Source organism: Dendropsophus ebraccatus, chromosome 3 (genome assembly GCF_027789765.1).
Source record: "Dendropsophus ebraccatus isolate aDenEbr1 chromosome 3, aDenEbr1.pat, whole genome shotgun sequence".
NCBI classification, from domain to species: Eukaryota; Metazoa; Chordata; class Amphibia; order Anura; family Hylidae; genus Dendropsophus; species Dendropsophus ebraccatus.
Genome location: NC_091456.1, coordinates 200,599,369 through 200,738,569, shown reverse-complemented (window position 1 = coordinate 200,738,569; position 139,201 = coordinate 200,599,369). Strand labels below are relative to the sequence as shown.

Below are 139,201 nucleotides of genomic sequence, written 5' to 3'. Positions count from 1 at the left end.
TAGGGGGTCCTGTATATACATGTACTGTATAGATGGAGTAGGGGGTCCTGTATACATGTACTGTATAGATGGAGTAGGGGGTCCTGTATATACATGTACTGTATAGATGGAGTAGGGGGTCCTGTATACATGTACTGTATAGATGGAGTAGGGGGTCCTGTATATACATGTACTGTATAGATGGAGTAGGGGGCCCTGTATACATGTACTGTATAGATGGAGTAGGGGGTCCTGTATACATGTACAGTATAGATGGAGTAGGGGTCCTGTATATACATGTACTGTATAGATGGAGTAGGGGGTCCTGTATACATGTACTGTATAGATGGAGTAGGGGGTCCTGTATACATGTACTGTATAGATGGAGTAGGGGGTCCTGTATATACATGTACTGTATAGATGGAGTAGGGGGTCCTGTATATACATGTACTGTATAGATGGAGTAGGGGGTCCTGTATATACATGTAATGTATAGATGGAGTAGGGGGCCCTGTATACATGTACTGTATAGATGGAGTAGGGGGTCCTGTATACATATACTGTATAGATGGAGTAGGGGGTCCTGTATACATGTACTGTATAGATGGAGTAGGGGGTCCTGTATACCTGTACTGTATAGATGGAGTAGGGGGTCCTGTATATACATGTACTGTATAGATGGAGTAGGGGGTCCTGTATATACATGTACTGTATAGATGGAGTAGGGGGTCCTGTATACATGTACTGTATAGATGGAGTAGGGGGTCCTGTATACCTGTACTGTATAGATGGAGTAGGGGGTCCTGTATATACATGTACTGTATAGATGGAGTAGGGGGTCCTGTATATACATGTACTGTATAGATGGAGTAGGGGGTCCTGTATATACATGTACTGTATAGATGGAGTAGGGGGTCCTGTATATACATGTACTGTATAGATGGAGTAGGGGGTCCTGTATATACATGTACTGTATAGATGGAGTAGGGGGTCCTGTATATACATGTACTGTATAGATGGAGTAGGGGGTCCTGTATATACATGTACTGTATAGATGGAGTAGGGGGTCCTGTATATACATGTACTGTATAGATGGAGTAGGGGGTCCTGTATATACATGTACTGTATAGATGGAGTAGGGGGGCCCTGTATATACATGTACTGTATAGATGGAGTAGGGGGTCCTGTATACATGTACTGTATAGATGGAGTAGGGGGTCCTGTATACATGTACTGTATAGATGGAGTAGGGGGTCCTGTATACCTGTACTGTATAGATGGAGTAGGGGGTCTACCAGTTATTACTGTGGATGTTGTGAGGCAGCTTCCCTAGCAACCATTGCTCCCTGTGAAAATGAAAGCAGTAATCCTATTGGTTGCTAAGGCTCCAACTGCCGTGTCTGCTGCAGCTAATTATATCACCTGTGTTTGCAGTGAGGAGATTTTCCCATTCATCTCTATGGGGCGCCTCTCTTTCCCCTCCCCCTCCCCTCCTGTACATCTGGCGGGGACGGGACCTTCGCTATAACCTTCCCGGGCACCCAATGTATCTGTGGGCCAAATTTGGGGTCAAACGGTTCAGGCGCTTGGAAGTCTATAGAGGACAGACAGACAGACTTTCATTTTTATGATATATATATATATATGTATGTATGCGGGCGACCATGACACGCCGGGAGCGCCCCCCACCCCCCCACACACACAAACACCAGGTTATATATATATATATGTATGTATGCGTGCGACCATGTCCCGGCGCCCCCCCCACACACACACACCAGGCTATATATATATATGTATGCGGGCGACCATGACACGCCGGGAGCGCCCCCCCCCCCCCCCCCACACCAGGTTATATATATATGTGTATGTGGGGCGCTGGTCAGAAGCCGATGACACCACAGGCAGACTCACTCACTCACTCACTCACTCACTCACTCACCTCGGGTCCGTAGAGGGGCAGCGGCTGTAAGGGGTTAACTGCAACCAGGATGTCACCAATGTAAGTCTGAGGAGAGAGAGGGGCGGGGCATTTAGAGGTAGACACGCCCAGCAGAGGGCAACTCCTGCCAATGATAACATGGATCCCACCCATCACCCGTACACCCCTGATCACCACCACAGGGAGGGGCAAGGAGGGTATATAGGAGGGTGGGGGCACTCAGGGGTATATACTGGGAAATATAGGGGTATATAGCAGGGATGAGTGATTTATACCAGGGTATATAAGTGGGAGCAGGGGTATATACACTGGCGGAATCTATAGAACATTCCAGATAATTACATTGAAGGATTTGTACAGAATTAGGGCGGGTTCACACTACGGAATTCTCGCGGACAATGTCCGCGGAATTCCGTCAGCTGTCCGCCCGCACTTTTCCGCCGGCCCCATAGACACCATTCTATGGGCCGGCATATTCCGCTATACGCTGAAAGAGGTGACATGACACATGATCGCGGAATATGCCGACCCATAGAATGGTGTCTATGGAGCCGGCGGAAAAGCGAGTGCCTGTGCGGGCGGACAGCTGACGGAATTCCGCGGACATTGTCCGCGAGAATTCCGTAGTGTGAACCCGCCCTTAGTCACCATTTTATTACAGGAAATAAAGGTTTGGCCGCCATCTTGTGTTTCCTCCATCTTCTAATAATTGCCCCAGCAGTTCCTGCCTCTCACCAAGCTGCTGCCTATTGTCCTGCAGCCCATCCCAGCCTTGTGCAGGTCTACAGTGTCGTGTTTCTTGTGTCCTCTCTGGTCTTGGCCATGGTGGAGAGGTTGGAGTGTGTGGACAGGTGATTATTATACAGATAACCAGATACAGGTAATGCAGGTAATGAGGGCAGAGGAGGAGGAGCTTCTTATAGAAACACTAACCACTCTGTGTCCTGCAGCCCATCCCAGCCTTGTGCAGGTCTACAGCATCTTGTTTCTGGTGTCCACTCTGGTCTTGGCCATGGTGGAGAGGTTGGAGTGTGAGGACAGGTGATTATTATACAGGTAATGAGATGAAACAGATGCAGGTAATCCAGGTAATGAGGGCAGAGGAGGAGGATATATATACAGACAGCTCGGTGACAGGCAGAAGTCCTGGTGGTCGGTCAGTGACTAAATCCTTATTCCACCTAATAAAATGGTGACTAATTCTGTATAACTTCTACAATGTGATTATCCGGAACGTTCCGCAGATTCCGTGTCTCACAGGTGACGTTGGGGAGTATATAGGAGGTATATAGGGGTGTTGGGGAGTATATAGGGAGTATATAGGGGTGTTGGGGAGTATATAGAGGGTATATAGGGGTGTTGGGGAGTATATAGAGGGTATATAGGGGTGTTGGGGAGTATATAGGATGTATATAGGGGTGTTGGGGAGTATGTAGGAGGTATATAGGGGTGTTGGGGAGTATATAGAGGATGTATATAGGGGTGTTGGGGAGTATATAGAGGGTATATAGAGGGTATATAGGGGTGTTGGGGAGTATGTAGGAGGTATATAGGGGTGTTGGGGAGTATATAGGGGTGTTGGGGAGTATATAGAATGTATATAGGGGTGTTGGGGAGTATATAGGATGTATATAGGGGTGTTGGGGAGTATATAGGGGTGTCGGGGAGTATATAGAGGATATATAGGGGTGTTGGGGAGTATATAGAGGGTATATAGGGGTGTCGGGGAGTATATAGGAGTGTCGGGGAGTATATAGGATGTATATAGGGGTGTCGGGGAGTATATAGGGGTGTCGGGGAGTATATAGGGGTGTCGGGGAGTATATAGGATGTATATAGGGGTGTCGGGGAGTATATAGGGGGTCGGGGTCACTCACATAGACCCGGAGCTCCCGGTAGCGGCCGTGCAGGGTCTCCAGCAGCTTCTCCTCCGTCAGCTCCGGTAAGGCGGCCGCGTCTCCCCCGGGCAGGGGGCTCAGGATCTCCGGCAGCGCCTCCATGTCTCCCCGGCAGCGCCGCTCACCTGCACTATGCCCCGCCCACATTCCACACCGCGCGCGGAGCCCCGCCCACCCTCAGCACTGCCGGTCAGGCCACGCCCCACTGTCAGAAGTGTGCGGACAGCCGCGGGTCAGCATGTCACGTGACACGTGTCTGTCTCTTCTCTTATACCGCGTCCTGTCATGTGATGTGCGGTGTACACGTGTCCTGTGTATCCTGTATGTATCTCTGCAACCCCCTCCCCCCCATACCAGCTGTGCCCTCACACCTTCTGTGCCCCCCCATACCTCATACCTGATGTGCTCCCCCCATACCTCATACCTTCTGTACCCCCCCATACCTCACACCTGCTGTGCTCCCCCCATACCTCATACCTTCTGTACCCCCCCATACCTCACACCTGCTGTGCTCCCCCATACCTCATACCTGCTGTGCTCCCCCCATACCTCATACCTGCTGTGCCCCCCCATACCTCATACCTGCTGTTTCCCCCCATACCTCATACCTGCTGTACCCCCCCATACCTCATACCTTCTGTACCCCCCCATACCTCACACCTGCTGTGCTGCCCCATACCTCATACCTGCTGTGCTCCCCCATACCTCATACCTGCTGTGCCCCCCCATACCTCATACCTGCTGTTTCCCCCATACCTCATACCTGCTGTGCTCCCCCCATACCTCATACCTGCTGTGCCCCCCCATACCTCATACCTGCTGTTTCCCCCATACCTCATACCTGCTGTGCTCCCCCCATACCTCACACCTGCTGTGCTCCCCCCATACCTCATACCTGCTGTGCTCCCCCCATACCTCACACCTGCTGTGCCCCCCCATACCTCATACCTGCTGTGCTCCCCCCATACCTCACACCTGCTGTGCTCCCCCCATACCTCACACCTGCTGTGCTCCCCCCATACCTCATACCTGCTGTGCCCCCCCCATACCTCATACCTGCTGTGCTCCCCCCATACCTGCTGTGCTCCCCCCATACCTCATACCCGCTGTGCCCCCCCATACCTCACACCTGCTGTGCCCCCCCATACCTCATACCTGCTGTGCTCCCCCATACCTCATACCTGCTGTGCCCCCCCCATACCTCACACCTGCTGTGCTCCCCCCATACCTCATACCTGCTGTGCTCCCCCATACCTCATACCTGGTGTGCACCCCCATACCTCACACCTTCTGTGCCCCCCCATACCTCACACCTGCTGTGCTCCCCCCATACCTCATACCTGCTGTGCCCCCCCCCATACCTCACACCTTCTGTGCCCCCCCCATACCTCAAACCTGCTGTGCTCCCCCCATACCTCATACCTGCTGTGCTCCCCCCATACCTCATACCTGCTGTGCTCCCCCCATACCTCATACCTGCTGTGCCCCCCCATACCTCATACCTGCTGTGCTCCCTCATACCTCACACCTGCTGTGCTCCCCCATACCTCATACCTGCTGTGCTCCCCCCATACCTCATACCTGCTGTGCCCCCCCATACCTCACACCTTCTGTGCCCCCCCATACCTCACACCTGCTGTGCTTCCCCCATACCTCATACCTGCTGTGCCCCCCCATACCAGCTGTGCCCTCACACCTTCTGTGCCCCCCCATACCTCATACCTGATGTGCTCCCCCCATACCTCATACCTTCTGTACCCCCCCATACCTCACACCTGCTGTGCTCCCCCCCATACCTCATACCTTCTGTACCCCCCCATACCTCACACCTGCTGTGCTCCCCCATACCTCATACCTGCTGTGCTCCCCCCATACCTCATACCTGCTGTGCCCCCCCATACCTCATACCTGCTGTTTCCCCCCATACCTCATACCTGCTGTACCCCCCCATACCTCATACCTTCTGTACCCCCCCATACCTCACACCTGCTGTGCTGCCCCATACCTCATACCTGCTGTGCTCCCCCATACCTCATACCTGCTGTGCTCCCCCATACCTCATACCTGCTGTGCCCCCCCATACCTCATACCTGCTGTTTCCCCCATACCTCATACCTGCTGTGCTCCCCCCATACCTCATACCTGCTGTGCCCCCCCATACCTCATACCTGCTGTTTCCCCCATACCTCATACCTGCTGTGCTCCCCCCATACCTCACACCTGCTGTGCTCCCCCCCATACCTCATACCTGCTGTGCTCCCCCCATACCTCACACCTGCTGTGCCCCCCCATACCTCATACCTGCTGTGCTCCCCCCATACCTCACACCTGCTGTGCTCCCCCCATACCTCACACCTGCTGTGCTCCCCCCATACCTCATACCTGCTGTGCCCCCCCCATACCTCATACCTGCTGTGCTCCCCCCATACCTGCTGTGCTCCCCCCATACCTCATACCCGCTGTGCCCCCCCATACCTCACACCTGCTGTGCCCCCCCATACCTCATACCTGCTGTGCTCCCCCATACCTCATACCTGCTGTGCCCCCCCCATACCTCACACCTGCTGTGCCCCCCCATACCTCATACCTGCTGTGCTCCCCCATACCTCATACCTGGTGTGCACCCCCATACCTCACACCTTCTGTGCCCCCCCATACCTCACACCTGCTGTGCTCCCCCCATACCTCATACCTGCTGTGCCCCCCCCATACCTCACACCTTCTGTGCCCCCCCATACCTCAAACCTGCTGTGCTCCCCCCATACCTCATACCTGCTGTGCTCCCCCCATACCTCATACCTGCTGTGCTCCCCCCATACCTCATACCTGCTGTGCCCCCCCATACCTCATACCTGCTGTGCTCCCTCATACCTCACACCTGCTGTGCTCCCCCATACCTCATACCTGCTGTGCTCCCCCATACCTCATACCTGCTGTGCCCCCCCATACCTCACACCTTCTGTGCCCCCCCATACCTCACACCTGCTGTGCTTCCCCCATACCTCATACCTGCTGTGCCCCCCATACCTCACACCTGCTGTGCCCCCCCCCATACTTCACACCTTCTGTGCCCCCCCATACCTCACACCTGCTGTGCTCCCCCCATACCTCATACCTGCTGTGCCCCCCCATACCTCACACCTTCTGTGCCCCCCCCATACCTCACACCTGCTGTGCTCCCCCCATACCTCATACCTGCTGTGCTCCCCCCATACCTCATACCTGATGTGCTTCCCCCATACCTCATACCTGCTGTGCTCCCCCCATACCTCACACCTGCTGTGCCCCCCCATACCTCACACCTGCTGTGCTCCCCCCATACCTCATACCTGCTATGCCCCCCATACCTCATACCTGCTGTGCTCCCCCATACCTCATACCTGCTGTGCTCCCCCCCATACCTCATACCTGCTGTGCTCCCCCCATACCTCATACCTGCTGTGCTCCCCCCATACCTCACACCTTCTGTGCTCCCCCCATACCTCACACCTTCTGTGCTCCCCCCATACCTCACACCTGCAGTGCTCCCCCCATACCTCACGCCTGCTGTGCTCCCCCCTTACCTCATACCTGCAGTGCCCCCCATACCTCATACCTGCTGTGCCCCCCCATACCTCATACCTGCTGTGCTCCCCCCCATACCTCACACCTTCTGTGCTCCCCCCATACCTCACACCTTCTGTGCCCCCCCATACCTCACACCTGCTGTGCCCCCCATACCTCATACCTGCTGTGCTCTCCCCATACCTCATACCTGCTGTGTTCCCCTCATACCTCATACCTGCTGTGCTCCCCCATACCTCATACCTGCTGTGCTCCCCCATACCTCATACTTGCTGTGCTTCCCCTCATACCTGCTGTGCTCCCCCATACCTCATACCTGCTGTGCTCCCCATACCTCATACCTGCTGTGCCCCCCCATACCTCATACCTGCTGTGCTCCCCCCATACCTCAAACCTTCTGTGCTCCCCCCATACCTCACGCCTGCTGTGCTCCCCCCATACCTCATACCTGCTGTGCCCCCCCCATATCTCATACCTGCTGTGCTCCCCCCCATACCTCACACCTGCTGTGCTCCCCCCATACCTTACACCTGCTGTGCCCCCCATACCTCGTACCTGCTGTGCCCCCCCCCATATCTCATACCTGCTGTGCTCCCCCCCATACCTCACACCTGCTGTGCTCCCCCCATACCTCATACCTGCAGTGCCCCCCATACCTCACACCTTCTGTGCTCCCCCCATAACTCACACCTGCTGTGCTCCCCCCATAACTCACACCTGCTGTGCCCCCCATACCTCATACCTGCTGTGCCCCCCATACCTCATACCTGCTGTGCTTCCCTCATACCTGCTGTGCTCCCCCCCATACCTCACACCTGCTGTGCCCCCTCATGCCTGCTGTGCCCCCCCATACCTCATACCTGCTGTGCCCCCCATACCTCACACCTGCTGTGCTCCCCCCATACCTCATACCTGCAGTGCCCCCCATACCTCATACCTGCAGTGCCCCCCATACCTCATATCTGCTGTACTCCCCCCCCCATACCTCATACCTGCTGTGCCCCCCCATACCTCATACCTGCTGTGCCCCCCCATACCTCATACCTGCTGTCCTCCCCTTCCATACCTCACACCTGCTGTGCTCCCCCCCATGCCTCACACCTGCTGTGCCCCCTACACCTCATACCTGCAGTGCCCCGATACCTCACACCTGCTGTGCTCCCCCATACCTCATACCTGCAGTGCCCCGATACCTCACACCTTCTGTGCTCCCCCCATACCTCACACCTGCTATGCCCCCCATATCTCATACCTGCTGTGCCCCCCATACCTCATACCTGCTGTGCTCCCCTCATACTTGCTGTGCTCCCCCCATACCTCACACATGCAGTGCCCCCCATACCTCATACCTGCTGTGCCACCCCATAACTCACACCTGCTGTACCCCCCATATCTCATACCTGCTGTACCCCCCCATACCTCATACCTGCTGTGCCCCCCATACCTCATACCTGCTGTGCTCCCCTCATACCTGCTGTGCTCCCCCCCATACCTCACACCTGCAGTGCCCCCCATACCTCATACCTGCTGTGCCCCCCCATATCTCATACCTGCTGTACCCCCCCATACCTCATACCTACTGTGCTCCCCCCATACCTCACACCTGCTGTGCTCCCCCCATACCTCATACCTGCAGTGCCTCCCCATACCTCATACCTGCTGTGCTCCCCCCATACCTCATACCTGCTGTGCTCCCCCCATACCTCATACCTGCTGTGCTCCCCCCATACCTCACACCTGCTGTGCTCCCCCCATACCTCATACCTGCTGTGCTCCCCCCATACCTCATACCTGCTGTGCTTCCCCCATACCTCATACCTACTGTGCCCCCCCATACCTCATACCTGCTCTGCTCCCCCCATACCTCACACCTGCTGTGCTCCCCCCATACCTCACACCTGCTGTGCTCCCCCCATACCTCATACCTACTGTGCTCCCCCCATGCCTCATACCTGCTGTGCTCCCCCCATACCTCATACCTGCTGTGCTTCCCCCATACCTCACACCTGCTGTGCCCCCCCATACCTCATACCTGCTGTGCTCCCCCCATACCTCATACCTACTGTGCTCCCCCCATACCTCATACCTGCTGTGCCCCCCCATACCTCATACCTGCTGTGCTCCCCCCCATACCCCATACCTACTGTGCTCCCCCCATACCTCACACCTGCTGTGCCCCCCATACCTCATACCTGATGTGCTCCCCCCATATCTCACACCTGCTGTGCTCCCCCCATACCTCATACCTGCTGTGCTTCCCATACCTCATACCTGCTGTGCTCCCCCCATACTTCATACCTGCTGTGCCCCCCCATACCTCATACCTATTGTGCCCCCCATACCTCATACCTGCAGTGCCCCCCCCATACCTCATACCTGCTGTGCTCCCCCCATACCTCATGCCTGCTGTGCTCCCCCATACCTCATACCTGCTGTGCTCCCCCCATACCTCATACCTACTGTGGCCCCCATACCTCATACCTGCTGTGCTCCCCCATACCTCATACCTGCTGTGCTCCCCCCCATACCTCATACCTGCTGTGATCTCCCCATACCTGCTGTGCTCCCCCCATACCTCATACCTGCTGTGCTCCCCCCCCATACCTCATACCTGCTGTGCCCCCCGATACCTCATACCTGCTGTGCCCCCCCCATATCTGCTGTGCCCCCCCAATACCTCATACCTGCTGTGCTCCCCCCATTCCTCATACCTGCTATGCCCCCCATACCTCATACCTGCTGTGCTCCCCCATACCTCATACCTGCTGTGCTCCCCCCCATACCTCATACCTGCTGTGCTCCCCCCATACCTCATACCTGCTGTGCTCCCCCCATACCTCACACCTTCTGTGCTCCCCCCATACCTCACACCTTCTGTGCTCCCCCCATACCTCATACCTGCTGTGCTCCCCCCTATACCTCATACCTGCTGTGCTCCCCCCATATCTGCTGTGCCCCCCCATACCTCTTAACTGCTGTTCTCCCCCCATTCCTCATACCTGCTGTGCTCCCCCCATACCTCATACCTGCTGTGCTCTCCCCATATCTGCTGTGCCCCCCCATACCTCATACCTGCTGTGCTCCCCCCATTCCTCATACCTGCTGTGCTCCCCCCATACCTCATACCTGCTGTACTCCCCCCCTACCTCATACCTGCTGTTCTCCCCCATGCCTCATACCTGCTGTGTTCCCCCATACCTCATACCTGCTGTGCTCCCCCCCATACCTCATACTTCTGTGCTCTCCCCTTACCTGCTGTGCTCCCCCCCATACCTCATACCTGCTGTGCTCTCCCCATACCTGCTGTGCTCCCCCTATACCTCATACCTGCTGTGCTCCCCCCCATACCTCATACCTGCTGTGCTCCCCCCCATACCTCATACTTCTGTGCTCTCCCCTTACCTGCTGTGCTCCCCCCCATACCTCATACCTGCTGTGCTCTCCCCATACCTGCTGTGCTCCCCCCCATACCTCATACCTGCTGTGCTCCCCCTCATACCTCATACCTGCTGTGCCCCCCCATACCTCATACCTGCTGTGCTCCCCCCATACCTCATACCTGCTGTGCTCCCCCCATACCTCATGCCTGCTGTGCTCCCCCATACCTCATACCTGCTGTGTTCCCCCCATACCTCATACCCGCTGTGCCCCCCCATACCACACACCTGCTGTGCCCCCCATACTTCATACCTGCTGTGCTCCCCCCATACCTCATGCCTGCTGTGCTCCCCCATACCTCATACCTGATGTGCTCCCCCCATATCTCACACCTGCTGTGCTCCCCCCATACCTCATACCTGCTGTGCTTCCCATACCTCATACCTGCTGTGCTCCCCCCATACTTCATACCTGCTGTGCTCCCCCCATACCTCATACCTATTGTGCCCCCCCATACCTCATACCTGCAGTGCCCCCCCCATACCTCATACCTGCTGTGCTCCCCCCATACCTCATGCCTGCTGTGCTCCCCCATACCTCATACCTGCTGTGCTCCCCCCATACCTCATACCTACTGTGGCCCCCATACCTCATACCTGCTGTGCTCCCCCATACCTCATACCTGCTGTGCTCCCCCCCATACCTCATACCTGCTGTGATCTCCCCATACCTGCTGTGCTCCCCCCATACCTCATACCTGCTGTGCTCCCCCCCATACCTCATACCTGCTGTGCCCCCCCATACCTCATACCTGCTGTGCCCCCCATATCTGCTGTGCCCCCCCAATACCTCATACCTGCTGTGCTCCCCCCATTCCTCATACCTGCTGTGCTCCCCCCATACCTCATACCTGCTGTAGTCCCCCCATACCTCATACCTGCTGTTCTCCCCCAAGCCTCATACCTGCTGTGCCCCCCCATACTTCATACCTGCTGTCCCCCCCATACCTCATACCTGCTGTGCTCTTCCATACCTGATACCTGCTGTGCTCCCCCCCATACCTCATACCTGCTGTGCTCCCCCCTATACCTCATACCTGCTGTGCTCCCCCCATATCTGCTGTGCCCCCCCATACCTCTTAACTGCTGTTCTCCCCCCATTCCTCATACCTGCTGTGCTCCCCCCATACCTCATACCTGCTGTGCTCTCCCCATATCTGCTGTGCCCCCCCATACCTCATACCTGCTGTGCCCCCCATACCTCACACCTGCTGTGCTCCCCCCATACCTCATACCTGCTGTGCCCCCCATACCTCATACCTGCAGTGCCCCCCCATACCTCATATCTGCTGTACTCCCCCCCCCATACCTCATACCTGCTGTGCCCCCCCCATACCTCATACCTGCTGTGCCCCCCCATACCTCATACCTGCTGTCCTCCCCTTCCATACCTCACACCTGCTGTGCTCCCCCCCATGCCTCACACCTGCTGTGCCCCCTATACCTCATACCTGCTGTGCCCCCCCATATCTCACACCTTCTGTGCTCCCCCCATATCTCATACCTGCTGTGCCCCCCATACCTCATACCTGCTGTGCTCCCCTCATACTTGCTGTGCTCCCCCCATACCTCACACATGCAGTGCCCCCCATACCTCATACCTGCTGTGCCCCCCCATACCTCACACCTGCTGTACCCCCATATCTCATACCTGCTGTACCCCCAGCTACCTCATACCTGCTGTGCCCCCCATACCTCATACCTGCTGTGCTCCCCTCATACCTGCTGTGCTCCCCCCATACCTCACACCTGCAGTGCCCCCCATACCTCATACCTGCTGTGCCCCCCCATATCTCATACCTGCTGTACCCCCCCATACCTCATACCTACTGTGCTCCCCCCATACCTCACACCTGCTGTGCTCCCCCCATACCTCATACCTGCTGTGCTCCCCCCATACCTCATACCTGCTGTGCTCCCCCCATACCTCATACCTGCTGTGCTCCCCCCATACCTCACACCTGCTGTGCTCCCCCCATACCTCATACCTGCTGTGCTCCCCCCATACCTCATACCTGCTGTGCTTCCCCCATACCTCATACCTACTGTGCCCCCCCATACCTCATACCTGCTCTGCTCCCCCCATACCTCATACCTGCTGTGCTCCCCCCATACCTCATACCTACTGTGCTCCCCCCATACCTCATACCTGCTGTGCCCCCCCATACCTCATACCTGCTGTGCTCCCCCCCATACCCCATACCTACTGTGCTCCCCCCATACCTCACACCTGCTGTGCCCCCCATACCTCATACCTGCTGTGCTCCCCCCATATCTCACACCTGCTGTGCTCCCCCCATACCTCATACCTGCTGTGCTTCCCATACCTCATACCTGCTGTGCTCCCCCCATACTTCATACCTGCTGTGCCCCCCCATACCTCATACCTATTGTGCCCCCCCATACCTCATACCTGCAGTGCCCCCCCCATACCTCATACCTGCTGTGCTCCCCCCATACCTCATACCTGCTGTGCTCCCCCATACCTCATACCTGCTGTGCTCCCCCCATACCTCATACCTACTGTGGCCCCCATACCTCATACCTGCTGTGCTCCCCCATACCTCATACCTGCTGTGCTCCCCCCCATCCCTCATACCTGCTGTGATCTCCCCATACCTGCTGTGCTCCCCCCATACCTCATACCTGCTGTGCTCCCCCCCATACCTCATACCTGCTGTGCCCCCCCATACCTCATACCTGCTGTGCCCCCCCATATCTGCTGTGCCCCCCCAATACCTCATACCTGCTGTGCTCCCCCCATTCCTCATACCTGCTGTGCTCCCCCCATACCTCATACCTGCTGTAGTCCCCCCATACCTCATACCTGCTGTTCTCCCCCAAGCCCCATACCTGCTGTGCCCCCCCATACTTCATACCTGCTGTCCCCCCCATACCTCATACCTGCTGTGCTCTTCCATACCTCATACCTGCTGTGCTCCCCCCCCATACCTCATACCTGCTGTGCTCCCCCCTATACCTCATACCTGCTGTGCTCCCCCCATATCTGCTGTGCCCCCCCATACCTCTTAACTGCTGTTCTCCCCCCATTCCTCATACCTGCTGTGCTCCCCCCATACCTCATACCTGCTGTGCTCTCCCCATATCTGCTGTGCCCCCCCATACCTCATACCTGCTGTGCTCCCCCCATTCCTCATACCTGCTGTGCTCCCCCCATACCTCATACCTGCTGTACTCCCCCCCTACCTCATACCTGCTGTTCTCCCCCATGCCTCATACCTGCTGTGCCCCCCCATACCTCATACCTGCTGTGCTCCCCCATACCTCATACCTGCTGTGCTCCCCCCCATACCTCATACTTCTGTGCTCTCCCCTTACCTGCTGTGCTCCCCCCCATACCTCATACCTGCTGTGCTCTCCCCATACCTGCTGTGCTCCCCCTATACCTCATACCTGCTGTGCTCCCCCCCATACCTCATACCTGCTGTGCTCCCCCTCATAACTCATACCTGCTGTGCCCCCCCATACCTCATACCTGCTGTGCTCCCCCCATACCTCATACCTGCTGTGCTCCCCCCATACCTCATACCTGCTGTGCTCCCCCCATACCTCATGCCTGCTGTGCTCCCCCATACCTCATACCTGCTGTGTTCCCCCCATACCTCATACCCGCTGTGCCCCCCCATACCACACACCTGCTGTGCCCCCCATACTTCATACCTGCTGTGCTCCCCCCATACCTCATGCCTGCTGTGCTCCCCCATACCTCATACCTGCTGTGTTCCCCCCATACCTCATACCTACTGTGCTCCCCCCATACCTCACACCTGCTGTGCTCCCCCCATACCTCATACCTGCAGTGCCTCCCCATACCTCATACCTGCTGTGCTCCCCCCATACCTCATACCTGCTGTGCTCCCCCCATACCTCATACCTGCTGTGCTCCCCCCATACCTCACACCTGCTGTGCTCCCCCCATACCTCATACCTGCTGTGCTCCCCCCATACCTCATACCTGCTGTGCTTTCCCCATACCTCATACCTACTGTGCCCCCCCCATACCTCATACCTGCTCTGCTCCCCCCATACCTCACACCTGCTGTGCTCCCCCCATGCCTCATACCTGCTGTGCTCCCCCCATACCTCATACCTGCTGTGCTTCCCCCCATACCTCACACCTGCTGTGCCCCCCCATACCTCATACCTGCTGTGCTCCCCCCATACCTCATACCTACTGTGCTCCCCCCCATACCTCACACCTGCTGTGCCCCCCATACCTCATACCTGATGTGCTCCCCCCATATCTCACACCTGCTGTGCTCCCCCCATACCTCATACCTGCTGTGCTCTTCCATACCTCATACCTATTGTGCCCCCCCATACCTCATACCTGCAGTTCCCCCCCCATACCTCATACCTGCTGTGCTCCCCCCATACCTCATGCCTGCTGTGCTCCCCCATACCTCATACCTGCTGTGCTCCCCCCATACCTCATACCTACTGTGGCCCCCATACCTCATACCTGCTGTGCTCCCCCATACCTCATACCTGCTGTGCTCCCCCCATTCCTCATACCTGCTGTGATCTCCCCATACCTGCTGTGCTCCCCCCATACCTCATACCTGCTGTGCTCCCCCCCATACCTCATACCTGCTGTGCCCCCCCATATCTGCTGTGCCCCCCCAATACCTCATACCTGCTGTGCTCCCCCCATTCCTCATACCTGCTGTGCTCCCCCCATACCTCATACCTGCTGTAGTCCCCCCATACCTCATACCTGCTGTTCTCCCCCAAGCCTCATACCTGCTGTGCCCCCCCATACTTCATACCTGCTGTCCCCCCCATACCTCATACCTGCTGTGCTCTTCCATACCTCATACCTGCTGTGCCCCCCCATATCTGCTGTGCCCCCCCAATACCTCATACCTGCTGTGCTCCCCCCATTCCTCATACCTGCTGTGCTCCCCCCATACCTCATACCTGCTGTAGTCCCCCCATACCTCATACCTGCTGTTCTCCCCCAAGCCTCATACCTGCTGTGCCCCCCCATACTTCATACCTGCTGTCCCCCCCATACCTCATACCTGCTGTGCTCTTCCATACCTCATACCTGCTGTGCTCCCCCCCATACCTCATACCTGCTGTGCTCCCCCCTATACCTCCTACCTGCTGTGCTCCCCCCTATACCTCATACCTGCTGTGCTCCCCCATATCTGCTGTGCCCCCCCATACCTCTTAACTGCTGTTCTCCCCCCATTCCTCATACCTGCTGTGCTCCCCCCATACCTCATACCTGCTGTGCTCTCCCCATATCTGCTGTGCCCCCCCATACCTCATACCTGCTGTGCCCCCCATACCTCACACCTGCTGTGCTCCCCCCATACCTCATACCTGCAGTGCCCCCCATACCTCATACCTGCAGTGCCCCCCCATACCTCATATCTGCTGTACTCCCCCCCCATACCTCATACCTGCTGTGCCCCCCCATACCTCATACCTGCTGTCCTCCCCTTCCATACCTCACACCTGCTGTGCTCCCCCCCATGCCTCACACCTGCTGTGCCCCTTATACCTCATACCTGCTGTGCCCCCCCATATCTCACACCTGCTGTGCTCCCCCATACCTCATACCTGCAGTGCCCCGATACCTCACACCTTCTGTGCTCCCCCCATACCTCACACCTGCTATGCCCCCCATATCTCATACCTGCTGTGCCCCCCATACCTCATACCTGCTGTGCTCCCCTCATACTTGCTGTGCTCCCCCCATACCTCACACATGCAGTGCCCCCCATACCTCATACCTGCTGTGCCCCCCCATACCTCACACCTGCTGTACCCCCCATATCTCATACCTGCTGTACCCCCAGCTACCTCATACCTGCTGTGCCCCCCATACCTCATACCTGCTGTGCTCCCCTCATACCTGCTGTGCTCCCCCCATACCTCACACCTGCAGTGCCCCCCATACCTCATACCTGCTTTGCCCCTCCATATCTCATACCTGCTGTACCCCCCCATACCTCATACCTACTGTGCTCCCCCCATACCTCACACCTGCTGTGCTCCCCCCATACCTCATACCTGCAGTGCCTCCCCATACCTCATACCTGCTGTGCTCCCCCCATACCTCATACCTGCTGTGCTCCCCCCATACCTCATACCTGCTGTGCTCCCCCCATACCTCACACCTGCTGTGCTCCCCCCATACCTCACACCTGCTGTGCTCCCCCCATACCTCATACCTGCTGTGCTCCCCCCATACCTCATACCTGCTGTGCTCCCCCCATACCTCACACCTGCTGTGCTCCCCCCATACCTCATACCTGCTCTGCTCCCCCCATACCTCACACCTGCTGTGCTCCCCCCATGCCTCATACCTGCTGTGCTCCCCCCATACCTCATACCTGCTGTGCTTCCCCCCATACCTCACACCTGCTGTGTCCCCCCATACCTCATACCTGCTGTGCTCCCCCCATACCTCATACCTACTGTGCTCCCCCCATACCTCATACCTGCTGTGCCCCCCCATACCTCATACCTGCTGTGCTCCCCCTCATACCCCATACCTACTGTGCTCCCCCCATACTTCACACCTGCTGTGCCCCCCATACCTCATACCTGATGTGCTCCCCCCATATCTCACACCTGCTGTGCTCCCCCCATACCTCATACCTGCTGTGCTTCCCATACCTCATACCTGCTGTGCTCCCCCCATACTTCATACCTGCTGTGCTCCCCCCATACCTCATGCCTGCTGTGCTCCCCCATACCTCATACCTGCTGTGCTCCCCCCATACCTCATACCTACTGTGGCCCCCATACCTCATACCTGCTGTGCTCCCCCATACCTCATACCTGCTGTGCTCCCCCCCATACCTCATACCTGCTGTGATCTCCCCATACCTGCTGTGCTCCCCCTATACCTCATACCTGCTGTGCTCCCCCCCATACCTCATACCTGCTGTGCCCCCCCATACCTTATACCTGCTGTGCCCCCCCATATCTGCTGTGCCCCCCCAATACCTCATACCTGCTGTGCTCCCCCATTCCTCATACCTGCTGTGCTCCCCCCATACCTCATACCTGCTGTAGTCCCCCCATACCTCATACCTGCTGTTCTCCCCCAAGCCTCATACCTGCTGTGCCCCCCCATACCTCACACCTGCTATGCCCCCCATATCTCATACCTGCTGTGCCCCCCATACCTCACACATGCAGTGCCCCCCATACCTCATACCTGCTGTGCCCCCCCATACCTCACACCTGCTGTACCCCCCATATCTCATACCTGCTGTACCCCCCCATACCTCATACCTGCTGTGCCCCCCATACCTCATACCTGCTGTGCTTCCCTCATACCCGCTGTGCTCCCCCCATACCTCACACCTGCAGTGCCCCCCATACCTCATACCTGCTGTGCCCCCCATATCTCATACCTGCTGTACCCCCCCATACCTCATACCTACTGTGCTCCCCCCATACCTCACACCTGCTGTGCTCCCCCCATACCTCATACCTGCAGTGCCTCCCCATACCTCATACCTGCTGTGCTCCCCCCATACCTCATACCTGCTGTGCTCCCCCCATACCTCATACCTGCTGTGCTTCCCCCATACCTCACACCTGCTGTGCTCCCCCCATACCTCATACCTGCTGTGCTCCCCCCATACCTCATACCTGCTGTGCTTCCCCCATACCTCATACCTACTGTGCCCCCCCATACCTCATACCTGCTCTGCTCCCCCCATACCTCACACCTGCTGTGCTCCCCCCATGCCTCATACCTGCTGTGCTCCCCCCATACCTCATACCTGCTGTGCTTCCCCCCATACCTCACACCTGCTGTGCCCCCCCATACCTCATACCTGCTGTGCTCCCCCCATACCTCATACCTGCTGTGCTCCCCCCCCATACCTCATACCTGCTGTGCTCCCCCCATACCTCATACCTGCTGTGTTTCCCCCCCATACCTCACACCTGCTGTGCTCCCTCCCCCTATACCTTATACCTGCTGTGCTCCCCCCATACCTCATACCTGCTGTGCTCCCCCCATACCTCATACCTGCTGTGTTTCCCCCCCTATACCTCATACCTTCTGTGCTCCCCCCCATACCTCATACCTGCTGTGCCCCCCCCATACCTCACACCTGCTTTGCTCCCCCCCATACCTCATACCTGCTGTGCTCCCCCCCCATACCTCATACCTGCTGTGCTTCCCCCCATACCTCATACCTGCTGTGCTCCCCCCATACCTCATACCTGCTGTGCTCCCCACATACCTCATACCTTCTGTGCTCCCCCCATACCTCATACCTGCTGTGCTCCCCCATACCTCATACCTGCTGTGCTCCCCCCATGCCTCATACCTGCTGTGCTCCCCCCATGCCTCATACCTGCTGTGCTCCCCCCATACCTCATACCAGCTGTGTCCCCCATACCTCATACCTGCTGTGCTCCCCCCATACCTCATAACTGCTGTGCTCCCCTCATACCTGCTGTGCTCCCCCCATACCTCATACCTACTGTGCCCCCCCCATACCTCATACCTGCTGTGCTCCCCCCATACCTCATACCTGCTGTGCCCCCCCCATACCTCATACCTGCTGTGCTCCCCCCATACCTCACACCTTCTGTGCTCCCCCCATACCTCACACCTGCAGTGCTCCCCCCATACCTCACGCCTGCTGTGCTCCCCCCATACTTCATACCTGCAGTGCCCCCCCATACCTCATATCTGCTGTGCTCCCCCCCATACCTCATACCTGCTGTGCCCCCCCATACCTCATACCTGCTGTGCTCCCCCCATACCTCACACCTTCTGTGCTCCCCCCATACCTCACAGCTGCTGTGCCCCCCCATACCTCATACCTGCTGTGCTCCCCCCCATACCTCATACCTGCTGTGCCCCCCCATACCTTATACCTGCTGTGCCCCCCCATACCTCATACCTGCTGTGCTCCCCCCATATCTGCTTTGCTCCCCCATACCTCATACCTGCTGTGCTCCCCCCATTCATCATACCTGCTGTGCTCCCCCCATACCTCATACCTGCTGTGCTCCCCCCATACCTCATACCTGCTGTAGTCCCCCCATAACTCATACCTGCTGTGATCCCCCCCCATACCTCATACCTGCTGTGCCCCCCCCATACTTCATACCTGCTGTGCCCCCCCATACCTCATACCTGCTGTGCTCCCCCATACCTCATACCTGCTGTGCTCCCCCCCATACCTCACACCTGCTGTGCTCCCCCCCATACCTCATACTTCTGTGCTCTCCCCATACCTGCTGTGCCCCCCATACCTCATACCTGCTGTGCTCCCCCCTATACCTCATACCTGCTGTGCTCCCCCCATATCTGCTGTGCCCCCCCCATACCTCATACCTGCTGTGCTCCCCCCCCATACCTCACACCTGCTGTGCTCCCCCCCATACCTCATACTTCTGTGCTCTCCCCATACCTGCTGTGCCCCCCATACCTCATACCTGCTGTGCTCCCCCCCATACCTCATACCTGCTGTGCTCCCCCCATATCTGCTGTGCCCCCCCCATACCTCATACCTGCTGTGCTCCCCCCCCATACCTCACACCTGCTGTGCTCCCCCCCATACCTGATGTGCTCCCCCCATACCTCATAACTGCTGTGCTCCCCCCATACGTCATACCTGCTGTGCTCCCTTCCATACCTTATTTCTGTTGTGCTTCCCCCATACCTCATACCTGCTGTGCTCCCCCCATACCTCATACCTGCTGTACCCCCCCATACCTCATACCTGCTGTGCCCCCCCATACCTCATACCTGCTGTGCTCCCCTCATACCTCATACCTGCTGTGCTCCCCCCCATACCTCATACCCGCTGTGCTCCCCCCATACCTGCTGTGCCCCCCCATACCTCATACCTGCCGTGCCCCCCCATAACTCATACCTGCTGTGCTCCCCCCATACCTCATACCTGCTGTGCTTCCCCCCATACCTCATACCTGCTGTGCTCCCCCCATACCTCATACCTGCTTTGCTCCCCCCATACCTCATACCTGCTGTGCTTTCCATACCTCACACCTGCTGTGCCCCCCATACCTCATATCTTCTGTGTTCCCTCCATACCTCACACCTGCTGTGCTCCCCCATACCTCATACCTGCTGTGCTCCCCCCATACCTCATATCTGCTGTGCTCCCCCCATACCTCATACCTGCTGTGCTCCCCCCATACCTCACACTTGCTGTGCTCCCCTCATGCCTCATACCTGCTGTGCTCCCCTCATGCCTCATACCTGCTGTGCTCCCCCCATACCTCACACCTTCTGTGCCCCCCATACCTCATACCTGCTGTGCCCCCCCATACCTCACGCCTGCTGTGCCCCCCATACCTCATACCTGATGTGCTCCCCCTCATACCTGCTGTGCCCCCCCATACCTCATACCTGCCGTGCCCCCCCCCATACCTCATATCTGCTGTGCCCCCCATACCTCATACCTTCTGTGTTTTCCCCATACCTCACACCTGCTGTGCCTCATACCTCATACCTTCTGTGCTCCCCCCCATACCTCATACCCGCTGTGCCCCCCCATACCTCACACCTGCTGTGCTTCCCCTATCTCACACTTGCTGTGCCCCCCCCATACCTCATACCTGCTGTGCTCCCCCCATACCTCATACCTGCCGTGCTCCCCCCCATACCTCATACCTGCTGTGCTTCCCCATACCTCATACCTGCTGTGCCCCCCCCATACCTCACACCTGCTGTGCTCCCCCCATACCACACACCTGCTGTGCTCCCCCCATACCTCACAACTGCTGTGCTCCCCCCATACCTCATACCTGCTGTGCTCCCCCCATACCTCATACCTGCTGTGCTCCCCCATACCTCATACCTGCTGTGCTCCCTCTATACCTCACACCTGCTGTGCTCCCCCCATGCCTCAAACCTGCTGTGCTCCCCCCATACCTCATACCTGCTGTGCTCCCCCCATACCTCATACCTGCTGTGCTCCCCCCATACCTCATACCTGCTGTGTTTCCCCCCATACCTCATACCTGCTGTGCTCCCCCCATACCTCATACCTGCTGTGCTCCCCCATACCTCATACCTGCTGTGTTCCCCCCATACCTCATACCCGCTGTGCCCCCCCATACCTCATACCTGCTGTGCCCCCCATACCTCATATCTGCTGTGCTCCCCCCATACCTCATATCTGCTGTGCTCCCCCCATACCTCATACCTGCTGTGCTCCCCCTATACCTCACACCTGCTGTGCCCCCCATACCTCATATCTTCTGTGTTCCCTCCATACCTCACACCTGCTGTGCTCCCCCCATACCTCATATCTTCTGTGTTCCCTCCATACCTCACACCTGCTGTGCCCCCCATACCTCATATCTTCTGTGTTCCCTCCATACCTCACACCTGCTGTGCTCCCCCCATACCTCATACCTGCTGTGCTCCCCCCATACCTCATATCTGCTGTGCTCCCCCCATACCTCATACCTGCTGTGCTCCCCCCATACCTCATACCTGCTGTGCTCCCCTCATACCTCATACCTGCTGTGCTCCCCCCATACCTCATACCTACTGTGCTCCCCCCATACCTCATACCTGCAGTGCCTCCCCATACCTCACACCTGCTGTGCTCCCCTCATGCCTCATACCTGCTGTGCTCCCCTCATGCCTCATACCTGCTGTGCTCCCCCTATACCTCACACCTGCTGTGCTCCCCTCATGCCTCATACCTGCTGTGCTCCCCCCATACCTCACACCTTCTGTGCCCCCCCATACCTCATACCTGCTGTGCCCCCCCATACCTCACGCCTGCTGTGCCCCCCATACCTCATACCTGATGTGCTCCCCCTCATACCTGCTGTGCCCCCCCATACCTCATACCTGCCGTGCCCCCCATACCTCATACCTGCTGTGCCCCCCCATACCTCACACCTGCTGTGCTCCCCCCATACCTCATACCTGCTGTGCTCCCCCTATACCTCACACCTGCTGTGCTCCCCCCATACCTCATACCTGCTGTGCTCCCCCATACCTGCTGTGCCCCCCCATACCTCATACCTGCTGTGCCCCCCCATACCTCATACCTGCTGTGCTCCCCCCATACCTCATACCTGCTGTGCTCCCCCCCATACCTCATACCCGCTGTGCTCCCCCCATACCTGCTGTGCCCCCCCATACCTCATACCTGCCGTGCCCCCCCATAACTCATACCTTCTGTGCCCCCCCATACCTCATACCTGCTGTGCTCCCCCCATACCTCATACCTCCTGTGCTTTCCATACCTCACACCTGCTGTGCCCCCCATACCTCATATCTTCTGTGTTCCCTCCATACCTCACACCTGCTGTGCTCCCCGCATACCTCATACCTGCTGTGCTCCCCCCATACCTCATATCTGCTGTGGTCCCCCCATACCTCATACCTGCTGTGCTCCCCCTATACCTCACACCTGCTGTGCTCCCCCTCATGCCTCATACCTGCTGTGCTCCCCCCATACCTCATATCTGCTGTGGTCCCCCCATACCTCATACCTGCTGTGCTCCCCCTATACCTCACACCTGCTGTGCTCCCCCCATACCTCATACCTGCTGTGCTCCCCTCATGCCTCATACCTGATGTGCTCCCCCATACCTCAGGCCTGCTGTGCCCCCCATACCTCATACCTGATGTGCTCCCCCTCATACCTGCTGTGCTCCCCCCATACCTCATATCTGCTGTGCTCCCCCCATACCTCATACCTGCTGTGCTCCCCCTATACCTCACACCTGCTGTGCTCCCCTCATGCCTCATACCTGCTGTGCTCCCCTCATGCCTCATACCTGCTGTGCTCCCCCCATACCTCACACCTTCTGTGCCCCCCCATACCTCATACCTGCTGTGCCCCCCCATACCTCACGCCTGCTGTGCCCCCCCATACCTCATACCTGCCGTGCCCCCCCCATACCTCATACCTGCTGTGCCCCCCCATACCTCATACCTTCTGTGTTTCCCCATACCTCACACCTGCTGTGCCCCCATACCTCATACCTTCTGTGCTCCCCCCATACCTCACACCCGCTGTGCTCCCCCCCATACCTCATACCCGCTGTGCCCCCCCATACCTCACACCTGCTGTGCTTCCCCTATCTCACACCTTCTGTGCTCCCCCCATACCTCACACCTGCTGTGCTCCCCCCATACCTCATACCTGCTGTGCCCCCCCATACCTCATACCTGTGTGCTCCCCCCCATACCTCATACCTGCTGTGCTCCCCCATACCTCATACCTGCTGTGCTTCCCCCATACCTCATACCTGCTGTGCTCCCCCCATACCTCATACCTGCTGTGCTCCCCCATACCTCATACCTGCTGTGCTCCCCCTATACCTCACACCTGCTGTGCTCCCCCCATGCCTCATACCTGCTGTGCTTCCCCCATACCTCACACCTGCTGTGCCCCCCCATACCTCATACCTGCTGTGCTTCCCCCATACCTCATACCTGCTGTGCTTCCCCCCATACCTCATACCTGCTGTGCTCCCCCCATACCTCACACCTGCTGTGCTCCCCCCATACCTCATACCTGCTGTGCTCCCCCTATACCTCATATCTGCTGTGCTCCCCCCCATACCTCATACCTGCTGTGCTCCCCCATACCTCATACCTGCTGTGCCCCCCCATACCTTATACCTGCTGTGCTCCCCCCAATACCTCATACCTGCTGTGCTCCCCCCATACCTCATAACTGCTGTGCTCCCTCCATACCTCACACCTGCTGTGCTCCCCCCATACCTCAGACCTGCTGTGCTCCCCCCATACCTCATATCTGCTGTGCTCCCCCTATACCTCATACCTGCTGTGCTCCCCCTATACCTCATACCTGCTGTGCTCCCCTCATGCCTCATACCTGCTGTGCTCCCCTCATGCCTCATACCTGCTGTGCTCCCCCCCATACCTCATACCTGCTGTGCCCCCCATACCTCATACCTGCTGTTCTCCCCCCCATACCTCACACCTTCTGTGCCCCCCATACCTCATACCTGCTGTGCCCCCCCCATACCTCATATCTTCTGTGTTCCCTCCATACCTCACACCTGCTGTGCTCCCCCCATACCTCATACCTGCTGTGCTCCCCCCATACCTCATATCTGCTGTGCTCCCCCCATACCTCATATCTGCTGTTCTCCCCCCATAACTAATACCTGCTGTGCTCCCCTCATGCCTCATACCTGCTGTGCTCCCCTCATGCCTCATACCTGCTGTGCTCCCCCCATACCTCACACCTTCTGTGCCCCCCCCATACCTCATACCTGCTGTGCCCCCCATACCTCACGCCTGCTGTGCCCCCCATACCTCATACCTGATGTGCTCCCCCTCATACCTGCTGTGCCCCCCCATACCTCATACCTGCCGTGCCCCCCCATACCTCATACCTGCTGTGCCCCCCCATACCTCATACCTTCTGTGTTCCCCCCATACCTCACACCTGCTGTGCCCCCATACCTCATACCTTCTGTGCTCCCCCCATACCTCACACCTGCTGTGCTCCCCCCCCATACCTCATACCCGCTGTGCCCCCCCATACCTCACACCTGCTGTGCTTCCCCTATCTCACACTTGCTGTGCCCCCCCATACCTCATACCTGCTGTGCTCCCCCCCCCCATACCTCATACCTGCCGTGCTCCCCCCCATACCTCATACCCGCTGTGCCCCCCCATACCTCACACCTGCTGTGCTCCCCCATACATCATACCTGCTGTGCTCCCCCTATACCTCATACCTGCTGAGCTCCCCCCATACCTCATACCTGCTGTGCTCCCCCATACCTCATACCTGCTGTGCTCCCCCCCCTATACCTCACACCTGCTGTGCTCCCCCCATGCCTCATACCTGCTGTGCTCCCCCCATACCTCATAACTGCTGTGCTCCCCCCCATACCTCATACCTGCTGTGCTCCCCCCATATCTCATAACTACTGTGCCCCCCCCATACCTCACACCTTCTGTGCTCCCCCATACCTCACACCTGCAGTGGTCCCCCCCATACCTCACGCCTGCTGTGCTCCCCCCATACCTCATACCTGCAGTGCCCCCCATACCTCATACCTGCTGTGCCCCCCCCATACCTCATACCTGCTGTGCTCCCCCATACCTCATACCTGCTGTGCTCCCCCATACATCATACCTGCTGTGCTCCCCCCATACCTCATACCTGCTGTGCTCCCCCCATACCTCATACCTGCTGTGCTCCCCCATACCTCATACCTGCTGTGCTCCCCCCATACCTCATACCTGCTGTGCTCCCCCATACCTCATACCTGCTGTGCTCCCCCTATACCTCACACCTGCTGTGCTCCACCCATACCTCACACCTTCTGTGCCTTCCCATACCTCATACCTGCTGTGCCCCCCCATACCTCATACCTGCTGTGCCCCCCCATACCTCACGCATGCTGTGCCCCCCCATACCTCATACCTGATGTGCTCCCCCTCATACCTGCTGTGCCCCCCCATACCTGCCGTGCCCCCCATACCTCATACCTGCTGTGCCCCCCCATACCTCACACCTGCTGTGCTCCCCCCATACATCATACCTGCTGTGCCCCCCCATACCTCACACCTGCTGTGCTCCCCCCTATACCTCACACCTGCTGTGCTCCCCCCATACCTCATATCTGCTGTGCTCCCCCCATACCTCACACCTGCTGTGCTCCCCCCCATACCTCACACCTGCTGTGCTCCCCCCCATACCTCATACCTGCTGTGCTCCCCCCATTCCTCATACCAGCTGTGCTCCCCCCCCATACCTCACACCTGCTGTGCTCCCCCCATACCTCATAACTGCTGTGCTCCCCCCATACCTCATACCTGCTGTGCCCCCCCATACGTCATACCTGCTGTGCTCCCCCCATACCTCATTTCTGTTGTGCTCCCCCCATACCTCATACCTGCTGTGCTCCCCCATACCTGCTGTGCCCCCCATACCTCATACCTGCTGTGCCCCCCCATACCTCATACCTGCTGTGCTCCCCCCATACCTCATACCTGCTGTGCTCCCCCCATACCTCATACCCGCTGTGCTCCCCCCATACCTGCTGTGCCCCCCCATACCTCATACCTGCCGTGCCCCCCCATAACTCATACCTGCTGTGCTCCCCCCATACCTCATACCTCCTGTGCTTTCCATACCTAACACCTGCTGTGCCCCCCATACCTCATATCTTCTGTGTTCCCTCCATACCTCACACCTGCTGTGCTCCCCGCATACCTCATACCTGCTGTGCTCCCCCCATATCTCATATCTGCTGTGCTCCCCCCATACCTCATACCTGCTGTGCTCCCCCTATACCTCACACCTGCTGTGCTCCCCTCATGCCTCATACCTGCTGTGCTCCCCTCATGCCTCATACCTGCTGTGCTCCCCCCATACCTCACACCTTCTGTGCCCCCCCATACCTCATACCTGCTGTGCCCCCCCATACCTCACGCCTGCTGTGCCCCCCATACCTCATACCTGATGTGCTCCCCCTCATACCTGCTGTGCTCCCCCCATACCTCATATCTGCTGTGCTCCCCCCATACCTCATACCTGCTGTGCTCCCCCTATACCTCACACCTGCTGTGCTCCCCTCATGCCTCATACCTGCTGTGCTCCCCTCATGCCTCATACCTGCTGTGCTCCCCCATACCTCACACCTTCTGTGCCCCCCCATACCTCATACCTGCTGTGCCCCCCCCCATACCTCACGCCTGCTGTGCCCCCCATACCTCATACCTGATGTGCTCCCCCTCATACCTGCTGTGCCCCCCCCATACCTCATACCTGCCGTGCCCCCCCATACCTCATACCTTCTGTGTTTCCCCCATACCTCACACCTGCTGTGCCCCCATACCTCATACCTTCTGTGCTCCCCCCATACCTCACACCTGCTGTGCTCCCCCCCATACCTCATACCCGCTGTGCCCCCCCATACCTCACACCTGCTGTGCTCCCCCCATACCTCACACCTGCTGTGCTCCCCCCATACATCATACCTGCTGTGTTCCCCCCATACCTTATACCTGTGTGCTCCCCCCATACCTCATACCTGTGTGCTCCCCCCCATACCTCATACCTGTGTGCTCCCCCCCATACCTCATACCTGCTGTGCTCCCCCCCATACCTCATACCTGCTGTGCTCCCCCATACCTCATACCTGCTGTGCTCCCCCTATACCTCACACCTGCTGTGCTCCCCCCATGCCTCATACCTGCTGTGCTTCCCCCATACCTCATACCTGCTGTGCTCCCCCCATACCTCATTCCTGCTGTGCTCCCCCCATACCTCATATCTGCTGTGCTCCCCCCATACCTCATACCTGCTGTGCTCCCCCATACCTCATACCTGCTGTGCCCCCCCATACCTCATACCTGCTGTGCTCCCCCCCATACCTCATACCTGCTGTGCTCCCCCCATACCTCATAACTGCTGTGCTCCCTCCATACCTCACACCTGCTGTGCCCCCCCCCATACCTCATATCTGCTGTGCTCCCCCCATACCTCATACCTGCTGTGCTCCCCCTATACCTCATACCTGCTGTGCTCCCCCATACCTCATACCTGCTGTGCTCCCCCCATACCTCATACCTGCTGTGCTCCCCCCATGCCTCACACCTGCTGTGCTCCCCCATACCTCACACCTGCTGTGCTCCCCTCATGCCTCATACCTGCTGTGCTCCCCTCATGCCTCATACCTGCTGTGCTCCCCCCATACCTCATATCTGCTGTGCTCCCCCCATACCTCATACCTGCTGTGCTCCCCCTATACCTCATACCTGCTGTGCTCCCCCATACCTCATACCTGCTGTGCTCCCCCCATACCTCATACCTGCTGTGCTCCCCCCATGCCTCACACCTGCTGTGCTCCCCCATACCTCACACCTGCTGTGCTCCCCTCATGCCTCATACCTGCTGTGCTCCCCCCATTCCTCACACCTTCTGTGCCCCCCATACCTCATACCTGCTGTGCCCCCCCATACCTCATATCTTCTGTGTTCCCTCCATACCTCACACCTGCTGTGCTCCCCCCATACCTCATACCTGCTGTGCTCCCCCCATACCTCATATCTGCTGTGCTCCCCCCATACCTCATACCTGCTGTGCTCCCCTCATGCCTCATACCTGCTGTGCTCCCCTCATGCCTCATACCTGCTGTGCTCCCCCCATACCTCACACCTTCTGTGCCCCCCCATACCTCATACCTGCTGTGCCCCCCATACCTCACGCCTGCTGTGCCCCCCCCCATACCTCATACCTGCTGTGCCCCCCATACCTCATACCTGATGTGCTCCCCCTCATACCTGCCGTGCCCCCCCATACTTTATACCTGCTGTGCCCCCCCCATACCTCATACCTTCTGTGTTCCCCCCATACCTCACACCTGCTGTGCCCCCATACCTCATATCTTCTGTGCTCCCCCCATACCTCACACCTGCTGTGCTCCCCCCCATACCTCATACCCGCTGTGCCCCCCCATACCTCACACCTGCTGTGCTCCCCCCCATACCTCATACCTGCCGTGCTCCCCCCATACCTCATACCTGTGTGCTCCCCCCCATACCTCACACCTGCTGTGCTCCCCCATACCTCATACCTACTGTGCCCCCCCATACCTCATACCTACTGTGCTCCCCCATACCTCATACCTGCTGTGCTCCCCCCATACCTCATACCTGCTTTGCTCCCCCATACCTCATACCTGCTGTGCTCCCCCCCATACCCCTTATCTTCTGTGCTCCCCATACCTCACACCTGCTGTGCTCCCCATACCTCACACCTGCTGTGCTCCCCCATACCTCACACTTGCTGTGCTCCCCCCATACCTCATACCTGCTGTGCTCCCCCCCCATACCTCATACCTGCTGTGCTCCCCCATACCTCATACCTGCTGTGCTTCCCCCCATACCTCATACCTACTGTGCCCCCCCCATACCTCATACCTACTGTGCCCCCCCATACCTCATACCTACTGTGCTCCCCCATACCTCATACCTATTGTGCTCCCCCCATACCTCATACCTGCTGTGCCCCCCCATACCTCATACCTGCTGTGCAACCCCTCCTCCCATACCTCATACCTGATGTGCTCCCCCCATACCTCACACCTGCTGTGCTCCCCCCATACCTCATACCTGCTGTGCCCCCCATACCTGCAGTGCCCCCCCATACCTCATACCTGCAGTGCCCCCCCATACCTCATACCTGCTGTGCCCCCCCATACCTCATACCTGCTGTGCCCCCCCATACCTCATACCTGCTGTGCTCCTTATACCTCATACCTGCTGTGCCCCCCCCCCATACCTCACACCTGCTGTGCTCCCCCATACCTGCTGTGCTCCCCCCCCATACCTCATACCTGCTGTGCTCCCCCCATACCTCATACCTGCTGTGCTCCCCCCCATACCTCATACCTGCTGTGCTCCCCCCCATACCTCATACCTGCTGTGCTCCCCCATACCTCATACCTGCTGTGCCCCCCCATACCTCACACCTGCTGTGCTCCCCCCATACCTCACACCTGCTGTGCTCCCCCCATACCTCACACCTGCTGTGCTCCCCCCATACCTCATGCCTGCTGTGCTCCCCCCATACCTCATATCTGCTGTGCTCCCCCCATACCTCATACCTGCTGTGTTGCCCCCATACCTCATACACACTGTGCCCCCCCATACCACACACCTGCTGTGCTCCCCATACCTCATACCTGCTGTGCTCCCCCATACCTCATACCTGATGTGCTCCCCCCATACCTCATACCTGCTGTGCTCCCCCATACCTCATACCTGCTGTGCTCCCCCATACCTCATACCTGTTGTGCTCCCCCATACCTCATACCTGCTGTGCTTCTCCCCATACCTTATACCTGCTGTGTCCCCCATACCTCATACCTGCTGTGCTCCCCCATACCTCATACCTGCTGTGCTCCCCCATACCTCATACCTGCTGTGCTCCCCCCATACCTCATACCTGCTGTGTTTCCCCCCCATACCTCACACCTGCTGTGCTCCCCCCCCATACCTCATACCTGCTGTGCTCCCCCCATACCTCATACCTGCTGTGCTCCCCCCATACATCACACCTGCTGTGCTCCCCCCATACCTCATACCTGCTGTGCTCTCCCATACCTCACACCTGCTGTGCTCCCCTTATACCTCATACCTGCTGTGCTCCCCCCCATACCTGCTGTGCTTCCCCATATCTCATATCTGCTGTGCCCCCCCCCCATACCTCATACCTGCTGTGCTCCCCCATACCTCACACCTGCTGTGCTCCCCCCATACATCATACCTGCTGTGTTCCCCCCATACCTCATACCTGCTGTGCTCCCCCCATACCTCACACCTGCTGTGCTCCCCCCATACCTCACACCTGCTGTGCTCCCCCCATACCTCACACCTGCTGTGCTCCCCCCATACCTCACACCTGCTGTGCTCCCCATACCTCACACCTGCTGTGCTCCCCATACCTCATACCTGCTGTGCCCCCCCATACCTCATACCTGCTGTGCTCCCCCCCCATACCTCATAACTGCTGTGCCCCCCCATACCTCATACCTGCTGTGCTTCCCCCATACCTCATACCTGCTGTGCTCCCCCCATACCTCATACCTGCTGTGCTCCCCCATACCTCATACCTGCTGTGCTCCCCCATACCTCATACCTGCTGTGCTCCCCCCATACTTCATACCTGCTGTGCTCCCCTCATACCTTCTGTGCCCCCCTATACCTCACACCTGCTGTGCTCCCCATACCTCACACCTGCTGTGCTCCCCATACCTCATACCTGCTGTGCCCCCCCATACCTCATACCTGCTGTGCTCCCCCCATACCTCATAACTGCTGTGCTCCCCCCATACCTCATACCTGCTGTGCTCCCCCATACCTCATACCTGCTGTGCTCCCCCCATACCTCATACCTACTGTGGCCCCCATACCTCATACCTGCTGTGCTCCCCCCATACCTCATACCTGCTGTGCTCCCCCCATACCTCATACCTGCTGTGCTCCCCCCATACATCACACCTGCTGTGCCCCCCCCATACCTCATACCTGCTGTGCTTCCCCCATACCTCATACCTGCTGTGCTTCCCCCATACCTCATACCTGCTGTGCTCCCCCCCCCATACCTTATACCTGTGTGCTCCCCCCATACCTCATACCTGCTGTGCTCCCCCATACCTCATACCTGCTGTGCTCCCCCATACCTCATACCCGCTGTGCTCCCCCATACCTGCTGTGCCCCCCTATACCTCACACCTGCTGTGCTCCCCCCATATTTCATACCAGCTGTGCCCCCCCATACCTCATACCTGCTGTGCTCCCCCCCATACCTCATACCTGATGTGCTCCCCCCATACCTCACACCTGCTGTGCCCCCCATACCTCATACCTGATGTGCTCCCCCCATACCTCATACCAGCTGTGCCCCCCCATACCTCATACCTGCTGTGCTCCCCCCATACCCCATACCTACTGTGCTCCCCCCATACCTCACACCTGCTGTGCCCCCCATACCTCATACCTGATGTGCTCCCCCCATACCTCATACCAGCTGTGCCCCCCCATACCTCATACCTGCTGTGCTCCCCCCCATACCCCATACCTACTGTGCTCCCCCCATACCTCACACCTGCTGTGTTCCCCATACCTCACACCTGCTGTGCTCCCCCCATACCTCATACCTGCTGTGCTCCCCCCATACCTCATACCTGCTGTGCCCCCCCTTACCTCATACCTACTGTGCTTCCCCTACCTCACACTTGCTGTGCCCCCCCATACCTCATACCTGCTGTGCCCCCCCATACCTCACACTTGCTGTGCCCCCCCATACCTCATACCTACTGTGCTTCCCCTACCTCACACTTGCTGTGCCCCCCCATACCTCACACTTGCTGTGCCCCCCCATACCTCATACCTGCTTTGCCCCCCCTTACCTCACACCTGCTGTGCTCCCCCCATACCTCACACTTGCTGTGCCCCCCCATACCTCACACCTGCTGTGCTCCCCCCATACCTCACACTTGCTGTGCCCCCCCATACCTTATACCTGCCGTAAAACACATCACAGATTTCAGGGAGAGCAGCCAAAGATGTCTGGTTGCTGGTTAAAGCGCCCAATACAGTGACATCCTAGGTGCATTGCCCCCTGGGAAATACAATATGCAAAAAGGCGTGCGGAGACGGGTGACTACAGGTGTATAACTACTGACGGGAGACTACAGGTGTATAACTACAGACGGGCGACTGCAGATGTATTACTACAGACGGGCGACTACAGGTGTATAACTACAGACGGGAGACTACAGGTGTATAACTACAGACGGGAGACTACAGGTGTATAACTACAGACTGGCGACTACAGGTGTATAACTACAGACGGGAGACTACAGGTGTATAACTACAGACGGGAGACTACAGGTGTATATCTACAGACGGGCGACTACAGGTGTATAACTACAGACGGGTGACTATAGATGTATAACTACAGACGGGCGACTACAGGTGTATAACTACAGACGGGCGACTATAGGTGTATAACTATAGACGGGCGACTACAGGTGTATAACTACAGACGGGAGACTACAGGTGTATAACTACAGACGGGCGACTACAGATGTATTACTACAGACGGGCGACTACAGGTGTATAACTACAGACGAGCGACTACAGGTGTATAACTACAGACTGGCGACTACAGGTGTATAACTACAGACGGGAGACTACAGGTGTATAACTACAGACGGGAGACTACAGGTGTATAACTACAGACGGGCGACTACAGGTGTATAACTACAGACGGGCGACTACAGGTGTAAAACTACAGACTGGCGACTACAGGTGTATAACTACAGACTGGCGACTACAGGTGTATAACTACAGACGGGCGACTACAGGTGTATAACTACAGACGGGCGACTACAGGTGTATAACTACAGACGGGAGACTACAGGTGTATAACTACAGACGGGCGACTACAGGTGTATAACTACAGACGGGAGACTACAGGTGTATAACTACAGACGGGCGACTACAGGTGTATAACTACAGACGGGCGACTACAGGTGTATAACTACAGACGGGAGACTACAGGTGTATAACTACAGGTCACATGACAGGGAGATGACTGCAGGGCGGACGCTTTGGTTGTCACGGCTCAGGTAGCCTTCATGTCTCCTCCCTCCCGTCCTGTCAGGATCTCGTGCCGATGCTGCTTTCTTCTGTAGACAGGAAGGCACCTCGGTGTCTATTTACAGGACAGAGAATTTCTGTGGTTTTGTGTCTTTCTGTAAATGTCACCAGGTCCTGTTGTGTATATACCGCATTATTCCTGGTTTTGTGACCTAATGTTGTGCTGGAGGGTGTGAGGTGTAAAACATATCAGCAAAGGCTTAAAGGGATCCCGTCACTTTGAAACTGCCCTGTAAGCCATCACCATCTTGTTATAGAGCAGGAGGAGCTGAGCGGAGTGATATATAACATTATGGGAAAAGATTCACTATAACTTGTCATTTATTGAGTGAAATCTCTGATGTTTCCATGATAAAGAGTCCAGTCCATTGGGTGACTCCGCCCACTAGACTCCTTCAGACAGAATGATCAGGGATTCCAATCAGCTAGATACAAGTTATACTGAATCTTTTCCTGCAGTTATATATGAGTGTACTGCGCTCTTCCTGCTGTATACCATGGTGGGGACAGATTAGAGAGCATCTTCTGGGTGACAGGTTCCCTTAAAGTGACACTCTCACCTGCCTTTTTGCAGTATGACTTTTCTACACAGGTGTAAAGGGTCAGTTTTATCTCATACGTCATGGTGCTTGTTCAAGTTAAAAGAGATATTTTATCATCCACGGATTGTGCCAACTGGGCGGGGCTTCTGGACAACGGTGCAGTAGACCCCGCACCTCTGTGACATCAGAGCCATCTAGGCCCCGCCCCCCAATGCCAATTGGAATGGTCTGGACTAAAGGTCTAGGCCCCACCCCTCTAGGTCGGCCCATAACAATGGGGCGAAGCTAAGTGGCGCTGCGGCCGTGATGCCCCACCCAGTTAGCACAATCCGCAGGAGACTAAAAAAAATCACTTTTTACTGGAACAAGGACCATGTTGTATGAGATAAAATATGGTATGAAAACTGCAAACTTTGCCCTTTACACCTTTGTAGAGACGTCATACTGCAAGAAGGGGGAAGAAGGGAAAGGGAGGACATGATGGAAACCTTTATATATGTTACAGGAGGAAGAAGAGAAAGGGAGGACATGATGGAAACCTTTATATATGTTACAGGAGGAAGAAGAGAAAGGGAGGACATGATGGGAACCTTTATATATGTTACAGGAGGAAGAAGGGAAAGGGAGGACATGATGGAAACCTTTATATATGTTACAGGAGGAAGAAGGGTAAGGGGGAACATGATGGAAACCTTTATATACGTTACAGGAGGAAGAAGGGAAAGGAGGAAACATGATGGAAACCTTTATATATGTTACAGGAGGGAAGAAGGGAAAGGGAGAACATGATGGAAATCATTATATATGTTACAGGAGGAAGAAGGGAAAGGAGGACATGATGGGAACCTTTATATATGTTACAGGAGGGAAGAAGGGAAAGGGAGAACATGATGGAAACCTTTATATATGTTACAGGAGGGAAGAAGGGAAAGGGAGGACATGATGGAAACCTTTATATATGTTACAGGAGGAAGAAGGGAAAGGGAGGACATGATGGAAACCTTTATATATGTTACAGGAGGAAGAAGGGAAAGGGGAGACATGATGGAAACCTTTATATATGTTACAGGAGGAAGAAGGGAAAGGGAGGACATGATGGAAACCTTTATATATGTTACAGGAGGGAAGAAGGGAAAGGGAGGACATGATGGAAACATTTATATATGTTACAGGGGGGAAGAAGGGAAAGGGAGGACATGATGGAAACCTTTATATATGTTACAGGAGGAAGAAGAGAAAGGGAGGACATGATGGAAACCTTTATATATGTTACAGGAGGAAGAAGAGAAAGGGAGGACATGATGGGAACCTTTATATATGTTACAGGAGGAAGAAGGGAAAGGGAGGACATGATGGAAACCTTTATATATGTTACAGGAGGAAGAAGGGTAAGGGGGAACATGATGGAAACCTTTATATACGTTACAGGAGGAAGAAGGGAAAGGAGGAAACATGATGGAAACCTTTATATATGTTACAGGAGGGAAGAAGGGAAAGGGAGAACATGATGGAAATCATTATATATGTTACAGGAGGAAGAAGGGAAAGGAGGACATGATGGGAACCTTTATATATGTTACAGGAGGGAAGAAGGGAAAGGGAGAACATGATGGAAACCTTTATATATGTTACAGGAGGGAAGAAGGGAAAGGGAGGACATGATGGAAACCTTTATATATGTTACAGGAGGAAGAAGGGAAAGGGAGGACATGATGGAAACCTTTATATATGTTACAGGAGGAAGAAGGGAAAGGGGAGACATGATGGAAACCTTTATATATGTTACAGGAGGAAGAAGGGAAAGGGAGGACATGATGGAAACCTTTATATATGTTACAGGAGGGAAGAAGGGAAAGGGAGGACATGATGGAAACATTTATATATGTTACAGGGGGGAAGAAGGGAAAGGGAGGACATGATGGAAACCTTTATATATGTTACAGGAGGAAGAAGGGAAAGGAGGGACATGATGGAAACCTTTATATATGTTACAGGAGGAAGAAGGGAAAGGGAGGACATGATGGAAACCTTTATATATGTTACAGGAGGAAGAAGGGAAAGGAGGACATGATGGAAACCTTTATATATGTTACAGGAGGGAAGAAGGGAAAGGGAGGACATGATGGAAACCTTTATATATGTTACAGGAGGAAGAAGGGAAAGGGAGGAGATGATGGAAACCTTTATATATGTTACAGGAGGAAGAAGCGTTTAACGGTGGCTGGGTATTCCGGCTGACGTCTTCTTACTCACTGTCGTGGCTTTCGGCTTTAGCTGCATGGAACATGTGTCCTCTCTTTCCTTGCTGCAGTATACATCTAGCCACTAGAGGGGGCATGTGCACACTGCTCTGTGTCTCAATTACCTTGCACCTGTGTCTTAGCCATTTAGGGAAGCTTCCTGCACATGTGCTCTGCCTGAGCGTCAAGGTCCTTTGGTCTTGCTAAGGTGTTCGTGCATTTGCTCTGCAAAATCATTCCTGTGTTCCTGTAATACCTGCCCTGGTTCCTGTCCTGTTCCTGTAATACCTGCCCTGGTTCCTGTCCTGTTCCTGTGTTCCTGTAATACCTGCCCTGGTTCCTGTGTTCCTGTAATACCTGCCCTGGTTCCTGTGTTCCTGTAATACCTGCCCTGGTTCCTGTGTTCCTGTAATACCTGCCCTGGTTCCTGTGTTCCTGTAATACCTGCCCTGGTTCCTGTGTTCCTGTAATACCTGCCCTGGTTCCTGTGTTGCCACTGTGGTGTCCTCGATCCCTGGTGTTCCTGTTATTTGGTCCTGCACCCCCAGTTGCTTCCAGCATTCCTGCGTCCTGTGTGTGAACCTGACCCAATCTGTGTTTGCTCCTGCTACCGTTCCTGCATCTGGTTATCTGCCTTGTGTGAACTGCACCGTGTGAACTGCACCTGTGTCTTCGTCACCTGCATCCATTACTTTCATCCGGTGTGTCCTGTGTGCATTATTGTCTGTACTGTCAGTTGGCAGCACGGGTTGTGCCACCCTTGCCATCTGATCTGCCCGGACCAGCTGTCACGTGCTTTGTCCATCTCAGGAGGTGGCGACCTGGCGTATCCTCTGGGAAGGTCTAGCTCCACCTTCAGGAGTATCTTGTGAAGAACAGAGGATAGGCTTAGACAACGCTCCTAGGGATAGACGGGCACGTGATACAGTGGGCTCATGTCCGCTGATCCTGACAAAGGGAAAGATGGAATGATGGAAACCTTTATATATGTTACAGGAGGAAGAAGGGAAAGGGAGACATGATGGAAACCTTTATATATGTTACAGGAGGAAGAAGGGAAAGGGAGGACATGATGGAAACCTTTATATATGTTACAGGAGGAAGAAGAGAAAGGGGGACAGGATGGAAACCTTTATATATGTTACAGGAGGAAGAAGGGAAAGGGAGGATAGATGGAAACCTTTATATATGTTACAGGAGGAAGAAGGGAAAGGGAGGACATGATTGAAACCTTTATATATGTTACAGGAGGAAGAAGGGAAAGGGAGGACATGATGGAAACCTTTATATATGTTACAGGAGGAAGAAGGGAAAGGAGGACATGATGGAAACCTTTATATATGTTACAGGAGGAAGAAGGGAAAGGGGGACAGGATGGAAACCTTTATATATGTTACAGGAGGAAGAAGGGAAAGGGAGGACATGATGGAAACTTTTATATATGTTACAGGAGGAAGAAGGGAAAGGGGGACAGGATGGAAACCTTTATATATGTTACAGGAGGAAGAAGGGAAAGGGAGGATAGATGGAAACCTTTATATATGTTACAGGAGGAAGAAGGGAAAGGGAGGACATGATGGAAACCTTTATATATGTTACAGGAGGAAGAAGGGAAAGGGAGGACATGATGGAAACCTTTATATATGTTACAGGAGGAAGAAGGGAAAGGAGGACATGATGGAAACCTTTATATATGTTACAGGAGGAAGAAGGGAAAGGGGGACAGGATGGAAACCTTTATATATGTTACAGGAGGAAGAAGGGAAAGGGAGGATAGATGGAAACCTTTATATATGTTACAGGAGGAAGAAGGGAAAGGGGGACAGGATGGAAACCTTTATATATGTTACAGGAGGAACAAGGGAAAGGGGAGGACATGATGGAAACCTTTATATATGTTACAGGAGGAAGAAGGGAAAGGAGGACATGATGGAAACCTTTATATATGTTACAGGAGGAAGAAGGGAAATATGGAATGATGGAAACCTTTATATATGTTACAGGAGGAAGAAGGGAAAGGGAGGACATGATGGAAACCTTTATATATGTTACAGGAGGAAGAAGGGAAAGAGGTGCATGATGGAAACCTTTATATATGTTACCGGAGGAAGATCAGTCAGTGGCAGGTGGTTATCCATTGTGTGATCAGTCCGTGGTGGGTGGTTATCTGTCGTGGGATTAGTTAGTGGCGGTTAGTTATCCATTGTGTGATCACTCAGTTTGAGGTGGATATCCATCCTGTGATTAGCCAGTGTCGGGTGGTTATCCATCATGTGATCAGTTAGTGGCGGGTGGTTATCCATCGTGTGATCAGTTAGTGGCGGGTGGTTATCCATCGGGTGATCAGTCAGGGGCGGGTGGTTATCCATTGTGTGATCAGTCAGTGGCGTGTGGTTATCCATCGTGTGATCAGTCAGTGGCGGGTGGTTATCCATCGTGTGATCAGTCAGTGGCGGATGGTTATCCATTGTGTGATCAGTCAGTGGCAGGTGGTTATCCATTGTGTGATCAGTCCGTGGTGGGTGGTAATCCATCTTGTGATCAGTCAGTGGCCGGTGGTTATCTGTCGTGGGATTAGTTAGTGGCGGTTAGTTATCCATTGTGTGATCAGTCAGTAGTGGATGGATATCCATCCTTTGATTAGCCAGTGTCGGGTGGTTATCTATCTTGTGATCAGTTAGTGGCGGGTCGTTATCCATCGGGTGATCAGTCAGTGGCGGGTGGTTATCCATTGTGTGATCAGTCAGCGGCGGATGTTTATCCATCATGTGATCAGTCAGTGGCGGATGGTTATCCATTGTGTGATCAGTCAGTAGCAGATGGTTATCCATCGTGTGATCAGTCAGTGGCGGGTGGTTATCCATTGTGTGATCAGTCAGTGGCGGGTGGTTATCCATTGTGTGATCAGTCAGTGGCGGGTGGTTATCCATCATGTGATCTGTCAGTGGCGGGTGGTTATCCATCTTGTGATCAGTCAGTGGCGGATGGTTATCCATCCTGTGATCAGTCAGTGGCGGATGGTTATCCATCGTGTGATCAGTCAGTGGCGGGTGGTTATCCATCATGTGATCTGTCAGTGGCGGGTGGTTATCCATCTTGTGATCAGTCAGTGGCGGGTGGTTATCCATTGTGTGATCAGTCAGTAGTGGATGGATATCCATATTTTGATTAGCCAGTGTCGGGTGGTTATCTATCTTGTGATCAGTTAGTGGCGGGTCGTTATCCATCGGGTGATCAGTCAGTGGCGGGTGGGTATCCATTGTGTGATCAGTCAGAGGCGGATGGTTATCCATCCTGTGGTCAGTCAGTGGCGGGTGGTTGTCCTTCGGGTGATCAGTCAGTGGCGTGTGGTTATCCATCGGGTGATAATCAGTGGTGGGTGGTTATCGATCGGGTTATCAGTCAGTGGCTGGTGGTTATCCATTGTGTGATCGAGGATCGGACACACACGTTTGGCTCACCATGGACACCACTAGGCCAGCAGGCTGCCATGTTCTTCATCCATTGTGTCGTAAGTCCTGGTATCCACCTTGTCTTCACTAGCAGGTCAGGATGAGTTTTGCCGAGTGGTGCCTGTACGGACTTAGTGGTGTTTTTCACTTCGTTGGGCACTTTTGGCCGGTGAGAACTCGTTCTATTTGATCATCTGTTTTCTCCCCATGACGTGCACTATCAGCCAGTACAAGAATAGCCTGTCAGGTCTTGAAGTATCAGTATTCCAGCATGGACTTTCTGGGGCATGTTCTCATCCTTCTTGTTCTAGGCTCGGTGGGATTCTGTGATGTCCTACAGAGCTTCACTGATGTCCCAGGCTGCCAGAACTTCTTCTACAAGGGACAGGAACCATTGGGCCTGACCTCTAATCGTACCGCCAACATCTGTCAGCGCCTGCAAGGGGATTACCACTATGCCACCCTGTACCACCGCCTGGCACGTGTGCCCATCTACTCAGCATACATCTTGGAGGTTTCCACAACGTCTCGTCCTGATCTCTCCTCCAGCAAATGGTACTTGGAACCAATGGTAAGAATCTCCTGGGGACGTATATGTGGTTGTCTCCTGGGGACGTAGCCAAGCTCCTGGTATGGTACAATGCACGGCTCTGTATATTAACCGCGCCACCACGCCCTACTGCTTGTGTGAGGTTTGTCAACTCAGTCCTATTCACTTCTAGAGAGCTGAGACCCCCTGGGCGGACGTTGTGATGTTTCTGGAAGAACATAGCGAAAAATCCCCAAACTGTCATGGCTGAAGTGGAGGTGGACGTCCCTCTAATATTTATGGTGGTCTCCTGTAATGTACGTGGTGGTCTCCTGTAATATACATGGTGGTCTCCTGTAATGTACGTGGTGGTCTCCTGTAATATATATGGTGGTCTCCTGTAATATATATGGTGGTCTCCTGTAATATTTATGGTGGTCTCCTGTAATGTACGTGGTGGTCTCCTGTAATGTACGTGGTGGTCTCCTGTAATGTACGTGGTGGTCTCCAGTAATATACATGGTGGTCTCCAGTAATATACATGGTGGTCTCCTGTAATGTACGTGGTGGTCTCCTGTAATATATATGGTGGTCTCCTGTAATATATATGGTGGTCTCCTGTAATATACGTGGTGGTCTCCAGTAATATATGTGGTGGTCTCCTGTAATGTACGTGGTGGTCTCCTGTAATATATTTGGTGGTCTCCTGTAATATATTTGGTGGTCTCCTGTAATATACGTGGTGGTCTCCTGTAATATACGTGGTGGTCTCCTGTAATATATTTGGTGGTCTCCTGTAATATATGTGGTGGTCTCCTGTAATATATTTGGTGGTCTCCTGTAATATACGTGGTGGTCTCCAGTAATGTACATGGTGGCCTCCTGTAATGTACGTGGTTTTCTCCTGTAATGTACGTGGTGGTCTCCTGTAATATATTTGGTGGTCTCCTGTAATGTACGTGGTGGTCTCCTGTAATATACATGGTGGTCTCCAGTAATATATGTGGTGGTCTCCTGTAATGTACGTGGTGGTCTCCTGTAATATATTTGGTGGTCTCCTGTAATATATTTGGTGGTCTCCTGTAATATACGTGGTGGTCTCCTGTAATATACGTGGTGGTCTCCTGTAATATATTTGGTGGTCTCCTGTAATATATGTGGTGGTCTCCTGTAATATATTTGGTGGTCTCCTGTAATATACGTGGTGGTCTCCAGTAATGTACATGGTGGCCTCCTGTAATGTACGTGGTTTTCTCCTGTAATGTACGTGGTGGTCTCCTGTAATATATTTGGTGGTCTCCAGTAATGTACGTGGTGGTCTCCTGTAATGTACGTGGTGGTCTCCTGTAATGTACGTGGTGGTCTCCTGTAATATACGTGGTGGTCTCCTGTAATGTACGTGGTGGTCTCCTGTAATGTACGTGGTGGTCTCCTGTAATATATATGGTGGTCTCCTGTGATATATTTGGTGGCCTCCTGTAATATATATGGTGGTCTCCTGTAATATACGTGGTGGTCTCCTGTAATATATATGGTGGTCTCCTGTAATATACGTGGTGGTCTCCTGTAATATATATGGTGGTCTCCTGTAATATACGTGGTGGTCTCCTGTAATGTACGTGGTGGTCTCCTGTAATGTACGTGGTGGTCTCCTGTAATATATATGGTGGTCTCCTGTGATATATTTGGTGGCCTCCTGTAATATATATGGTGGTCTCCTGTAATATACGTGGTGGTCTCCTGTAATATATATGGTGGTCTCCTGTAATATACGTGGTGGTCTCCTGTAATATATATGGTGGTCTCCTGTAATATACGTGGTGTTCTCCTGTAATATATGTGGTGGTCTCCTGTAATATACATGGTGGTCTCCTGTAATATATGTGGTGGTCTCCTGTAATATACGTGGTGGTCTCCTGTAATATATATGGTGGTCTCCTGTAATATACGTGGTGGTCTCCTGTAATATATATGGTGGGCTCCTGTAATATATGTGGTGGTCTCCTGTAATATATGTGGTGGTCTCCTGTAATATATTTGGTGGTCTCCTGTAATATATTTGGTGGTCTCCTGTAATATATATGGTGGTCTCCTGTAATATACGTGGTGGTCTCCTGTAATATATTTGGTGTCTTCTGTAATAAACGTGGTGGTCTCCTGTAATGTACGTGGTGGTCTCCTGTAATATATTTGGTGGTCTCCTGTAATATATGTGGTGGTCTCCTGTAATATACGTGGTGGTCTCCCCTCCTGTAATATATTTGGTGGTCTCCTGTAATATATGTGGTGGTCTCCTGTTATATATGTGGTGGTCTCCTGTAGTATATTTGGTGGTCTCCTGTAATATACGTGGTGGTCTCCTGTAATATATATGGTGGTCTCCTGTAATATACGTGGTGGTCTCCTGTAATATATGTGGTGGTCTCCTGTAGTATATTTGGTGGTCTCCTGTAATATACGTGGTGGTCTCCTGTAATATATATGGTGGTCTCCTGTAATATACGTGGTGGTCTCCTGTAATATACATGGTGGTCTCCTGTAATATATGTGGTGGTCTCCTGTAATATACGTGGTGGTCTCCTGTAATATACATGGTGGTCTCCTGTAATATACGTAGTGGTCTCCTGTAATATACGTGGTGGTCTCCTGTAATATACATGGTGGTCTCCTGTAATATACATGGTGGTCTCCTGAAATATACATGGTGGTCTCCTGTAATATACGTGGTGGTCTCCTGTAATATACATGGTGGTCTCCTGTAATATATATGGTGGTCTCCTGTAATATATGTGGTGGTCTCCAGTAATATACGTGGTGGTCTCCTGTAATATATGTGGTGCTCTCCTGTAATATACGTGGTGGTCTCCTGTAATATATTTGGTGGTCTCCTGTAATATATATGGTGGTCTCCTGTAATATACGTGGTGGTCTCCTGTAATATATTTGGTGGTCTCCTGTAATATACGTGGTGTTCTCCTGTAATATATGTGGTGGTCTCCTGTAATATATTTGGTGGTCTCCTGTAATATATTTGGTGGTCTCCTGTAATGTACGTGGTGGTCTCCTGTAATATACGTGGTGGTCTCCTGTAATATATTTGGTGGTCTCCTGTAATATATTTGGTGGTCTCCTGTAATATACATGGTGGTCTCCTGTAATATACGTGGTGGTCTCCTGTAATATACGTTGTGGTCTCCTGTAATATATTTGGTGGTCTCCTGTAATATATTTGGTGGTCTCCTGTAATATACATGGTGGTCTCCTGTAATATACGTGGTGGTCTCCTGTAATATACATGGTGGTCTCCTGTAATATACATGGTGGTCTCCTGTAATATACGTGGTGGTCTCCTGTAATGTACGTGGTGGTCTCCTGTAATATATTTGGTGGTCTCCTGTAATATATATGGTGGTCTCCTGTAATATACGTGGTGGCCTCCTGTAATATATTTGGTGGTCTCCTGTAATATACGTGGTGGTCTCCTGTAATATATTTGGTGGTCTCCTGTAATATACGTGGTGTTCTCCTGTAATATATATGGTGGTCTCCTGTAATATATTTGGTGGTCTCCTGTAATATACGTGGTGGTCTCCTGTAATATACATGGTGGTCTCCTGTAATATACGTGGTGGTCTCCTGTAATATACGTGGTGGTCTCCTGTAATATACGTGGTGGTCTCCTGTAATATATATGGTGGTCTCCTGTAATGTACGTGGTGGTCTCCTGTAATATACAGGGTGGTCTCCTGTAATATACAGGGTGGTCTCCTGTAATATACGTGGTGGTCTCCTGTAATATATTTGGTGGTCTCCTGTAATATACGTGGTGGTCTCCTGTAATATACGTGGTGGTCTCCTGTAATATATGTGGTGGTCTCCTGTAATATACGTGGTGGTCTCCTGTAATATACATGGTGGTCTCCTGTAATATATGTGGTGGTCTCCTGTAATATACGTGGTGGTCTCCTGTAATATACATGGTGGTCTCCTGTAATATACGTGGTGGTCTCCTGTAATATATTTGGTGGTCTCCTGTAATATATATGGTGGTCTCCTGTAATATACGTGGTGGTCTCCTGTAATATATTTGGTGGTCTCCTGTAATATACGTGGTGTTCTCCTGTAATATATGTGGTGGTCTCCTGTAATATACGTGGTGGTCTCCTGTAATATATTTGGTGGTCTCCTGTAATATATTTGGTGGTCTCCTGTAATATATTTGGTGGTCTCCTGTAATATACATGGTGGTCTCCTGTAATATACGTGGTGGTCTCCTGTAATATACGTTGTGGTCTCCTGTAATATATTTGGTGGTCTCCTGTAATATATTTGGTGGTCCCCTGTAATATACGTGGTGGTCTCCTGTAATATATATGGTGGTCTCCTGTAATATACGTGGTGGTCTCCTGTAATATACATGGTGGTCTCCTGTAATATACGTGGTGGTCTCCTGTAATATACGTGGTGGTCTCCTGTAATATATATGGTGGGCTCCTGTAATATACGTGGTGGTCTCCTGTAATATACGTGGTGGTCTCCTGTAATATACGTGGTGGTCTCCTGTAATATACATGGTGGTCTCCTGTAATATATGTGGTGGTCCCCTGTAATATACGTGGTGGTCTCCTGTAATATATATGGTGGTCTCCTGTAATATACGTGGTGGTCTCCTGTAATATATTTGGTGGTCTCCTGTAATATACGTGGCGGTCTCCTGTAATATATATGGTGGTCTCCTGTAATATACGTGGTGGTCTCCTGTAATATACGTGGTGGTCTCCTGTAATATATGTGGTGGTCTCCTGTAATATATATGGTGGTCTCCTGTAATATACGTGGTGGTCTCCTGTAATATACATGGTGGTCTCCTGTAATATATATGGTGGGCTCCTGTAATATATTTGGTGGTCTCCTGTAATATACATGGTGGTCTCCTGTAATATATATGGTGGTCTCCTGTAATATACGTGGTGGTCTCCTAACTATTCCCAGGTAACAGATGTAGGACATTTTGGATTTCTACTACCCAATCCTCTATATGACGTGCTCCTGTATCGCTCCCCAGTCTCTATATGACGTGCTCCTGTACCGTTCTCCAGTCTCTATATGACGCGCTCCTGTACCGTTCTCCAGTCTCTATATGACGCGCTCCTGTACCGTTCTCCAGTCTCTATATGACGTGCTCCTGTTCCAGTCTCCAGTCTCTATATGACGTGCTCCTGTTCCAGTCTCCAGTCTCTATATGACGCGCTCCTGTACCGTTCTCCAGTCTCTATATGACGTGCTCCTGTTCCAGTCTCCAGTCTCTATATGACGTGCTCCTGTATCGCTCCCCAGTCTCTATATGACGTGCTCCTGTATCGCTCCCCAGTCTCTATATGACCTGCTCCTGTTCCAGTCTCTATATGACGTGCTCCTGTATCGCTCCCCAGTCTCTATATGACGTGCTCCTGTTCCAGTCTCCAGTCTCTATATGACGTGCTCCTGTACCGTTCTCCGGTCTCTATATGACGTGCTCCTGTACCGTTCTCCAGTCTCTATATGACGTGCTCCTGTTCCAGTCTCTATATGACGTGCTCCTGTATCGCTCCCCAGTCTCTATATGACGTGCTCCTGTTCCAGTCTCCAGTCTCTATATGACGTGCTCCTGTATCGCTCCCCAGTCTCTATATGACGTGCTCCTGTTCCAGTCTCCAGTCTCTATATGACGTGCTCCTGTTCCAGTCTCTATATGACGTGCTCCTGTACCATTCTCCAGTCTCAATATGACGTGCTCCTGTACCATTCTCCAGTCTCTATATGACGTGCTCCTGTACCGTTCTCCAGTCTCTATATGACGTGCTCCTGTTCCAGTCTCTATATGACGTGCTTCTGTACCGTTCTCCAGTCTCTATATGACGTGCTCCTGTACCGTTCTCCAGTCTCTATATGACGTGCTCCTGTATTGCTCCCCGGGCTCTATATGACGTGCTCCTGTATCGTTCTCCATTCTCTATAGGACATGCTCCTGTATCGCTCCCCAGTCTCTATATGACGAGCTCCTGTATCGCTCCCCAGGCTCTATATGACGTGCTCCTGTACCATTCTCCAGTCTCTATATGACGTGCTCCTGTTCCAGTCTCCAGTCTCTATAGGACATGCTCCTGTACCATTCTCCAGTCTCTATATGACGTGCTCCTGTTCCAGTCTCTATATGACATGCTCCTGTATCGCTCCCCAGTCTCTATATGACGTGCTCCTGTATCGCTCCCCAGGCTCTATATGACGTGCTCCTGTATTGCTCCCCGGGCTCTATATGACATGCTCCTGTATCGCTCCCCAGTCTCTATATGACGTGCTCCTGTATCGCTCCCCAGGCTCTATATGACGTGCTCCTGTATTGCTCCCCGGGCTCTATATGACGTGCTCCTGTACCGTTCTCCAGTCTCTATAGGACGTGCTCCTGTACCGTTCTCCAGTCTCTATATGACGTGCTCCTGTATCGCTCCCTGAGCTCTATATGACGTGCTCCTGTACCATTCTCCAGTCTCTATATGACGTGCTTCTGTACCATTCTCCAGTCTCTATATGACGTGCTTCTGTACCATTCTCCAGTCTCTATATGACGTGCTCCTGTACCATTCTCCAGTCTCTATATGACGTGCTCCTGTATCATTCTCCAGTCTCTATATGACGTGCTCCTGTATCGCTCCCCAGTCTCTATATGACGTGCTCCTGTACCATTCTCCAGTCTCTATATGACGTGCTCCTGTATCGCTCCCCGGTCTCTATATGACGTGCTCCTGTACCATTCTCCAGTCTCTATATGACGTGCTCCTGTACCGTTCTCCAGTCTCTATATGACGTGCTCCTGTACCAGTCTCCAGTCTCTATATGACGTGCTCCTGTACCGTTCTCCAGTCTCTATATGACGTGCTCCTGTACCGTTCTCCAGTCTCTATAGGACGTGCTCCTGTACCGTTCTCCAGTCTCTATATGACGTGCTCCTGTATCGCTCCCTGAGCTCTATATGACGTGCTCCTGTACCATTCTCCAGTCTCTATATGACGTGCTTCTGTACCATTCTCCAGTCTCTATATGACGTGCTCCTGTACCATTCTCCAGTCTCTATATGACGTGCTCCTGTACCATTCTCCAGTCTCTATATGACGTGCTCCTGTATCATTCTCCAGTCTCTATATGACGTGCTCCTGTATCGCTCCCCAGTCTCTATATGACGTGCTCCTGTACCATTCTCCAGTCTCTATATGACGTGCTCCTGTATCGCTCCCCGGTCTCTATATGACGTGCTCCTGTACCATTCTCCAGTCTCTATATGACGTGCTCCTGTACCGTTCTCCAGTCTCTATATGACGTGCTCCTGTACCAGTCTCCAGTCTCTATATGACGTGCTCCTGTACCATTCTCCAGTCTCTATATGACGTGCTCCTGTACCATTCTCCAGTCTCTATATGACGTGCTCCTGTTCCAGTCTCTATATGACGTGCTCCTGTATCGCTCCCCGGTCTCTATATGTTTGTCTATCCATGATCTTACTTCTCCATTTTCATTGTTGTGTCTCTAGTTGGGTGGCGTCCCCGAGAAGGAAATGCTACAACCGTCTGACACCATAATGCAGCTGAACCTAGAGGTCGTGGAGGAAAGTCAAGCTGTCAATGACGATTATAGGAACTCTGGTTATAGCCGCGGACATGTGAATCCCAGCATGCACCACAGCAGTGCCTCCCAGCTCTCCACGTTCACCTATACCAACATGGCTCCCCAGGACTCAACCTTTAACAGTGGCACCTGGAATCAGTACGAGATGTTCTTGCGAGACCAGATTCTCCCCTCCTGCCAACAAACCCATGTGCTTAGTGGGGTCATCCTCTCCGGATCCCATCCTGGGGAGGGCACATGGCTACGGAACCGTGTCAATGTCCCTAGCTTCTTCTGGAGCGCCTTCTGTTGTGTGAGGTCCAATGGGACTACGAGGGCGGAAGGAAGATTAGGCCGGAATACAAGTCCCTATGATGTGGTGACCAAGGATATCCAAGAGCTGGAAGCCATGCTGAGCAAAGAGTATGGCAGGCAGGTGTCCTTGTTCTCTGGGAGCTGCCAGTGAAATGAACCATGGGGACGACAACAGAACAGCTCCTTGTGTCTCTTCTAGGATGCATCATGGCTGAGGAGATCCTTCACCAACTATACCAGGCCACACAACTATACCAGGCCACACAACTATACCAGGCCACACAACCGGGCCACACAACTATACCAGGCCACACAACTATACTAGGCCACACAACTATACCAGGCCACACAACACAGACCACAAACCTAGACAGGACATTGTGCCTGCAACTCCCTATCCTGTATGACAAAATAACAAAGGGTTCGGGAAGCTGAGATCTAGGCTGATGTATGCAGGACTCAACTTGTGCTTACACCCTCCAGCCTCTCGTACACATCCATCCTCTCACACACGTCCACCCTCCAGCATTTGTACACATCCATCCTCTCACACACGACCAACCTCCAGCCTCTTGAACACATCCATCCTCTCACACGTCTAACCTCCAGCCTCTCACACACGTCCACCCTCCATCCTCTTACACGTCTAACCTCCAGCCTCTCACACACGTCCACCCTCCATCCTCTCACACGTCTAACCTCCAGCCTCTCACACACATCCACCCCCCATCCACTCTCACACACATCCACCCTCCATCCACTCTCACACACATCCACCCTCCATCCTCTCACACACATCCACCCTCCATCCACTCTCACACACATCCACCCTCCATCCTCTCACACACATCCACCCTCCATCCTCTCACACACGTCCACCCTCCATCCTCTCACACACGTCCACCCTCCATCCACTCTCACACATGTCCACCCTCCATCCTCTCACACACGTCCACCCTCCATCCTCTCACACGTCTAACCTCCAGCCTCTCACACACATCCACCCTCCATCCTCTCACACACGTCCACCCTCCATCCTCTCACACACGTCCACCCTCCATCCACTCTCACACATGTCCACCCTCCATCCACTCTCACACATGTCCACCCTCCATCCTCTCACACATGTCCACCCTCCATCCTCTCACACACGACCACCCTCCATCCTCTCGCACACGTCCACCCTCCATCCTCTCACACACGTCCACCCTCCATTGCCACATGCCCCAGTAACAGCTCCTGACTGAGAAAAGCCTGAAGACTCTGCAGCGGCCGCCTCTGGTGGCATCTCCTCCTCTTCCCACCTCACACTGTGACATCTCCTCCTCTTCCCACCTCACACTGTGACATCTCCTCCTCTTCCCACCTCACACTGTGACATCACTTCAGTCTTGACCGTCCCCTGTATCATAATAAAGCCGATTATTGCAGCCATTATACAGCGTCTTGTGATGTGTCTGGGGGCACTCTTGTGAAATCAGGTATTACAGGTACAGCAGCTGCAATGTGCCGCCACATAGAAGATGGCAGGAGATAAGGGCACAATAAAAAGTTACTGGGCAGAGAGCGCAGCTCCGGAGGTAATCATACAGCCGTGCCAGATAATTGTGGAAAATGCTCCTGTCACTTTAAGAAACTCTTGAGATGATGGGCAGCCTAACAGTGATGGGGGGGGGGGGGGGGGGGCTGGGTGAGGTGACAGGGAGCCTAACAGTAATAGGGGGGGGGGGGGGGGGTGATGAGGTGACAGGCAGCCTAACAGTGATGGGGGGGGGGGGGTGATGAGGTGACAGGCAGCCTAACAGTGATGGGGGGGGGGTGATGAGGTGACAGGCAGCCTAACAGTGATGGGGGGGGGGGGGGGGGTGAGGTGACAGGCAGCCTAACAGTAATGGGGGGTGGTGAGGTGACAGGGAGCCTAACAGTGATGGGGGGGGGGGGGGGGTGAGGTGACAGGCAGTGATATATATATGTGTGTAGGAGCGAGGGTGGGCGGGAGATGTGTTTCCTCCCAGTTGGGGCGGTGGCTGCACTTTCCTCTTTCTCCACCAGATGACGCTGCGGTCGCTTCCCCGTCACGTGACCACAGAAGCCGGAAGTAGATTTGAATAAACCGCGCACAGAATCTCCGGTCCGGTGAGTGATGATGATGGGGGTTATACCGGGAGGGATAGTGATGATGGGGGTTATACCGGGAGGGATAGTGATGATGATGGGGGTTATACTGGGAGGGATAGTGATGATGGGGGTTATACTGGGAGGGATAGTGATGATGGGGGTTATACCGGGAGGGATAGTGATGATGGGGGTTATACCGGGAGGGATAGTGATGATGATGGGGGTTATACCGGGAGGGATAGTGATGATGATGGGGGTTATACCGGGAGGGATAGTGATGATGATGGGGGTTATACCGGGAGGGATAGTGATGATGGGGGTTATACCGGGACGGATAGTGATGATGATGGGGGTTATACCGGGAGGGATAGTGATGATGGGGGTTATACCGGGAGGGATAGTGATGATGGGGGTTATACCGGGAGGGATAGTGATGATGGGGGTTATACCGGGAGGGATAGTGATGATGGGGGTTATACCGGGAGGGATAGTGATGATGATGGGGGTTATACCGGGAGGGATAGTGATGATGATGGGGGTTATACCGGGAGGGATAGTGATGATGGGGGTTATACTGGGAGGGATAGTGATGATGATGGGGGTTATACTGGGAGGGATAGTGATGATGATGGGGGTTATACCGGGAGGGATAGTGATGATGGGGGTTATACCGGGACGGATAGTGATGATGGGGGTTATACCGGGACGGATAGTGATGATGATGGGGGTTATACCGGGAGGGATAGTGATGATGATGGGGGTTATACCGGGAGGGATAGTGATGATGATGGGGGTTATACCGGGAGGGATAGTGATGATGATGGGGGTTATACCGGGAGGGATAGTGATGATGGGGGTTATACCGGGAGGGATAGTGATGATGATGGGGGTTATACCGGGAGGGATAGTGATGATGGGGGTTATACCGGGAGGGATAGTGATGATGATGGGGGTTATACTGGGAGGGATAGTGATGATGGAGGTTATACCGGGAGGGATAGTGATGATGGGGGTTATACCGGGAGGGATAGTGATGATGGGGCTTATACCGGGAGGGATAGTGATGATGGGGGTTATACCGGGAGGGATAGTGATGATGATGGGGGTTATACCGGGAGGGATAGTGATGATGATGGGGGTTATACTGAGACGTTACATCTCCCTGATTGGCCGCTGGGTTATTATACGGAGGCCTCCTTCGTTCTGCCGTCCGTTCTCCGGTTATTGGCTCCATTTATATAAGTCATAAGGGGATAACATAGAGAATGTGCGGATGATGATGGGAGTTATATAGAAGCCCCTCCCCCCTGCAGTCCTCTGAAGGCTCCACCCCCTCTGTTGCAGGCAGCTGATCATGTGGTCACTGAGCGCTGAGTCTCCGCTTCGGGATCAGAGATGTCGCTGGGAAAGGAAGAGAAGCCGGACGGCGCGGGAGCTGCTGGAGAGCGAGCGGGAGTATGTGGAGGAGCTGGAGCTCATCACCAAGGTGACAGCAGTGTCATGTGACCAACATCCCCGCCCCTCTTATATCACTAGAGCACTGATATCCCCCCTCCCTCTTATAATGCTCCGGCACTGATATCCCCCCTCCCTCTTATAACGCTCCGGCACTGATATCCCCCCTCCCTCTTATATAGCTCCGGCACTGATATCCCCCCTCCCTCTTATAATGCTCTGGCACTGATATCCCCCCTCCCTCTTATAACGCTCCAGCACTGATATCCCCCCCTCTTATAACGCTCCGGCACTGATATCCCCCCTCTTATAACGCTCCGTCACTGATATCCCCCTCCCTCTTATAACGCTCCAGCACTGATATCCCCCCTCTTATAATGCTCCGGCACTGATATCCCCCCTCTTATAACGCTTCAGCACTGATATCCCCCCCTCTTATAACGCTCCAGCACTGATATCCCCCCTCCCTCTTATAACGCTCCAGCACTGATATCCCCCCCCTCTTATAACGCTCCGGCACTGATATCCCCCCCTCTTATAACGCTCCGGAACTGATATCCCCCCTCCCTCTTATAGCGCTCCAGCACTGATATCCCCCCCTCTTATAACGCTCCAGCACTGATATCCCCCTCTCTCTTATAACGCTCCACCACTGATATCCCCCCCTCTTATAACGCTCCAGCACTGATATCCCCCTCTCTCTTATAACGCTCCACCACTGATATCCCCCTCCCTCTTATAACGCTCCAGCACTGATATCCCCCTCTTATAACGCTCCACCACTGATATCCCCCCTCTTATAACGCTCCACCACTGATATCCCCCCTCTCTCTTATAACGCTCCACCACTGATATCCCCCCTCCCTCTTATAACGCTCCAGCACTGATATCCCCCTCTTATAACGCTCCAGCACTGATATCCCCCCTCTTATAACGCTCCAGCACTGATATCCCCCTCCCTCTTATAACGCTCCAGCACTGATATCCCCCCTCTTATAACGCTCCAGCACTGATATCCCCCTCTCTCTTATAACGCTCCACCACTGATATCCCCCCTCCCTCTTATAACGCTCCACCACTGATATCCCCCTCTTATAACGCTCCAGCACTGATATCCCCCTCCCTCTTATAACGCTCCAGCACTGATATCCCCCTCCCTCTTATAACGCTCCACCACTGATATCCCCCCCTCTTATAACGCTCCAGCACTGGTATCCCCCCTCTTATAACGCTCCAGCACTGATATCCCCCTCCCTCTTATAACGCTCCAGCGCTGATATCCCCCCTCTTATAACGCTCCAGCACTGATATCCCCCTCCCTCTTATAACGCTCCAGCACTGATATCCCCCTCCCTCTTATAACGCTCCACCACTGATATCCCCCTCCCTCTTATAATGCTCCGGCACTGATATCCCCCCCTCTTATAACGCTCCAGCACTGATATCCCCCTCCCTCTTATAACGCTCCACCACTGATATCCCCCTCTTATAACGCTCCAGCACTGATATCCCCCTCTTATAACGCTCCAGCACTGATATCCCCCCTCCCTCTTATAACGCTCCACCACTGATATCCCCCTCCCTCTTATAATGCTCCGGCACTGATATCCCCCCCTCTTATAACGCTCCAGCACTGATATCCCCCCTCCCTCTTATAACGCTCCACCACTGATATCCCCCTCCCTCTTATAATGCTCCGGCACTGATATCCCCCCCTCTTATAACGCTCCAGCGCTGATATCCCCCTCCCTCTTATAACGCTCCAGCACTGATATCCCCCTCCCTCTTATAACGCTCCAGCACTGATATCCCCCCTCCCTCTTATAACTCTCCAGCACTGATATCCCCCTCCCTCTTATAACGCTCCAGCACTGGTATCCCCCCTCTTATAACGCTCCAGCACTGATATCCCCCTCCCTCTTATAACGCTCCAGCACTGATATCCCCCCTCTTATAACGCTCCAGCACTGATATCCCCCTCCCTCTTATAACGCTCCAGCGCTGATATCCCCCTCCCTCTTATAACGCTCCAGCACTGATATCCCCCTCCCTCTTATAACGCTCCAGCACTGATATCCCCCCTCCCTCTTATAACTCTCCAGCACTGATATCCCCCCTCCCTCTTATAACGCTCCAGCACTGATATCCCCCTCCCTCTTATAACGCTCCCCCACTGATATCCCCCCTCCCTCTTATAATGCTTCAGCACTGATATCCCCCTCCCTCTTATAACGCTCCAGCACTGATATCCCCCCTCCCTCTTATAACGCTCCAGCACTGATATCCCCCCTCCCTCTTATAACGCTCCCCCACTGATATCCCCCTCCCTCTTATAACGCTCCAGCACTGATATCCCCCCTCCCTCTTATAACGCTCCAGCACTGATATCCCCCTCCCTCTTATAACGCTCCAGCACTGATATCCCCCTCCCTCTTATAACGCTTCAGCATTGATATCCCCCTCCCTCTTATAACGCTCCAGCACTGATATCCCCCCTCCCTCTTATAACTCTCCAGCACTGATATCCCCCCTCCCTCTTATAACGCTCCAGCACTGATATCCCCCTCCCTCTTATAACGCTCCCCCACTGATATCCCCCTCCCTCTTATAACGCTCCAGCACTGATATCCCCCCTCCCTCTTATAACGCTCCAGCACTGATATCCCCCTCTTATAACGCTCCAGCACTGATATCCCCCTCCCTCTTATAACGCTCCAGCACTGATATCCCCCCTCCCTCTTATAATGCTCCAGTACTGATATCCCCCTCCCTCTTATAATGCTCCAGCACTGATATCCCCCCTCCCTCTTATAACGCTCCAGCACTGATATCCCCCCTCCCTCTTATAACGCTCCAGCACTGATATCCCCCCTCCCTCTTATAATGCTCCGGCACTGATATCCCCCTCCCTCTTATAATGCTCCAGCACTGATATCCCCCTCTTATAACGCTCCAGCACTGATATAACACAGGACTGTTGTTCTCCCCCAGCTGTATGACGAGGTCTTCCGGGCGCGCTGCGGGAGTCTTCAGCTGGCGCAGGAGGGAATCTGCGGGACCATCCCCAGTATAGTGAAGGTGAACAGGTGAGTGGCAGGATGCGGTGATGATGTCATCTCCGGGCTGTGATGTCACATGACGAGCAGGATGTGTCTTCCAGGTCTCTGCTGATGTCACTGGAGCGGGATAGAGCGCCCTCCGGCTTCCAGAGCTTCTCCCAGTACCTGCACCTGTACAGGAAGCACGCCGACTGCATGGAGGCCACACGACACGCCGTACAGGTGACAAACGGGGAGCGGGGGTATGGGACTGAAGAACAGTGAGTGCAGCTCTGCAGGATGAGACATGATGTAACAACAGAATAGTGAGTGCAGCTCTGGAGCATAAGGCATGATGGAACAGCAGAATAGTGAGTGCAGCTCTGGAGGATGGGACATGGTGTAACAGCAGAATAGTGAGTGCAGCTCTGGCTTATTGGGTAAAGGCCTCTGTCACTGCTCTGCCCTGGTTGGTGTCATCACTGGTCCCTGTGTATGGCTCCACCCCTGTCAATGACATCACTGATCCCTGCGTGTGGCTCCGCCCCTGTTGGTGACATCACTGATCCCTGCGTGTTGCTCTGCCCCTGTTGGTGACATCACTGATCCCTGTGTGTGCCTCCGCCCCTGTTGGTGACATCACTGATCCATGTGTGTGCCTCCGCCCCTGTTGGTGACATCACTGATCCCTGTGTGTGCCTCCGCCCCTGTTGGTGACATCACTGATCCCTGTGTGTGCCTCCGCCCCTGTTGGTGACATCACTGATCCCTGTGTGTGCCTCCGCCCCTGTTGGTGACATCACTGATCCCTGTGTGTGCCTCCGCCCCTGTTGGTGACATCACTGATCCTTGTGTGTGGCTCCGCCCCTGTCGGTGACATCACTGATCCCTGTGTGTGGCTCCGCCCCTGTCGGTGACATCACTGATCCCTGTGTGTGGCTCCGCCCCTGTCGGTGACATCACTGATCCCGCTGGTGATGACTTTTTGTCGGCAGGTTCAGATGAAGAAGAAGAAATCTTTTGCTCGTTTCATGAAGCTGCAGGAATCTCGTCCTGAGCTCCGGGGCCGAAACCTCGAGCAACTGCTGGAGCTGCCCCTGCACCGAGTACTGAGGTCAGGCTGTCACCTGTGGGGGGGAGGGGGGGTACTCCTGTCATCTATGTGTGTGTGGGGGGAGTACTCCTGTCATTTGTGGGGGGGATGAGTACTCCTGTCATTTGTGTGTGTGTGGGGGGGGGATGAGTACTCCTGTCATTTGTGTGTGTGGGGGGGGATGAGTACTCCTGTCAGCTTTGTGTGTGTGTGGGGGTGGGGGTGGGGGGTAGTACTGTCATGTGTGTGTGGGGAGGAGATGAGTACTCCTGTCATCTGTGTGTGGGGGGAGTACTCCTGTCATTTGTGGGGGGGGGGGGGGGGGAGTACTCCTGTCATTTGTGGGGGGGGGGGGGAGTACTCCTGTCATTTGTGGGGGGGGGGAGTACTCCTGTCATTTGTGGGGGGGGGGGAGTACTCCTGTCATTTGTGTGTGGGGGGGGGAGTACTCCTGTCATTTGTGGGGGGGGGGGGGAGTACTCCTGTCATTTGTGTGTGTGTGGGGGGGAGTACTCCTGTCATTTGTGTGTGGGGGGGGGATGAGTACTCCTGTCATTTGTGTGTGGGGGGGGGATGAGTACTCCTGTCATGTGTGTGTGGGGGGGGATGAGTACTCCTGTCATGTGTGTGTGGGGGGGGATGAGTACTCCTGTCATGTGTGTGTGGGGGGGATGAGTACTCCTGTCATGTGTGTGTGGGGGGGATGAGTACTCCTGTCATGTGTGTGTGGGGGGGGATGAGTACTCCTGTCATGTGTGTGTGGGGGGGGATGAGTACTCCTGTCATGTGTGTGTGGGGGGGATGAGTACTCCTGTCATGTGTGTGTGGGGGGGGATGAGTACTCCTGTCATGTGTGGGGGGGGGGGATGAGTACTCCTGTCATGTGTGTGTGTGTGGGGGGGATGAGTACTCCTGTCATGTGTGTGTGTGTGTGTGTGTGGGGGGGGGGGGGATGAGTACTCCTGTCATGTGTGTGTGGGGGGGATGAGTACTCCTGTCATCTGTGTGTGTGTGTGTGGGGGGGGGGGATGAGTACTCCTGCCATCTGTGTGTGTGTGGGGGGTGAGTACTGTCATCCATCTGTGTGTGTGTGTGTGTGGGGGGGGGATGAGTACTCCTGTCATCTGTGTGTGTGTGTGTGTGGGGGATGAGTACTCCTGTCATGTGTGTGTGTGTGGGGGATGAGTACTCCTGTCATGTGTGTGTGTGGGGGGGGGGATGAGTACTCCTGTCATGTGTGTGTGTGGGGGGGATGAGTACTCCTGTCATGTGTGTGTGGGGGGGGGATGAGTACTCCTGCCATCTGTGTGTGTGTGGGGGGTGAGTACTGTCATCCATCTGTGTGTGTGTGTGTGTGGGGGGGATGAGTACTCCTGTCATTCATCTGTGTGTGTGTGGGGGGGGGATGAGTACTCCTGTAATCTGTGTGTGGGGGGCTGAGTACTCCTGTCATTCATCTGTGTGTGTGTGTGTGTGTGTGTGTGTGTGTGTGGGGGGGGGGGGGGTGAGTACTCCTGCCATCTGTGTGTGGGGGGTTGAGTACTCCTGTCATTCATCTGTGTGTGTGTGTGTGTGTGGGGGGGGGTTGAGTACTCCTGTCATGTGTGGGGGGGGGGATGAGTACTCCTGCCATCTGTGTGTGTGTGGGGGGGGGGGGTGAGTACTGTCATCCATCTGTGTGTGTGTGTGTGTGGGGGGATGAGTACTCCTGTCATCTGTGTGTGGGGGGTTGAGTACTCCTGTCATTCATCTGTGTGTGTGTGTGTGTGTGTGGGGGGGGGGGGGGGGGGGGATGAGTACTCCTGCCATCTGTGTGTGTGTGTGTGGGGGGGGATGAGTACTCCTGTCATCTGTGTGTGGGGGGTTGAGTACTCCTGTCATTCATCTGTGTGTGTGTGTGTGGGGGGGGTTGAGTACTCCTGTCATGTGTGGGGGGGATGAGTACTCCTGCCATCTGTGTGTGTGTGTGTGTGTGGGGGGGGGTGAGTACTGTCATCCATCTGTGTGTGTGTGTGTGTGGGGGGGGATGAGTACTCCTGTCATCTGTGTGTGGGGGGTTGAGTACTCCTGTCATTCATCTGTGTGTGTGTGTGTGTGTGTGGGGGGGGGGGATGAGTACTCCTGCCATCTGTGTGTGTGTGTGTGGGGGGGGGGATGAGTACTCCTGTCATTCATCTGTGTGTGTGTGTGTGTGGGGGGGGGATGAGTACTCCTGTCATCTGTGTGTGGGGGGTTGAGTACTCCTGTCATTCATCTGTGTGTGTGGGGGGGGGATGAGTACTCCTGCCATCTGTGTGTGTGTGTGGGGGGGGGGATGAGTACTCCTGTCATCTGTGTGTGGGGGGTTGAGTACTTCTGTCATTCATCTGTGTGTGTGTGTGTGTGTGTGGGGGGGGGGGGGGTTGAGTACTCCTGTCATGTGTGGGGGGGGATGAGTACTCCTGCCATCTGTGTGTGTGTGTGTGTGGGGGGGTGAGTACTCCTGTCATGTGTGTGTGGGGGGGATAAGTACTCCTGTCATGTGTGGGGGGGGATGAGTACTCCTGCTGTGTGTGTGGGGGGGATGAGTACTCCTGCCGTGTGTGTGTGGGGGGGGATGAGTACTGTCATCTGTATGTGTTTGTGTGTGGGGGATGAGTACTCCTGTCATTCATCTGTGTGTGTGTGTGTGTGGGGGGGGGGGGGGGGCGGCTGTCAGCACTCCTGTCATCTCATCATGTCTTCTCCTGTCAGATATCGACATTACCTTCTGGACCTGGTGGAGAACACGTTTCCTGACAGTCCTGACTCTGCCCAACTGAATGGTAAAATGGAGAGACAGAGACATGACTGTGTCCTGGGGGTGTAGTGGTAACTGGGGTGCTGCGGTTATGTGGCAGGTGACATTGTGACTCCTCCCCCTGATTGTCCAGTTGTGCGGCTGGTGACACCATGGTGTGTCTCTCCTTCCTGGTTGTGCGGCGGGTGACATTACCGTGTGACCCCTCCCCTTGACTGTCCAGTTGTGCGGCAGGTGACATCACACAGTGACTCCTTGCCCTGGTTGTCTAGCGGGTGACATTGTGACATTACACTGTGACCCCTCCCCTTGACTGTCCAGTTCTGTGGCAGGTGACATTACATTGTGACTCCTCCCCCTGATTGTCCAGTTGTGCGGCTGGTGACACCATGGTGTGTCTCTCCTTCCTGGTTGTGCGGCGGGTGACATTACCGTGTGACCCCTCCCCTTGACTGTCCAGTTGTGCGGCAGGTGACATCACACAGTGACTCCTTGCCCTGGTTGTCTAGCGGGTGACATTGTGACATTACACTGTGACCCCTCCCCTTGACTGTCCAGTTCTGTGGCAGGTGACATTACATTGTGACTCCTCCCCCTGATTGTCCAGTTGTGCGGCTGGTGACACCATGGTGTGTCTCTCCTTCCTGGTTGTGCAGCAGGTGACATTACATTGTGACTTTCCCCCCTGGTCGTTGGGTTGTTAGGCTGATGACATCACGCTGTGACTCCTCCCCTTGACTGTCCAGTTGTGTGGCATGTGACATTATGGTGTGAACCCCCCCCCCCCCCCCCACGGTCATTTGGTTGTTAGGCTGATGACATAACGCTGTGACCCTTCCCCTTGACTGACTGGTTGTGTGGCATGTGACATTATGGTGTGACCCCCCCCCACGGTCATTTGGTTGTTAGGCTGATGACATCACGCTGTGACCCCTCCCCTTGATTGTCCAGTTGGTTATATCACCCTGTGACTCCTCCCCCCCAGGGGCGCTGCAGGCTGTGTCTGCTGTGTGCGATCACATAGAGAACATACAGCAGCTACAGGAGAATCAGGAGCAGCTGCAGAGAGTCCAGAAACTACTGAAGGGCCGAAGAGTCCGGATTCTAGAACCAGGTGAGTGATGTCACTATGAGCTGTGCCGGGCAACAAACTCCGCTCTGCTGCATGGAGCGCTCAAAAAACACAAAGACAGAAGCGGGCGCCTTCTAGTGCCGTAACTAAGGTCAGCTTAAAATAAGCCGAAAAGGTGAACAGAGTGTATACTCACCTGTACAGGTTGTGCTGATGTGGGCACAACACTATCAGTAGCTCAATATAACACCGCAGCCGGCTACAGGTGCCTGACGGATAAACCGGGAGGTGAAGACAGTAGTTGTAAAGCAAATTCCCAGCAGCAACCAACTGGGACAGGAAAGAACCTTCCAGATGAGACTGGCGCAGGTGTAGGGAAATCCAGTATATCATACACCACCAAGGAGAATCTCCAATAAGATGGCGCCTTCCTCAGGCAGGTCAAGGCATGGAGCACTCAGCATCTTGTGTAATGGCGGCTGTCTCTTGCAGGGAGGCGCTATATCAGAGAGGGGTGGCTGTCTCTCGTCCCACAGAGCGGTGAAGATGTTAAACATCGGATGCTGTTCCTCTTCTCAGACGTCCTCCTGGTCACCGTCCCGTGTCACCCGCTGCACCCCTTCAATGCTGACAAGTTTTCTTGTCGCTCCATCTACCCCCTGAGGGAGTGCAAAGTGGAGAAAGTGCTGGGACACACACAGAGCCAGGGGGGTCTCATCAGTGTACGTACCAAGGTTATACAATGTTACCCCACCCCGGGGCATCATGAAACAAGAGGTCTGTGAGATGGGGCAGATAGATGATTGGTCACCGCTCCCGCAGTCTGTATCTCCTACATGATAGGTCACCGCTCCCGCAGTCTGTATCTCCTACATGATAGGTCACCGATCCCGCAGTCTGTATCTCCTAGATGATAGGTCACCGATCCTGCAGTCTGTATCTCCTAGATGATAGGTCACCGATCCCGCAGTCTGTATCTCCTAGATAGGTCACCGCTCCCGCAGTCTGTATCTCCTAGATGATAGGTCACCGCTCCCGCAGTCTGTATCTCCTACATGATAGGTCACCGCTCCTGCAGTCTGTATCTCCTAGATGATAGGTCACCGCCTCCGCAGTCTGTATCTCCTAGATGATAGGTCACCGCTCCCGCAGTCTGTATCTCCTAGATGATAGGTCACCGCTCCCGCAGTCTGTATCTCCTAGATAGGTCACCGCTCCCGCAGTCTGGATCTCGTAGATGATAGGTCACCGCTCCCGCAGTCTGGATCTCGTAGATGATAGGTCACCGCTCCCGCAGTCTGGATCTCGTAGATGATAGGTCACCGCTCCCGCAGTCTGGATCTCGTAGATGATAGGTCACTGCTCCCGCAGTCTGGATCTTGTAGATGATAGGTCACCGCTCCCGCAGTCTGGATCTCGTAGATGATAGGTCACCGCTCCCGCAGTCTGGATCTCGTAGATGATAGGTCACCGCTCCCGCAGTCTGGATCTCGTAGATGATAGGTCACCGCTCCCGCAGTCTGGATCTCGTAGATGATAGGTCACCGCTCCCGCAGTCTGGATCTCCTAGATGATAGGTCACCGCTCCCGCAGTCTGTATCTCCTAGATGATAGGTCACCGCTCTTGCAGTCTGTATTTCGTATATGATAAGTCACCGCTCCGGCAGTCTGTATCTCCTAGATGATAGGTCACTGCTCCTGCACGTTTTTGCTTTCAGTTTTTCGATTGTTCTATCCACAGTTGTCGTTCAGAAGAGAAAAACTTCTGTTCATGTCGTCCAATCAGCAAGATCTGAACGGGTGGTACGAGGGGCTGGTGATGGCCGTCAGGTCAGTGCTGCACCCACCATCAGTCTCTTCCTCTGTTTTTCTCATCAGTTGGTTCTCGTTCTCTCCTGCTCGGTCCTTGTTATCCATCGGTTCTTGTTCTCTCCTCCTCGGTCCTTGTTATCCATCGGTTCTTACTCTCTCTTCCTCTGTTTTTGTTATCATCAGTTGGTTCTTGTTCTCTCCTTCTCGGTCCTTCTTATCCGTCAGTTCTTGTTCTCTCTTGCTCTGTCTTTGTTATCAGTTGGTTCTTGTTCTCTTCTCCTCTGTCTGTTATCTGTCATTTGGTTATCGTTTTTCATCCTCTCCTTTTTATCAGTCAGTTCTTGTTCTCCCTTATAATCTAACAGTTCTCGGTATGGCTGTAATAATGTTGTCAAATAATTGTTTTTGCAGGAAGCTACATGCAGAGAGCAGCAGACATAGCAGGACTGTGGCCGCACAGGGACCCCAGCGAGTAATGACAGAGTTACAGAACGTTCCTGCTGCAAGAGCAACAAAGAGACAGCGGGTATGAGATGGTGGGGAGGATGATGGGAGTAGAGAGGAGCAGGATGTGGGGTGATACTCCGGGGTCAGTCTCGTATCTATTACTGTGGTGAAGAGCCATGGGAGCGTAGTCGACAGCTTAACCCTCCCACTACTCACCCAAAATAAAAATTCAAAGATGAAACAGACTCTTTGAACCAAAAGGCTGCAGTGTTTTTCAGGCAATGCAGCTTTAAGGCATTAAATTATTTATTTCATAAACGTTTTCACTTTTTAATATAAGTTTAATGTCAGACAATAGCAAAATGGTCGTCTCGGGAACCGGACGACATCCCGCCAAATAAACCCCATGACAGTGACATCAGTACGAGGAGGGCAGGTGGGATTTGATGTTCTCAGCTTGACCACGGTGACTGAATCTTCTTCCCGCTGCCTTATACTATCACTTCACCTCAGTAGCCCAGCAACACCAATCACACGGCTTTTTTGGCAGTGGCACAGTAACCTAACTATGAGGGGAAATATCAAGAAGGGTTAAAACACTTAACCCACTATGTGAGGGACGACCGGGAGACAATTAAAAACTCACAATCTTATTAACTCTTAAACCTTATCTACATCCTAACATATAGTAAGGAGAGGGGCCACCGACACCCCCCCCATGCACGCCTTCCTCAAGGGTCCCAGGGGTCTATGAGGCCCTGTATATAAATCTCCGCCATTATCTTGTTCTCCAGGTGGAGACCCCGGTGGATGCTTTGAACCCCTCACACCCAGAGGATGATCCATTGTGTAAGCGCGTGAAGACGTCAGAACGGTACACAGCTCCCTCACTGCTTCTGTATCTCCTAACCCCTAAGGGGATTCATGATTAGTCAACGTCATAAAAAAACAAACACTTTTGAGGCGTCATAGAGACCATGCAGAGAGTTGTGATGGGTTGGGTCTGGGTGCTGAGATTCCCAACGATCAAGTGGCTCAGCCGATCCTCCCCACAGCATGTGGCCTCGATAGCCAGCAGCTCCGTCCTCTGCAGCCAGACAAAGCCTGGAGACGTTTGGAAGGAATGGAGTGGTGGCCATGTATGTGCTGCCCATGTATGTGCTGGGGGTCTGAGGTATCAGATCTGAAAGTTATACCTCAATGAGCTGAAGATACCTGATAAGTGGTATTGTCCCACCCCCTCTTACTCTTGCTTAACTTCAATGGTGGACAGTGTCACCTAGGCGGGGGTCACAGCAGTTGGGGCCATCTCCCCACCCAGGTGATAGGGCCAAGAACCATGAAGCCCTGACTAGATGATACTGTCCACCAGTGAACTGAAGTGATTTCAGAGCAGAAAGAAGATAGAAAAGTTTTATACAGGTATATATCACATTTGCAGCATCTAAACTCTGCACACAGGGGGGGGGGATCACTTTAATGGGGAAGGTGTTTAGGTGGCAAAAGCACGGGTTCCTCAGGTCTCATCAGTATCCGGTAACATAAAATGTGATTCTCTGCTTCCTCTCTGTCAGGTCTGAAGAAGGAAACTCACAGCCTGCAATATCTGAAGAAGGATCCGGGTGGAAGTGTCTGATCCTGTGAGCGCTCTTCAGCACATGGTCCCCGTGAGTGCTCCTCCGCGTGTGATCCCTGTGAGCACTCCTCAGTATTATGTTCCTCTATTCTGACCTCATCGCTGTGGACAGCTTGTGACTCCATGTTTTGTTATGGTGGAGGGGATTGTATGATCCTACAAGAACCCCACGCGTGCGCACACACACACACACACACACACACACACACACACACACACACACACACACACACACACCTTCCTTTAAAAAAAATTTGAGGAACCACAGGTTTTCGCCAGGAGTCTGGATTTTTAGGACATATAATTCTCCATCTGCTGTTACATCTTTTTATCTTAATAAATATCATACTGTAGGATCTTCATCTCTTATTTGAGTTTTTAAGGTCCATATACATTTTAAATTTACGTTGGCCAACACTACCACTTGGGGAGGAATTTGGCCGCCGTTATAAGGTGTATGGGGCCTTCTAGAACAACCAACGACTGGTACTTCGGTTCAATACCACGATTCCCTTCAAAAAGCTGCATAGCAGTACAGCTTACCATCCAAAATACTTTAAAAAACATAGCAGGCAGCATTTACCCCTTCCTGAGCCACTCCATACGCAGTGAGGTCAGCTAATATATGTAGCAGACCGCCTCTGCTAACGACTACCACCTTGAAAGGTGTCTAAAGTAAATAAACTTAAACAGCATAAAAAAAAAACATAAAATTTGCTGGTTTTTGGTCATATCATATTCCACAAAAAACGGCATATAGGCTATGTTCCCAATTGGGGGATCATAGTGGGGAAAGGAGGCCATCTTTTAATATAGAGGCCACTTTTGATCATGAGGTGGGAACATAGTCTTATAAAAAGTGGTATAAATCAAAACTACAAATCACAACGCAGAAAAATGACCCTTACACGGCAGTCAGAGCAATCTTTTTTTTAAATCATGTAAATATAGATTACAATAGGTGAGTTTTATTACATGATAAATGGCATAATATTTGTAGTTTTGTGTGGGGGTGGTTTACACTTTATTAAAGGGGTACTCTGGCTAAGCTTACTTTGTATGGAGCTCTGCGTCCGGAAGCGCGACGTTACAGCACGGCTGTGTTTCAGTGGCGCCATTCTGTGCTGTGACGTCAGCTGCAGAGAGCGTCTCTTGGTTCATGCTGTGCCACCCTCCTCTTCAGACACAGCGCTGGGCTGTAATCTTGCTATAAGCGAGAGTACAGCCATGCATTGGCTTATCGCAAGCGTATGGCCCAGCGCTGTGTCTGAAGAGGAGGGCGGCACTGCCTGAAGCAAGAGATTCTCTCTGCAGCTGATGTCACATCACAGAATGGCAGCACTGGAACACAGCCGTGCCGTCACACTTCCAGCCGCAGAGCTCCATAAGTAAGCTTGGACAAAGTTCCCCTTTAAGTACTGATTTTGTATAGAGTATCAAAATAAAGTTATCGGCATCGAACTCAAAATTCTGGTATCGTGACATCACCAGTTCATACAGCACTGAAAGATTTAATTAAGATACAAAATGGATTCCACATTTATAGACTTATAATAGCCACGCATTTTACTAACACTTCAGTTGTCTCCTCCTCGGTCCTTGTTATCATCAGTCTGTTCTAATTCTCTCTTCCTCAGTCCTTGTTATCAGCCTGTTCTGTTCTCCTGGGTCCTTGTTATTAGTCGCTTCTCGTTCTCTCTTCCTCTGTCCTTGTTATCAGTCAGTTCTTATTCTCTCCTCTTCAGTCCTTGTTATCGGTCAGTTGTCATTGTCTCCTCCTCAGTCCTTGTTGTAATCTGTCTGTTCAAATTCACTTTTCTTCAGTCCTTGTTATAAGCCAGTTCCTGTTTTCTTCGGTCCTTGTTATCATCAGGCCCTTCTCGTTCTCTCCTCCTCAGTCCTGGTTATCATCAGTCAGTTCTTGTTCTCTTCTGTTCGTTCATGTTGCGGACACAGTCTATGCCCTGGCCTGTTGGGAGGTCCTTGCTGCAGTCCTGGGGTCAGGATATCTATTATAATGATCTGATTTGGCTATTGATCCAGTTCCTAGAATTTCAGGGTGGGAAGGGGGTTACTGATCAGTTTTGGTCCTGGTCACATGTTGTATGTTGGCCAATAACTGGTACTTATTCTGAAGCTCAGGAATCAACACAGAGAAAAGCTTCTACGGCAAAGATTTCCCGGGTCATAAAGGAAAATTCTGGATTGTATCTCTCCTGAGAAATGTAAATAACTGTTCCTGCGTCCACGTGTCACACAATCTAAAGAATGCCGCCAAACCTGCCCGCCCCACCTCTGGGCATCTGCTGCGTCACCACTTGTACACGTGGAGATCACATAGGTAAGGCTGCTGTATATACAAGTATATAATAGTCTGCATGCTGCCGTATACAGCACATATCATATCGTTGCTTTGTGTAATAATATAATTGACCAACTTCTCTAGAACATGGATGGGGGATCTGGGGGAGGTGTTCTCCTGATGTACCCCTAACTCCTGGTTGTACTAGGGAAGAAGGCAACTGTGCTGCATGCTACTAACTGCACACTATACACACCCACACTATATACACTATGCATTATATGCTGTATACACTATATACTCTGCTGAAAAAAAATAAAGGGAGCACTTAAACAACACAATAACTCCAAGTCAATGGCACCTTTATGAAACCACTATGTCCAGTTATGAAGCAACACTGATGGGAAATCAATTTCTCCTGCTTTTGTGCAAATGGAACAATTAACACGTGGAAATGATCGCAAATAGCAGGACACCCCCTATAAAGGGGAAATAATGCAGGTGGTGACCACACACCATTTCTCTGTTCTCATCACTTTTGGTTGTTGTTTTGGTCACTTTTGCATTTCGTCATTGCTCTCACCCATAGAGATAGCATGAGGCGGTGTCTACAACCCACACAAGCGGCTCAGGTAGTGCAGCTCATCCAGGATGGCACATCAATGCGACCTGTGACAAGGTGGTTTGCTGTGTCTGTCAGCGTAGTGTCCAGAGGTGCTACCAGGAGACAGGCCAGTATACCAGGAGACGTGGAGGAGGCCAACAACCCAGTAGCAGGACCGCTACCTCTGCCTTTGTGCTAGGAGAAACAGGAGCAGCATGGTATTAGGGCCCAACGTCCACAGATGGGGGTTCTGCACACAGCCGAAAACCTTGCAGGACGCTTGGCATTAACCAGAGTACACAAGGATTGGCAGATTCACTACTGGCACCCCTTGTGCTCCTCACAGATGTGAGCAGGTTTACGCTGAGCACGTGACAGAGTCTGGAGAAGTCGTGGAGATCGATCTGCTGCCTGCAACATCCTTCAGCATGAGCGGTCTGGCAGTGGGTCAGTAATGGTGATGGGGGCATTTCTTGTGAGACCATATTCTGGTGCAGTTGGGGTTCCTCCTAATGCAGGACAATGCTAGACCTCATGTGGCTGGAGTGTGGCAGCAGTTCCTGCAAGATGGAGGCAGTGAAGCTATGGACTGGCCGCCCGTTCCCCAGACCTAAATCCCATTGAGCACATCTGGGACATCATGTCTCCTCCATCCAATGTCACGTTGCAGCACAGACTGTCCAGGACTTGGCGGCTACTTTAGTCCAGGTCTGGGAGGAAATACAGGCACATGGAGGATATATTATATGCTGTATACACACTATATACTCTGGGCCCTATATACACTATATATTATATGCTATATACTCTGGGCTGTATATTTACTGTATATTATATGCTATATACACTATATACTCTGGGCTGTATATACAGTGCTGGCCAAAAGTATTGGCACCCCTGCAATTCTGTGAGATAATACTCAATTTCTTCCAGAAAATGATTGTAATCACAAATGCTTTGGTAATAATATCTTTGAAAATAAAAATATATGTGAAAAAACACAAAAGAGAATGAAAAAAAAAAGTAAAATCATTGATCATTTTACACAAAACTCCAAAAATGGGCCCGGACAAAAGTATTGGCCCCCTCAGCCTAATACTTGGTAGCACAACCTTTAGACAAAATAACTGAGAACAACGGCCTCCGGTAACCATCAATGAGTTTCTTACAATGCTCGGCTGGGATTTTAGACCATTCTTCTTTGGCAAATTGCTCACCTTCTCCAAACAGCCATTGTGAGATCTCTCCACAGGTGTCTATAGGATTCAGGTCTGGACTCATTGCTGCCACTTTACAAGTCTCCAGTGCTTTCTCTCAAACCAGTTTCTAGGGCTTTTTGAAGTGTGTTTTGTGTCATTGTCCTGCTGGAAGAGCCGTGACCTCTGAGGGAGACCCAGCTTTCTCACACTGGGACCTACATTATGCTGCAATGGTGTTGGTGGTCTTCAGACTTCATAATGCCATGCACACGGTCAGTCCAGTGCCAGAGGCAGCAAAGCAACCCCAAAACATAAGGGAACCTCTGCCATGTTTGACTGTAGGGACAGTCGTCTTTTCTTTGAAGGCTTCTTTTTTCCCCCTGTAAACTCTATGTTGATGCCTTTTCCCAAAAAGCTCTACTTTTGTCTCATCTGACCAGAGAACATTCTTCCAAAAAGTTTTTGGCTTTCTCAGGTAAGTTTTGGCAAACTCCAGCTTGGCTTTTTTCTGTCTCTGGGTCAGAAGTGGGGTCTTCCTGGGTATCCTACCATAGAGTCCCTTTCCATTCAGACGGCAACGGATAGTACGGGGTGACACTGTTGTAGCCTTGGACTGCAGGGCAGCTAGAACTTGTTTAGATGTTAGTCAAGGTTCTTTAGCCGCCATCTGCACAATTTCGTTGAAATCTCTCATCAATTTTTCTTTTCGGTCCACACCTAGGGAGGTTAGCCACAGTGCCCACATCTCGGGAGGTTAGCCGCAGGGCCCACATCTCGGGAGGTTAGCCGCAGGGCCCACATCTCGGGAGGTTAGCCGCAGTGCCCACATCTCGGGAGGTTAGCCGCAGGGCCCACATCTCGGGAGGTTAGCCGCAGGGCCCACATCTCGGGAGGTTAGCCGCAGGGCCCACATCTCGGGAGGTTAGCCGCAGGGCCCACATCTCGGGAGGTTAGCCGCAGGGCCTACATCTCGGGAGGTTAGCCGCAGGGCCCACATCTCGGGAGGTTAGCCGCAGGGCCCACATCTCGGGAGGTTAGCCGCAGGGCCCACATCTCGGGAGGTTAGCCGCAGGGCCCACATCTCGGGAGGTTAGCCGCAGGGCCCACATCTCGGGAGGTTAGCCGCAGTGCCCACATCTCGGGAGGTTAGCCACAGTGCCATGGGCTTAACACTTGTTCATGACACTGCGCATAGTAGACACAGGAACATTCCGCTCTTTGGAGATGGACTTGTGGCCATGAAATTGCTCCTGCTTCCTCACACGTCCTCAGACAGTTCTTTGGTCTTTTTTCTTTTCTCCATGCGGTCACACAAGGACAAAGGTGGAGGCAACTTTAATCCATTTCAAGTGTGATTTAGTTATTGCCACCACCTGTTATGTGCTACAGGTAAGTAAGGGTGCGTTTACACAGAAAGATTTATCTGACAGATGGCCAAAGCCAGGAATGGATTTGAAAAGAGGATAGATCCCAGTCTTTCCTTTATGACCTTATCCCTGTGTATAGTCTGTTCCTGGTTTTGGCTTCAAAGATCTGTCAGATAAATCTGTCTGTGTAAACGCAGCATAACAGTCGCTGGTAAATATACTAATTACAGAAGTATCACAGGATTTTCCTAAAGGTCCATTTACTCAAAAAGATTATCTGTCAAAGATTTGAAGCCAAAGCCAAAAACAGACTATAAACAGAGATCAGGTCATAAACATAAGCCTGAGATTTCTCCTCTTTTCAAATCCATTCCTGGCTTTGGCTTCAAATATTTGGCAGATAATCTTTGTTTAAATGGACCCAAAGCTCGTCCACTCCCTCTCCTCTCCGCTCTAAGAAGTAACATGTAACTCCCCTGAGTGGAGCTGCGGCAGCGGACGAGCGCGCGCCCTCTCATTCACTTACAGCAGCACACTCAGCACGGCGGAGAGGTCCGCCACGGAATTACGCCGTGTTTACTGAGTGTGAACTGGCCCTTAGGGTGCCAATACTTTTGTCCAACCCCTTTTTATGGTTGGTGTGGAATTATATCCAATTTGGCTTGTTGACAATTCTTTTTGTGGTTTTCCTTTGAGGACAAATTAAATAAAGAGATTATAACCAAAGCATCTGTGATTACAATCATCTTTTACTGGAAGACACTGAGTATTATCTGACAGAATTGCAGGGGTGCCAATACTTTTGGTCAGCACTGTATACTATACATTATAAGCTATATACACTATATATTATATGCTGTATACACTACATATTATATGATGCATACACTGTATACACTACATATTATATGCTGTATACACACTATATACTCTGGGCCGTATATACTATATGCTGTATACACTATACTCTGGGCTGTATATACTATATGCTGTATACACTATATACTCTGGGCTGTAAATACTATATATTATATGCTATATACACTATATACTCTGGGCTGTATACATACTATATGCTGTATACACTATATACACTAGGTTATATACACTAACAGGCCACTTTATTAGATACACCTGTCCAACTGCACGTTACCACTTAATTTCTAATCAGCCAATCACATGGCGGCAACTCAGTGCATTTAGGCATGTAGACATGGTCAAGACAATCTCCTGCAGTTCAAACCGAGCATCAGTATGGGGAAGAAAGGTGATCTGAGGCCTTTGAACGTGGCATGGTTGTTGGTGCCAGAAGGGCTGGTCTGAGTATTTCAGAAACTGCTGATCTACTGGGATTTTCACGCACAACCATCTCTAGGGTTTACAGAGAATGGTCCGAAAAAGGAAAACCATCAAGTGAGCGGCAGTTCTGTGGGCGGAAATGCTTTGTTGATGCCAGAGGTCAGAGGAGAATGGGCAGACTGGTTCCAGCTGATAGAAAGGCAACAGTGACTCAAATAGCCAACCGTTACAGCCAAGGTAGGCCGAAGAGCATCTCTGAACGCACAGTACGGCCAACTTTGAGGCAGATGGGCTACAGCAGCAGAAGACCACACCGGGTGCCACTCCGCTCAGCTAAGAACAGGAAACTGAGGCTACAATTTGCACAAGCTCATCGGAATTGGACAGTAGAAGATTGGAAAAACGTTGCCTGGTCTGATGAGTCTCGATTTCTGCTGCGACATTCGGATGGTAGGGTCACAATTTGGCGTCAACAACATGAAAGCATGGATCCATCCTGCCTTGTATCAACGGTTCAGGCTGGTGGTGGTGGTGGTGTCATGGTGTGGGGAATATTTTCTTGGCACTCTTTGGGCCCCTTGGTACCAATTGAGCATGGTTGCAACGCCACAGCCTACCTGAGTATTGTTGCTGACCATGTCCATCCCTTTATGACCACAATGGACCCAACATCTGATGGCTACTTTCAGCAGGATAATGCGCCATGTCATAAAGCTAGAATCATCTCAGACTGGTTTCTTGAACATGACAATGAGGTCACTGTACTCCAATGGCCTCCACAGTCACCAGATCTCAATCCAATAGAGCATCTTTGGGATGTGGTGGAACGGGAGATTGGCATCATGGATGTGCAGCCGACAAATCTGCGGCAACTGTGTGATGTCATCATGTCAATATGGACCAAAATCTCTGAGGAAGCTTCCAGCACCTTGTTGTATCTATGCCACCAAGAATTGAGGCAGTTCTGAAGGCAAAAGGGGGTCCGACCCGTTACTAGCATGGTGTACCTAATAAAGTGGCTGGTGAGTGTACTATATGCTGCATACACTATATACTCTGGGCCGTATATACTATATGCTGTATACACTATATACTCTGGGCTGTATATACTATATGCTGTATACACTATATACTCTGGGCTGTATATACTATATGCTGTATACACTATATACTCTGGGCATACTATATGCTGTATACACTATATACTCTGGGCTGTAAATACTATATATTATATGCTATATACACTATATACTCTGGGCTGTATACATACTATATGCTGTATACACTAGGTTATATACTATATGCTGCATACCCTATATACTCTGGGCTGTATATATACTATATGCTGTATACACTATATACTCTGGGCTGTATATATACTATATGCTGTATACACTATATACTCTGGGCTGTATATATACTATATGCTGTATACACTATATACTCTGGGCTGTATACACTATATACTCTGGGGCTGTATATATACTATATGCTGTATACACTATATACTCTGGGCTGTATATATACTATATGCTATATACACTATATACTCTGGGCTGTATATATTATATGCCGTATACACTATATACTCTGGGCTGTATATATAGTATATGCTGTATACACTATATACTCTGGGCTGTATAAATAGTATATGCTGTATACACTATATACTCTGGGCTGTATATATACTATATGCTGTATACACTATACTCTGGGCTGTATATATACTATATGCTGTATACACTATATACTCTGGGGCTGTATATATACTATATGCTGTATACACTATATACTCTGGGGCTGTATATATACTATATGCTATATACACTATATACTCTGGGGCTGTATATATACTATATGCTATATACACTATATACTCTGGGGCTGTATATATACTATATGGTATATACTCTGGGGCTGTATATATACTATATGCTATATACACTATATACTCTGGGGCTGTATATATACACTATATACACTATCTACTCTGGGCTGTATATATTATATGCTGTATACACTATATACTCTGGGCTGTATATATACTATATGCTGTATACACTATATACTCTGGGCTGTATATATACTATATGCTGTATACACTATATACTCTGGGCTGTATATATACTTTCCACATCGTCCTCAGGCAGCACAGAAGGGGTTATTCAGCTCCTCATATCCCCAACATAGGAACGCCCACCTAAAAAAAACTCAATCAAGAGTTATCCAATACAGGTACAGAGCAGGTGATAAAGAGGCATCACGCCCCCACCATCTTGTGTTTTTTTCTATCCTCCTATACAACAGGAGGCAGGCAAGTATATACCTTTAGATTGGCTGTTTATGCCAACAGCACAAGCAGCTCTGCTGCTGTAGTGTGCCAGGCCTTGGTGCTGGGGTATATGTGGCAGCTGCTGTAGTGTGCCAGGCCTTGGTGCTGGGGCGTTAAGCGGCCACTACATGCATCGGTCAGCGAGTTTCCTGACCTAAAGATGCAGGAGGTAGATTTCAGTCCCAGGTGCGGTACCTGACGGACAGAGGGATCCCCATGGCGGCTTCCCCATCTCCACCAACCATGAGACGCTGTGCAGCGGTGTGTCCGCGTGCGTTCCAGCGTCCATGTGTTCCACAGGCGGCCATCTTCTTCCGGTCCGGACGAAGCAGCGCTGATTGGCTGAGCCTGCCGTGACGTTCCTGGACTTCCGGTTTCGCGGCCGCTGGCTGAGGACGTCTGATTGGCAGGAGACCAGGTGACTCAGAGGGTCAGAGGTCAGTGTGCGCGGCGCACAGCCTGTGCGTCGCAGGGCGGGCTAGCGTCCTGAGGGGGCGGCGTCCTTTACACCCGGCAGCCATTTAAGCGCGGAGAGCGTGCAGCATGGCACCCTATGTGCTGGGCAGCCGGACGCTCTCCTGTATAAGGTTTGTGGAACAGTGGGTGGCCTGAATGTGTGACTGGGCTAAACCCAGGATGTTTACTGACTGTCTTGTTTTTTAACAGATGTCAAGTCAGTCATCTGCAGGGAAGAGGCGAAGCAAAGCCAAGCATAGAGTCTGCAAGGAGTGTGAGCAACCTCTGCCAGACGACTCTGAGGGAGATGTGTGCAATGTCTGCATTATCCAACATGCTCCTAGAAGGAAGCGAAGCAGATCAAGTACCAGTGTGCCCTGCCACCAGGAACGGCCAAAGACTGAGGCAGATCAAATACCAGTGTGCCCTGCCACCAGGAATGGCCAAACACTGAGGCAGATCAAATACCAGTGTGCTCTGCCACCAGGAATGGCCAAACACTGAGGCAGATCAAATACCAGCGTACCCTGCCACCAGGAGCAGCCAAACACTGAGGCAGATCAAATACCAGTGTACCCTGCCACCAGGAGCAGCCAAACACTGAGGCAGATCAAATACCAGTGTGCCCTGCCACCAGGAGCAGCCAAACACTGAGGCAGCTGATAATGAACCCTCCCCTCAGGCTGAGGCTTCTACCTTCCTTACTGAGGCCAGATCATTTTTTTCCTGGATGAAAAATCACATGCAATCCACCTCTGCTGCACCTCAGAAAAGAAAGAAGTCTTCTAAAAGGAGAGAATCATCCTCCTCCTCTTCTTCCTCATCTGCTTCTTCAGCTGATTCTGAAGACACAGCCTCCTCTGACTCTGAGGACATAGTAGCGGAAGACTACTACCTCTTTAAGAAGGAGCATGCAGACAAGCTGATAAAAGCTGTCAAAGAAATCATTGAGGTGAGGAAGGATAAGACTTCATCACAGGACAAGGAAAGCTTATACTACTTTCCCCGCAAGAAGTCCAGGGTGCTGTCAGGTCACCAAGTTCTCAAACAGATCATGGAGAAAGAGTGGAAAAGGCCTGACAAGAGAGTGGAGTTGGGATCCAGATTCAAGTCTGTCTACCGTCTGGACCCTGCAGAGTCTGAACTCTGGTCTAAGCCAAGCCAAGTGGACACAGCTGTAGTAAAGTTGTCAAAAGCCACTTTGTTTCCAGCTGAGGACTCGTCCATATTGAGAGATGCAATGGACAGAAAATCTGATGTCCTGCTGAAGAAAGCGCATCTGCATGCAGCAGACTTGAGCAAGGCAGCATTGTCTACTGTTCCTGTCTCGAGAACCCTGCGGGTCTGGCTGAGCCAGTTGGGGAGACAGACTGAGGAGAAGGTGCCTAGAGAGGACCTACTGCAACAAGTCGCTAGTCTAAAGACTGTAGCAGATTTTCTATGCGACTTCCCCATAGACGTATTGAAGCTGGCTGCAAAAAATATGGCGCTGCTTAACGCCATAAGACGGGTCATCTGGATAAAACCGTGGTCTGGTGATGCGGCTACAAAATCCATATTCTGCAGCCTACCATTTGAGCTGGGTCAACTGATCGGCGCACAGCTTGAGAAAATCTTGAAACCGACTAAAGAAGGGAAAGGTTTAGCGGTTCCACAGTCTTCCAAGAAAAAGCCTTTTAAGTTTTTTCGTTCCAAAGGAAGAAACACCTTCAGGCGAAGGTCTTTCCAAAACAGAACTGATAAGAAGTTCGGGAAAGGATATCAAGGCCGAGGCAAATGTAAACAGAATGAAGGAGGTGCGTCAAAAGCAGAGTTCTGACACCATACCCCCGCTTCAGCAGCTTCCAGTAGGCGCAAGACTGCTAAGATTCCTGCCAGCCTGGGAGAAGGTCTCAACAGACGACTGGGTCCTGAGTATAATAAGGTCCGGTTACAAAGTAAACTTTTCCCCGAAAACCAAGAGAGAGATTCGTGGTGAACAAACCAAAAGACAATCTCGTACCAAGACTGCTGAACGACTTCCTACTGAAGCAAGTATTGGAAGAAGTTCCACAAGAGGAAGAAGGGGAAGGCGTTTATTCCCTTGTATTCCCAGTACCGAAGCCAGAAGGAAAATCTCGGCTTATAATAGACCTCAGATATGTCAGGAAAGAAAAGTTCAGGATGGAGACCATCAGGTCAGCCCTCACGCTGATCCAACCCAACGATGTCATGGTCTCCATAGACCTGATGGAGGCATACCTCCACATACCCATCCATCCAGAGTCAAGGAAGTACCTCAGAGTCGCAGTGCAAGATGATACAACAACCCATCACTACCAATTCCGTGCCCTGCCATTCGGGTTAACATCCTCGCCGAGGGTGTTCACAAAAGTGGTGTTAGTCCTTGTGGCCCATCTGAGACTTCAGAACATCCAAATCGTGCCGTACTTGGACGACTGGCTCCTAGTAGCCCAGTCTTATTCTCTTCTGATGAGTCAACTTCAGACAACACTGCAACTCCTAGAGTCAGTGGGCTTCCTTGTGAATCTGAAAAAGTCAGATCTGACACCAGCAACTTCCAAGAAGTTCTTGGGCTTTTATATAGATTCAGCCCAGATGAAATTGTTCCTGCCAGCGGACAAAGTAGCCTCAATTCAGAGTCAGATTCAGCAGCTGATTTCATCACCTCAGATACCAATGCGTCAAGCAATGAGTACATTGGGCCTTCTGACATCAGCGATTGAGGCGATACCCTGGGCCAAGGCAAGGATGAGACCTCTACAGAAAGAGATTCTCATGAGATGGGACAGAAGAGCTGCCTCATTAGAGAAGCTGCTAGTTCTCTCCAGCCACACCAGACAAGAACTCCGTTGGTGGCTATCAGCCGAAAAACTGACACAAGGAAACAGCTTCCTTCCAGAAGTTCCAGTAGTCCTGACAACGGACGCGTCAGAATCGGGCTGGGGTGCTCATCTGAATCACCTTTGGGTGCAGAAGCTTTCTTCAAATCTAAAAGAGCTGAAAGCAGTGAGGCTAGCACTTCTTCATTTCTCCCCTCACCTGAGAAACAAGGCGGTCCTGGTGCATTCAGACAACGCCGTGACAGTGTTCTATGTGAACAAGCATGGCGGAACCAGCAGTCCTGCATTGGAGAAGGAGTGTGCCCTTCTAATGTATTGGGCAGAAGCAACAGTCTGCGGTCTGTCAGCTCTGCATATCAGAGGATCCTCGAATATTCTAGCCGATCAGCTGAGTCAGAGAACTCTGAACCACAACGAATGGGAGCTCAACAACAACTACTTCCAACAACTAGTCTCCATGTGGGGAGAGCCACAATGGGATATGATGGCGACAAAGAAAAACCGCAAGCTAGCAAAGTTCGCCTCACTAAATCCAAACGATGCTCCAGACGTTCTGGACGCATTCTCAGTCTCTTGGAGAGAAAAGTGGATTTACATCTATCCTCCAGTAGCTATTCTTCCGAAAGTACTGAAGAAGATTATGTTGGACAAGCCGCAAGCTATACTTGTAGCACCGTTTTGGCCCAGGAGGGTCTGGTTTCCTCTGCTTCTACGTCTCTCCAGGGGTGTCTACTGGAAGCTCCCTCAGTGCCAAGATCTGCTGATTCAGGAAGGTCTCTTCCATCCTCAGCTATCACACCTACACCTGACTGCGTGGAGTTTGAGAGGAGAAAGTTCAGACAGAGAGGTCTATCAGATCAAGTCATAAACACACTCCTGGCAGCAAGAAAAGAGTCTACCAATCAAGTATACTCTAAGATCTGGAGAAGGTTCTCAAGCTGGAGGCAAGAGAACAACCACACAACCATCACTCTTCCAACTGTAATGCAGTTCTTACAAGATGGCTTCTTAAAAGGTCTAAGAGCAAACACTCTCCGAGTTCATATGACAGCGATCAACTCGTTTACAGATGGAGAATTTGCAGGCCATCCTCTTATCATCAGGTTCTTCAAGGCGCTCAGGAAATTGAGACCTGTACTGAAACCGCCTGTGTCATCATGGGACCTGACGATAGTGCTGAGAGGTTTGGTGGAAGCACCTTTTGAGCCATTAGCTCAGGCGGACCTGAAGTGGCTATCTTGCAAGGTTATATTCTTAGTGGCCATAACATCGGCCAAGAGACTGGGAGAGATGCAGGCCCTGTCTTCCAGAGAGCCCTTCTTAAAGTTTGTGCCAGATGGGGTGTTGCTGAGAACGGTGCCATCGTTCCTACCAAAAGTGCCATCCACAGCAAATGTGAACAAAGAAGTGTTCCTGCAAAATTTCATGACCAATCCGTCTTCGGAGGAAGAACACAAGTTACACACTCTAGATGTGGCAAGAGCACTAAAGTGTTACCTAGAAAGAGTGAGTGACTTCCGTCAAGACGAGAACCTATTTCTACAGTTTGCCGGGTCTAATAAAGGAAGAAAAGCGTCAAAGGATTCCTTAGCCCGCTGGCTAAAGTGTGCAATCCAGGAAGCATACAGAGTGCACTCCACAAGATCTACATCCGCCTCTTGGGCAGAGAGGGCGCAAGTGCCAATCACAGAAATCTGTAATGCAGCTTCCTGGGCGTCTTCATCCACATTCATGAACCACTACCGACTTGACATACAGAGCAGAGGTCCAGCCTATAGCACAGCGGTATTAAGTGCGGCAGCTGACCCACCCTTGGTAGCTAGTTAACTCCCTTCTGTGCTGCCTGAGGACGATGTGGAAAGCGAAAATTTTACTCACGTAATTTTACTTTTCCTGAGTCCGAAGGCAGCATATATACACCCGCCCTAAATAAATATTGTAAGCATCACGGAGTTTAGTCATTTACACAAGATGGTGGGGGCGTGATGCCTCTATCACCTGCTCTGTACCTGTATTGGATAACTCTTGATTGAGTTTTTTTTAGGTGGGCGTTCCTATGTTGGGGATATGAGGAGCTGAATAACCTTTTCTGTGCTGCCTTCGGACTCAGGGAAAGTAAAATTACGTGAGTAAAATTTTCGCTATATGCTGTATACACTATATACTCTGGGCTGTATATATACTATATGCCGTATACACTATATACTCTGGGCTGTATATATACTATATGCCGTATACACTATATACTCTGGGCTGTATATATACTATATGCTGTATACATACTATATGCTGTATACACTATATACTCTGGGCTGTATATACTATATGCTGTATACACTATATACTCTGAGCTGTATATACTATATGCTGTATACACTATATACTCTGAGCTGTATATACTATATGCTGTATACACTATATACTCTGGGCTGTATATATACTATATGCTGTATACACTATATACTCTGGGCTGTATATATACTATATGCTGTATACACTATATACTCTGGGCTGTATATATACTATATGCTGTATACACTATATACTCTGGGCTGTATATACTATATGCTGTATACACTATATACTCTGGGCTGTATATACTATATGCTGTATACACTATATACTCTGGGCTGTATGTACTATATGCTGTATACACTATATACTCTGGGGCTGTATATATACTATATGCTGTATACACTATATACTCTGGGCTGTATATATACTATATGCTGTATACACTATATACTCTGGGCTGTATATATACTATATGCTGTATACACTATATACTCTGGGCTGTATATACTATATGCTGTATACACTATATACTCTGGGCTGTATATACTATATGCTGTATACACTATATACTCTGGGGCTGTATATATACTATATGCTGTATACACTATATACTCTGGGCTGTATATATACTATATGCTATATACTCTGGGCTGTATATATACTATATGCTGTATACACTATATACTCTGGGCTGTATATACTATATGCTGTATACACTATATACTCTGGGCCGTATATACTATATGCTGTATACACTATATACTCTGAGCTGTATATACTATATGCTGTATACACTATATACTCTGAGCTGTATATACTATATGCTGTATACACTATATACTCTGGGCTGTATATATACTATATACCGTATACACTATATACTCTGGGCTGTATATATACTATATGCCGTATACACTATATACTCTGGGCTGTATATACTATTTGCTGTATACACTATATACTCTGGGCTGTATATACTATATGCTGTATACACTATATACTCTGGGCTGTATATACTATATGCTGTATACACTATATACTCTGGGCTGTATATATACTATATACCGTATACACTATATACTCTGGGCTGTATATATACTATATACTCTGGGCTGTATATACTATATGCTGTATACACTATATACTCTGGGCTGTATACACTATATACTCTGGGCTGTATATACTATATGCTGTATACACTATATACTCTGGGCTGTATATACTATATGCTGTATACACTATATACTCTGGGCTGTATATATACTATATGCTGTATACACTATATACTCTGGGCTGTATATATACTATATGCTATATACTCTGGGCTGTATATATACTATATACACTATATACTCTGGGCTGTATATATACTATATGCTGTATACACTATATACTCTGGGCTGTATATATACTATATGCTGTATACACTATATACTCTAAGCTGTATATACTATATGCTGTATACACTATATACTCTGGGCTGTATATATACACTGTATGCTGTATACACTGTATACTCTGGGCTGTATATATACTATATGCTGTATACACACTATATACTCTGGGCTGTATATATACTATATGTTGTATACACTATATACTCTGGGCTGTATATACTATATGCTGTATACACTATATACTCTGGGCTGTATATATACTATATGCTGTATACACTATATACTCTGGGCTGTATATATACTATATGCTGTATACACTATATACTCTGGGCTGTATATATACTATATGCTTTATACACTATATACTCTGGGCTGTATATATACTATATGCTGTATACACTATATACTCTGGGCTGTATATATACTATATGCTGTATACACTATATACTCTGGGCTGTATATATACTATATGCTGTATACACTATATACTCTGGGCTGTATATATACTATATGCTGTATACACTATATACTCTGGGCTGTATATACTATATGCTGTATACACTATATACTCTGGGCTGTATATATAGTATATGCTGTATACACTATATACTCTAGGCTGTATATATACTATATGCTGTATACACTATATACTCTGGGCTGTATATATACTATATGCTGTATACACTATATACTCTGGGCTGTATATATACTATATGCTGTATACACTATATACTCTGGGCTGTATATATACTATATGCTGTATACACTATATACTCTGGGCTGTATATACTATATGCTGTATACACTATATACTCTGGGCTGTATATATACTATATGCTGTATACACTATATACTCTGGGCTGTATATATACTATATGCTGTATACACTATATACTCTGGGCTGTATATATACTATATGCTATATACACTATATACTCTGGGCTGTATATATACTATATGCCGTATACACTATATACTCTGGGGCTGTATATATACTATATGCTATATACACTATATACTCTGGGCTGTATATATACTATATGCCGTATACACTATATACTCTGGGCTGTATATATACTATATGCTGTATACACTATATACTCTGGGCTGTATATACTATATGCTGTATACACTATATACTCTGGGCTGTATATATACTATATGCCGTATACACTATATACTCTGGGGCTGTATATATACTATATGCTATATACACTATATACTCTGGGCTGTATATATACTATATGCTGTATACACTATATACTCTGGGCTGTATATATACTATATGCTGTATACACTATATACTCTAAGCTGTATATATACTATATGCTGTATACACTATATACTCTGGGCTGTATATATACACTATATGCTGTATACACTGTATACTCTGGGCTGTATATATACTATATGCTGTATACACACTATATACTCTGGGCTGTATATATACTATATGTTGTATACACTATATACTCTGGGCTGTATATATACTATATACCGTATACACTATATACTCTGGGCTGTATATATACTATATGCTGTATACACTATATACTCTGGGCTGTATATACTATATGCTGTATACACTATATACTCTGGGCTGTATATATACTATATGCTGTATACACTATATACTCTGGGCTGTATATATACTATATGCTGAATACACTATATACTCTGGGCTGTATATATACTATATGCTGTATACACTATATACTCTGGGCTGTATATATACTATATGCTGTATACACTATATACTCTGGGCTGTATATATACTATATGCTGTATACACTATATACTCTGGGCTGTATATATACTATATGCTGTATACACTATATACTCTGGGCTGTATATATACTATATGCTGTATACACTATATACTCTGGGCTGTATATACTATATACTCTGGGCTGTATATATACTATATGCTGTATACACTATATACTCTGGGCTGTATATACTATATGCTGTATACACTATATACTCTGGGGCTGTATACACTATATACTCTGGGCTGTATATACTATATGCTGTATACAATATATACTCTGGGCTGTATATATACTATATGCTGTATACACTATATACTCTGGGCTGTATATATACTATATGCTGTATACACTACTCTGGGCTGTATATATACTATATGCTGTATACACTATATACTCTGGGCTGTATATATACTATATGCTGTATACACTATATACTCTGGGCTGTATATATACTATATGCTGTATACACTATATACTCTGGGCTGTATATACTATATACTCTGGGCTGTATATATACTATATGCTGTATACACTATATACTCTGGGCTGTATATATACTATATGCTGTATACACTATATACTCTGGGCTGTATATATACTATATGCTTTATACACTATATACTCTGGGCTGTATATATACTATATGCTGTATACACTATATACTCTGGGCTGTATATACTATATGCTGTATACACTATATACTCTGGGCTGTATATATACTATATGCTTTATACACTATATACTCTGGGCTGTATATATACTATATGCTGTATACACTATATACTCTGGGCTGTATATACTATATGCTGTATACACTATATACTCTGGGGCTGTATATATACTATATGCTGTATACACTATATACTCTGGGCTGTATATATACTATATACTGTATACACTATATACTCTGGGCTGTATATATACTATATGCTGTATACACTATATACTCTGGGCTGTATATACTATATGCTGTATACACTATATACTCTGGGCTGTATATATACTATATGCTGTATACACTATATACTCTGGGCTGTATATATACTATATGCTGTATACACTATATACTCTGGGCTGTATATATACTATATGCTGTATACACTATATACTCTGGGCTGTATATACTATATGCTGTATACACTATATACTCTGGGCTGTATATATACTATATGCTGTATACACTATATACTCTGGGCTGTATATATACTATATGCTGTATACCCTATATACTCTGGGCTGTATATATACTATATGCTGTATACACTATATACTCTGGGCTGTATATATACTATATGCTATATACACTATATACTCTGGGCTGTATATACTATATGCTGTATACACTATATACTCTGGGCTGTATATATACTATATGCTGTATACACTATATACTCTGGGCTGTATATACTATATGCTGTATACACTATATACTCTGGGCTGTATATATACTATATGCTGTATACACTATATACTCTGGGCTGTATATATACTATATGCTGTATACACTATATACTCTGGGCTGTATATATACTATATGCTGTATACCCTATATACTCTGGGCTGTATATATACTATATGCTGTATACACTATATACTCTGGGCTGTATATATACTATATGCTGTATACCCTATATACTCTGGGCTGTATATATACTATATGCTGTATACCCTATATACTCTGGGCTGTATATATACTATATGCTGTATACACTATATACTCTGGGCTGTATATATACTATATGCTGTATACACTATATACTCTGGGCTGTATATATACTATATGCTGTATATTTACTATATGCTGTATACCCCCTAGATATAGTCAGGACAGTATATACCCGAGGTCCATACAGTGACCGGCAGCTCCTCTCACACAGGATCTCCTCACCACATAACAGAGCGGGAGTAGCAATTACCCACAATCCTCCGCGGCCACAGGTGCACCAGCCTCGGCATCACTGGGAGCAGTGGGCGGTCTCTTAACTCGAAAATGAAACCTCGAGTCACGTGACCCCCGGCCACATCCACCAGGTAGTCACGTGATGGCCACTCCAGCACTTCTCCTGCTCCGCCCACCCGAGACCCGCACTGTACTGCTGCCGATCACACCGGACAGGTAACGTCTGCGGTATCCTGACATGTGTGCGATATACTGATATGTATGGTATATACTGATATGTGTGTATATACTCATACCTGACATGTATGTGGTATATACTGATATGTGTATATACTGATACCTGACATGTATGTGGTATATACTGATATGTGTTATATACTGATACCTGACATGTATGTGATATATACTGATATGTGTGTGTATATACTGATATGTGTGTGTATATACTGATATGTGTGTGTATATACTGATATGTGTGTATATACTGATACCTGACATGTATGTGGTATATACTGATATGTGTTATATACTGATACCTGACATGTATGTGGTATATACTGATGTGTGTGTATATACTGATACCTGACATGTATGTGGTATATACTGATATGTGTATATACTGATCCCTGACATGTATGTGGTATATACTGATATGTGTTATATACTGATACCTGACATGTATGTGGTATATACTGATATGTGTGTATATACTGATACCTGACATGTATGTGGTATATACTGATATGTGTATATACTGATACCTGACATGTATGTGGTATATTACACTGATATGTGTATATACTGATCCCTGACATGTATGTGGTATATACTGATATGTGTTATATACTGATACCTGACATGTATGTGGTATATACTGATATGTGTGTATATACTGATACCTGACATGTATGTGGTATATACTGATGTGTGTTATATACTGATACCTGACATGTATGTGGTATATACTGATGTGTGTTATATACTGATACCTGACATGTATGTGGTATATACTGATATGTGTGTGTATATACTGATACCTGACATGTATGTGGTATATACTGATATGTGTGTATATACTGATACCTGACATGTATGTGGTATATACTGATGTGTGTTATATACTGATACCTGACATGTATGTGGTATATACTGATATGTGTTATATACTGATACCTGACATGTATGTGGTATATACTGATATGTGTGTGTATATACTGATCCCTGACATGTATGTGGTATATACTGATATGTGTATATACTGATCCCTGACATGTATGTGGTATATACTGATATGTGTATATACTGATCCCTGACATGTATGTGGTATATACTGATATGTGTGTATACTGATACCTGACATGTATGTGGTATATACTGATGTGTGTGTATATACTGATCCCTGACATGTATGTGGTATATACTGATATGTGTTATATACTGATACCTGACATGTATGTGGTATATACTGATATGTGTGTATATACTGATACCTGACATGTATGTGGTATATACTGATGTGTGTTATATACTGATACCTGACATGTATGTGGTATATACTGATATGTGTGTATATACTGATACCTGACATGTATGTGGTATATACTGATGTGTGTTATATACTGATACCTGACATGTATGTGGTATATACTGATATGTGTTATATACTGATACCTGACATGTATGTGGTATATACTGATATGTGTGTATATACTGATACCTGACATGTATGTGGTATATACTGATGTGTGTTATATACTGATACCTGACATGTATGTGGTATATACTGATATGTGTTATATACTGATACCTGACATGTATGTGGTATATACTGATATGTGTGTGTATATACTGATACCTGACATGTATGTGGTATATACTGATATGTGTGTGTATATACTGATCCCTGACATGTATGTGGTATATACTGATATGTGTATATACTGATCCCTGACATGTATGTGGTATATACTGATATGTGTATATACTGATCCCTGACATGTATGTGGTATATACTGATATGTGTGTGTATATACTGATCCCTGACATGTATGTAGTATGTACTGATATGTGTATATACTGATCCCTGACATGTATGTAGTATGTACTGATATGTGTATATACTGATCCCTGACATGTATGTAGTATGTACTGATATGTGTATATACTGATCCCTGACATGTATGTAGTATGTACTGATATGTGTGATTATACTTTGATGTAAGGATTTAGTCACCGACCGTCCAGCAGGAATTCTGTCTCTCACAGAGCTGTTAGATCAGGGGTAGGGAACCTTGACTCTCCTGCTGTTGCAAAACTACCACCCGATCGTGCCTGGAGAGGTAAAGCTTGGGATGTCCAGGCATGATGGGAGTTGTAGTTTTGCAACAGCTGGAGAGCCAAGGTTCCCTACCCCTGTATAATAATCACCTGTCCACACACTCGTCACACTCCAACGTCTCCACCATGGCCAAGACCAGAGAGGACACCAGAAACACAAAACTGTGGACCTGCACAAGGCTGGGATGGGCTACAGGACAATAGGCAGCAGCTTGGTGAGAAGACAACAATTGTTGGTGCAAGTAGTAGACAATTGGAGAAACATGACTATCAATCTTCTTCGGTCTGGGGCTTCATGTAAGATCTCACCTGGTGAGGTAAGGAGCATTCTGATAAACGTCAGAGCTACACGAGAGGACCCCCGCTCTCACCAGCACATGTCCACACCCGTGTGACGTCACCAGTGGCCATCTGGAGGATCCACAGGAGACATGGGAGATGGTCATGTGGTCAGATGAGACCAAAATACAACCTACGAAGTAAAATCACATGGTTTACTGACCGCGACAAACAAGATATACTATAACCGCAGATACCATCAGCCACGTTCCATCGGCTTCTCCGGGCTCTTCCAACTTGTGGTACGTGCCATGGTTTATAACCACTTCCTCTCCAACCCTTCTGGAACCTTCCAGAAAGCCCCCCCATTACACTCGAGCAGCCGCAGAACAGCTTCATGTGGTCAGATTTAGAGAAGACAAGAAGGAAGATAAGAAGGGAGACACGGACCGTAGCGAGGACACGGTTACACGTACATTCCCCTCATGGTGACTATCAGATGATTTAATGGAGTAAAACATGTGATTTGTACTCTACCATACACCAACCATCAAGCATTGGGGGGGGGGGGGGCATCATACTTTGGGGGCTTTTCTGCCAAGAGCACAGGATGACTGCATCATATGGAAGGGAGGATGGAGGAGCCGTGTATGGCCACATGCAACAACCTCCTTTCCTCGGTGAGAGCAGTGAGGATGGGTGGTGGCCGGGTCATCCATGACCCTGATCCGAAACCCCCTACCCGGACAACGAAGGAGGAGAAACAAAGCCGGGACAACGAAGGAGGAGACCCCCTACCGGGACAACGAAGGAGGAGACCCCCTACCGGGACAACGAAGGAGGAGACCCCCTACCGGGACAACGAAGGAGGAGACCCCCTACCGGGACAACGAAGGAGGAGACCCCCTACCGGGACAACGAAGGAGGAGACCCCCTACCGGGACAACGAAGGAGGAGACCCCCTACCGGGACAACGAAGGAGTAGACCCCCTACCGGGACAACGAAGGAGTAGACCCCCTACCGGGACAACGAAGGAGTAGACCCCCTACCGGGACAACGAAGGATTAGACCCCCTACCGGGACAACGAAGGAGTAGACCCCCTACCGGGACAACGAAGGAGGAGACCCCCCTACCGGAACAGCTAAGGAGGAGACCCCTAGGCGGGACAGCTAAGGAGAAGACCCCTAGGCGGGACAGCTAAGGAGGAGACCCCCAGGCGGGACAGCTAAGGAGAAGACCCCTAGGCGGGACAGCTAAGGAGGAGACCCCCAGGCGGGACAGCTAAGGAGGAGACCCCCAGGCGGGACAGCTAAGGAGGAGACCCCCAGGCGGGACAGCTAAGGAGGAGACCCCCAGGCGGGACAGCTAAGGAGGAGACCCCCAGGCGGGACAGCTAAGGAGGAGACCCCCAGGCGGGACAACAAAGGAGGAGACCCCCAGGCGGGACAGCTAAGGAGGAGACCCCCAGGCGGGACAACAAAGGAGGAGACCCCCAGGCGGGACAACAAAGGAGGAGACCCCCAGGCGGGACAACAAAGGAGGAGACCCCCAGGCGGGACAACAAAGGAGGAGACCCCCAGGCGGGACAACAAAGGAGGAGACCCCCAGGCGGGACAACAAAGGAGGAGACCCCCAGGCGGGACAACAAAGGAGGAGACCCCCAGGCGGGACAACAAAGGAGGAGACCCCCAGGCGGGACAACAAAGGAGGAGACCCCCAGGCGGGACAACAAAGGAGGAGACCCCCAGGCGGGACAACAAAGGAGGAGACCCCCAGGCGGGACAACAAAGGAGGAGACCCCCAGGCGGGACAACAAAGGAGGAGACCCCCAGGCGGGACAACAAAGGAGGAGACCCCCAGGCGGGACAACAAAGGAGGAGACCCCCAGGCGGGACAACTAAGGAGGAGACCCCCAGGCGGGACAACAAAGGAGGAGACCCCCAGGCGGGACAACAAAGGAGGAGACCCCCAGGCGGGACAACAAAGGAGGAGACCCCCAGGCGGGACAACAAAGGAGGAGACCCCCAGGCGGGACAACAAAGGAGGAGACCCCCAGGCGGGACAACAAAGGAGGAGACCCCCAGGCGGGACAACAAAGGAGGAGACCCCCAGGCGGGACAACAAAGGAGGAGACCCCCAGGCGGGACAACAAAGGAGGAGACCCCCAGGCGGGACAACAAAGGAGGAGACCCCCAGGCGGGACAACAAAGGAGGAGACCCCCAGGCGGGACAACAAAGGAGGAGACCCCCAGGCGGGACAACAAAGGAGGAGACCCCCAGGCGGGACAACAAAGGAGGAGACCCCCAGGCGGGACAACAAAGGAGGAGACCCCCAGGCGGGACAACAAAGGAGGAGACCCCCAGGCGGGACAACAAAGGAGGAGACCCCCAGGCGGGACAACAAAGGAGGAGACCCCCAGGCGGGACAACTAAGGAGGAGACCCCCAGCCGGGACAGCTCGGTAAGAAGCATTTCATGGTCCCGGAGCGGCCACCAGTCTCCACACCTGACCCCAGTTACAACCCCAAAACCGGAAAGCTTTGGAGAAGATGTGTATGGGGGAGGGGGACACAATCCCTGCTGCAGGGTCTGCAAACCTGGTCAGGACCCCCAGGAAACGTCCGACCTCTGTAACTGCAAACAAAGGTTTCTGCACCAAATAGGAACTTCTAAAATGGTGACTAATTATGTATAAATCTGACACTGGCATATAATATCACAGAGGAGGAACCTCTTATGTTTTCCATAAATTTTAAACTTTTTGGGAGTTGTGTGTACACGGGTAATTGTGTATCATGTTGTTGGGTCATATAGAGATGATGGGGGGTAGTCTCAGGTTGGGGGAGGTTACAGCAGGGAGGTGACAGGTTGGGGGTGTCAGTGTTGGTCAGTAGGGAGGTGACAGGTTGGGGGTGTCAGTGTTGGTCAGTAGGGAGGTGACAGGTTGGGGGGTGTCAGTGTTGGTCAGTAGGGAGGTGACAGGTTGGGGGGTGTCGGTGTTGGTCAGTAGGGAGGTGACAGGTTGGGGGGTGTCAGTGTTGGTCAGTGGGGAGGTGACAGGTTGGGGGGTGTCATTGTTGGTCAGTAGGGAGGTGACAGGTTGGGGGGTGTCAGTGTTGGTCAGTAGGGAGGTGACATGATGGGGGGTAGTCTCAGGTTTGGGGGATCGGTGTTGGTCAGCAGGATGGTGACATGATGAGAGGGTAGTTGTAGGTTGGGGGATCAGTGTTGGTCAGCAGGGAGGTGACATGATGGGGGGTAGTCTCAGGTTGGGGGATCACTGTTTGGTCAGCAGGGAGGTGACATCATAGTGTTGGGGTTATAGAGAGATGATGGGGAGGTAGTTTGGATGATGGAGGTGCCTTCTGTTTATCATGTGTGAGCGGTGAATCGTCGGCTGCCGTGTTGAATATTCATGATGTGATTATCGGTCTCGGGTGATTAGTCATCTTGTTATAAGTTATTACAGTGCCATGTGTGATTATAATTACAGGTTATTAGTAATGCTATGTGAGGAGTTTACACAAGCCAGGATATATAGTATATACGGTCACCTCCGCTCTGACCACACCCACAATGACATCACAGCATTAATTTTTTGTCATCCGACCACGAGTGCTGTCAATAAAGTTATAGAAAGGTCATAGGCTAAAGCCGCAGCTCATAGACAGCAGGTGGGTGACCCCCCAGCCTGCTGGTCATCCCTTCTGCCCCCGGCCTGCTGATGGTTTCCGTCTCCATTCTTGTCTTGTAGTCTATGAGTGGGTCTGTGTGTGGAGAACTTGGTGCCTCCTGTGGAGTCACCTTTCAAGTGTGTCCTCCTTGCTGGTGGTTTCCTCCTCTGATGGTTTCCTTCTCCCATCTTGTCTTGCAGTCTATGTGGGCCTGTGTGTGGAGACCTCAATGCCTCTCGCGGAGTCGCCCTTCAGCTGTCGCCTCCTTGACGGTCTCTTCTGGTTGAGTTGTGTCCTGGTCTTCCCATCGTACTGGTTCATTGATCGGCTGCTGTCCTGCGCGGTTGTCACCAGCATTGATCGGTCTTGTGGTGTGGTGCGGAGGATCCTGTGCCTGGTGTTTGGGGTGCCTCTGTTCCTGCTCCTCTTCGTGCTCTCCGCCCCCCTGTGTGTTCTTGGCTTGTTGCTATGGTCTCCGCTCCACCAGATTCGTCGCCCGTTTAGTTACCAGCGATCTTCCTCAGATGCTCCAGAGAGAACTGTCCGTGGTGACTGCTCCATCATCTTCATCAGCGCCAACCTCTGTCTGCTGCCGGATGGCTTGGCCCGGTTCAGTAACCTCAGCCACACGCAGCGTCGTGTCACCACCATCTCCAAGCTGCTGTGTGAGCCGACAGGACTGGCGCAGGAGAATGGCGAAGACTCGCTGCCAGTCTGTACGGAGGACGTCCTGCCCATGATCGAGATGCCTCATAAGGTCTCAGATGGTGGAGCAGGCAATGGAGGAGACAACAGCCTGTTTGAGGTCTCGTTGGGTTTTCCACCGGATGCAGACTTTATATGTCTACAGGAGGTGTTTGATGGACGAGCATCGCGGAAACTGCGCAGGTGCCTTGGCTCCTCCTTCCCGTATATCCTGTATGACGTTGGGCCCTCAGGACCTCGGGGTTGCGGCTTCAAGTTCTTCAACAGTGGACTGTTCTTGGCCAGCCGTCATCCGCTACTCAATGCCAAGTACTACATCTACCCAAATGGACGAGGGGAGGACGCTCTGGCCGCCAAAGGCCTCCTGTGTGTTAAGGTAAGGGGAGGACTCAATCGCTGGTCACATGGTCCCCGAGGCTCAATGCGCAGTGAAGTAGGGAAGTTTATCCATGGTGAGTAGTGTAGAGTGGACTTGCTGAACTGTTAGGGTTTGGCAATGTTCCCCAAATGCTCAGCTTCTGACTTCTGGCGGCTGCAGAAGATGGATTCTGCCTGGAAGACGTGTACAGCCTATGGCACTGCCAGGAGTGAAATGCCAAACATGGCTGACCCCCAACGGTTTGGCAGGTGTGCTCAACGCTGCTGGTGAGGCGCCCTACAACTGTTTATATATCAAACATCATTGGTAATCACAAGATGGCATCCACATCAATACGACACACTTATTGGTACTCAGGAGATGGCGTCCACATCACTACTATACACTTATTGGTAGTCACTTGATGGCGTCCACATCACTGGTAGTCACACGATGGCGTCCACATCACTACGATAAACTTACTGGTAGTTACACGATGGCGTCCACATAATTGGTAGACACACAATGGCGTCCACATCACTACGATACACTTATTGGTAGTCACAAGATGGCATCCACATCAATACGATACACTTATTTGTAGTCACACGATGGCGTCCACATCACTGGTAGTCACACAATGGCGTCCACATCACTTCGATACACTTATTGGTAATTGCAAGGTGGCGTCCACATCACCACGGTACACTTATTGGTAGTTACACGATTATGTCCACATCACCACAATACACTTATTGGTAGTCACACAATAGTGTCCACATCACTGGTAGTTACACGATGGTGTCCACATCACTACCATACACATATTGGTAGTCACAAGATGGCAACCACATCACCACAATACACTTATTGGTAGTCACATGATGGCGTCCTCATCACTACGATACACTTATTGGTAGATAAAGATGGCGTCCACATCACTACCATACACATATTGGTAGTCACACGATGGCGTCCACATCACTTCGATACACTTATTGGTAGTCACAAGATGGCATCCACATCACTACCATACACTTATTGGTAGTTACACGATTACGTCCACATCACCACAATACACTTATTGGTAGTCACACAATAGTGTCCACATCACTGGTAGTTACACGATGGTGTCCACATCACTACCATACACATATTGGTAGTCACAAGATGGCAACCACATCACCACAATACACTTATTGGTAGTCACATGATGGCGTCCTCATCACTGCGATACACTTATTGGTAGATAAAGATGGCGTCCACATCACTACCATACACATATTGGTAGTCACACGATGGCGTCCACATCACTACCATACACTTATTGGTAGTTACACGATTACGTCCACATCACCACAATACACTTATTGGTAGTCACACAATGGTGTCCACATCACTGGTAGTTACACAATGGTGTCCACATCACAACGATACACTTATTGGTAGATAAAGATGGCGTCCACATCACTACCATACACATATTGGTAGTCACATGATGGCGTCCTCATCACTACCATACACATATTGGTAGTCACATGATGGCGTCCTCATCACTACGATACACTTATTGGTAGTCACAAGATGGCGTCCACATCACTACCATACACTTATTGGTAGTCACACGATGGCGTCCACATGGCCGCACTGGGTGATGTCATTGATATGACCCATTTTGTGGTGTCACCAGTAGTGGACGGCTTTGTTGTATACATGACATATGGTGCTTTTACCGTCTGATGCCCTCAGCAGTCTATATGTATTCGTGGTGCACAGAGTCCATGGTATGAGTGAAGACGCCCCTCACTGGTGACACCAGGTAGTGCAGGTAAACAGGCTGACGGTGGCTGCGGCACAGACGTTCTTTTTGTGTTTTTCTGGCTTGTCATGTGGTTTGTATCTGCAGGTTTGCCTGGGAAGCACAGACCAGAAGCAAAGCATTGTGGGATATATAAACTGCACTCACCTCCATGCTCCGGAGAGTAAGTAAAATGTGAGCCACCTGCAGGGGGCGACACATACACTGGAACCGGGGGCTCTCCACCCTGGGTCATCTGATGGCTGTAGACTATTCACTATACTGGGAACCATCTGGGGTACAGGGACTTCTGGGGGGTCTGAGAGGGATGTTCTCTTAGTAGACTACTAGTATCTCCCTCTACAGTGCTGGTCAGTGGTCAGAGAGGGATCTCCTCTTTTGTCTGCCCTTTATCCTTGTTGCATGTCCCCGGTCTGAATGATGCCTTGTGGGGTTGTCTACATCACTTCTCACATTATTCTTTATGGTATGTGATTCTGGCTCTGTGGTCTCCTCCTCTGGCTCTGTGGTCTCCTCTGGCTCTGTGGTCTCCTCCTCTGGCTCTGTGGTCTCCTCCTCTGGCTCTGTGGTCTCCTCCTCTGGCTCTGTGGTCTCCTCCTCTGGCTCTGTGGTCTCCTCCTCTGGCTCTGTGGTCTCCTCCTCTGGCTCTGTGGTCTCCTCCTCTGGCTCTGTGGTCTCCTCCTCTGGCTCTGTGGTCTCCTCCTCTGGCTCTGTGGTCTCCTCCTGTGTCTGGCTGGTCTCCCCTCCTCTGTGTGTCTGGCTGGTCTCCCCTCCTCTGTGTGTCTGGCTGGTCTCCCCTCCTCTGTGTGTCTGGCTGGTCTCCCCTCCTCTGTGTGTCTGGCTGGTCTCCCCTCCTCTGTGTGTCTGGCTGGTCTCCCCTCCTCTGTGTGTCTGGCTGGTCTCCCCTCCTCTGTGTGTCTGGCTGGTCTCCCCTCCTCTGTGTGTCTGGCTGGTCTCCCCTCCTCTGTGTGTCTGGCTGGTCTCCCCTCCTCTGTGTGTCTGGCTGGTCTCCCCTCCTCTGTGTGTCTGGCTGGTCTCCCCTCCTCTGTGTGTCTGGCTGGTCTCCCCTCCTCTGTGTGTCTGGCTGGTTTCCCTTTCTCTATGTGTCTGGCTGGTCTCTTCTCGGTGTGGTCTCCCCCCCTCTGTGTCTGGCTGGTCTCCCCCCCTCTGTGTCTGGCTGGTCTCCCCCCCTCTGTGTCTGGCTGGTCTCCCCCCCTCTGTGCCTGGCTGGTCTCCCGTCCTCTATGTGTCTGGCTGGTCTCCCCCCCTCTGTGTCTGGCTGGTCTCCCGTCCTCTATGTGTCTGGCTGCTCTCCCCTCCTCTGTGTGTCTGGCTGCTCTCCCCTCCTCTGTGTGTCTGGCTGCTCTCCCCTCCTCTGTGTGTCTGGCTGGTCTCCCCTCCTCTGTGTGTCTGGCTGGTCTCCCCTCCTCTGTGTGTCTGGCTGGTCTCCCCTCCTCTGTGTGTCTGGCTGGTCTCCCCTCCTCTGTGTGTCTGGCTGCTCTCCCCTCCTCTGTGTGTCTGGCTGCTCTCCTCTCCTCTGTGTCTGGCTGCTCTCCTCTCCTCTGTGTCTGGCTGCTTTCCTCTCCTCTTTGTCTGGCTGCTCTCCCCTCCTCTGTGTGTCTGGGTGGTCTCCCCTCCTCTGTGTGTCTGGCTGCTCTCCCCTCCTCTGTGTGTCTGGCTGCTCTCCCCTCCTCTACGTGTCTGGCTGCTCTCCCCTCCTCTGTGTGTCTGGCTGCTCTCCCGTCCTCTATGTGTCTGGCTGCTCTCCCCTCCTCTGTGTGTCTGGCTGGTCTCCCCTCCTCTGTGTGTCTGGGTGGTCTCCCCTCCTCTGTGTGTCTGGCTGGTCTCCCCTCCTCTGTGTGTCTGGCTGGTCTCCCCTCCTCTGTGTGTCTGGCTGCTCTCCCCTCCTCTGTGTGTCTGGCTGCTCTCCTCTCCTCTGTGTCTGGCTGCTTTCCTCTCCTCTTTGTCTGGCTGCTCTCCCCTCCTCTGTGTGTCTGGGTGGTCTCCCCTCCTCTGTGTGTCTGGCTGCTCTCCCCTCCTCTGTGTGTCTGGCTGCTCTCCCCTCCTCTACGTGTCTGGCTGCTCTCCCCTCCTCTGTGTGTCTGGCTGCTCTCCCGTCCTCTGTGTGTCTGGCTGCTCTCCCCTTCTCTGTGTGTCTGGCTGGTCTCTCCTCCTCTGTGTCTGGCTGGTCTCCCGTCCTCTATGTGTCTGGCTGGTCTCTTCTCGGTGTGGTCTCTCTTCCTCTGGCTCTGTGGTCTCTTCTATGTGTCTGGGTGGTCATCACTCTGTGTAGTCTCTACTCATCTCACTATGCAGCCTCATCTCTCCTCTCCTTTAATTCTGCAGTCTCTCCTCTCGTTTTGAGGCTTGGTGTATCTAATTCTCTCGCTCTGCGGCCTCGTCTCTCTTCCGTGTCTGTGGCCTCGTCTCTCGTCTCCTCTATGGTCTCTTCTCTCCTCTAGCTCTGTGGACTATCCTCTCTTCTCGCTCTATGGTCTTGCCTCTCACTCTTCGGCCTAGTCTCTCCTCTCGCTCTGTAGCCTCCTGTCCTCTATATCCTGGGTGGTCTTCTCTCTGTGTAGTCTCTCCTCTCGCTCTGTGGTCTCCTCTATATCCTGGGTGGTCTTCTCTCGGTGTAGTCTCTCCTCTCGCTCTGTGGTCTCCCCTATATCCTGGGTGGTCTCTCTGTGTAGTCTCTCTTGCTCGGTGGTCTCCTCTATATCCTGGGTGGTCTCTCTGTGTAGTCTCTCCTCTCGCTTGGTGGTCTCCTCTCCTCTATATCCTGGGTGGTCTTCTCTCTGTGTAGTCTCTCCTCTCGCTCTGTGGTCTCCTCTATATCCTGGGTGGTCTTCTCTCGGTGTGGTCTCCCCTATATCCTGGGTGGTCTCTCTGTGTAGTCTCTCTTGCTCGGTGGTCTCCTCTATATCCTGGGTGGTCTCTCTGTGTAGTCTCTCCTCTCGCTTGGTGGTCTCCTCTCCTCTATATCCTGGGTGGTCTTCTCTCTGTGTAGTCTCTCCTCTCGCTCTGTGGTCTTCTCTATATCCTGGGTGGTCTTCTCTCGGTGTAGTCTCTCCTCTGGCTCGGTGGTCTCCTCTCCTCTATATCCTGGGTGGTCTTCTCTCTGTGTAGTCTCTCCTCTCGCTCGGTGGTCTCCTCTCCTCTATATCCTGGGTGGTCTTCTCTCTGTGTAGTCTCTCCTCTCGCTCGGTGGTCTGCTCTCCTCTCTATCCTGGGGGGTCTTCTCTCTGTGTAGTCTCTCTCCTCTCGCTCGGTAGTCTCCTCTCCTCTATATCCTGGGGGGTCTCCTCTGTAGTCTCTCGCTCGGTGGTCTCCTCTCCTCTATATCCTGGGGGGTCTCCTCTGTAGTCTCTCCTCTGGCTCGGTGGTCTCCTCTCCTCTATGTTTCTGGGGGGTCTCCTCTGTAGTCTCTCCTCTGGCTCGGTGGTCTCCTGTCCTCTATATCCTGGGTGGTCTTCTCTCTGTGTAGTCTCTCCTCTCGCTCGGTGGTCTCCAGTCTATATCCTGGGGGGTCTCCTCTGTAGTCTCTCCTCTGGCTCGGTGGTCTCCTCTCCTCTATGTTTCTGGGGGGTCTCCTCTGTAGTCTCTCCTCTGGCTCGGTGGTCTCCTCTCTTCTATGTTTCTGGGGGGTCTGCTCTGTAGTCTCTCCTCTGGCTCGGTGGTCTCCTCTCCTCTATATCCTGGGTGGTCTTCTCTCTGTGTAGTCTCTCCTCTCGCTCGGTGGTCTCCTCTCCTCTATATCCTGGGGGGTCTCCTCTGTAGTCTCTCCTCTGGCTCGGTGGTCTCCTCTCCTCTATGTTTCTGGGGGGTCTGCTCTGTAGTCTCTCCTCTGGCTCGGTGGTCTCCTCTCCTCTATGTTTCTGGGGGGTCTGCTCTGTAGTCTCTCCTCTGGCTCGGTGGTCTCCTCTCCTCTATATCCTGGGGGGTCTCCTCTGTAGTCTCTCCTCTGGCTCGGTGGTCTCCTCTCCTCTATATCCTGGGGGGTCTCCTCTGTAGTCTCTCCTCTGGCTCGGTGGTCTCCTCTCCTCTATGTTTCTGGGGGGTCTCCTCTGTAGTCTCTCCTCTGGCTCGGTGGTCTCCTGTCCTCTATATCCTGGGTGGTCTTCTCTCTGTGTAGTCTCTCCTCTCGCTCGGTGGTCTCCAGTCTATATCCTGGGGGGTCTCCTCTGTAGTCTCTCCTCTGGCTCGGTGGTCTCCTCTCCTCTATGTTTCTGGGGGGTCTCCTCTGTAGTCTCTCCTCTGGCTCGGTGGTCTCCTGTCCTCTATATCCTGGGTGGTCTTCTCTCTGTGTAGTCTCTCCTCTCGCTCGGTGGTCTCCAGTCTATATCCTGGGGGGTCTCCTCTGTAGTCTCTCCTCTGGCTCGGTGGTCTCCTCTCCTCTATGTTTCTGGGGGGTCTCCTCTGTAGTCTCTCCTCTGGCTCGGTGGTCTCCTCTCTTCTATGTTTCTGGGGGGTCTGCTCTGTAGTCTCTCCTCTGGCTCGGTGGTCTCCTCTCCTCTATATCCTGGGTGGTCTTCTCTCTGTGTAGTCTCTCCTCTCGCTCGGTGGTCTCCTCTCCTCTATATCCTGGGGGGTCTCCTCTGTAGTCTCTCCTCTGGCTCGGTGGTCTCCTCTCCTCTATGTTTCTGGGGGGTCTGCTCTGTAGTCTCTCCTCTGGCTCGGTGGTCTCCTCTCCTCTATGTTTCTGGGGGGTCTGCTCTGTAGTCTCTCCTCTGGCTCGGTGGTCTCCTCTCCTCTATATCCTGGGGGGTCTCCTCTGTAGTCTCTCCTCTGGCTCGGTGGTCTCCTCTCCTCTATGTTTCTGGGGGGTCTGCTCTGTAGTCTCTCCTCTGGCTCGGTGGTCTCCTCTCCTCTATGTTTCTGGGGGGTCTGCTCTGTAGTCTCTCCTCTGGCTCGGTGGTCTCCTCTCCTCTATATCCTGGGGGGTCTCCTCTGTAGTCTCTCCTCTGGCTCGGTGGTCTCCTCTCCTCTATATCCTGGGGGGTCTCCTCTGTAGTCTCTCCTCTGGCTCGGTGGTCTCCTCTCCTCTATGTTTCTGGGGGGTCTGCTCTGTAGTCTCTCCTCTGGCTCGGTGGTCTCCTCTATATCCTGGGTGGGTCTCTGGACCATTGTGATCAGACACCTCTATCTCTGTGTCTAGGTGAGGCCACCGTGAACTGTGATGAGATCTCCCACCCTGTGATCACTCATCTTCCTCTCTCTTTCTTGTCTCGGTGATGTCACTAGATGGGCCCATTCTGTGACTTCTATAGTGAGCTCCCTCCATCCATCAGGGTATATATATATATACTATACACGTGCAACAGGTGGGATGGTGGGGATGATGGATGAGGATTGGTGGCCGGTGGATATGGAGTGATGGATGAGGACTGGTGGCCGGTGGATATGGAGTGATGGATGAGGACTGGTGGCCGGTGGATATGGTGTGATGGATGAGGACTGGTGGCCGGTGGATATGGTGTGATGGATGAGGATTGGTGGCCGGTGGATATGGAGTGATGGATGAGGACTGGTGGCCGGTGGATATGGTGTGATGGATGAGTGGTGGTGGCCGGTGGATATGGTGTGATGGATGAGGACTGGTGGCCGGTGGATATGGTGTGATGGATGAGGACTGGTGGCCGATGGATTTGGTGTGATGGATGAGGAGCGGTGGCCGGTGGATATGGTGTGATGGATGAGGGAGTGGTGGCCGGTGAATATGGTGTGATGGATGAGGGAGTGGTGGCCGGTGGATATGGTGTGATGGATGAGCAGTGGTGGCCGGTGGATATGGTGTGATGGATGAGGGAGTGGTGGCCGAGGGATATGGTGTGATGGATGAGGGAGTGGTGGCCGAGGGATATGGTGTGATGGATGAGGAGTGGTGGCCTGTGGATATGGAGTGATGGATCTGGAGCGGTGGCCGGTGGATATGGTGTGATGGATGAGGAGTGGTGGCCGGTGGATATGGTGTGATGGATGAGGAGTGGTGGCCGGTGGATATGGTGTGATGGATGAGGAGTGGTGGCCGAGGGATATGGTGTGATGGATGAGGACTGGTGGCCGGTGGATATGGAGTAATGGATCTGGAGCGGTGGCCGGTGGATATGGAGTGATGGATGAGGACTGGTGGCCGAGGGATATGGTGTGATGGATGAAGATAAAAAAAATAGAAGGTTGATGGCAGAAAATGTCTCCCTAGTCCATGTAGTCTGGTTATTATCTTAGGATATATATATAAATGTGTGTGTGTGTGTGTGTGTGTGTGTGTGTGTGTGTGTATATATATATATATATATTTCCATTATATCCTCCCTTTCCCTTCTTCCTCCTGTAACATATATAAAGGTTTCCATCATTTCCCCCTTTCCCTTCTTCCTCCTGTAACATATATAAAGGTTTCCATCATGTCCTCCCTTTCCCTTCTTCCCCCTGTAACATATATAAAGGTTTCCATCATGTCCTCCCTTTCCCTTCTTCCCCCTGTAACATATATAAAGGTTTCCATCATGTCCTCCCTTTCCCTTCTTCCCCCTGTAACATATATAAAGGTTTCCATCATGTCTTCCCTTTCCCATCTTCAGGTCAGGAGGCAGCCCCTCCCCAACCACCTCAGTGTTTTTCCTGTCCCTGCAGGGATGGGACCAGAGAGACTGCTTGCAGGGAGCAGTCGGTACCTGCATGGATTGTGGGCCCTTCCTCCTTCCTTGCGGAGCCAGTACTCTTTGGGGCAGTGACGTCACGACCTATGGTCTGGAACTGCACTAGCATCCACATTTAAAGGAGGAGAGAATGCTGGCAGCTTGCAGCACTGCGATCACTGCTGGGCGGCGAGACGGACACAACTGCTCTATGTTCTGACCCTGGAGAACCTGCCGCTGCTATGGTGTCCGTGAATATGCCCCCCCTCCCCCTCAGACCCCTTCACTAAGAGTAAAAGGAAATCTAAAAGATGTGCCTTATGTTCTGCAAGCGTTAATGATTCTTATACTAAACAACTTTGTGTATCAACAAAGTGTCACAAGATGGAAGATCTTAATTTCTTGACAATATCAGATCTATCATTAAAGATGGTTAACCCTTCCCTTGCTGAAGGGCTTCCGGCAGAGTCTGTGGTCAGTTCTCCCCTGCGTAAGCGATCTAGGAAGCTCGAGATATCGTTTTCATCTGACTGTGACAGCTGCCGTGTGGTTAGAGCGGATTCAGACCCAGAAGGAGGGAGAAAGGGCAGATTCAGCAGAAGACTAAGTAGAGTGAAAACACTACTTTTGGAGATACGGACACCCTTTTAAAAGATATATCCATGACCTTAAACATTCAAGAGGTGAATCAGTCAAAAACTGTTCGGGATGGGGGACTTGGTGCAAAGAAATGCCGAGTATTTCCGGTAAATCCTAATTTTAAAGATATGAAAATGGATGAGTGGGAAGAGGTGGAAAAAAGGTCTGTATCGAGAGAATTCAAAAAGGAATTGCCCGTTAACGAGAAGGACTCCTTGAGCGGACACTCGAGGAAACAAAAGTGCTCAAACCTACTCCCATACAGTTTCAGGATGATGCTCAATGGCAGCATCCAATGGACCGCAAAGCAGAGGGTCTCCTTAAAGGGTTAAAGAAACCTTTGCAAATGCAACAAAAACTAACATTGCATCTATAGCAAGTTTGTTCAAGCGGCTTCAGGTGGAAGATCACTTAATGGAAGGTGCTCACGGAGACAAGATCCTTGAAAGCTTTCCCTTGAAATGGTCGCTGTGTTTTTGGCTGACGCATCCAAGAGATCTGTCAGATTCACTGCTAAAAGTGAAGTGGTCTCTGACTCTGTTAGGAGGCTCTTTGGATATAATTATGGTCTGGCGATACTCTATCCAATGTTCCATCAAGCTCCAGGGCGATCATGGTTTTGTTGCGGAATCTGAAAACATTTAAGAATACACTGCAGACAAAAAGGAAGGGTTTCACCCGGGCCTGGGAGTCTGTAACATCGATTCCCTTGGTGATCCGGTTACAATCTTTGAGGTACAAGGTAGAATTCCAGAGTCTTCCTCCTGACAAATTCCAGATTACAAGGCCCTCCTCTCCAACAGATCTAGCCTTGATTCAACAGGGGTTTTGGGACCTCACCTCTCTAGGAGCCATGGTCCCGGTTCCAGCAGATCAGAGAGGGAGAGATCATTACCACGCTGTTCCTAGTGAAAAAAAAATAATGGATTCCCTACAAGAGGCCAGGGCATATGGCCTCCAGGAGTTAAAAAAAAAAGTCATCAAACTTCAGGGACTCACAGATTGTGTGGGAAGCCATAAGATGCCTGGAGATTCATCTTCTAAATCAACACCCAAAGGTGTTCTCTGACAACGTGACCGTGGTAATCCTTATTAAGACATCAGGGCGGCTCAAGACACCAACACCTACAAACACTAGCTCACAAGATTCTGCGTTGGGCAGAGAAGTTGATCCTATCCCTCACAGCGGAACCGAAAACCAAATTGCGGATTACCTCAGCAGATCTCGGGTCGATTCGGGGGAATAGGAGATAAATGCAGAAGTGCTCGCTCTAATACTGTAGAGATGGGGATACCCGAGGGTAGACCTATTTGCAAACAAAAAAAAAAATAATTCCCAGGTTTTACTCCATTAACCCAAGGGGAAAGCCATTGGTGATAGACGCAGATCTCACAGTTTGGAAGGAGAACTATGTTATGCATTACCTTCATTTTCCTCTCATCCCATTGATTCTATGGAAAATCTGCTCAGAACAGACAACAGTGATCCTGCTGGTCCCTGGTGGCCCAAAAGAAACTGGTAGCCCACTCTGAAAAGCCCGTCCATAGACACTCTGCTCCCTCTTCCCAAGAGAGCATATTTTCCAGATGTACAGAGACTGTACTTGACCGCGTGGATCCTGAGAGGTCTATCGGATGCGGTAATATCCACCATCCAAGAAGGCAGGAAATCGACCTGAGAATTTGGGGAAAAATTTCGGGTCTGAAGATTTAGACTCTCCCAACATTCCATAAGTTTCTTGCAGGAATATGTTGACCCAGGGCTCAGCTGTAGTACCATTGTAGGTCACCATTAGGGGAGTTGAGAGGATAAGACTTTGGGTTGGACCTTCTTACCCTCAGTTGGATATATATATTTTGTCACTTGGTCTGCTATTACATCCCTTTGAACCACCTTGGTCACTGGAGACTGCATGTTTAGTTGCCATAACGTCGGCTTGTAGAGTGGGGGAGATGTCGGCCCTATCAATGAAAAAAAGCCCTTTCTGAAGATTCTAAAAGATCATCCTAGAGCGTAATCCAGAATTCTTTCCAAAAGTTTTTACAGTCTTTCTTGGAAAACCAGAAATCATCCCTTTTGCCCTCATCCAAATTCAGAAAAAGAACAAAGATTCCAGACGTTGGATGTCAGAAGAAGTGTAATCCAGTACCTGGAAGCCGCGAGTCCTCGGAGGTCCGATAACAACCTTATTATCCAGTATGGAGGTAAAAATAGCGTGAAGAAACGACTGCACTATAACCCGCCAACTCTTATTCCATCCAGAAGAAAGAACCTCCACTTCAGTTAAAACCTCCTTCCACCAAGGACGTCTCCTCCTACTGGGCGGGAAGAGCAGAAGCTTCACCAGATCTGCAGGGCGGCAGAGAACTCTAAGTGACACGTTTACTGAGCTCTACCGTCTGGACGTATTGGCCGCCAGAGACTGTGTAATAAAGAAAAGAAAATAGCGCTCCATAGCACAGGTCAGATGATACTACCGGTCAGGGCAATGGCTAGAAAAGCTCTCGGAGATTGCGTAATGTCCTTCAGGCAGCAGTCCCACCATAAGACTCTAAATATATACAGCCCAGCATACCACCTATGTCCTTACCTACCAACCCTTCTCCTATGTTACTATCCTTACCCACCAACCCTTCTCCTGTCACTATCCTTACCTACCAAACCTTCTCCTATGTCACTATTCTTACCTGCCAACCCTTCTCCTATGTCACTTACCTACCAACCCTTCTCCTATGTCACTATCCTTACCTACCAAACCTTCTCCTATGTCCCCAGCCTTACCTACCAATCCTTCTCCTATGTCACTATCCTTACCTACCAACCCTTCTCCTATATCACTATCCTTACCTACCAACCCTTCTCCTATGTCACTATCCTTACCTACCAACCCTTCTCCTGTGTCACTATCCTTACCCACCAACCCTTCTCCTATGTCACTATCCTTACCTACCAACCCTTCTCCTGTGTCACTATCCTTACCTACCAACCCTTCTCCTATGTCACTATCCTTACCTACCAACCCTTCTCCTGTGTCACTATCCTTACCCACCAACCCTTCTCCTATGTCACTATCCTTACCTACCAACCCTTCTCCTGTGTCACTATCCTTACCTACCAACCCTTCTCCTGTGTCACTATCCTTACCTACCAATCCTTCTCCTGTGTCACTATCCTTACCCACCAACCCTTCTCCTGTGTCACTATCCTTACCCACCAACCCTTCTCCTATGTCACTATTCTTACCTACCAACCCTTTTCCTGTGTCACTATCCTTACCTACCAACCCTTCTCCTATATCACTATCCTTACCTACCAACCCTTCTCCTGTGTCACTATCCTTACCCACCATGTGATGGGCAGTGATGTGTGGGTGTTGGGTGAGGGGATGATGTCTGGGGGTTGATCGGGGGTCTTGGTGTAATGTCTCCCACGCGTTTGGTAGTCTCTATGACCTCTTGGGTTACGTGCTGTGATGCTCTGTGTGTTATGCATAGTGTGGCGCTCTGACTGTCTCTTTCCGGTGCGTCCAGGTGATGCCGCCATACGCTGTGATCAGATGTCTCTCATCCTGCAGTGGGTTTCTGACTTCCAGGCTGAGAACTCTCAGGACGGGGAACTTGTCGCCTTCGATGTTCTGTGTGGAGACCTCAACTTCGACAACTGCTCCTCAGGTACGAACCGTCTGATCACCCAGGTTATAGCGGATGTTTGATGTGTGATGACGCAGCTCAACACACAGGCGACAGCTCACACCCCTCATACCCCCCTTAACACACAGGCGACAGCTCACACCCCTCATACCCCCTAACACACAGGCGACGGCTCACACCCCTCATACCCCCTAACACACAGGAGACGGCTCACACCCCTCATACCCCCTAACACACAGGTGACAGCTCACACCCCTCATACCCCCTAACACACAGGTGACAGCTCACACCCCTCATACCCCCTAACACACAGGCGACAGCTCACACCCCTCATACCCCCTAACACACAGGCGTCGGCTCACACCCCTCATACCCCCCCTAACACACAGGCGACGGCTCACACCCCTCATACCCCCTAACACACAGGCGGCTGCTCACACCCCTCATACCCCCTAACACACAGGCGGCTGCTCACACCCCTCATACCCCCTAACACACAGGCGGCTGCTCACACCCCTCATACCCCCTAACACACAGGCGGCTGCTCACACCCCTCATACCACCCAACACACAGGCGGCTGCTCACACCCCTCATACCCCCTAACACACAGGCGGCTGCTCACACCCCTCATACCCCCTAACACACAGGCGGCTGCTCACACCCCTCATACCCCCTAACACACAGGCGGCTGCTCACACCCCTCATACCCCCTAAGGCTACAAACCCACTTGACGTATTTGCTGCGTGAATCAGTCTTAAAAATAAGCAGGCAAAACGCAGGTTGGCTTTATACAATTGTTCTGCGTTAAAATACGCAATTGCGTATTTTTGAAGCGTGAAGCTACATGCGTTTTTCGCACAGGTTGTTAACAACTGATGCTTTGCTAACACAAGCTTCACGCTTCAAAAATACGCAATTGCGTATTTTAACGCAGAACAATTGTATAAAGCCAACCTGCGTTTTGCCTGCTTATTTTTAAGACTGATTCACGCAGCAAATACGTCAAGTGGGTTTGTACCCTAACACACAGGCGGCTGCTCACACCCCTCATACCCCCCTAACACACAGGCGACAGCTCACACCCCTCATACCCCCTAACACACAGGCGGCTGCTCACACCCCTCATACCCCCTAACACACAGGCGACAGCTCACACCCCTCATACCCCCTAACACACAGGCGGCTGCTCACACCCCTCATACCCCCCTAACACACAGGCGACAGCTCACACCCCTCATACCCCCTAACACACAGGCGGCTGCTCACACCGTTCATCAAGCTCTTAGAGTAAATGTCCACAGTGCAGGGAGGATGTGTAGGTGGCAGCTGGATATGATGGTTGACCTCCACGAGCCGCAGTGTGACTTCCTGTAGGTGGGATTTGTACTACCAGATGGATTTTCTAAGGGTTTCTCAGTATTTTTTAGGATAACTTGTGTATGGCGCCCCCTACAGGTGACACAATCTCCATATAGTTACAGAGGGTTTGGGTCATTTGTGACTCTCACACTTTATGTTCTGTCAGTGTCGGGTGCACAGAATTTATAAAATTCTCTCGGTCAATCAGGGATTCACTTACTTTTTCTCCTTGCACTGTGGATGTTTACGCAGTGCTCAGTAACATGTATGAGGGTGCAGGTGTCTGTCTCATTGTTCTCTAGTCACAGTTATACAGTCAGATCACATTCAGGGGCTCACAAAGGGTTCACTTATTTTTCTTATTTGTATATAGTGATGTGGGCTATGTGTATCCTCTCCCTGTGCGCTCACGCTTCTCACTTTGGCTATTTTGCCTTTTACAATCCCCGACTTTTATATTTTTTCATGCTCCTCGTCCTACACTTTCATATCTTCTTTCTTCCTCTTCCTCCTTTTTCTTCTTCCTCATCCTCCTCCTTCCTTCTCTTTCCTCTTCCTCCTTCCTTCCTCTTCTTTTCCTCCTTCCTCCTCCTTCCCCGTCTTCCTTCTCTTTCCTCCTCCTCCTCCTCCTCCTTCCTTCTCTTTCCACCTCCTCCTTTTTCCTCCTCCTCCTCCTCCTTTTTCCTTCTCTTTCCTCCTCCTCCTCCTCAATCTTCCTCGTCTTCCTTTTCTTTCCTCCTCGTCTTCCTCCTCCTCCTCCTCCCTTCTCTTTCCACCTCCTCCTTTTTTCTTCTCTTTCCTCCTCCTCCTCAATCCTCCTCGTCTTCCTTTTCTTTCCTCCTCCTCCTTCCTCGTCTTCCTTCTCTTTCCTCCTCCTCCTTCCTTCTCTTTCCTCCTCCTCCTCCTCCCTTCTCTTTCCACCTCCTCCTCCTCGCTTCTCTTTCCTCCTCCTCCTCCATCTTCCTCCTCCTCCTCCTCCCTTCTCTTTCCTCCTCCTCCTCCTCCTCCTCCTCCTCCTCCTCCTCCCTTCTCTTTCCTTCTCCTCCTCAATCTTCCTCGTCTTCCTTTTCTTTCCTCCTCCTCCTTCCTCGTCTTCCTTCTCTTTCCTCCTCCTCCTTCCTCGTCTTCCTTCTCTTTCCTCCTCCTCCTCCTCCTCCTCCCTTCTCTTTCCTCCTCCTCCTCCATCTTCCTCCTCCTCCTCCCTTCTCTTTCCTCCTCCTCCTCCTCCATCTTCCTCCTCCTCCTCCTCCCTTCTCTTTCCTCCTCCTCCATCTTCCTCCTCCTTCTTCCTTCTCTTTCCTCCTCCTCCTCCTCCTTCCTTCTCTTTCCTCCTCTTTTATCTTCCTTCTCTTTCCTCCTCCTCCGTCTTCCTTCTCTTTCCTCCTCCTCCTTCCTTCTCTTTCCTCCTCCTCCATCTTCCTCCTCCTTCTTCCTTCTCTTTCCTCCTCCTCCTTCCTTCTCTTTCCTCCTCCCCCTCCCTCCTCCTTGTGTAAATGGATGATATTCCTGCACCGTGTTATATTTGGGGGGATCCTCATATCCGGGTGTTTTACCATCACTTACAGTCATACATTCTAGTTTGGAGTCCTCTCACCCGCAGTCATGTGACCCCAGTGACATCATCATTGATCTCCGGTGTAGCAGAGGTAGGACGGGATTGGCGGAGCGCATGTTATACTATTATTGCACTTCAGAAGATCTGCAATATGTCACTATGCAGTATATAGAGCTTCCTTTAATCCGGCATATACAGCTGGGCAGTATATAGAGCCTCCATTAGTCTGGTATATACAGCTGTGCAGGTGCCGGACGGAGTATAGGGGTATATAGTCTATAGTACGGAGTATAGGGGTATATAGTCTATAGTACGGAGTATAGTCCTTCCTGCCAGATTAAAGGAATCCTATATATGAGCGGCATCATGGCTGCTCTCCTCCCTGGCTGGATTCTCACCTTATTATATCTTCTTCCTCTTTCAGATGACTGCCTGGAGCAGAAGCACACCTTATTCTCCATGTATAGCGACCCCTGCAGGGACTGCGCCGGACGGGACCGACCGGGGGCTGTGGGTGAGTAAACGGAGGCTTCTACAGACCCCCGACTGTATGACCAGGCCTGGGGCCAGAGGGGGTGGCTGCACAGAGGTCTGTGGAGACCCCCGACTGTATGACCAGGCCTGGGGCCAGAGGGGGTGACTGCACAGAGGTCTGTGGAGACCCCTGACTGTATGACCAGGCCCAGGGCTACTCGGGGTGACTGCACAGAGGTCTGTGGAGACCCCCGACTGTATGACCAGGCCTGGGGCCAGAGGGGGTGACTGCACAGAGGTCTGTGGAGACCCCCGACTGTATGACCAGGCCTGGGGCCAGAGGGGGGTGACTGCACAGAGGTCTGTGGAGACCCCCGACTGTATGACCAGGCCTGGGGCCAGAGGGGGTGGCTGCACAGAGGTCTGTGGAGACCCCCGACTGTATGACCAGGCCTGGGGCCAGAGGGGGTGACTGCACAGAGGTCTGTGGAGACCCCCGACTGTATGACCAGGCCTGGGGCCAGAGGGGGTGACTGCACAGAGGTCTGTAGAGACCCCCGACTGTATGACCAGGCCTGGGGCCAAAGGGGGTGACTGCACAGAGGTCTGTGGAGACCCCCGACTGTATGGCCAGGCCTGGGGCCAAAGGGGGTGACTGCACAGAGGTCTGTGGAGACCCCCGACTGTATGACCAGGCCTGGGGCCAGAGGGGGTGGCTGCACAGAGGTCTGTGGAGACCCCCGACTGTATGACCAGGCCTGGGGCCAAAGGGGGTGACTGCACAGAGGTCTGTGGAGACCCCCGACTGTATGACCAGGCCTGGGGCCAGAGGGGGTGGCTGCACAGAGGTCTGTGGAGACCCCCGACTGTATGACCAGGCCTGGGGCCAGAGGGGGTGGCTGCACAGAGGTCTGTGGAGACCCCCGACTGTATGATCAGGCCTGGGGCCAGAGGGGGTGACTGCACAGAGGTCTGTGGAGACCCCCGACTGTATGACCAGGCCTGGGGCTACAGGGGGTGACTGCACAGAGGTCTGTGGAGACCCCTGACTGTATGACCAGGCCTGGGGCTACAGGGGGTGACTGCACAGAGGTCTGTGGAGACCCCCGACTGTATGGCCAGGCCTGGGGCCAAAGGGGGTGACTGCACAGAGGTCTGTGGAGACCCCCGACTGTATGACCAGGCCTGGGGCCAGAGGGGGTGGCTGCACAGAGGTCTGTGGAGACCCCCGACTGTATGACCAGGCCTGGGGCCAGAGGGGGTGGCTGCACAGAGGTCTGTGGAGACCCCCGACTGTATGACCAGGCCTGGGGCCAGAGGGGGTGACTGCACAGAGGTCTGTAGAGACCCCCGACTGTATGACCAGGCCTGGCCCAAAGGGGGTGACTGCACAGAGGTCTGTGGAGACCCCCGACTGTATGACCAGGCCTGGGGCCAAAGGGGGTGACTGCACAGAGGTCTGTGGAGACCCCCGACTGTATGACCAGGCCTGGGGCCAAAGGGGGTGACTGCACAGAGGTCTGTGGAGACCCCCGACTGTATGACCAGGCCCAGGGCTACAGGGGGTGACTGCACAGAGGTCTGTGGAGACCCCCAACTGTATGACCAGGCCTGGGGCCAAAGGGGGTGACTGCACAGAGGTCTGTGGAGACCCCTGACTGTATGACCAGGCCCAGGGCTACAGGGGGTGACTGCACAGAGGTCTGTGGAGACCCCCGACTGTATGACCAGGCCTGGGGCCAAAGGGGGTGACTGCACAGAGGTCTGTGGAGACCCCTGACTGTATGACCAGGCCCAGGGCTACAGGGGGTGACTGCACAGAGGTCTGTGGAGACCCCCAACTGTATGACCAGGCCTGGGGCCAAAGGGGGTGACTGCACAGAGGTCTGTGGAGACCCCCGACTGTATGACCAGGCCCAGGGCTACAGGGGGTGACTGCACAGAGGTCTGTGGAGACCCCCGACTGTATGACCAGGCCCAGGGCTACAGGGGGTGACTGCACAGAGGTCTGTGGAGACCCCTGACTGTATGACCAGGCCTGGGGCTACAGGGGGTGACTGCACAGAGGTCTGTGGAGACCCCCGACTGTATGACCAGGCCTGGGGCCAAAGGGGGTGACTGCACAGAGGTCTGTGGAGACCCCCGACTGTATGACCAGGCCCAGGGCTACAGGGGGTGACTGCACAGAGGTCTGTGGAGACCCCCGACTGTATGACCAGGCCTGGGGCCAGAGGGGGTGACTGCACAGAGGTCTGTGGAGACCCCCGACTGTATGACCAGGCCTGGGGCCAGAGGGGGTGGCTGCACAGAGGTCTGTGGAGACCCCTGACTGTATGGCCAGGCCCTGGGCTACATGGGGTGACTGCACAGAGGTCTGTGGAGACCCCCGAGGCACATCTTCCCTGCAGCCGCCCCTCCTCCTCTTCCATTCAGTCTTACCTCTTCGTTGCGGCCGTCCCTCCTTCTCTTCCCTGCAGTCGTCTTCTCCGTGGCCACCCCTTCTCCTCTTCCCTGCAGTTTTCTTCCCTTCGGCCGCTCCTCTTCCTCTTCCCTGCAGTCTTACCTCTTCCCTTCGGCCGCCCCTCCTCCTTTCCCTCTTTCCTTGGCCGCTCCTCCTCCTCTACCCTGCAGTCTTAACTTTTCCTTTTGGCCGCCCCTTCTCCTCTTCCCTTTGGCCGCCGCTCCTCCTCTTCCCTTTGGCCGCCGCTCCTCCTCTTCCCTTTGGCCGCCCCTCCTCCTCTTCCCTTTGGCCGCCCCTCCTCCTCTTCCCTTTGGCCGCCCCTCCTCCTCTTCCCTTTGGCCGCCCCTCCTCCTCTTCCCTTTGGCCGCCCCTCCTCCTCTTCCCTTCGGTCGTCTCACCTCTTCCCTTCGGCCGCCCCTCTTCCTCTTTCCTTGGCTGCCCCTCCTCCTCTTCCCTGCAGTCTTAACACTTCCCTGTAGCCGCCTCTCCTCCTCTTCCCTTTGGCTGCTCCCCTCTTCCTTTCAGCCGGCCATCCCTCCCTTCTCCTGTTCCCTGCAGTCTTAACTCTTTTTTTTTTTTTTTGGCCGCCCCTCCTCCTCTTTACTTAAGCCGCTCCTCCTCCTCTTCCCTGCAGTCTTACCTCTTCCCTTTGACAGTCCCTCCTCCTCTTCCCTGCAGTCTTCTCTCTTACTTTCGGCCGCCCCTCCTCCTCATCCTCTTTCTTTCGACCGTCCCTCCTCCTCTTTCCTACAATCTTACCTCTTTCCTTCGGTCGTCCCTCTTCCCTTTGGCCGCCCTTCCTCCTCTTCCCTGCAGTCTTAGCTCTTCCCTTTGGCCACCCCTCCTTCTCTTCCCTTTGGTTGCCCCTTTTCCCCTCCTCCTCCTCTTCCCTTCGATCTCCCCTCCTTCTACTCCTCTACTCTTTGGCCACCCCCTCCTCCACCTCCCTTCGGCCACCCCTCCTTTTCTTCCTTTTGGTTGCCCCTCTTCCCCTCCTCCTCCTACCTTCGGTCTCTCCTCCTCCTCCTCCTCCCCCCCCCTCTTTCCTTTGGCCGCACCTCCTCCTTCTCCCCCCTTGGCTGTCCCTCTTTCCCTCCTCCTCCTCCCTGCTGTTGTCCCTCTTCCTCTTTCCTTTCCTGGGTTTAGGTCTGTCCTATATACTCTCCCCTGTCCTGACCCCAGTATATACTCTCCCCTGTCCTGACCCCGTTAGATACCCTCCTCTGTCCTCCTGACCCCGGTATATACCCTCCTCTGTCCTCCTGACTCCGGTATATACCCTCCTCTGTCCTCCTTACCCCGGTATATACCCTCCTCTGTCCTCCTTACCCCGGTATATACCCTCCTCTGTCCTCCTTACCCCGGTATATACCCTCCTCTGTCCTCCTTACCCCGGTATATACCCTCCTCTGTCCTCCTTACCCCGGTATATACCCTCCTCTGTCCTCCTTACCCCGGTATATACCCTCCTCTGTCCTCCTTACCCCGGTATATACCCTCCTCTGTCCTCCTTACCCCGGTATATACCCTCCTCTGTCCTCCTTACCCCGGTATATACCCTCCTCTGTCCTCCTTACCCCGGTATATACCCTCCTCTGTCCTCCTTACCCCGGTATATACCCTCCTCTGTCCTCCTTACCCCGGTATATACCCTCCTCTGTCCTCCTTACCCCGGTATATACCCTCCTCGGTCTTGACCCCGGTATAGATCCTCCTCGGTCCTGACCACGGTTCTGCCTCCGCAGGGACCCTCCTCAGACAGGAGCTTCTGTACCATGAAGCTGTGAACACACCGGCCAGGCTGAAGAGGTGAGTGTTGGTGATGGAGAGTTTAGCTTCAGGGCGGCCATCACCTCCGTCTCATCGGTCTCATTGTCTTGCGGCAGAACTCTCCTCTCAGACAGTGAACGCCGTATATACGTGGCCTCACCAATACCTCAGGACAACAACGATGGACACTGGACGGGACGGCGCATCGACTACATCATGTACAGGGAGGCGGAAGATCTGTTGCCAGTGGTGAGTATGTCCCCACTCCCATGATCCTTCAGTCACCGGGTCTGTGGACTCCCCTGCCCATAGAGCACAAAGCTTCAGGACCACCCTGCTATACATTTGCCCCTTCTATAGGAATAGCCGGGTGTGGGGGTACAAAGTCAGGACCATGTCTGCGCCGCGTATGGGGTGTCTGCGCCGCGTATGGGGTGTCTGCGCCGCGTAAGCCGGGAGCATGGTGGGACAGAGGTGGAAGAGGAGGAAGCACCATTCTGAGATTTCTCTCTATATTATCAGTATTATGGCTCACTGTTCCGTCCACCTCCCTTCTCGCTGTTACAGGTGGAGTTCACCTTTAAGCCGCCTCCCCCGCTGTTTCTGATTTGGTTCTTGTCGTGTTCACAGGTTGTAAACAAGTTCCAGTTCATCACCCGGCTGGCCGGCCTGTCGGATCACATCCCGGTGTCCCTGCACCTGTCCTCCTGGCTCCCGGAGAGCACCGCCCTGTGATGGGCAGGGGACCTCCGCACACAGATACCTCACCAGCGGCAGGGAATGTGTCACATGACTCTCAGAACTTCTATCAATGGAATAAAATCCATTATATAGGAGGAATTTTATGGTTCTGACCTGCGCCCCATAAGATCAAGACTCACCCTGGAGTGTTTCTACCCGTCCTCCATCTTGTGTTCAGCTGATGGTCGCCATTATACCGCCAGTAAGGTTATCGCCCACCCTCAGACATATGCACAGTCGTATTCTCCCACCGGTCCTTTGCTCAGCTGTCACCTGATGATGGTCGCCATTATACCGCCCATCAGGGTATCACCCACCATGACCATATCCTCCGTCCTGTCCTCTGTCTTCTGTTTAGCTGTCACCAGGTGATGGTCTCCATTATGTTCCACATGCGCAGTCGTATCCTCCCTCCCATTCTCCATCTGACGGGTCTCTTTACTAATGTTCTGTTTATGGACCTGACCTTCAGGCCATCAGGTCCCAGGCCCAGGTGTAAACCCATCACATCCACTGGACGCAGACCAGAGCCACCTTATCCGCCGGGCGCAGAGCCACCTTATCCGCCGGGCGCAGAGCCACCTTATCCGCCGGGCGCAGAGCCACCTTATCCGCCGGGCGCAGAGCCACCTTATCCGCCGGGCGCAGAGCCACATTATCCGCCAGACCCATGGCATCTGCTGGCCGCAGACACGTCTTATCGGCCGGACGCAGACCCACCGCATCCACCGGGCACAGACCCATCGCATCCGCCGGGGGCAGACCCACCGCATCCACCGGGCACAGACCCATCGCATCCGCCGGGGGCAGACCCACCGCATCCACCGGGCACAGACCCATCGCATCCGCCGGGGGCAGACCCACCGCATCCACCGGGCACAGACCCACCGCATCCGCCGGGGGCAGACCCATCACGCCTGCTGGACATTGTGAAGATTCCTATTACGTAAAAGCATCTTGAGGAGAAAGGCGTCTGGTGTGCAGTTATGTGACCGTGAAGGGGCAAAGACACTGGTCTTATTTTAGGCTGTTGTATAACCAGTTGAGCAGCTGCAGACTATTTCGCCTCCGTGGGGCTCTTGTTTCCACTATTCTCTGTATACAGTGATGAGGAGTGTTACCGCTAAGGTAACAACCAAAAAATATAATAAAAGGATAATAACTCTATTACTATGTGCTGTGTGTTCTGTTTCACACCCGGGAGAAGCTTCATCAGGGCACACAGTGACCTTGTATAGGATGACGTCTGTAGTAACAATGATGGAAACGCTTCTAAAGAAGATAAAGGGTCAACTAAGAATCAGTAATATGATGGATCTAAGTCCTGGAGGAAGGTGCCAGGGATATCGCCTATCTGGACGTCAGCAGAGACTGATACACGTCCCATAAAGAGCTGATAGAGAAGATACTGAGGAGTAATCCCGGGATAGGTCAGCTGATTTCTGGTTGGAGAAGGAGAGATACCAGAGGGTGATGGTAATGGTGACTATTCTGACCTGAGACCGGTTATACATGGCGGCCACAAGGGCCTGTACTGGGTCCCAGGGATAAAGGAGAAGGTTTGGTAGGTAAGTGACACAGGAGAAGGGTTGGTAGGTAAGGATAGTGACATAGGAGAAGGGTTGGTAGGTAAGGATAGTGACATAGGAGAAGGGTTGGTGGGTAAGGATAGTGACATAGGAGAAGGGTTGGTAGGTAAGGATAGTGACATAGGAGAAGGGTTGGTGGATAAGGATAGTGACATAGGAGAAGGGTTGGTAGGTAAGGATAGTGATATAGGAGAAGGGTTGGTGGGTAAGGATAGTGACATAGGAGAAGGTTTGGTGGGTAAGGATAATGATATAGGAGAAGGGTTGGTAGGTAAGTATAGTGACATAGGAGAAGGGTTGGTAGGTAAGGGTAGTGACATAGGAGAAGGTAGGTAAGGATAGTGACATAGGAGAAGGGTTGGTAGGTAAGGATAGTGATATAGGAGAAGGGTTGGTAGGTAAGGATAGTGACATAGGAGAAGGGTTTGTAGATAAGGATAGTGATATAGGAGAAGGGTTGGTGGGTAAGGATAGTGACATAGGAGAAGGGTTTGTAGATAAGGATAGTGATATAGGAGAAGGGTTGGTGGGTAAGGAAAGTGACATAGGAGAAGGGTTGGTAGGTAAGGATAGTGATATAGGAGAAGGGTTGGTAGGTAAGGATAGTGACATAGGAGAAGGGTTGGTGGGTAAGGATAGTGACATAGGAGAAGGGTTGGTGGGTAAGGATAGTGACATAGGAGAAGGGTTGGTGGGTAAGGATAGTGACATAGGAGAAGGGTTGGTAGGTAAGTGACACAGGAGAAGGGTTGGTAGGTAAGGATAGTGACATAGGAAAAGGGTTGGTGGGTAAGGATAGTGACATAGGAGAAGGGTTGGTGGGTAAGAATAGTGACATAGGAGAAGGGTTGGTGGGTAAGGATAGTGACAGGAGAAGGGTTGGTAGGTAAGGATAGTGACATAGGAGAAGGGTTTGTAGATAAGGATAGTGACATAGGAGAAGGGTTGGTGGGTAAGGAAAGGGACATAGGAGAAGGTTTGGTAGGTAAGGATAGTGACATGAGAAGGGTTGGTAGGTAAGTATAGTGACATAGGAGAAGGGTTGGTGGGTAAGGATAGTGACATAGGAGAAGGGTTGGTGGGTAAGGATAGTGACATAGGAGAAGGGTTGGTGGGTAAGGATAGTGACAGGAGAAGGGTTGGTAGGTAAGGATAGTGACATAGGAGAAGGGTTGGTGGATAAGGATAGTGACATAGGAGAAGGGTTGGTGGGTAAGGATAGTGACATAGGAGAAGGATTGGTAGGTAAGGATAGTGATATAGGAGAAGGGTTGGTAGGTAAGGATAGTGACATAGGAGGAGGGTTGGTAGGTAAGGATAGTGACATAGGAGAAGGGTTGGTGGATAAGGATAGTGACATAGGAGAAGGGTTGGTAGGTAAGGATAGTGACATAGGAGAAGGGTTGGTAGGTAAGGATAGTGACATAGGATAAGGGTTGGTGGGTAGGGATAGTGACATAGGAGAAGGGTTGGTGGGTAAGGATAGTGACACAGGAGAAGGGTTGGTGGGTAAGGATAGTGACATAGGAGAAGGTTTGGTAGGTAAGGATAGTGATATAGGAGAAGGGTTGGTAGATAGTGACATAGGAGAAGGGTTGGTAGGTAAGGATAGTGACATAGGAGAAGGTTTGATAGGTAAGGATAGTGACATAGGAGAAGGGTTGGTAGGTAAGTTTAGTGACATAGGAGAAGGGTTTGTAGATAAGGATAGTGACATAGGAGAAGGGTTGGTAGGTAAGTATAGTGACATAGGAGAAGGGTTGGTGGGTAAGGAAAGTGACATAGGAGAAGGTTTGGTAGGTAAGGATAGTGACATGAGAAGGGTGGGTAAGTAAGTATAGTGACATGAGAAGGGTTGGTAGATAAGGATAGTGACATAGGAGAAGGGTTGGTAGGTAAGGATAGTGACATAGGAGAAGGGTTGGTAGGTAAGGATAGTGACATAGGAGAAGGTTTGATAGGTAAGGATAGTGACATAGGAGAAGGGTTGGTAGGTAAGTGACACAGGAGAAGGGTTGGTAGGTAAGGATAGTGACATAGGAAAAGGGTTGGTGGGTAAGGATAGTGACATAGGAGAAGGGTTGGTAGGTAAGGATAGTGACATAGAAGAAGGGTTGGTAGGTAAGGATAGTGACATAGGAGAAGGGTTGGTAGGTAAGGATAGTGACATAGGAGAAGGGTTGGTAGGTAAGGATAGTGACATAGGAGAAGGGTTGGTAGGTAAGGATAGTGACATAGGAGAAGGGTTGGTAGGTAAGTGACATAGAAGGGTTGGTGGGTAAGGATAGTGACATAGGAGAAGGGTTGGTAGGTAAGGATAGTGACATAGGAGAAGGGTTGGTGGGTAAGGATAGTGACATGGGAGAAGGGTTGGTAGGTGAGGATAGTGACATAGGAGAAGGGTTGGTAGGTGAGGATAGTGACATAGAAGAAGGGTTGGTAGGTAAGGATAGTGACATAGGAGAAGGGTTGGTAGGTGAGGATAGTGACATAGAAGAAGGGTTGGTGGGTAAGGATAGTGACATAGGAGAAGGGTTGGTAGGTAAGGATAGTGACATAGAAGAAGGGTTGGTAGGTAAGGATAGTGACATAGGAGAAGGGTTGGTAGGTAAGGATAGTGACATAGGAGAAGGGTTGGTAGGTAAGGATAGTGACATAGGAGAAGGGTTGGTAGGTAAGGATAGTGACATAGGAGAAGGGTTGGTAGGTAAGTGACATAGAAGGGTTGGTAGGTAAGCATAGTGACATAGGAGAAGGTTTGGTAGGTAAGGATAGTGACATAGGAGAAGGGTTGGTGGGTAAGGATAGTGACATGGGAGAAGGGTTGGTAGGTGAGGATAGTGACATAGGAGAAGGGTTGGTAGGTAAGGTGACATAGGAGAAGGGTTGGTAGGTGAGGATAGTGACATAGGAGAAGGGTTGGTAGGTAAGGATAGTGATATAGGAGAAGGGTTGGTAGGTAAGGATAGTGACATAGGAGAAGGGTCGGTAGGTAAGGATAGTGACATAGGAGAAGGGTTGGTAGGTAAGGATAGTGACATAAGAGAAGGGTTGGTAGGTAAGGATAGTGACATAGGAGAGGGGTTGGTGGGTAAGTATAGTGACATAGGAGAAGGGTTGGTAGGTAAGTGACATAGAAGGGTTGGTGGGTAAGGATAGTGACATAGGAGAAGGGTTGGTAGGTAAGGATAGTGATATAGGAGAAGGGTTGGTAGGTAAGGATAGTGACATAGGAGAAGGGTCGGTAGGTAAAGATAGTGACATAGGAGAAGGGTTGGTAGGTAAGGATAGTGACATAGGAGAAGGGTTGGTAGGTAAGGATAGTTACATAGGAGAAGGGTTGGTAGGTGAGGATAGTGACATAGGAGAAGGGTTGGTAGGTAAGGATAGTGACATAGGAGAAGGGTTGGTGGGTAAGGATAGTGACATAGGAGAAGGGTTGGTAGGTAAGGATAGTGACATAGGAGAAGGGTTGGTAGGTAAGGATAGTGACATAGGAGAAGGGTTGGTGGGTAACAATAGTGACATAGGAGAAGGGTTGGTAGGTAAGGATAGTGATATAGGAGAAGGGTTGGTAGGTAAGGATTCTTTATTATAAAACTGAAGTTCATTGTTTCCAGATCTAAAATAATGCACATGAGGAGAAGGAATTCTCTATCCGAGTATCATATCGGCAGTTCTGTGTTGGCAAAGACTTCAGAAGAGAAGGATTTAGGGGGCATTGATTTCTGACAGCCTTAAACTAAGTAACCAGTGTATGTGTGTGTGTTTATATGTATGTGTATGTGTATATATATATATATAATATATATATATATAATTTTATATGGTATGCTGGGCTGTATAGCTAGAGGAATAACTAGTAGGAAGAGGAGATTGTGATCCCGCTGTATAGAGCTCTGGTGACATCACTGGAGACCTCGCCTATAAAAAGGCCTTGTCAGATGGATCCAGATCTCTCTGGAGAAACATGGCCGCCCAGATGGATTCAGATCTCTCTGGAGAAACATGGGCGGTCAGTCCTTCCCTCCGCGGCAGCTGTTTCCCCAGTGGCAGAAGGAATCTCTCAGCTGGACAGTGCTCCATCCACATGGGTTATCACTGCGCCTCTTGTTCCCAGATAATGGCAGATCGATTTGATGCACAGAGGTATCCACCAATCCCACACTGGATGGCCCATAAATCAGTGTAGCGAGAGTCCATCAGCATCGGTGGTCGTTCAAGGGTTCACAAATTTGTGTGACCCGGTAGACAAGACAGTTCAACCTCTTCATAAAGTGGTTGAGATGTTGTGTCTGTACCTGGCCACACAATATATTTCTGGACTCTTTGGACCACCATGGATGCTCTTGGACTCTGTACTTTGATTTATGGGCCGCCTAGTCTGGGACTGGTGGCTACCTCCGTGCATCAGATCATTTTATCATTATCTGGGAACAAGAGGCGCTGTTTGACCTTCCATTAAATATAAAGATGATTGAGAGGTTTAATTCTTTCCTGGAGAAGATAGCCAGGTCCTGGATGCTTAGTGCTGGTCATGTAGTAACCATTCACCACCACCAGGTGTCATCATGTAACAGAGGACAATCGCTTCTGCCATGTCAGCAAAAACAGGAGGAGGACACATTGGATACTATGGGCCATGTGTGTGCTCTGGTGTTGGAGAAGAAGACACATTGGATACTATGGACCATGTGTGAGCTCTGGTGTTGGGGGAGGAGGAGAGGACACATTGGATACTATGGACCATGTCTGTGCTCTGGTGTTGGGGGAGGAGAGGACACATTGGATACTATGGACCATGTGTGAGCTCTGGTGTTGGGGAGGAGGAGAGGACACATTGGATACTATGGACCATGTGTGAGCTCTGGTGTTGGGGGAGGAGGTGGACACATTGGATACTATGGACCATGTGTGTGCTCTGGTATTGGGGGAGGAGGAGAGGACACATTGCATACTATGGGCCATGTGTTTGCTCTGGTGTTGGGGGAGGAGGAGAGGACACATTGGATACTATGGGCCATGTGTGTGCTCTGGTGTTGGTGGAGGAGGAGAGGACACATTGGATACTATGGGCCATGTGTGTGCTCTGGTGTTGGGGGAGGAGGAGAAGAGGACACATTGGATACTATGCAGCATGTGTGGGCTCTGGTGTTGGGGGGAGGAGGAGAGGACACATTGGATACTATGGAGCATGTGTGAGCTCTGGTGTTGGGGGAGGAGGAGAAGAGGACACATTGGATACTATGCAGCATGTGTGGGCTCTGGTGTTGGGGGGAGGAGGAGAGGACACATTGGATACTATGGAGCATGTGTGTGCTCTGGTGTTGGGGGAGGAGAGGACACATTGGATACTATGGACCATGTGTGTGCTCTGGTGTTGGGGGGAGGAGGAGAGGACACATTGGATACTATGGACCATGTGTGTGCTCTGGTGTTGGGGGAGGAGAGGACACATTGGATACTATGGACCATGTGTGTGCTCTGGTGTTTGGGGAGGAGGACACATTAGATACTATGGACCATGTGCGTGCTCTGGTGTTGGGGGAGGAGGTAAGGACACATTGGATACTATGGACCATGTGTGAGCTCTGGTGTTGGTGGAGGAGGAGAGGACACATTGGATACTATGGACTATGTGTGTGCTCTGGTGTTGGGAGAGGAGGAGAGGACACATTGGATACTATGGACTATGTGTGTGCTCTGGTGTTGGGGGAGGAGGAGAAGAGGACACATTGGATACTATGGAGCATGTGTGAGCTCTGGTGTTGGGGAGGAGAGGACACATTGGATACTATGGACCATGTGTGTGCTCTGGTGTTGGGGGAGGAGGAGAGGACACATTGTATACTATGGACCATGTCTGTGCTCTGGTGTTGGAGGAGGAGAGGACACATTGGGTACTATGGACCATGTGTGGGCTCTGGTGTTGGGGAGGAGGAGAGGACACATTGGATACTATGGACCATGTGCGTGCTCTGGTGTTGGGGAGGAGGAGAGGACACATTGGATACTATGGAGCATGTGTGTGCTCTGGTGTTGGGGGAGGAGATAAGGACACATTGGATACTATGGGCCATGTCTGTGCTCTAGTGTTGGGGGGGAGGGAGGAGGATAGGACACATTGGATACTATGGACCATGTGTGTGCTCTGGTGTTGGGGGAGGAGAGGACACATTGGATACTATGGACCATGTGTGTGCTCTGGTGTTGGGGGAGGAGGAGAAGAGGACTCATTGGATACTATGGACCATGTGTGTGCTCTGGTGTTGGGGGAGGAGAGGACACATTGGATACTATGGACCATGTGTGTGCTCTGGTGTTTGGGGAGGAGGACACATTAGATACTATGGACCATGTGCGTGCTCTGGTGTTGGGGGAAGAGGTAAGGACACATTGGATACTATGGGCCATGTCTGTGCTCTGGTGTTGGGGGGGAGGGAGGAGGAGAGGACACATTGGATACTATGGACCATGTGTGTGCTCTGGTGTTGGGGGAGGAGAGGACACATTGGATACTATGGACCATGTGTGTGCTCTGGTGTTGGGGGAGGAGAGGACACATTGGATACTATGGACCATGTCTGTGCTCTGGTGTTGGGGGAGGAGGAGAGGACACATTGGATACTATGGAGCATGTGTGCGCTCTGGTGTTGGTGGTGGAGGAGGAGGAGAGGACTCATTGGATATTATGGCCCATGTGTGTGCTCTGGTGTTGGGGGAGGAGAGGACACATTGGATACTATGGACCATGTGTGTGCTCTGGTGTTGGGGGAGGAGAGGACACATCGGATACTATGGGCCATGTCTGTGCTCTGGTGGTGTTGGTGGAGGAGGAGAGGACACATTGGATATTATGGACCATGTATGTCCACTGGTGTTGGTGGAGGAGGAGAGGACACATTGGATGGACCATGTGTGTGCTCTGGTGTTGGAGAAGGAGGAGGAGAGGACACATTGGATACTATGGACCATGTGTGTGCTCTGGTGTTGGGGGAGGAGAGGACACATTGGATACTATGGACCATGTGTGTGCTCTGGTGTTGGGGGAGGAGAGGACACATTGGATACTATGGACCATGTGTGTGCTCTGGTGTTGGGGAGGAGGAGAGGACACATTGGATACTATGGACCATGTGTGTGCTCTGGTGTTGGGGAGGAGGAGAGGACACATTGGATACTATGGACCATGTGTGTGCTCTGGTCAATCATTTTATCATTATCTGGGAACAAGAGGCGCTGTTTGACCTTCCATTAAATATAAAGATGATTGAGAGGTTTAATTCTTTCCTGGAGAAGATAGCCAGGTCCTGGATGCTTAGTGCTGGTCATGTAGTAACCATTCACCACCACCAGGTGTCATCATGTAACAGAGGACAATCGCTTCTGCCATGTCAGCAAAAACAGGAGGAGGACACATTGGATACTATGGATCATGTGTGTGCTCTGGTGTTGGTGGAGGAGAGGACACATTGGATACTATGGACCATGTGTGTGCTCTGGTGTTGGTGGAGGAGGAGAGGACACATTGGATACTATGGACGATGTGTGTGCTCTGGTGTTGGTGGAGGAGGAGAGGACATATTGGATACTATGGACCATGTGTGTGCTCTGGTGTTGGGGGAGGAGGTGGACACATTGGATACTATGGACCATGTCTGTGCTCTGGTGTTGGGGAGGAGGAGAGGACACATTGGATACTATGGGCCATGTGTGTGCTCTGATGTTTGGGGAGGAGGAGAGGACACATTGGATACTATGGGCCATGTGTGTGCTCTGGTGTTTGGGGAGGAGGAGAGGACACATTGGATACTATGGACCATGTGTGTGCTCTGGTGTTTGGGGAGGAGGACACATTAGATACTATGGACCATGTGCGTGCTCTGGTGTTGGGGGAGGAGGAGGAGAGGAGACATTGGATACTATGGACTATGTGTGTGCTCTGGTGTTGGGGGAGGAGGAGAGGACACATTGGATATTATGGACCATGTGTGTGCTCTGGTATTGGTGGAGGAGGAGAGGACACATTGGATACTATGGACTATGTGTGTGCTCTGGTGTTGGTGGAGGAGGAGAGGACACATTGGATATTATGGACCATGTGTGTGCTCTGGTGTTGGGGGAGGAGGAGAGGACACATTGGATACTATGGGCCATGTCTGTGCTCTGGTGTTGGGGGAGGAGAGGACACATTGGATACTATGGACGATGTGCGTGCTCTGGTGTTGGGGGAGGAGGAGAGGACACATTGGATACTATGGGCCATGTCTGTGCTCTGGTGTTGGGGGAGGAGGAGAGGATACATTGGATATTATGGACCATGTCTGTGCTCTGGTGTTGGGGGAGGAGGAGAGGACACATTGGATACTATGGACGATGTGCGTGCTCTGGTGTTGGGGGAGGAGGAGAGGACACATTGGATATTATGGACCATGTCTGTGCTCTGGTGTTGGGGGAGGAGGAGAGGACACATTGGATATTATGGACCACTATAAAACTTCATGGTTCCCGCTCACAGATCCAGTGCTGTTCCTGCATACAGTTCGCTAAGCTGAGGGTACGACTGATCTTCGCACATGTTCCTGATCCTCCGGTGATGTTTCTACATAAGAGAAGAGTCCGAGTTACTGATCACAGTAATGAAGCCCATAGTGTTATACAGATGAGCCTCTATGATATGAGCAGAAGAAATTCTTGTAGGGAACCTTAGTCACGTCCATCATCTGCAATGAGAATAATCTGACAAGTGACTAACAAATGTCTCCGAGGAGCCAGCGGTATAGTTTCCTCCTGGGATGATTGGCCTCTCCAGCACCAGCTATGGTCTGTGTTTAGCCTCCACTAAGTGCTGGAGATATATGCTACGTGAGAGGACGTCACTGCCCGGCTCACACCTGTAATAACCCGGAGGATCCAGAGTCGTGTGGACAATGTTCGAAGGATGCAGAGGGCAGGAATGGTGATCTATAGACAGGTCTAGTATATCTCCTGGAGGCCTAATATACCTCAATCAGACCATCACACAACAATCACACATATAAGAGGGGACCCGGGCCCTGGAGGACGACATTACGGAGGGAGCGGTGATCTCGGCCATGGCCGGTGATGGTTACTTACACGAGGCTTCCATCTGCCCATACTCCTGACCATGTTCCACTATGATGAGATCCTCGAGACTCAAGTCCAATCCAGAAATCCTGCGCTGTGATGGTCACCAGCCTCTGTGTAATAGTGTGGTTATAATGTCATAATAGCGCACACATATTCTGCAGCGTTGTACAATCTGTTTTTATCATTCAGTAGTAACAGTTACCGAATAATCATATGCAGTGTTCTATAAACATGGTCCATCGAATTGGGGAATCAAAGGGGAGCAGTGCAGAAGACGACAAAGGGTCCTCTTATATGGGACAGTTACCGGCCGAACAGCCAGTGATGGGGTGTAATAAGGACGGTGATGGGGTGGGATAGGGGCCGGTGACTGGGTGGGATAAGGTTTGGTGACTGGGTTGGATAGGGGCCGGTGATGAGATGTAATATGTCCGGTGACAGGGTTGGTTAGGGGCCGGTGATGGGATGTAATACGGCCAGTGATGGAGTGGGGGGGCCAGTGATGAGATGTAATAGGTCTGGTGACTGGGTTGGTTAGGGGCCGGTGACTGGGTGGGATAAGGTTTGGTGACTGGGTTGGTTAGGGGCCGGTGATGAGATGTAATAGGTCTGGTGACTGGGTTGGATAGGGGCCGGTGATGAGATGTAATAGGTCTGGTGACTGGGTTGGATAGGGGCCGGTGATGAGATGTAATATGCCTGGTGACTGGGTTGGATAGGGGCCGGTGATGAGATGTAATAGGTCTGGTGACTGGGTTGGATAGGGGCCGGTGATGAGATGTAATAGGCCTGGTGACTGGGTTGGATAGGGGCCGGTGATGAGATGTAATAGGTCTGGTGACTGGGTTGGATAGGGGCCGGTGATGAGATGTAATAGGCCTGGTGACTGGGTTGGATAGGGGCCGGTGATGAGATGTAATAGGTCTGGTGACTGGGTTGGTTAGGGGCCGGTGATGAGATGTAATAGGTCTGGTGACTGGGTTGGATAGGGGCCGGTGATGAGATGTAATAGGTCTGGTGACTGGGTTGGATAGGGGCCGGTGACTGGGTGGGATAAGGTTTGGTGACTGGGTTGGATAGGGGCCGGTGATGAGATGTAATAGGGCCCAGTGAGGGGGTGTAATAGGACTAGTGCTCGGCCAACAAAAAAACCAATGCCCGTTGTGTGGTGTTCTGGGACGCCCGGCCACTCACCAGTATGGTTCCCTCCTTCACGGTGGCCAGTCTGGCGTTGCGCTCCTCGCAGTCTCTCTCGCTGTCTTTCTTGTTCTTTTTGCTGTCGGAGAAGTAATAGCACTTGCTCATAATAAGGATCCAGGGATCGGGACACAGAGAGGACGAGTCTGCAGAGTAAGGATCTCGATCATCATTCACAGTGATAATAAGTATGTGCCCCCTTCCATGTGTCTCATGTGTCGGTGACTGTAGTCAGAGACTATGGGAGAGACGGACGGCGTTCACCAAGGAACGCGGCTCATCCTGCACTATAGTAATGGTGCCATACACTTACAGTACATGGCGGCTGAACAGACCACATCCCAGATGCCCCTGGTGACGGCTTATCCCTCTGAGAACAATAGGGTCAGGTAGATAAAACCATTATATCTGACCTATCTCTGCCAGAAGGGCCCATGAACATTGTCCAAACTCGATGTTAGTGGTGTATACTGGACCTGTGCACGTTTCCTCCACCATGTATGATGATGATACTGGTGTATACTGGATGTACATAAGATATACTGGACCTGTGCTCTCCTCCTCCCCCACCATGTATGATGTTGTTACTGGTGTATACTGGACCTGTGCTCTCCTCCTCCTCCACCGTGTATGATGATGTTACTGGTGTATACTAGACCTGTGCTCTCCTCCACCTCCACCATGTATGATGATGTTACTGGTGTATACTGGACCTGTGCTCTCCTCCCCCACCATGTATGATGATGATACTGGTGTATACTGGATGTACATAAGATATACTGGACCTGTGCTCTCCTCCTTCTCCACCATGTATGATGATGTTACTGGTGTATACTGGACCTGTGCTCTCCTCCTCCTCCACCATGTATGATGATGTTACTGGTGTATACTGGACCTGTGCTCTCCTCCTCCTCCACCATGTATGATGATGTTACTGGTGTATACTGGACCTGTGCTCTCCTCCCCCACCATGTATGATGATGATACTGGTGTATACTGGATGTACATAAGATATACTGGACCTGTCCTCTCCTCCTCCTCCACCATGTATGATGATGTTACTGGTGTATACTGGATCTGTGCTCTCCTCCTCCTCCACCATGTATGATGATGTTACTGGTGTATACTGGACCTGTGCTCTCCTTCTCTTCCACTATGTATGATGATGTTACTGGTGTATACTGGACCTGTGCTCTCCTCCACAATGTATGATGATGTTACTGGTGTATACTGGATGTACATAAGATATACTGGACCTGTGCTCTCCTCCTCCTCCACCATGTATGATGATGATACTGGTGTATACTGGATGTACATAAGATATACTGGACCTGTGCTCTCCTCCTCCTCCACCATGTATGATGATGATACTGGTGTATACTGGATGTACATAAGATATACTGGACCTGTGCTCTCCTCCTCCTCCTCCACCATGTATGATGATGTTACTGGTGTATACTGGACCTGTGCTCTCCTCCTCCACCATGTATGATGATGTTACTGGTGTATACTGGATGTACATAAGATATACTGGACCTGTGCTCTCCTCCTTCTCCACCATGTATGATGATGTTACTGGTGTATACTGGACCTGTCCTCTCCTCCTCCTCCACCATGTATGATGATGTTACTGGTGTATACTGGATGTACAGCAGATATACTGGATCTGTACTCTCCTCCTCCTCCACCATGTATGATGTTGTTACTGGTGTATACTGGACCTGTGCTCTCCTCCTTCTCCACCATGTATCATGATGTTACTGGTGTATACTGGACCTGTGCACGTTTCCTCCACCATGTATGATGATGTTACTGGTGTATACTGGATGTACAGCAGATATACTGGACCTGTGCTCTCCTCCACCATGTATGATGATGTTACTGGTGTATACTGGATGTACATAAGATATACTGGACCTGTGCTCTCCTCCTCCTCCTCCACCATGTATGATGATGTTACTGGTGTATACTGGACCTGTGCTCTCCTTCTCTTCCACTATGTATGATGATGTTACTGGTGTATACTGGACCTGTGCTCTCCTCCACAATGTATGATGATGTTACTGGTGTATACTGGATGTACATAAGATATACTGGACCTGTGCTCTCCTCCTCCTCCACCATGTATGATGATGATACTGGTGTATACTGGATGTACATAAGATATACTGGACCTGTGCTCTCCTCCTCCTCCACCATGTATGATGATGATACTGGTGTATACTGGATGTACATAAGATATACTGGACCTGTGCTCTCCTCCTCCTCCTCCACCATGTATGATGATGTTACTGGTGTATACTGGACCTGTGCTCTCCTCCTCCACCATGTATGATGATGTTACTGGTGTATACTGGATGTACATAAGATATACTGGACCTGTGCTCTCCTCCTTCTCCACCATGTATCATGATGTTACTGGTGTATACTGGACCTGTGCACGTTTCCTCCACCATGTATGATGATGTTACTGGTGTATACTGGATGTACAGCAGATATACTGGACCTGTGCTCTCCTCCACCATGTATGATGATGTTACTGGTGTATACTGGACCTGTGCTCTCCTCCTTCTCCACCATGTATGATGATGTTACTGGTGTATACTGGATGTACAGCAGATATACTGGACCTGTCCTCTCCTCCTCCTCCACCATGTATGATGATGTTACTGGTGTATACTGGACCTGTACTCTCCTCCTCCACCATGTATGATGATGTTACTGGTGTATACTGGACCTGTACTCTCCTCCCCCACCATGTATGATGATGTTACTGGTGTATACTGGATGTACAGCAGATATACTGGACCTGTGCTCTCCTCCTCCACCATGTATGATGATGTTACTGGTGTATACTGGATGTACAGCAGATATACTGGACCTGTACTCTCCTCCTCCACCATGTATGATGATGTTACTGGTGTATACTGGATGTACAGCAGATATACTGGACCTGTGCGCTCCACCTCCTCCTACACCATGTATGATGATGTTACTGGTGTATACTGGACCTGTACTCTCCTCATCCACCATGTATGATGATGTTACTGGTGTATACTGGATGTACAGCGGATATACTGGACCTGTACTCTCCTCCCCCACCATGTATGATGATGTTACTGGTGTATACTGGACCTGTGCTCTCCTCCTCCACCATGTATGATGATGTTACTGGTGTATACTGGACCTGTGCTCTCCTCCCCCACCATGTATGATGATGTTACTGGTGTATACTGGACCTGTGCTCTCCTCCCCCACCATGTATGATGATGTTACTGGTGTGTACTGGATATACAGCAGATATACTGGACCTGTACTCTCCTCCTCCACCATGTATGATGATGTTACTGGTGTATACTGGATGTACAGCAGATATACTGGGCCTGTGCTCTCCTCCTCCTCCACCATGTATGATGATGTTACTGGTGTATACTGGACCTGTACTCTCCTCATCCACCATGTATGATGATGTTACTGGTGTATACTGGATGTACAGCAGATATACTGGATCTGTGCTCTCCTCCTCCTCCACCATGTATGATGATGTTACTGGTGTACAGGCCCGGACTGGCCATAGGGCAGTTCTGGCAAATGCCAGAGGGGCCGACCCCCTCTGGGCCGGTCCCGACCCCCTACATGCTCGCCCAGCTACTTCCTCGCCCAACTCTGTACAGCCGCTGCTGCACAGGGCCGACTCCAGAACAGCTAGGGGGCGCCCGGCCCCCCTGCACTGACGCAACTTTGCTCACTGAAACACCCGGCAAGCTGACCCCCCCCCCCCCCCCCCCCTCAGAAGAACAGACCCTGGACACCGGACAGTATGTGATGTCGGTACCTCCCTCCCTCTAGACCAGGGTTTCTTAACCTGCGCTGAGACACAGGTTGAGGGAGAACACTGCAGGCATCACGGCAGAAAAGAAAGAAGAGGATGGGAGAGTTTGGAAACTACACAGGTAGAGCACTGTGGGCTCCTCTCACATGCAGCCGACAGTGCAGTGTGTAATGTTAAAAACGGCCCTGCAAGATAAGGCTGAAGCCGCCCCCACATACACCGAGCTGAACAGTGAGCTGTGCAGAAAGTAACATCAATCAGTCGGCTGTATGTGGGGGCAGCAGCAATCCTTATCTGTAAGACAGGCCGGGCTTCCTGTCAGTGTGCTGTGACCTGTGACCTCTGCCGGCCTGTGTCCCTCCTCCCCGTGCAGCTCCAGGATCCTCTGCCTCTCCTCCATGCCGTCCTGTGCCTCTGCTGGTTCCTTAGTAAGTAAGCCTGTCTATGTCCTCTCTCTCCTCTGTCTGTCCAGCAGTCTATCTATCTCCTATCTATCTATCTATCTATCTCCTATCTATCTATCTCCTATCTATCTATCTATCTATCTATCTCCTATCTCCTATCTATCTATCTATCTATCTATCCAGTGTCGGACTGGGGTACCTTGGGCCCACCAGGGAAATTGATTTTAGGGGCCCACCCTACATACATATACATAACCAGCGCCAAACCTTTAACCTTAGTAAAGCAACATTGCATTCAGCAGTGTATGTGACCAGCGACATAGCCCCCTGTCAGTCACAATCGTTTCTGTGGCCGCATATGCAAATAGCATAGAGTGACATATAGGTTTCTTAGATGAAGCAGGGACACCTATCATCCAGACAGGAGTATAACTTGCAGTAATCTACCAGGTTTAGAGAATTTTCCTAGTACTTAGGCTGTGTTTACACATGGCATTTTTGTTGGGTTTTTCATGCCATTTTGCCATAATTTTAGCTACGGTAAAATTGTGCTACTTTATCATGATTTATGCAATAGCATTAAAACACCATTTATGTAGAAACTTCACTGAAAATGCAACAATATTGCTGCAAAAAAATATAAAACATAAAAAATGCCACATGTGAACACAGCCTTAGAAACATAGAAGATAAGAGAAAATGACCATCCACTCCTTTATTAAAATCTCCAGCCGAGGAGACGATGACGGAATATTCTATCCTCAGAACATCAAGGGGTCAGGCTAGAATAAGACCTTTAAGGACTGCCATGAAAGGCATATCAGTGGTCATTAAAGCATTAATGTCAATATGAAAGACAAATTTGACATGTCAGACAGATATGATAAAAATTATTGGTCGAATGTGCATTCCTCATGACTCTTAAAGCCCCTTAAATGTTTCTTTTTTATATATTGATACCAGAGCCTTCTATTTCCACCCCTTCCCCGGCCGTACACGGATTATACAGCTGGCCCGGAGTACCCCTTTAAGCTTATATGTACAGTCTACATTCATACTGCATACATTTTAAATAAAATCTATAGAAAACTTGTAGAGAGCCTACTATTTCTGTCTCTCTCTGTATATGTCTCTAAACATCTATAGAACTACACACTACATAATATACACTGTATACATAATAGATGTGCCCACACACAGACAGGCACATGACACAGACACAAAAATGCAAACACACCAAGACCAACATACAGACACAAGCAGATTACACACACACACATATAGAGAGATAACACTCACATGAACAGACACATGATATACATGTACAAACACTCACACTAGGGCTGGGCGGTATGGGCAAAAAATAAAATCTCGATTCTTTTAAAAAATTTTCTGGATTTAAATCTCGATTTTTTATTTATTTATTTTTGGGATAATTATGATGGGTGTAGTAGTAGAAGCATAGTGGATAAGGGGTGTAGTAACAGAAGCATAGAAGATTGTGTAGTACTTATATACACACACTGACTTATATACCCTCACACACACTGACTTATATACCCTCACACACACTGACTTATATACACACACTGACTTATATACCCTCACACACACACTGACTTATATACCCTCACACACACACTGACTTATATACACTCACACACACACTGACTTATATACCCTCACACACACACTGACTTATATACCCTCACACACACACTGACTTATATACCCTCACACACACACTGACTTATATACCCTCACACACACACTGACTTATATACCCTCACACACACACTGACTTATATACCCTCACACACACACTGACTTATATACACACACTGACTTATATACCCTCACACACACACTGACTTATATACACACACTGACTTATATACCCTCACACACACTGACTTATATACCCTCACACACACTGACTTATATACCCTCACACACACTGACTTATATACCCTCACACACACTGACTTATATACACACACTGGCTTATATACACACACTGACTTATATACACTCACACACACTGACTTATATACCCTCACACACACACACTGACTTATATACACTCACACTGACTTATATACCCTCACACACACTGACTTATATACACACACACTGACTTATATACCCTCACACACACTGACTTATATACCCTCACACACACTGACTTATATACCCTCACACACACTGACTTATATACCCTCACACACACTGACTTATATACCCTCACACACACTGACTTATATACACACACTGGCTTATATACACACACTGACTTATATACACTCACACACACTGACTTATATACCCTCACACACACACACTGACTTATATACACTCACACTGACTTATATACCCTCACACACACTGACTTATATACACTCACACACACTGACTTATATACCCTCACACACACACACTGACTTATATACACTCACACTGACTTATATACCCTCACACACACTGACTTATATACACACACACTGACTTATATACCCTCACACACACTGACTTATATACCCTCACACACACTGACTTATATACCCTCACACACACTGACTTATATACCCTCACACACACTGACTTATATACACACACTGGCTTATATACACACACTGACTTATATACACTCACACACACTGACTTATATACCCTCACACACACACACTGACTTATATACCCTCACACACACTGACTTATATACCCTCACACACACTGACTTATATACACTCACACACACTGACTTATATACACTCACACTGACTTATATACCCTCACTCACACTGACTTATATACCCTCACACACACTGACTTATATACCCTCACACACACACTGACTTATATACACTCACACTGACTTATATACCCTCACACACACTGACTTATATACACTCACACACACTGACTTATATACACACACACTGACTTATATACCCTCACACACACACACTGACTTATATACACTCACACTGACTTATATACCCTCACACACACTGACTTATATACCCTCACACACACTGACTTATATACCCTCACACACACTGACTTATATACCCTCACACACACTGACTTATATACACACACTGGCTTATATACACACACTGACTTATATACACTCACACACACTGACTTATATACCCTCACACACACACACTGACTTATATACACTCACACTGACTTATATACCCTCACACACACTGACTTATATACACACACACTGACTTATATACCCTCACACACACTGACTTATATACACACACACTGACTTATATACCCTCACACACACTGACTTATATACCCTCACACACACTGACTTATATACACACACTGGCTTATATACACACACTGACTTATATACACTCACACACACTGACTTATATACCCTCACACACACACACTGACTTATATACACTCACACTGACTTATATACCCTCACACACACTGACTTATATACACACACACTGACTTATATACCCTCACACACACTGACTTATATACCCTCACACACACTGACTTATATACCCTCACACACACTGACTTATATACACACACACTGACTTATATACCCTCACACACACTGACTTATATACCCTCACACACACTGACTTATATACCCTCACACACACTGACTTATATACCCTCACACACACTGACTTATATACCCTCACACACACTGACTTATATACCCTCACACACACTGACTTATATACACACACACTGACTTATATACACACACACTGACTTATATACACTCACACACACTGACTTATATACACACACACTGACTTATATACACTCACACACACTGACTTATATACACTCACACTGACTTATATACCCTCACACACACTGACTTATATACCCTCACACACACTGACTTATATACACACACACTGACTTATATACACACACACTGACTTATATACACACACTGACTTATATACACTCACACACACTGACTTATATACACTTACTCACACTGACTTATATACCCTCACACACACACTGACTTATATACCCTCACACACACTGACTTATATACCCTCACACACACTGACTTATATACACACACACTGACTTATATACCCTCACACACACTGACTTATATACCCTCACACACACTGACTTATATACCCTCACACACACTGACTTATATACACACACACTGACTTATATACACTTACTCACACTGACTTATATACACACACACTGACTTATATACACTTACTCACACACACTGACTTATATACACTCACACACACTGACTTATATACACACACACTGACTTATATACACTTACTCACACACACTGACTTATATACACACACACTGACTTATATACCCTCACACACACTGACTTATATATACTTACTCACACACACTGACTTTTTATGCAGGAAGCTCCAGGGGTCCATTAGTCTCCATCTTCAGTGTCTCCTCTTCCGTGCAGGCTGCAGCCTCTCCCCCTTCTCCCCGGCACCGACTCCACACACAGCAGCAGGAGGGGGGAGACATCACTGCAGGGGGATGGAGGGGGCCCTGCTGCTGCTTCTCTGTGCAGCTTTCTGCATGTCCCTGCTGCCACACGTGGTCTCCTGACAGGCAGGAAGAGAGACACTCCCGAAGCTAATCAGGACCGGACCGTTCCACTTACAGTACAGGGGGAGGGGGGCCTATGAGTTTACAGTAGTTGTGTGAAAGAAGGGGCCCTGCTGCCATTCTTTCATCATTAGAGCAGCGTGGAAGGCAGCAGAGGGCCCCTAAATCTACCGATTATAGGGAGATCCTGAACATGAGGCCCACCTCTAGCTCTGGGCCCTTTAAGGGGGGGAGGGCCCACCGGGGGATCCCCCGGCCCCCCGGTGGCCCAGTCCGAGCCTGTATCTATCTATCTCCTATCTATCTATCTATCTATCTATCTATCTATCTATCTATCTATCTATCTATCTATCTCCTATCTATCTATCTCCTATCTATCTATCTATCTATCTATCTATCTATCTATCTATCTCCTATCTATCTATCTATCTATCTATCTATCTATCTATCTCCTATCTATCTATCTATCTATCTCCTATCTATCTATCTCCTATCTATCTCCTATCTATCTATCTCCTATCTATCTCCTATCTATCTATCTATCTCCTATCTATCTATCTATCTCCTATCTATCTATCTATCTATCTCCTATCTATCTATCTATCTATCTCCTATCTATCTCCTATCTATCTATCTATCTATCTATCTATCTATCTATCTATCTCCTATCTATCTATCTATCTCCTATCTATCTATCTATCTATCTATCTATCTCCTATCTATCTATCTCCTATCTATCTATCTCCTATCTATCTATCTATCTATCTATCTATCTATCTATCTCCTATCTATCTATCTATCTATCTCCTATCTATCTATCTATCTATCTATCTATCTCCTATCTATCTATCTATCTATCTATCTATCTATCTCCTATCTATCTATCTATCTCCTATCTATCTATCTATCTATCTATCTATCTATCTATCTATCTCCTATCTATCTATCTATCTATCTCCTATCTATCTATCTATCTATCTCCTATCTATCTCCTATCTATCTATCTATCTATCTATCTATCTATCTATCTATCTATTATCTATCTATGTCCATCTCCTCTTTCTTCTACCTATCTAGTAAGAGTATGCAGCAGGACAACTACACAGGTGTGCAGGTTTCCAGTAGGAATGATCTCAGTTGTGGTACTTCCAGTTCCAGTGATAGGTGTGTGCTTTTATTCCACAGCAAAGTAACAGGTGCAGCACAGCAATACAAAAAGTCAGATGCAACATTTCATCGTTGTCTACCGCTGTTTTTGAGCATGCTTGTAAAAGGCGGTGGAGATTGCTAAAATGTTGCATCTATGAAATGTTGCATCTAATTTTATTTGTGGAATCCCACCAGCCCCTGTGTCATAATGGGAGTCTATGGGAGGCTTGTGCGCCTCCTGTCTTCGCGCTGAAGAATGAACATGTCCATTCTTCAGCGTGGAGAGAGGATGCGCGCAAGCCTCCCATAGACTCCCATTATGACACAGGGGCTGGTGGGATTCCACAGGGGAGAATTACGCCAGTTTTGCTCTCTGTGAACAGAGCCTTAGGCCATATCGCCCAGCCCTAGAAACAGCATTGGGAAAAGTTGGCTACTATATAGCCATTATATTATTATGATTGACAGATGACAGGAGAGCAGACATCCTGTATAATTGTTCTGTATTCTGCGTCTGATCACTGCTGTATACTCTTCTATATCCTGCAGGACAATAATACTCTTCAACATCTGTATAGATTGGTATCTGATTGTATGAGAAACTTTTTCTGTGTCGCACAGTTAACACAATGGATTCGGGGAGAATTGTATGTGGGCTGGTGGGGTGTGTGTGCCAGGGCTGCTTTTCAGTCCCAGTCCGGCCCTGCTGGTGTATACTGGACCTGTGCTCTCCTCCTCCTCCACCATGTATGATGATGTTACTGGTGTATACTGGATCTGTGCTCTCCTCCTTCTCCTCCACCATGTATGATGATGTTACTGGTGTATACTGGATATACAGCAGATATACTGGGCCTGTACTCTCCTCCTCCTCCACCATGTATGATGATGTTACTGGTGTATACTGGATGTACAGCAGATATACTGGACCTGTACTCTCCTCCTCCACCATGTATGATGATGTTACTGGTGTATACTGGATGTACAGCAGATATACTGGGCCTGTACTCTCCTCCTCCTCCACCATGTATGATGATGTTACTGGTGTATACTGGATCTGTGCTCTCCTCCTTCTCCTCCACCATGTATGATGATGTTACTGGTGTATACTGGATATACAGCAGATATACTGGGCCTGTACTCTCCTCCTCCTCCACCATGTATGATGATGTTACTGGTGTATACTGGATGTACATAAGATATACTGGACCTGTACTCTCCTCCCCCACCATGTATGATGATGTTACTGGTGTATACTGGATGTACAGCAGATATACTGGACCTGTGCGCTCCTCCTCCTCCACCATGTATGATGATGTTACTGGTGTATACTGGATGTACATAAGATATACTAGACCTGTACTCTCCTCCTCCACCATGTATGATGATGTTACTGGTGTATACTGGATGTACAGCAGATATACTGGACCTGTGCTCTCCTCCCCCACCATGTATGATGATGTTACTGGTGTATACTGGATGTACAGCAGATATACTGGACCTGTCCTCTCCTCCTCCTCCACCATGTATGATGATGTTACTGGTGTATACTGGATGTACAGCAGATATACTGGACCTGTGCTCTCCTCCCCCACCATGTATGATGATGTTACTGGTGTATACTTGATGTACAGCAGATATACTGGACCTGTCCTCTCCTCCTCCTCCACCATGTATGATGATGTTACTGGTGTATACTGGACCTGTGCGCTCCTCCTCCTCCATGTATGATGATGTTACTGGTGTATACTGGATGTACAGCAGATATACTGGACCTGTCCTCTCCTCCCCCACCATGTATGATGATGTTACTGGTGTATACTGGACCTGTGCACGTTTCCTCCACCATGTATGATGATGTTACTGGTGTATACTGGATGTACAGCAGATATACTGGACCTGTGCTCTCCTCCTCCTCCACCATGTATGATGATGTTACTGGTGTATACTGGATGTACAGCAGATATACTGGACCTGTGCGCTCCTCCTCCACCATGTATGATGATGTTACTGGTGTATACTGGATGTACAGCAGATATACTGGATCTGTGCTCTCCTCCTCCTCCACCATGTATGATGATGTTACTGGTGTATACTGGAGCTGTGCTCTCTTCCTCTATCATGTATGATGATGTTACTGGTGTATACTGGACCTGTCCTCTCCTCCTCCACCATGTATGATGATGTTACTGGTGTATACTGGATGTACAGCAGATATACTGGACCTGTGCTCTCCTCCTCCACCATGTATGATGATGTTACTGGTGTATACTGGATGTACATAAGATATACTGGGCCTGTACTCTCCTCCTCCTCCACCATGTATGATGATGTTACTGGTGTATACTGGATGTACAGCAGATATACTGGACCTGTGCTCTCCTCCCCCACCATGTATGATGATGTTACTGGTGTATACTGGATGTACAGCAGATATACTGGACCTGTGCTCTCCTCCCCCACCATGTATGATGATGTTACTGGTGTATACTGGACCTGTGCTCTCCTCCTCCTCCACCATGTATGATGATGTTACTGGTGTATACTGGACCTGTGCTCTCCTCCTCCTCCACTATGTATGATGATGTTACTGGTGTATACTGGATATACAGCAGATATACTGGATCTGTGCGCTCCTCCTTCTCCACCATGTATGATGATGATACTGGTGTATACTGGATATACAGCAGATATACTGGATCTGTGCTCTCCTCCTCCTCCACCATGTATGATGATGTTACTGGTGTATACTGGATATACAGCAGATATACTGGACCTGTCCTCTCCTCCTCCTCCACCATGTATGATGATGTTACTGGTGTATACTGGTGTGTACAGCAGATATACTGGACTGTGTAAAGGTAGATATGGGGTTTGTACCTTCTGTCCCATTTTCTCCTGATCTGTTCCTATGACTGGTTGGTGAACCTGGGACAGAGAGCGTCAGCTTTAGATACAGAAGATAGATGGTCACACACGTCCTAGCAACAACTACAACCCTCAAACATTTATTATAACGTGACATGGGCACCCAGTGTGAGGAGAGAAAAGAGAAAGAAAGGAGAGGATGACGGAGCAGAGAGAAAGGTATACAGAGAGGGAACGACGGAGCAGAGGACGGTATACAGAGAGAGAACGACGGAGCAGAGGACGGTATACAGAGAGGGAACGACGGAGCAGAGGACGGTATACAGAGAGAGAACGACGGAGCAGAGAGGACGGTATACAGAGAGGGAACGACGGAGCAGAGGACGGTATACAGAGAGAGAACGACGGAGCAGAGAGGACGGTATACAGAGAGGGAACGACGGAGCAGAGAGGACGGTATACAGAGAGGGAACGACGGAGCAGAGGACGGTATACAGAGAGGGAACGACTGAGCAGAGGACGGTATACAGAGAGGGAACGACGGAGCAGAGAGGACGGTATACAGAGAGGAAACGACGGAGCAGAGGACGGTATAAAGAGAGAACAACGGAGCAGAGGACGGTATACAGAGAGGGAACGACGGAGCAGAGGACGGTATACAGAGAGGGAACGACGGAGCAGAGGACGGTATACAGAGAGGGAACGACGGAGCAGAGGACGGTATACAGAGAAGGAACGACGGAGCAGAGGACGGTATACAGAGAGGGAACGACGGAGCAGAGGACGGTATACAGAGAGGGAACGACGGAGCAGAGGACGGTATACAGAGAGGGAACGACGGAGCAGAGAGGACGGTATACAGAGAGGGAACGACGGAGCAGAGAGGACGGTATACAGAGAGGGAACGACGGAGCAGAGGACGGTATACAGAGAGGGAACGACGGAGCAGAGGACGGTATACAGAGAGGGAACGACGGAGCAGAGGACGGTATACAGAGAGGGAACGACGGAGCAGAGGACGGTATACAGAGAAGGAACGACGGAGCAGAGGACGGTATACAGAGAGGGAACGACGGAGCAGAGGACGGTATACAGAGAGGGAACGACGGAGCAGAGGACGGTATACAGAGAAGGAACGACGGAGCAGAGGACGGTATACAGAGAGGGAACGACGGAGCAGAGGACGGTATACAGAGAGGGAACGGCGGAGCAGAGGACGGTATACAGAGAGGGAACGACGGAGCAGAGGACGGTATACAGAGAGGGAACGACGGAGCAGAGGACGGTATACAGAGAGGGAACGACGGAGCAGAGGACGGTATACAGAGAGGGAACGACGGAGCAGAGGACGGTATACAGAGAGGGAACGACGGAGCAGAGGACGGTATAAAGAGAGAACGACGGAGCAGAGGACGGTATACAGAGAGGGAACGACGGAGCAGAGGACGGTATACAGAGAGGAAACGACGGAGCAGAGGACGGTATACAGAGAGGAAACGACGGAGCAGAGGACGGTATACAGAGAGGAAACGACGGAGCAGAGGACGGTATACAGAGAGGAAACGACGGAGCAGAGGACGGTATACAGAGAGGAAACGACGGAGCAGAGGACGGTATACAGAGAGGGAACGACTGAGCAGAGGACGGTATACAGAGAGGGAACGACGGAGCAGAGGACGGTATACAGAGAGGGAACGACGGAGCAGAGGACGGTATACAGAGAGGGAACGACGGAGCAGAGGACGGTAGAAAGAGGGAACGACGGAGCAGAGGACGGAATACAGAGAGGGAACGACGGAGCAGAGGACGGTATACAGAGAGGGAACGACGGAGCAGAGAGGACGGTATACAGAGAGGGAACGACGGAGCAGAGAGGACGGTATAAAGAGAGAACGACGGAGCAGAGGACGGTATACAGAGAGGGAACGACGGAGCAGAGAGGACGGTATACAGAGAGGGAACGACGGAGCAGAGGACGGTATACAGAGAGGGAACGACGGAGCAGAGAGGACGGTATACAGAGAGGGAACGACGGAGCAGAGGAC

At 50.8% G+C, this 139,201-nt stretch overlaps 5 protein-coding genes across 6 annotated transcripts in view; 3 read left to right on the top strand and 2 right to left on the bottom strand.

Moving 5' to 3' along the window:
- Positions 1-3,952, bottom strand: part of LOC138786387 (myosin-IIIb-like) — an 80,635-nt gene extending 76,683 nt beyond the window's left edge. The window contains exons 1-2 of the mRNA XM_069963374.1: positions 3,799-3,952; positions 1,922-1,987 (exon numbers count right to left, since the gene is read on the bottom strand). Coding sequence (XP_069819475.1) covers positions 1,922-1,987; positions 3,799-3,921 — 189 coding nt within the window. The 5' untranslated portion in view covers positions 3,922-3,952. The remainder of the gene's footprint in view (positions 1-1,921; positions 1,988-3,798) is intronic.
- Positions 3,953-40,417: 36,465 nt separating this feature from the next.
- On the top strand, positions 40,418-50,132 carry LOC138786389 (endonuclease domain-containing 1 protein-like). Its single transcript, XM_069963376.1, has 2 exons — positions 40,418-40,795; positions 48,318-50,132. The coding sequence occupies exons 1-2, from the start codon at positions 40,496-40,498 to the stop codon at positions 48,855-48,857; spliced, it is 840 nt and encodes a 279-aa protein (XP_069819477.1). The 5' UTR covers positions 40,418-40,495; the 3' UTR covers positions 48,858-50,132.
- Positions 50,133-50,775: 643 nt separating this feature from the next.
- On the top strand, positions 50,776-64,392 carry ARHGEF39 (Rho guanine nucleotide exchange factor 39). The gene is made up of 12 exons (XM_069963375.1): positions 50,776-50,842; positions 52,169-52,310; positions 55,271-55,365; positions 55,440-55,560; positions 56,313-56,431; positions 59,144-59,214; positions 60,175-60,303; positions 60,754-60,983; positions 62,003-62,091; positions 62,485-62,599; positions 63,315-63,394; positions 64,095-64,392. Exons 2-12 carry the CDS (start codon positions 52,179-52,181, stop codon positions 64,162-64,164), a joined length of 1,251 nt encoding a protein of 416 aa, XP_069819476.1. The 5' UTR covers positions 50,776-50,842; positions 52,169-52,178; the 3' UTR covers positions 64,165-64,392.
- Positions 64,393-84,023: 19,631 nt separating this feature from the next.
- LOC138786386 (sphingomyelin phosphodiesterase 5-like) lies at positions 84,024-112,874 on the top strand. 2 transcript variants are annotated; one of them, XM_069963371.1, is made up of 9 exons: positions 84,024-84,138; positions 90,415-91,295; positions 93,184-93,259; positions 103,908-104,048; positions 106,954-107,034; positions 107,368-107,457; positions 111,624-111,687; positions 111,765-111,897; positions 112,279-112,874. In XM_069963371.1, the coding sequence occupies exons 2-9, from the start codon at positions 90,444-90,446 to the stop codon at positions 112,381-112,383; spliced, it is 1,542 nt and encodes a 513-aa protein (XP_069819472.1). In that variant the 5' UTR covers positions 84,024-84,138; positions 90,415-90,443; the 3' UTR covers positions 112,384-112,874. The 2 variants fall into 2 exon arrangements, with proteins under 2 accessions (XP_069819472.1, XP_069819473.1); XM_069963372.1 differs by lacking the exon at positions 106,954-107,034 and having other exon boundaries at positions 84,040-84,138.
- Positions 112,875-122,477: 9,603 nt separating this feature from the next.
- Positions 122,478-137,313, bottom strand: LOC138786697 (C-type lectin domain family 2 member E-like). Its single transcript, XM_069963678.1, has 4 exons — positions 137,169-137,313; positions 124,284-124,432; positions 123,096-123,199; positions 122,478-122,580 (listed from the first exon to the last, which is right to left on the bottom strand). The coding sequence occupies exons 1-4, from the start codon at positions 137,311-137,313 to the stop codon at positions 122,478-122,480; spliced, it is 501 nt and encodes a 166-aa protein (XP_069819779.1).
- Between the last annotated feature and the right edge of the window lie 1,888 nt (positions 137,314-139,201).

What these genes read in the sequence shown, in the direction of transcription:
- LOC138786386 (XM_069963371.1), top strand. Translation starts at nt 90,444, where the DNA reads ATGCCTCTCGCGGAGTCGCCCTTCAGCTGTCGCCTCCTTGACGGTCTC. An exon ending in TCACCTCCATGCTCCGGAGA is followed by an intron (nt 93,260 to 103,907) that starts GTAAGTAAAATG and finishes CGGTGCGTCCAG; the next exon opens with GTGATGCCGCCATACGCTGT. An exon ending in ACACCGGCCAGGCTGAAGAG is followed by an intron (nt 111,688 to 111,764) that starts GTGAGTGTTGGT and finishes GTCTTGCGGCAG; the next exon opens with AACTCTCCTCTCAGACAGTG.
- ARHGEF39 (XM_069963375.1), top strand. Translation starts at nt 52,179, where the DNA reads ATGTGGTCACTGAGCGCTGAGTCTCCGCTTCGGGATCAGAGATGTCGC. An exon ending in AGTATAGTGAAGGTGAACAG is followed by an intron (nt 55,366 to 55,439) that starts GTGAGTGGCAGG and finishes TGTGTCTTCCAG; the next exon opens with GTCTCTGCTGATGTCACTGG. An exon ending in CGCGTGAAGACGTCAGAACG is followed by an intron (nt 63,395 to 64,094) that starts GTACACAGCTCC and finishes CCTCTCTGTCAG; the next exon opens with GTCTGAAGAAGGAAACTCAC.
- LOC138786389 (XM_069963376.1), top strand. Translation starts at nt 40,496, where the DNA reads ATGGACTTTCTGGGGCATGTTCTCATCCTTCTTGTTCTAGGCTCGGTG. An exon ending in AATGGTACTTGGAACCAATG is followed by an intron (nt 40,796 to 48,317) that starts GTAAGAATCTCC and finishes TTGTGTCTCTAG; the next exon opens with TTGGGTGGCGTCCCCGAGAA.
- LOC138786697 (XM_069963678.1), bottom strand. Translation starts at nt 137,313, where the DNA reads ATGTCACGTTATAATAAATGTTTGAGGGTTGTAGTTGTTGCTAGGACG. An exon ending in TGAAGGAGGGAACCATACTG is followed by an intron (nt 123,200 to 124,283) that starts GTGAGTGGCCGG and finishes ACTATTACACAG; the next exon opens with AGGCTGGTGACCATCACAGC. An exon ending in TGGGCAGATGGAAGCCTCGT is followed by an intron (nt 122,581 to 123,095) that starts GTAAGTAACCAT and finishes TCTCTTATGTAG; the next exon opens with AAACATCACCGGAGGATCAG.